The 129,225-nt window shown below is 46.3% G+C and overlaps 5 long non-coding RNA genes and 1 pseudogene across 6 annotated transcripts; 3 read left to right on the top strand and 3 right to left on the bottom strand.

Annotated features, from left to right (window-relative positions):
• Nucleotides 1-20,849: 20,849 nt before the first annotated feature.
• On the top strand, nucleotides 20,850-30,028 carry LOC126519120 (uncharacterized). Its single transcript, XR_007596526.3, has 3 exons — nucleotides 20,850-21,364; nucleotides 25,302-25,328; nucleotides 29,479-30,028. It is a non-coding gene; the product is annotated as an uncharacterized lncRNA (long non-coding RNA).
• Nucleotides 30,029-40,198: 10,170 nt separating this feature from the next.
• On the top strand, nucleotides 40,199-62,492 carry LOC140213744 (uncharacterized). 2 transcript variants are annotated; one of them, XR_011890667.1, is made up of 4 exons: nucleotides 40,199-40,298; nucleotides 41,190-41,325; nucleotides 55,833-55,936; nucleotides 61,230-62,492. It is a non-coding gene; the product is annotated as an uncharacterized lncRNA (long non-coding RNA). The 2 variants fall into 2 exon arrangements; XR_011890666.1 differs by having other exon boundaries at nucleotides 61,212-62,492.
• Nucleotides 62,493-64,416: 1,924 nt separating this feature from the next.
• On the bottom strand, nucleotides 64,417-66,673 carry LOC129381874 (uncharacterized). The gene is made up of 2 exons (XR_008609989.1): nucleotides 66,323-66,673; nucleotides 64,417-64,708 (listed from the first exon to the last, which is right to left on the bottom strand). It is a non-coding gene; the product is annotated as an uncharacterized lncRNA (long non-coding RNA).
• A 3,120-nt stretch (nucleotides 66,674-69,793) lies between these two features.
• Nucleotides 69,794-72,283, bottom strand: LOC129381979 (uncharacterized). The gene is made up of 4 exons (XR_008610063.2): nucleotides 71,817-72,283; nucleotides 71,039-71,222; nucleotides 70,255-70,331; nucleotides 69,794-70,163 (listed from the first exon to the last, which is right to left on the bottom strand). It is a non-coding gene; the product is annotated as an uncharacterized lncRNA (long non-coding RNA).
• A 4,097-nt stretch (nucleotides 72,284-76,380) lies between these two features.
• Nucleotides 76,381-91,631, top strand: LOC140213438 (uncharacterized; annotated as a pseudogene).
• Nucleotides 91,632-92,254: 623 nt separating this feature from the next.
• LOC129381988 (uncharacterized) lies at nucleotides 92,255-94,697 on the bottom strand. Its single transcript, XR_008610069.2, has 3 exons — nucleotides 94,231-94,697; nucleotides 93,453-93,636; nucleotides 92,255-92,624 (listed from the first exon to the last, which is right to left on the bottom strand). It is a non-coding gene; the product is annotated as an uncharacterized lncRNA (long non-coding RNA).
• Between the last annotated feature and the right edge of the window lie 34,528 nt (nucleotides 94,698-129,225).

Genomic DNA, 129,225 nt, shown 5'->3' with positions numbered 1-129,225 from the left:
AAAAGTGTTACGTCTGATTTTAATTTACTACCAAGGAACAACATGAAAACTTGACGATGAGAAAAGACACCAGCAGCGCGTTGTGCCTCTCTTCATTATAATCAGATTTCTACGCTGTTTCATGGTAATGATGAACAACCCACAAGCCCAACTGGAAATGTCTGTTGGCATTCTTTTGCAAATTGGAATTCTTTTTTCAAAATTTAATCAGGATAAAACAATGCTGATATTCAATCCGTCGGGAATATTCCTTAAATTTTTAAAACTGTTTTGCCATAACCACTATAATTTGGAAAGATTTGTCCCCTCTTAAGCATTATAAGCCAAAGAACAGCAACAGGGCGCTACAAAGGAAGTTCTGGTATGGATAAAACATGGGTTTTAGTATGTCCTCCCAGCATGATTCAGCTTGCATCCCAGAAAAAAAAAGCAGCACGAAAAATGCAGTGCAACGTGTAGGACAAGAGAACGAGTGCTGAACTCACTAATTTAATTTTCGACAAAGATCTGGCCCATGTGCATCTTGCTACTCAACAGGGGAAGAGAAAGCACCTCCATCACTCCGCATTGAACATATTTATGCTTTCGCTTTACACTGCACTTAGAGGTTCAAAGCACACAACTGTAATAGAGCCCTCTATGGATGGCTAGGTATACCCTAATTTTCCTGGTGCTGATCAATTGATGTGTACACCATATGACGTGCCACCTATGTCCTTAGTCCCATGCGACAGTTTGCGCATATAGGCCAGTACAATGTTCAAACAGTACAACCTGTTTCCTTCTGCCAGCTTTTCTTGCCGTAGTTTTCAACCATTTTACTAGCTTTCCACAAGCTTACGCCTTGACATGCTCTGCATATCAAGAATCCATCACCTGTTGCTCAGACACTTCCCTTATTAGATGAGTGCTAAGCTTTGTCAATGCTGCCTGAAAGCCAGTTCAACCAAATCAAATCTTCACTTTTAATGGCCTGATGTGCAATTTAGGACACTAACAGTAGGGTAAGATTACTGCCAACAAACATGGTGGTCACGAAACTTTAGGCAGCGTATCCAAAAATTGCAACTATTTATTTTGGTATATAACAGGTAAACAGGGGTTAGTTTATTCAGTTGACAGCATCATGCAAAATAAAAAAAATGGTCAGCTGGTTTTCGGATCTCTACCTCTGGTTTTGTGGCAGTGCTCGCCCCACTCTGAATTCTCTCCTCAATTTCACATCACACCACTTAGAAGTTCTTAACAGAATCAGCCAAGATCTTCCCTTAATGTCGCATTGAATGAGTCTTGCACCCATCTATTGTGGGAAGTGTTTGAGCAACAGGTGCAGCAGGTGGTAGATTCTGGATATCCAGTGATATCATAGCGTAAACATGTGAAATCTAGTCAAATGAGTGAAAACTATGGGACAAAACTAACACAGGGTCAACAGAAAAACAGAAGCCTCGTACTGTCTATACTCATAATATGTCGCAACAGCTAAAGAACCAGTCACAGGTATGGTGTGCAGGTTATCTTTAGCAGCTCGAAAAGATTAGGATATGCCAAAAAAGCTCGGTTACAATAACACATCTTGAACTTACAAAGGTAGTGTGAAGAGCGTGCATAATTATGTTCGATGCAGGGTGAATGTAGTGTGCTCCCCTCTGTGTCCTGCAGCAGTGTATTTAGTCCAAACTAACTGGTTTGCTATGTTAGGTTGCGAGCGTTTACACATTGTCACACTTGTGCGTGCACATCAAATTTTAGAGATACCACTGTGTATGAAAATAGAAATCACGGAAAATGGTGACGTGTGTTGGCGAGCCATCCATTGCCCTCTCTTGACAGTAGATACATCAGATGGTGTTTAAGACCTTGCCTATTTTGTACTTATCTGCACATGCACATGATAGTTTGCTTGCTATAGATGTTTTCTTGCTTTTATTATGTTTCTCAGAGTATATTGCGCTAGGGGTGAAATCAAAATTTTGTTGTGAGTTCAGCATCTGTCTGGCTGTCCTTTTCTCTTTTGTTGTTCTTTTTTTTCACAATGCAAGTGCACCAAATGCCTAGTTATCCATACTTCTGTGGAGGATACATAATTCCACTGCATCTTGTGAGAAATCGTGTGCAGCCCAGAATGGCTTCGGATTTTCAGCATCATCAGTTGTCTGCCATATCCTTATAGTTCTTAGCTCACATCAGGGCAAGCACTGTCATGCGTTCATGTACACAAATTCTGTGGTGATATGGTAATCAACTAACAAGAAACGTGAAGGAAGCTTTCCGCATTGAGATTAAAAGGCATACAGATCAATTCCAACTACGCGATTGCAATACCTCAGATGTATATGCTTGCATTAGTCATTATGCGTGGTTTTCTTATAATGACATTACCTGCCAATGTACATTCAAGCTTTGATCATTGCCCTTAAATGGTATTGCCTCTCACAGTCTTTGCTCTACTTAAATTTTTGGTCATCAATAAAAAAATCAATTGCAAGAGCCACGCATGTTTTTTCACTTCATTCCTTTGCCCTCTTGCTGTAGCACTACCGAAAATAGCAACTGTGCACTTTCTCTCCTTCTACAACTGCCCAATAATTATTTCAAGTTAAAAAAGAAACTGTGCGCGCTAAAAAGAAACAATTTTGCAAGAGCAGTTAACCTCCTTGACGGCCCTTCACTGCTGTTTTTCAGCTGCACATGCATTAAGCTTGGTGAGCACTTTATTAGCCCTAGTTGAAAGCTTGGTCCTTTTTATGCCCATCAGGTGCTCAAGCAATGCAAATGTTTGTTTGGCAGATTTCACATACTCAATGTTATATGCCCAGTACATAGAAAGCAGAAGAGCCCTACCAGCCGTCACATCAAGCACGTCAATTTGCACATTTTCGAATGTGACACTCAGTCCTTCCGAAGACATCACACTATCGCCGGTAAAAATTAATGTTGGGTGTGGGCGTGTCCTTCCATGAACCTTAAAAAGAAGAAAAATAAGGCATGCATTAAGGCAACCACAAACAAAATGAAATATGTGCCCTCTATATAGACCTTGCAAACTGATTACAGCTTTTGAATGAAAATAATTCACACTAAGGTGAAAATACATAGTCAGACACACGAACGGAACAAATAGCTTCTGCTGCATATGCTGCTGCAGCGTGCCTGTCCATGACTTGCCTTTAATGAAGTGCATAAATTTGGAAACAATGTCATGAAGTAATTTTGGGAGTACATTGTCTTTTAGCCAGTGGAAAGCTTGAAATCAGATTTCCAAATACTGAACGTTGCATTCATATGCAGTCTCTAGACTGGGTAAATGTTCTCTATTTTGCTGGACCAGACAAATGAAGCTTGGCAATGTTGACAAAATAAAAATATTGAGAAGCAAACTTACTATATGATAAAAATTGCATGGAACAGGACAAGGTGCCTTAGATGTTTAAAAACTGTACAGTCTCAATGTTTTCATTATGTGCAACAATGAGAAAATTCTGCTCTTTAGGTAGCTAGTGGCAAGTGTATATATAGTTTCAGAAGTTTTACAGAGTGCTGGCATCTCAAGCTAAGCATTTCTGATAACTGAAACTGAAATAAATCTCATCCATATGAATAGACATGGACCTTATAGCAACATTTTTATCACTAAACCTAATTTGGGTATTAATCAGCTTCTCACTTAAAGTAAGAATGGCTGGTTAGTTAATTAGCATCAAGACGACAACTTGGGCCAGTTGGTTGGGATTCATAGTAAGGTTCGTTGCAGCGCAACCCAAGACGAGGACAAAAGAAGGTATAAAACGACGATGGCGCTGTAACGAGCCTTACTATGAGTTAATTAGCTTTGAAAAATACTAAAAATTTATCTATTATTAGTGGTAAGAGCCACAAAAAAAGGCTATGCTGAAAGCTAGCAGCCAACACAATAACCTTTTTGGCGAGTTGATCTTTGCTATAGGACATATCTTTGTAGCACTAATAATTGGGAAAGAAAAGCCAGTGAAACAGAAAGGGAGATAGACAGGCTTTATACTTACAAGACCTAATTCAAAAGCAAGGTGTGCTACATATTATGGTGCCGACACACATGGATGGATGGAATAACTTGAATGAAAGGTCCTGCGACACACATTAACCAGGAGCAAGAAAAAGAAGAAAAGTTGCCAGCATAAAACCTTCGAATCTCATTTCCACATCATATAAGTATACTGAGCTTTGTGTAACACAGGCTTCACCATTTATTTGAATATGATGTACTTCTCACAGTTGGCATGCAATTTTCTCTTTATTTCCACCCAGAATCCTAATGTCCAGCAGAATCCAGCAAGAACTGCAATGTGCTGATATTTTGCACTACAAGGATCATCTTCTATTGTAGTTCACGGTTATAGAACCACAATTCACGAATGCAATACTAGAAACAGTCGCCAAATAAACCATTAATAGCGATTCAGCTTCCAATGAAAACCCACTGCCTGCAGCAAGTCTTCTGAAGGAAAAAAATAATTTCAGCATTAAATGATCTGCTCCCAGTATTGTATGCTATATATGCTTAACTTAACGTGGCAAACACAATTATAGCAGTAGATGTGCTAGATCTAACCATTCTTTCCTAAATTACAAACTGACTCAGCTTCCACAAAACACAAACGTTAGTTAAAGTTCAGCTTGCATGAGTGGCACCAAACGCTGTAGTGGTGATTCATGAGAGCCCTACAGCCTTGTTTCATAAAACTAAAAAATAACTTTTTCCAAGCTTCTTTTCTCAATTCTTTTAGCTTCAAGGACCAATGTCCAACCGACCCATAAATAGGATATCATCGTGACTGTTCTTTTTGTGTTTGTCTGAAGGAATGCTTAAAACATATGAGGCCTTACCAATGGCGCAAAGATGTCATCCCCACGTTCATTGAAGAGGAATGGCAACAAAATGAGAGCACAAACTCCTCTCGCATCTAAATCATGGAAAAATGCAAGGCTTAGGCCGAGCTCGTTCGTAATAGGAACCATCTCACAGCTTAGCTGAACTGTGTGTAGTCCGTAAACATTTAGGTTACTGATACAATGACCGATATATTAATGCAAAAGACTGTGCAGATCCAATGCGAATGTCGGAAACTATGAACGGTGTAGCTTTAGCCAACCAGTATTAATTAAACCTTAAGCAACTAACGCAATGTATGCAACTGTTTACTTTTATCATATGCAACATGCAACCTCATACAATCTCTATGTTTATCTGCCATAAGAGTTGCAACTCATGCAAATTTTACATTTATGCATTATAATGTTTACACGCCATGCTAAAACGCAAACATCAAATCTGGTAAAGGCATAATGCGAGCCGTGCACATAGCGAAGTCGAAAGGATGAAGGTGATGCATTATGCTTGTAGAGGCAATGGTGATGACAGGTGTATGTACTTATTGGCATTACATTGATGGTTAGCATGCAGAACAACTTCTCTTATTACTCTACACACATTAAGGGTGAGTATCTTAAATATATGCTTCTGCAGTGCGTGCTTAACAGCATGTCCTATAGCTTTAACAAAAAGCAGCATTCAGCTAGGTAGGGAACGTTCTTTGGGAAAGCTTATTACCATTGCGGCTCCCAGCATGATCATACTAATTACATAATCCAGCACCCAAGAATTACGTACACGCAAACCGAGCAACAGTTTGGTTTGTTTGAGTGAACGAGTGCTGTATATTTGCGTATCTGTGTATATATGCATAAATATGTATATGTATATATGTATATGTATATGTGTATGTGTATACATATTTTTATGCTTATTTATTAGCGGCAATCTCTTAGACTGGCCTTCTTTTTTTTTCTTCTTATGTCCCAGTGCATTTCCATGCTTTGTATATCCCCTCCTGCATGGACCATAACTGTAGGCCTGCAGTATTGTGAAAAAAAAAAATTTGGCTGCATATGGCATTATAACATCACACTCTGGAAGAAATTATATCTTATACACTAAGCTTGAACAAGTTGAAGTTCTGGGATTTAATTCTCCAACTTGATCAGGTAAATAAACTTCTCTGTACGTTTATTCACTAGAGTGTGATACCACAGTTGCAAGATGCATGTATACATGCATGCTGTACACACACAACATAAAGTGAAACTAAAAATGCAAGAACTGTGTTACAACCACAAGGTGTTAATCAATTTCTAATGTTGCAGTGATACAGCTATCATCAGAGAGGCAACCATTGCATCCATCATGCAAAATATTTACTGTTTGCCGTGTGCACCATTTGCTGTTGTACATTGAAGGCCACTTGTGGCCCAACAACAAAAAGTAATTTATGTATGCTGAGCAGACCACTACCTATTTATTCGCATAATTTGCGCACTTTTTCTCGCGATTTTAGAGCTCCGAAAGGGGAGTGCGCAAATTACGTGATTTCGCGAACGCATACGAAATAACGTGCAATATGTAGTAACGCGTACGGTATAGACATTAGCAAGAAAATTATGGCACAAACGAAGGGTACTTGTTTTTTTAACAGATATAGCGCGTACTTGAACAAGCAAAATCCGGCCATGCACGGTCTAGTCGGAATCACTGGTCAAGAGGTCCTTCTGGGAATCATCGTCGCGGCCGCTGTCACCGCCCTCCCAAAGCGCATCGTCCTCGGTTCCGTCGAGTGCGTGCGACAGTGCCGTCTTCTTGAGGTTCTTCTCGACAATACTGGAAGAAACCAGGTCCCACGTTGCGAGTGTCCACTCGCAGACCGTCTCTAGTGGCGGTCTCTTTATTCTGTCAGTGGGATGCCCATGCTTTCCGCTGGCCATCCATTCCACGTACATCTTGCGCACGTAGTCCTTGTAGGGCTTATTTGCGGAGACATCTAAGGGCTGCAGAACAGATGATAGTCCGCCCTCATGTCCCTCATGATACCCTCATGTCCGGCAACTTCTTCTTTACGCTGTCCACGAAATGGCCTTTGAAACCGTCGAGCACACCAGCAGCGATGACAGTCACGGTAAGGCCCCGGGTCGCTTACCCCAAACAGTGTTGAGCTAGTCGTTCATCAGTTCTTCATTCATCCAGCCTTTTTCTTGGAAGCGGATGTGAATACGGCCTTCAACCTTCAATTTGGGCAATGTCTTCCGCTTGAAGATCACGAACGACGGTAGTTTTCGGCCATCAGCTGTCACGGCAAGCATAACCGTGCAGCGTTTCTTTGCACAGCCGGTTGTCTTTATAGGAACGGACGAGGCGCCTTTCTGACTGACTGTTTCGTTAGGTTAGGTTAGGTTAGGTTAGGTTATTCTCATGGAGCAAGAGAAGGGGAGATAGAGAGAGGCGAACACTCGAGCAGTTCCGGCAACCCGTGAACAGGTTCGCCTGTTGAAGTACGGTCGCTAGAATGTAACATTCTAGGGAGCGTCGTTGGGGGCTTCCGGAGAAAAGAACAAAATCCTAGGAAGTAGGGACTTCGCACTCGCAGCCCGTCTTGTGTATGACTGCGCTCGCCTTCGCGGCGATGGGCGCGGCCGTCCAACGTCTCCGTGCGTGCGCGCCGGCAAGCTGGCTCCGGCGGGATGGGGAGCGCAAAAAATGCGAGTAAATTTTTTTTGTAAAGCTGGCTAAATATTAGGGGTGTGCAAGTTATGCGAGGGCGCAAATTATGCGGGTAAATACGGTATCATTAAAAGAGTACACAAAATGCAGAAAAAATTACAGTATGAAAACTATAACCAATTGCTTACGCATTGTTCTTGACCAAGCAACCAGGAAAAAACATTCAAGCATAACAAAGATTTTAAGTGTGGTTCACGGCCTACTACGCAACTCTGCATAAAAACATTGGATCACGTGTCTTGAAGATTAATGGATATCTTCATGAAATGCAAGTGTCTAAAGGGTTCATTTGAAGTGTAGTTTTAAATGAACTTGTACAAACCACAATGCACACACACCTCCCCTGATTCAAGTGTACAAATTTTGTCGTTGCAATACGTACAGCTCTTGGAGATCCCTTGTACCACGTTTATTGCTATTGTCACCCTGGTGTAGGTAGGCAACGCAGGTCGCGTATATTGCACTGCTTGAAAAATTCCATCGGAATGGTGCCGAAGTGCTTGTAGAAGGGACTCGTCAGGTGAAATGGACGTCAGACGGCTGCATTCATTCAAGATCTAGAACACAAGCATAGACGTTAGTGTCTTGCAAAACAAATTTTTTTCTCCTTCTTGTCCATTTTTAGCATATTATAAATTCAGAATAAAAGAATTTGCCGATATAAACGAATCCCTAGCAGCAATAGCACATGTTGAAGGAAGGTAATGTGGCAACGTAACTGCAGGAAATTGTGCACATGACTTGTACAATGATGAAGACTATGTAATGACAATATTTCTCATAATTCATGGCAAGAGGTTAGCTTGTCCTTTGACACTTGCAGTTCTAGGTACTGTCAGTGCTAGTGGTTTATCTGGTAAATCATTTCAGGATTGAAAACATGAATGCAGTCTGCACGCCCTTTAAATAAATTTAATTCGATTCTGGAATTTCACGTGCTACAATCACAATCTGAAGGCACGCCATAGTAGAGGGTCCTGATTTTGACCACCTGCAGTTTTTAACATGCAACTCATGCATAGTAAATAAATGTTTTCTCATTCTGCCCCTATTAGAATGTGGCTGGGATTGAGCCCCAACGTCAAGCTCATCATTGCAACAGTATACATAGCTACTGGGCTACCACACCGAGCCTCTTCAAAGCATTCTGTACTGAAGAAACAAAAGTAGCCAACTGGCTGCTCCTAGCATGCTACCGCGGGACGAATGGATAGATATGCAGAATAAAATTTTAATGCGCATTTTTTAAGCACAGCAATACAGGAATGGGCTAGTACAGATAGCTCTTTGAGTAAGTAGGCATACCATATTTTTCGCTGTCAGGAATTGGGGCGATGCAGCTTTGCATACATATATGCATAATGAAATACATGTAACATAGGTCAGCATGGTAAGCCGACACTAATGCTAACTTACGAATATTTTCATGAGCTGTGTACTCACACTCGTCAACACTCACTCATATTTCTACTCTTCACCCACGCGCGTCTTGCTCATATCACACATACTGGCACGCATGCACGGCAATACTCCTGCTTACTTTCATTCACAACCACTCACTCATATACGTACTCCCATCCACTCACACTAGTAGTTACTTCCGCTCAAACTCACCTTCACTGACTGTCGTTTCTCCTGACATTTACTGGCACTAATGCGTCCATATTCATGTCCCTCAACCTTCATTCGCTCACCAAAGCTGTATCCATAAGTCATAAATGAGTGCAGTACGAGTCAGTGTACTCATGATTTAGTTGCCAAAATACCAAAACATAACAGAAAGGCATCCTTGAACCACTTTCAACACATGCAACAATTTCCAATACTTTCCATGCAAGCTTGGACAAATAAGCAGGTTTACTGAAGAATGCACTTTGCAGACAACACTGCATAAATGGTACTAAGTGAATGCTAATACATGTCACCTGAATAAGATAAAGAAAGGATACTTCAGTAATATTGCTACACAAAACTGTATTAATGCGACTCAACAACCGCAACACTCACTTCCTTTTCAACCATTGGTGCTGGATACAACTTGAGGAAGTCTTTCATGTTCATTGCGTCCACTTCTAGGCACTTTCTCCTAGCTTGGCGTGTTCGAGCCATGGCATCTTTGACCTTTTCCATGCTTGGCTTCGAATTTGACAGCTCATTCTTCATGAAATTTATGGTCTCTGTGACAAACACTGGGTCCATCTCAAAACAAGTTGAAACAGCAGTCTGAAAATAGAAGAAATTAAAATCTATTCACTGTCGGCACTTAGGAACTTTTGATAACCTTGATTTTTGCCATTCTCTTTAAAGTGTTAGCCACTGCAAGAAAAATATGCCAGTGCTGATTCATACACACTATGTGCGGGCACAGACTGAAACATTTAGCAACCACTTCAGTTTTTCTAAATTTTTTTTTCTTCTGCTGTGATTACTGATGATGTATTATTTGAGTAACTAAACTGCCAGCTACTTACATTTTACTTTTTGTTTAGGGCAAGCACTTCTACGCACACCAAACTCGTGCCTTACAGAACACAGTGGTCCATTGTTCAGATAATGAAATGTTATGGTACAAGTGTGAAATTGACACCGATTTAGAAGATAAATGCCTGTGATGTGACATTAAAACATCACTCCAAAACTTCTTCACTGCTGACAAGTAACACTGTCAGAAGCACACGAGAAAGATTGAATGTATAATGTCAGATTAATTATCACATGTATAAGTTGCCTGACTTGATTTGAATTTGACGCTCTTACCAAATGAGAACATTTGGCTTTTCTTTCGAGAGACCCGTATGGGTTTCCTTTGCAGTAATTGCTACGAGCGGGTGGATGTACGATTTTCCCTTTATTAATTGAACATTTGTTAAGCATTTGCAAGATATTTACATATAAGCAATTGACTTCTACAAACTGGCTAAACTGCCAAATCACATTATAGTACAAATGAGTGCTTTAGCTCCAAAAAGTACTTACAGAAATGAGCAATTAATCGTAAAAAAGTTTATGCACATTAATGACACTAAAGGATTCTTTATTGTGTGCAGCATCTAATGGCTGCTTGTCGACAAGTGCCTGCTAACCCACATGAAAATACATATGTATTACCTCACGGTGGAATGGTATTTTTTGCTGATCACAGCCGTCACCCAGTTTTCGCATTCGTACTTTCTCCTTTCGTGCATCAAATTCAGGACACCCAGGTGGCATCCGTTTGCGAGCATTCTTAAATTTGTTTTCCAGAGACAGCAACCATGAAAACTGCACCAAATGATGGTAAATGCTCACGTAAGTAACCAGGGCTGAACAAAGTACTTTATACATCGTTAAAAAAACCATCAGTTCTTCCAGTTTTTGATACATGAAAAGAATTTGTACAGTGCATTTTGAGGACAATCATGCAATCCTCCCCAGAGTGCGTACAAAATAGTATATGTCACAAAAGCATGACATATACATATACATTCAACAGCATCTTGCAAAGGAAGTAGATAACATATAGAAACATACCATAGCACTGCTTATGAAAATTACAGGTCACAAGGTACAAACTCAGGATAGAAGCAGCAATGGACATATTTCAATCATGTCTATGTAGTGTTTCATAGACGGTACGTGCGAGGATATGATTATTTGCTAATGGCACCACAGAAAAAAACTGACATGGAAAGGACAACAGTAAACTAACCGCTGTGTCCATTGAGGCATGTGTTCACTGCATATTCCTTCGTCTTATATTATTTCTGCGGAGCCAGTAGGCATGAAATTAAACCATAGCAGCAAGCCTGGTTTTCTGTACCTCTGAGACCAGAATAATACTTATATAGTTTAGATAAATTGCCCAAGTGTAAAAGAAAGACTTGAGGGATATTCTAAATAATGCTTTCCATATGGTCTTGTACTGGAGAGCTGAATCACGTCAATATTAAACTTCCTTTGATATACAGTGCAGCGGTGGCGTAGAGGTAGAACACCCGCCTCGCGTGCAAGAGGTCCGTGGTTCGAATCCCGGTGCCGCGCAATTTTCCACCGGATTAAAAAAAAATCCGCGTGTTGATAAAATTGCATAAACAGGCCTGGAGTGTGGCCTGATCCCGGTGACCAGAACCGGTAATGCACTCCATCACCAGAGCAGGATTGGCCACCCTGGTGCAGTACTTGGCCACAACCTCCTGTATGAACACAACCAAACCCCGGCCCTCAGTCCCCAGCAGCTGCGAAGCAATTGACCACGGCGGCGGTCAGATGCAGAGGGTGCTAAGAATCCCTGGCTCCGGACAGGCCGCCATTGGAATATGAACCTGGCAACGTTTAACGCTAGAACGTTATCTAGTGAGGCGAGTCTAGCAGTGCTATTGGAAGAATTAGAGGGCAGTAAATGGGATATAATAGGGCTCAGTGAAGTTAGGAGGCCAAAAGAAGCATATACAGTGCTCAGAAGCGGGCACGTCCTGTGCTACCGGGGCTTAGCGGAGAGACGAGAACTAGGAGTCGCATTCCTGATTAATAAGAATATAGCTGGTAACATACAGGAACTCTATAGCATTAACGAGAGGGTGGCATGTCTTGTTCTGAAACTTAATAAGAGGTACAAAATGAGGTTGTACAGGTCTACACTCCTACATTCAGTCATGATGACCAGGAAGTCGAAAGCTTCTATGAAGACGTGGAATCGGCGATGGGTAGAGTGAAAACAAAATACACTATACTGATGGGCGATTTCAATGCCACGGTAGGCAAGAAGCAGGCTGGAGACAAGGCAGTGGGGGAATACGGCATAGGCACTAGGAATAGCAGGGGAGAGTTATTAGTAGAGTTTGCGGAACAGAATAATATGCGGATAATGAATACCTTCTTCCGCAAGCGGGATAGCCGAAAGTGGACGTGGAGGAGCCCGAACGGCGAGACTAGAAATGAAATAGACCTCATACTCTGCGCTAACCCTGGCATCATACAAGATGTGGACGTGCTCGGTGCGCTGCAGTGACCACAGGATGGTAAGAACTCGAATTAGCCTAGACTTGAGGAGGGAACGGAAGAAACTGGTACATAAGAAGCCGATCAATGAGTTAGCGGTAAGAGTGAAAATAGAGGAATTCCAGATCAAGCTACAGAACAGGTATTCGGCTTTGACTCAGGAAGAGGACCTTAGTGTGGAAGCAATGAACGACAACCTTGTGGGCATCATTAAGGAGTGCGCAATAGAAGTCGGTGGTAACGCCGTTAAACAGGAAACTAGTAAGCTATCGCAGGAGACGAAAGATCTGATCAAGAAGCGCCAATGTATGAAAGCCTCTAACCCTACATCTAGAATAGAACTGGCAGAACTTTCGAAGTTAATCAACAAGCGTAAGACAGCTGACATAAGGAAGTATAATATGGATAGAATTGAACAAGCTCTCAGGAACGGAGGAAGCCTAAAAGCAGAGAAGAAGAAACTAGGAATTGGCAAGAATCAGATGTATGCGTTAAGAGACAAAGCCGGCAATATCATTACTAATATGGATGAGATAGTTCAAGTGGCTGAGGAGTTCTATAGAGATTCATACAGTACGAGTGGAACCCACGATGATAATGGAAGAGAGAATAGTCTAGAGAAATTCGAAATCCCACAAGTAACGCCGGAAGAAGTAAGGAAAGCCTTGGGAGCTATGCAAAGGGGGAAGGCAGCTGGGGAGGATCAGGTAACAGCAGATTTGTTGAAGGACGGTGGGCAGATTGTTCTAGAAAAACTGGCCACCCTGTATACACAATGCCTCATGACCTCGAGCGTACCGAAATTTTGGAAGAACGCTAACATAATCCTAATCCATAAGAAAGGGGACGCCAGAGACTTGAAAAATTATAGACCGATCAGCTTACTGTCCGTTGCCTACAAAGTATTTACTAAGGTAATTGCAAATAGAATCAGGAACACCTTAGACTTCCGTCAACCAAAGAACCAGGCAGGATTCCGTAAAGCCTACTCAACAATAGATCATATTCACACTATCCATCAGGTGATAGAGAAATGTGCGGAATATAACCAACCATTATATATAGCTTTCATTGATTATGAGAAAGCGTTTGATTCAGTCGAAACCTCAGCAGTCATGGAGGCACTGTGGAATCAGGGTGTAGACGAGCCGTACGTAGAAATACTGAAAGATATCTATAGCGGCTCCACAGCCACTGTAGTCCTCCATAAAGAAAGCAGCAAAATCCCTATAAAGAAAGGCGTCAGGCAGGGAGATACGATCTCTCCAATGCTATTCACAGCATGTTTACAGGAGGTATTCAGAGACCAGGATTGGGAAGAATTGCGGATAAGAGTAAATGGAGAATACCTTAGTAACTTGCGCTTCGCTGATGATATTGCCTTGCTTAGTAACTCAGGGGACCAACTGCAATGCATGCTCACTGACCTGGAGAGGCAGAGCAGAAGGGTGGGACTAAAAATTAATCTGCAAAAAACTAAAGTAATGTTTAACAATCTCGGAAGGGAACAGCAGTTTACGATAGGTAGCGAGGCACTGAAAGTGGTAAGGGAATACATCTACTTAGGACAGGTAGTGACTGCTGATCCGCATCATGAGAGTGAAATAATCAGAAGAATAAGAATGGGCTGGGGTGCGTTTGGCAGGCATTCAGAGATGATGAACAGCAGGTTGTCATTATCCCTCAAGAGAAAAATTTATAACAGCTGTGTCTTACCAGTACTCACGTACGGGGCAGAAACCTGGAGGCTTACGAAAGGGGTTCTACTCAAATTGAGAACGACGCAACGAGCTATAGAAAGAAGAATGATAGGTGTAACATTAAGGGATAAGAAAAGAGCAGATTGGGTGGGGGAACAAACGCGCGTTAATGACATCTTAGTTGAAATCAAGAAAAAGAAATGGGCATGGGCAGGACATGTAATGAAGAGGGAAGATAACCGATGGTCATTAAGGGTTACGGATTGGATTCCGAGGGAAGGGAAGCGTAGCAGGGGGCGACAGAAAGTTAGGTGGGCAGATGAGATTAGGAAGTTTGGAGGGTCAACATGGCCACAATTAGTACATGACCGGGGCAGTTGGAGAAGTATGGGAGAGGCCTTTGCCCTGCAGTGGGCGTAACCAGGCTTATGATGATGATGATGATGATATAAAAATACACATGTTCGGACTTCTGTGGTACTATTCATTGCCTGGTTTTATGCAGCTTTTGAGTTACAAGCAGCAGCAAAATTTCATACGTAGCCATTCTCAGAGATGTCCTTCAACTGCAGGTATGAAGCCACCAGGGACCTTGCTGCGACATTGTAAATCCTGTTTGAGTACCTAGGAATAACATTTTGGCAACATTTAATGGAGTAAACACGGCAAGGTTAACAAGTGCCGAGTTGTTAACTGAAAGTCCACTAACATTTTCTAATTATTCAATTATGAATTTCAAGTTTTGTGCAAGTAGTACCCGCTGCTTGAAGCAATGGACATAGAGGGTTGGAAATAATCTCTTGGCCACAGGCAATTTTCTTGACTTTTTAAGTCATTTTCAAACATGTGGTATATATATAAAGTTTTCATAAATGTGGCAACACCATGCTCTCAACACTAAAAGTAAACCTCCAGGACAAGGAAAACTCTCTGCAATAACTTATGCAAAGGCACAAGGGTTAAATTATGAACCCAATGGTGAAAAGAGGTGCATAGTTTTTTCTCCCTACGCATGTACAGTATCACTAAGATCTAAGTGGTTAGTGAGGTTTACAGCTATGCAACCAATTTCTCTTTGGCTACTTGGTGAACAGGTAAATTCACAATATTGCACTTGCCAGCAAACGGAATGCAAAGAAAGTAACACAACTGAATTATGAGGTGCATGGTATGATATACGGTCATACATAAAAACAGATTTTTTTTCACAATAATCATATTTGCTTGCATTCCCCGTGGTCATAAATCGTAGAAAATCCAGTCTACAATTCTGCTCCTCAACCGGTTTGGAACATCGCCTTTTTTTCACCGTCTTCAGCTCCACTGCAATGTCGACTGGCACTTGAGGCAATACATACTCGCCCACCACTTCAGATGAACCTTTTGTGCTTCCCACATGGTGTAGGTCATGCAGCCCTTTGTTTGGCTGTCTAGAAAATAGTTGCCATAATTAGCAATCTGCTGAAGCTGAATGCAAGAAAGAACCTGAACTCTGTGCAGAAAAGACCAAACAATCTGAAATCAATCGTTATAGGTATCTCTGTGCTGAAGCTGGAATCATTGGTGGACCAGTCTCTGCACATTCAAAAAATGCAAATGACATTTTGACACACGATGCTTCAATTGCAGTGACAAATCACTCACCACTAGTGCAGGTGACCTCACCACGACAAAAAGTAATTATGGTGCGCAAACAATGAGTCACTATGGATTTACGACTTAACTGGTGAGCCAATACCTTACACTTTATGAAAACTGCTGTAGGTTCATGAATGCTCTCCTGAAGATCTTAATGACATATCTGCATAAAACACAATGCAACAAACAAATCTGCCTGAATCTCTTACTAACTCGTTAAACTGCAACTTCCTTGAAGACCTTTTCGATGATGTTCGCTCACAGTACCAATGAGTTCAGTATGCTAAATCTAAGTTTCCTTACACCGAGGCCCAGAAGTGCATATATACTGACAGCGACCAAGCTTCTTTTTACTACGTTCCTGTAGGCAGTGTGTTGAACAATTTTATACAGTGCAAAGGTATCTCTGAACATATAATGAAACCTGAGGCTGCCGAAGCAACTGCATTCCAAAGCCATCGTGAAGGCAGGATTTATAAGAAGCATGTGACTGACATGCTTACGAACTCTAATGAGAAGCTGCTTCACCTTTTATTGTATGCAGATGAGCTTGAAATTGCTAACCCAATTGGAGCAGCGAGAGGTGTGCACAATATTCTGGCAGTCTATTACAATGTACTCAATGCACCGGGTGCATATCCTTCACAGTTAAAAATGCTGCATCTCGCAATCATGGCAAAGTATGTAGATGTACAAAAGTATGGAGTAGAGGTTGTGCTCCGGCCATTGCTTGCAGAGTTAAAAACTTTGCAGGATAGGGGCCTTGGTGTCATGTTGGATGGCAAGGAAGTGTGTTTAAAGGTGGTAGTTTTAGCTTTCTGTGGAGACAACTTGTCCATGCATCGCTTAGGTGGTTTCTCCTGCAACTTTTCTCATGGATCTGTTTGCCGATTTTGCATGGCACAAAAGAAAAACCTTTCATCAATAACAAGAGGAGACTTATGCCGATTAAGAAATGAAGAGCTCCATGAAAACCACCTGAAAGCCATTCAAATAAACCCAGCATTGTGTAAGCGGCTGTATGGCTTGAATTGTGTGTCTGTAATATCTTGTCTTGAACACTTTGATGTTACATCACAGTTGCCACCGGATATCATGCATGATATGTTTGAAGGAGCATTGCCATTTGTAATACAGAATGTGCTAAAAGGATTGTTTGATGAGCATATTTTGACCTCATCAGACCTTGAAAAAGTGAGCAAGTTCCAGTATGGTCGAAATGATGTGAAAACAAACTGCTGCCGCTAAGTGAAGCCTTTGTACAAGGCAAAAGTGCCCTGAAGGGCACTGCATCACAAAACTGGTGCTTTTTCCGACTCTTGCCCCAAATATTTGGGTCCAGTGTTCCAGAGGCAAATAAGGACTGGAAATTATACCTCCTTTTAAGAGAAATTCTAAACATGTTTCAATCAGACAGCCTTCCATCGCAGACCCTTTCATACCTCGAAATTAAAGTTCAAGAGTTCCTTCGTTCTTTCGTAAGTCGCTACCCTTCTGTCCGTCTCATTCCAAAGATGCACTATCTCATACATTACCCCCGCATGAAATCTCTTTTTGGACCACTGAAGCACTTGTGGTGCATGAGGTTCGAGGCAAAGCACCAATATTTTAAGAGCCTTGCAAAACTTGTTAAAATTTTCAGGAATATCAGCAAGACCCTTGCAGAGAGGCAGCAGTTGCTCCAAAGCTTTGAGTTCAGTGAATTAGCTTTAGACGATGTTCTATCTACGAACAGTGAAAAATCTGTGGAGAGGGCCGAGCTTCACCCATGCATTCAAGAGGCGCTGCCAGTTGGCGTCACCTGGCAGACAAAGTCAGTGACACTACGGCAGGTAACCTACAAAGTAGAACATGTGATGCGCAGAGGAGATGGTCCAGAGTTTTGTCAGATTATTGGCATCTTCATTGTGAGCAATGATGTTGCTTTTTTTAGTCGAAAGATTTGAAGTACTAGAATTCAGAAGGCACCGATATTCCTATTGGGTCGCAAGGTGTGGTACAATGTATGCTGCGAAACCTGGAGATGAAGCACTTTGAGAGTGCCTTGACCACTATATTGGAGGAGAACTTGTAACAAGATGTGAAATTGTTTTGTTTGATTAATGTTGATGTTGACGGTGTTACTGAGTGGTCCTTGTGGTTATGCCTTCCGTTATGTATCTGGTAATTCATATTTCTGTTATCTTGTCTACAAATATGTTCTTCAGTTTAGTTTAAAAGTGCACGCACGTGCATTCAACTTGCATTACCTCTATTGCTACTATGTAAATAACTAATCCAAGCATTTATCACTTATTAAGGTAAGCAAATAAATGTGCCAACAATAAACCATTATTTTTGTCAGGCAGCTAACTGGATCAAATGAAAATGCTCTAGTTTTTGTATAGACCTCAGACTCTGCCCAGGCGGCGCTGCGGAAAAACCCGTCACCAGCGCCCCCATCGGAGCCTTGGCGCGAACTGGGTAGTGCAAGGAGAGCTGTCCGCAAGCGAAGGTGCATAGGCCACAATGGACTCTTCTCTTTCGTTTGTGTTGAGGCACGGTTTCCTAAAAATAAGGGACCTGGAAAGCGTCCTCCGCCCATCCACGCTTCGGAAAGGAAGCTCAGCAGGGCGAAGTACGTGTACAATATAAAATAGTCTCAAGTTTTATTTCGGCGTGCTGCAACTCGCAAGTACAGAGAGTATCAGGTTTGTCTATAGGCATATCAGCATAAAAATCTAAGCATTTCAAATTGGTTCGTATTGAATATGACCTGAACGCAAGACTTAAGTATCTCCTATATTTTTATGTATTTTATCGTAATGTTTTGTCTCGCAATTATTTACAGAGAGTAAATCCTTTCATAGCCTTTTCCAGGGCAGCATACAGAAAACGTTTTCCAAGGCAGCAAACAGCGTGCGATCATAACGAAAGAAAGCTTCCTACAGTGCCTGCGCGCTGCATCTTTCTCGCAGGAGCTACAGCATCGCTCGTACCTTAATTTGAACTTTTCGCAGACGCTTCGAGCAACAAGCGCGCACAAATAAATGCAAATAAACGCGACATTTTTTTCTTTACACACGTGCGTTACTTCGCAATTACTCGTCCAGTGATCCTACAGCAACTTCATTGCTCACATTTGAAAAACGCAGTCGAGCAGGCTCAGCACATTGCGAAGCGTGCTTGTTGTATCGGCGCAGGACATACAAAATACCGAAAGTAGAAATGAGCTCGCGATACAACGATGCTCTAGAACAGGATTTTGAATTCATAAACGAACCAAAATGTTTGGTTAAGCTGACCTGCCAAATCTCTCCGTTCCACTTGTTGAGTCAAGCGGAGGCGGACGTCTGTTAAAAGGTGGAGATATCCATGGCACATCGAAGGATGGTTCGCAACGTTGTTTTTTCGGTTACCAACGAAGTGGCGGCTGCAAATTCTTGAGTTTTCGCTTCATTACCATGGTCCTCCGTCAGGGCTACGCAACACAATTACAGAAGAACAAAATTGTCGCACTTTCTGATGCGAGCCGCTGTGTTGTGGGGAATGCAAGTAATTCGATTGCCCAACAGGTTGAACGGCCCGTATCCAGCGCTCTCGCCTTTCCCCTTCATACGATCGCGATGGAAATCAGTAAAACTGAACGTTGTTAATCCGTCCTTCACGTTCATGGCAATTTACAACACAACAGTAGCGTCGATTGCGGCGTTTCTTCGTAGCGCGCGGAGCTATCGCGGTTGCCGTCGTTTGCGCCATCAGTCTGAAAAGTGGGCCAGCAAGCACTTTATGGCAGTTCGGCGGCGTGTCCGACTAGCTAGAATTTCATAGCTCTCTGTCGGGGTGTTAAATGCGCAAAACACTCGCAATATGGACCAAAATCTAGTTAAATCGTTGCTTCGCAGTCGCTAGCTGCATAGGCAACTTAGCAAGGGAGTCTAGCTTGGCACTACTCAATTACTGCCTCTTCGCACCGGTAGGTGGCGCTACGCGTCTTGCAAAACTCCAGAGTCTGACGTCCATGGATATGCAAACACCGAATTCGCATTCTACACATGGTGTGCGTATATATAGTATCAGGAACAAGCAATGGTTTACTATAGGAAGTTTCTATGCATAAAATTACTTTCTTGATGTACATTGACGATTCTTTAGTTATTTGTAACATGCCATAATTGAACAGTTTATTGTCATTTGTGCCATAATGCCCTTCTATTCACTGTCAAGGATAATTTTTAAGTGCTATTATATAATGACTCTCTCTTATTGGTTCAATAATAAAACTCAAAACGCTTGTGGAACTGTGTGGTAACTGTATTACGATAATTTAAGTAATGTGTAAATTAAAAGCTTGTATTTTGGAACATGTTTACACACAAAGTCCGAAAATTTCGAAAAACAATTGTCAAGCTTGTCGACTCCTGATGTTTCAGCTTTCCCTTGCCGAGACTTCTCCAGTCGCACAGGAGTACCGATCTTTCACGACGACTCTTCGCGTGCCATTGAGAGTCGAATGACCCTTGCAGAAATCCTGACTCTTATTTTGTGACTCTACTCGCGCAAGAAAGCGTCTTCGGTAGAAAAAAGAGAGTCCAGGTGCCGTGACTCACTTTTTGCTCTTTTTTCTTAGAGTGTGCGGCGTGGAACATAAATGGAGCGTTATCTAAGGAGCTTCATTGTCATTCTTCGTACTGTTAGATAACATGTTGTGCACTGTGCTGGCAAGCCCTTTAGGTATGACAATACATAATGCGCAGCTGTGTCTTCTCTACGCGTGCAGGACAAGCAATATTATTCCATTCAGCGAAACCGTGGCAACGATTTTAAAACAAAACGACGAGCCATGAATGCGCTTGATCGTGTGGAAGGTAGTAACTGAAACACCGGATTTTATCGTTTTGTCCCTATAACAAGGATATTATTCATTCTTCATGCGATATTTTATGTTTGAATATTTATTCACTGCAATATAGTCAAAATGCCAAGTAGAAATCTGAATAAGAAATAATACGTTGAAAGGCAGGACCCCAATAAATGAAATACCCAGCAATAAGAAGTACAGAAACTGCATTTGTTCACAGCAATAAGAAAGCGTTTTTTTTTAGAACCATGGTGAACGTATCCTCAGTTAACCAGAATTGCCTTAGCCTCCTTGCGCAAGTGCAGACGGTACGACAGCAGGTGGGAAACTGAAGAATTCTTACAGTAAATCGCGAAGGTCAAAAACGTTTTACAATAATGCCGACGTGTTCTGCACGTAGGTAAGCGTGCACAGCAACGAAAAAAAAAAAAAGGAAACTTCACCTATAGCACAGCTCCCATGATTTTTTTAACAAAGGGGATATTTAAAGCGAACAGGTTTTTCTGTAAGCTGGCAACTTCATCTGAGAGAACGTTGCCGCGTCTACGACTATGCGAATGATTTTTGTGGTGAACCTGGCCGTTTTCGCCGCGGTGGCATTCTGCATACCAAGTTGTGGTAAGGGTTGGCTGAATCAACGCTCTATGTCACTCATACGATTACGTTTCGTGCTCATAGCATACGACGGCATATCAGCAGTAAACATTTATCTGCAGGTTATTTGCGTGTGCCCCTGAGCAATCCTAAGCTATATTTAGATCACAGTGGCTGCCTTTGGTTCAGAGCATTATGCACAGCTGAGTTCACCTGGAAGGAAGGTTGTTGTGTTTTGGCGCTAAAAGTATCGCTAGAATAACGCCACAATTTAAATGCATAAGCATTTCTATGCTTACCTAATGAGAAAACCGTCCATCACGTAAGACAAGAAAGTGGACCGATCCCGCAGATAGTGCAATACCGGACCAACCCACGGGGGAGGTGAAGCATGCTGCAAGCGCTCAGCAAAGTAAAGCAAAAAAGTTCGAACAATCTTTGGAATCACGCATGAAATATAGATAGAACCCGCAGCTGCAAGCGGCTCAGTCTTCTTGCGGCCTGTCGCATGCAGGCGAACGAAGCGGCGAGAACACAGCTCTCACAAAGCGCCCTGCCTCTTTCGCAAATCGCTTTCAAGATATGAGCCTTCGCTTCTCATTAACGCGAAGAGGCGAGAACACGGCGCTGGAAACTATCAGCAGTCGGCGCACTCTGTCTGCATCGCAGATTTCAAGATATGGCCGCGCGGCGCATAATGGTTCGACGCGGACCGACAAGGCGCCAAGAGTGATACGAGCTTATAACAATCAGACCGGCTTCAGCAATCCTGGCGCGCCACCTGCGGCGGTTAGCTTGCCTCAGCAATTCACCTTGCACCGCCGTCCGCAACAGTGCGTGTTGCCACCTGGCTGTCGTTTATACCGGTCGTATAAACATTCATATCACTGATAAGGACACCGGGCTATACGTGGGGATGACCAAGTGGTGCAATGCTTACGCATACTTAAAGAACTCCCAGAGGAAGTTCTGCGTCATTTTCTTCTAAAATATTTAACCTTTCAAAGAACGGATTGATGAGATAGCATGTCTATAGGCAGGTGCCACTGAACCGGGAAAACGTGATATGTCCGCTGCCCGAAAGATACATGCTCTCAGTCTGCACTATAATAAAAATACCGACCGCTCATGAAAGACCACTAAATATGGTGTGGAAGCACATCTATAGACTCTTCACTTTGAAAACCTAAGTATGTTTGCAGCACAAGGCAAATCGGAGGAAAAATCATGGTTTGTTTGGAGTCTTGAGAATTGGCTATGGATTTTAGAAAAAAAAAAAGTTATGCCGATGCAATGCCCATGTTAGAATGTGTGTTTAGCGACGCTTTCGTGCAACGAGTAAATGCTATTACACTAGCTGGTATTTCACTAGAACAGCAGCTTCGATTTGTTGGTTTTGATCACACTTGTGATGTCGTCTTCTCGTCTCGTGTCGCCGTCTACTTTTGAGCTCTTAATCCCAGGACTAAATCCTATGCCTGCAAATGTCTTGATTGTCATCTATGCAAAGTGTAATAGCATGGAATATGTTTACCCCCCGTACCAGTCGCACTTTAATGTGATACATTGTTTATATTTATGCACTACACGGTTCAAAATTTAGGCCTAAATGCAAACCCCAGTTAATGCGAGCGCACACTATGGGACGTTGACGCATTGATGTCATGAGGACGAAGGCCATTTTTCTCGAAGGAAGAATGGTGAGGACAGACGTATGCTGAGAGAAGCCCGACACGAGAGAAAGTGGTAGAGTTTACCGTTATTTTTCCTGTTTTATTCCTTTGTCAATGGGCTAATGGGATAATGGAAGCTGGCGCGTGCACACATGTTCTTAGGCGAACGTGGACTCACGCGCACGGGCTTCGCGACATTAGTAATGCGTCTATTCAGCGAGACAGTTGCAGTAGACGCCAAGGCCAGGGAAGTCTGGCAGGGTTTGGCAAAGAAGCTTCACTTTTAGTCACAAGAGTTTCTAGTCACTGACCAAGTCAAAACTTAATTGACGTCTCAGAAGCCATACGGGCGGGTTACTTGTGGCTAGGCCTTGCCATCGCTGTCAGTGCTTCGCCCTTCGCTTGAAACTGCCAAATTTTATTGCGATAGCAATTATATGGACACTCCAGGCGCAGTTCGGCCGTCGCCGTGGGCCTCCATGTGAGGTTACGTGTAAAGTACAAGGGCGAAAAAATCGTCGCCGCACACAGTCTGTTGTATGTGCGATTGAAAGCGTGCGAAGGTGAGCCACCGATCGCGGCTCAATGTCTCGCACGAAGGCGAGGAAAGCAGGGAGGAAGCGTGCCGTCTTCCGTCACACGCACGGCTGCGGGGAAGGGTACGGAGGGGGGTACGTTCTTCTCCGGACGGCCCAGGCGGCCGCGCACACCCACCCGGGCCGCTGTATATTGAAAGCCATTTGCGACGACGATCAGGTATGCCGTGGGTGGGGGGCGTTTTACTCTGGACGGCGCCCGGGCCGCTGTACCTTGAAAGCGATATTCGTCGGGGACAGGGTCCGCCGCGCGCTGTGTTTTGCCGACTTAGTTTACTTTCATGCGAGGTGCAGAAGGAAGGTGAATTCGCTCGCTCCTGCTGCCGCAATTCCTTACTCCAGAGTTTCGACAGCGAGTTACCGCGGCCCTTAAGTGAGATGTGTTCATGCTTGTTTCAGGGAGGGTGACACCATGGGCCTATTAGGTTAGTTAGTATGCCTGTGTTTACAACTTTGTACGACCGATAAACCCATATCCTTAGTTGGTATAGCTGTCCACAAACTTGGTACCTCAATCGTAGCTTCCCTTCTGGGGGAAACTGACTTCTTTTTCTCAATCTGCTATCTCACCAGACGAGTTTTCTTGAAACCATTGCCTAAGCTTTCAATTTTATGTTTTGCCCATGGTAGTGCATTGATGGCTATTAACGTTACTTGTGAGCTGTACTTTTTGTGCATATATCCGGAAGTACTATTCGCAAGCGTTAAACGTAAATTCAGAAACGAGAGCTGGTAAATTGCATAGAACGGTTAAGAGCGCCTTTGCGATGTGTAAGTTGCGATCATCATAAAACTACTATGTTATTATGTGTCGTCATAAACCATAAAATTAATCAAATGACAAACAAGAACTCTGCTTAGATGGTACATGCACCTCAGCTCTTTCGCTTGGAAACTGACGCTTCAATACATGCTGCAGACCTAGATTTTTTACGCTTGCACTAGCCGTGTTAGTGACATTTCTCGACTTCTTTGTGTTGGTAACTTATTTAGGGCATAAAATGACTAATGCGTCGGAAATGCGAAATTTCACTTCAATCATATAAAAAAAATGACTGGGATAAGGCGAAGAAATTACTCCTCTTCTGTGGGTTTTCGGCAAACGTATCTTAATCCCAGGCAAGATCTTCTACGACGCCGTTTGTGCTTTCTTTTTTAGGGGTCACATTTTACTTCTGTTGCTTCCTTTTCATTACCCTGTCTTTAAACATATATCTTACATTGCGGCGCATACCACAGCAGGTGCCACATAAGTGATTGCTGCTTTTACGCTCGTGTTTTGTGAATGCAGTACTAAACTTTACACGGGGAGGTCCAAGGTTCGACAATGGTTTCAAAACTATTTGAGTGGAATTTCTACTCAGGGTACTTCAGACAATTAGTTCGAAATTCCTCAAAAAACGAAGGGACCAATAACTGAATAAAAATTAAGACATTTGGTCGAAATTAATTTATCACGATGGAGCCCTGTATAATTTCTCAAGATACCAATCAGACGTCTAATAAAGCGATTGAGGCTATCGCCCGACAGGGCTGCATTTAACGTTTTCCTTGATCATGACGCCATACTCACAGCAAAAACCTATTTGTCTTTCTTAAATACATGTTGTGTGCAAGTTATTTTATGTATTAGCAGCAATCGTGTAGCGTTTTCTGTAAATAAGTAACGGCGATATCTTTGCTTTGTTACAGAGAGACCGAAATGCCACTACCCTAATGGTACGTAAAAGGAAGACTAATCTTTATTATGCCATTTTCCCGAAAACCGTTCAAAATTTTCAATGCAAGCTTTTAATATTCCGTAAGGCGTGCTGGAAACTCGATAATACATTTACTGTCTTTTTGGAGTGGGAGTGGTGGTTATATGAACCTTGCCACCAAGCTATGCATTTCGAGCAGGGTTTGTGAGCCTTTGAGAGCACTATGATTTCTTTTTCTGCATTAAAAATGCTGCTGGACAATTAAGTCTTCGTAATTATTGCAGCTGCTCACATATGTTATGAATAAATTGAAGTTAGCCTAAAAGCTCGTGTGCAGCAGGGCAACAGGGCCTTGTCCCCCCGAACGAGCGGTAAGAGTGAGCTACACGAAATATGTGTGCAATCGATAACCGTAGGCAGGCGTACTGAGCAATGCATCAGAATTCCCCTCAGTGCATGACTGCGGGTTAACATTTAGCTGTGCCTATTTTCAATACTGTGATTACGCAGTTATAAAATTTAAAATATATATATATTTTACTGGCCAACCTGTCTACCGGTTTAATTGTAGTATGTTGCTTTTAAAAGAAATCGAAAATTATTGACCACTAGTATGAGAAATCCTAGTTAGGTTTTAACACATTCGATAAATGCTGTCGCAAAGGAGTTATCATAAGGATTTGCAGGAAACTATAGAACGGCACAAATGCGAAGTTTCTCTCTAAATTTTGTAAACAGCCATTAGCTAACTGCTACTACAGAAAAAAAAGAATTACACAGATGGAACTGAAGTGCGCACTTAGTTTGGAGTTTTCCGAAATTCGTGATGGCGATGCAACAAGTATGTGCAACGTGCAATGTATTTTTCTTAGTTAACTGACGCAAACTGTCTCGCAATTGAATTTAAAGAATTCTAACATCTTTTCTTTTTTTTTGGGGGGGGGGGGGAGCAGGGGGTTCAGTTATAGCGCTGTTTTATTGTTCGCCTATCGCCATCCTTCGCACTTGTTTGTAGTCACTACACTAAAGCAGTTCTGTCTGAAGTCAACAATATCAGTTTAAACTAGTGTGGTCTTTCTATGCAAGAGTCTTTCTACGTTTCACGCATACTTGCTGCAAATTTCGACAGCGTGGTGAAGTTAACTTGTTTCTATATTTTGCCATAAGGCGCGAATTTTACACATACAAGAAAAGACAAGGAGAACACCAAAAAAATTTGCCTACAAGCACTTTCAATAGTTGTAACAAGAAAAAAGGTTCAAAGAAGTTATATACATATATACAGTGTGCACAGGTGCTAAAGAAGTAAAACCCAGCTCATGTGCTAGTTAAGATCTGAACTGCAGGCTAATGATAAAACGAGATTCTGCACGATTGTCTATGGAGTGCAATAAAAAGTCCTCCGTCCTAGCATTTCTAATGTTATCCCCTTTGGAAAAGAAAAAAAAAAGAAAAAGAAGTCACCCCATAGGAGGTGAAGATGCGGTTACTGACCAAATCAAGGTGAAATAAGAGCTTTCGAAGACCGCACGGGTTTATTGGTCACACAAACACAGGCAAGAGACGTTTGTGCCTTTTATGCCAAGATATGTAGCAAGCGGGAGATGATAGCAGCTAGGTTGCCATCTGTCCTATCCATAGTGTCTGTCGTTGTTTAAGTGAGTCAACATTCTAGAAAAAAAATCACCGACACTTACGATACTCTCTAATGGCAAGTTTTTGCGCAGGTTTATATGTGTTTTTATTTCGCCACATATGGGCCAGCGAGGACGATGTCTCGCGCGGCACGTCACAAACGGAGCGAAGTGCTGAGCGACTGCCTCGCTAATCTGGTGATCTTGAGAACGAGCACGTGGGTGACGCGTGGGCGCGGTTCATAGCAGCCGCCGCTGACAAATCTATCAGATATGACGCGGGCTCATCTGGCGCCATCTAGAAGCTATCGTCGCCGCATTAAGCTTTTCTTCGCCCGCTTACGTCATACCCTCCTCCACTTTCCACCTCATGGTTTCGCTGCACCGTTCCGCCTCGTGGCTTTCACCCCCCGCTGCCATCCGCGTTCGCTTCCACCTTTCGCTATGCTCGTTCGCTCGGTTACGTCGTCGCCGCCGCCAACGCTCGGCGCAGGAACGGGTCCCTAAGAGCTGCGCTTTAAAACAGGGTGATGGGATTCTTTTATTTGCTATGACAATGGCTTTTTCTCAATCGATAAGGTGATCACCATTATTGACGTTCTGGGCAAGGGTGTTCGGCGTTTTCTTCTTGTTGGGGACGTCCAGTTGGTGATCCGCTTCTCCTTCATTCTTTTGTTTACTTTCCGGTTCTGGCGGTGTGATTACAGTTAGTCAGCACACGCTACCTTGTACATCACGATGGAATAGGCCTTGCTGTCAAGCTGGCGTTTAATGTGTTTTCACCAGCCTTCGCTATTTGGTTTCGTAGTCTGCTGGACGATACGGATGTGATTCGCAGATTGTATTCGAAGATTCATTAGAAGATTCGAAAACGGTGCTTTCGATTCCTCTAATGAACTCTCTAGGGTATGCCTTCACGAAATATTTATTATTTTCAGTTTATTCCCAATTTCGTCGTCTTTTGAGCGGAAGCGTGTAGCCCGCGTGACGAATGATGTGACAACACACTGCATATGTCAAGGCGGTCTGCCCGCACTGAAATGCAGATAATGGTCAATGTGACTATTTTTCCTGTGCGCAGCAAAACGGAGCATTGCGCCCTTTCTGTGCGCGAGGATGTTAAAGAAGGGAAGCCTCTTGCAGAAATGTGCGCACACTCCAGCTGACCCGAACGCGCGTACCTGAACCGGTTCGTGTGCCTAGATTGGGCAGACCGGCGTCATGTTTACTCGGGCCTGGGCAGGGCCCACGCCACTGTATCTTTACGTCAGGCAGGCTGGGCCACGCACAGAGCCAGACTCGAGCCCAGCACATGAACGCTATGGCGGAATGTTCCTCGAGCACGGCATCCGTAATTTTTGTCTAGAATTTTAAAGGCTTGTTTGAAGCCCGAGTCAGTGGAGAGCTTTTTCTTTTGCATGATAAATAAGGATGTAGTGTTGTGTGCTTTCCGAATATAGTAAGCTTTGTATGTTTATTTAGCTTCTATTTCGACATGGTAAATTAGATGTATGCCGTTTATACTCACGAAAAAGACAGAAATCCTAGCACTGTTGGGCCAGGCCTAGTACGGCCATAAAGGTTCTGATTGATACCTGGTCACGCCGGGCGCATTCATTGTTCTTTACAGTCCGATTCGGGCATGCTTTCGAAGCATGCTGCGGGTCCGTGCTCTTAAGTGTTGCCCACGAAGAGCTCCACGCTTCTGTCACACTCGAATTCAGTAGTGAAATTATTAGCCACTTCTATCGAGTAGAGAACAATACGCGTGGTATCCAGTACAATGCTGAAGTCATCTACATTGCGGGCTAAAAAATGTAGCTGATCTAGTGAACGCCTTTATATGAACCTATGTGTACGAGCTATTGTAATTGTGTTTGAGATTGTGTTTTAGTAATGCCAAACGTTGATCATAAACCATGCAGCAAAATTTTGAATTTACTCAAGAATGCTCTTTCGTTCTTTTGACCACCTGCCCCGTCTTCAAAATCGCAACGCAGCGCAGGCTGCACCGCCAGCTGGCTACTAGGGTCGAGATTAAGCACGCTTGCCTTAAACGGTTCGACGAGACCTGTTCTTGCCTATATAGCTTTAAATTCAATCGTAGATTCTATTTCTATTTGATTTTTGCTGGAGCCGTGATTCATGGCTAACGTGTACTCCCCAATCTCAGAGCTGCGTGGTGTTTGTACTGCAGTCCTTTTTGTCCCGTAAGCTTGGGCTGTAGCGTAGGAATGCTCTGACATAGACGCACTGATAGACCTTAACCCCAATGTTCACACAAACTAGTAGTATGCAGATATTTTTTTCAAGAAATCTGAAAGTACCACATAATTACATGTGTATCAGGTGCAGGACCATGTACTAACGAAAGATGAATTTTGCTGCTTATAGCGTTTCAAATTGCCTAAAAGTGAAAAAAATCGCATGCGTTTATGGTTATGTATTTAACAGTTCTACAAACAAATCAACCCACCGGGTGGACACACCCTGACCATGATTTGCTAGATGTCAATGTGCTATCATTTCATGCAGATTGTTGGCAGCAGGCTGAGAGAGGACCATGCCGAGCTGCGATTGAAATGTTCGTCTTCAACACGACCACAAGGCGGTGCGACCGTTTTATATGGGGAGGTTGCTGCGAGAACTGCAATCTCTTCAAGACGAGATATCGATGTAAAAAGAGCTGCTTGTGGTCCCGGCCAAGGGTGTCAACCTCGAATTTGCTTCCAGGAAACCACATTAACAGATTACTACCATAATGTGAAGGAGGGGCCACACAATCTGGGCTTTCATTAGGCCGAATTTTTAACACTCAGACAATGTATTCGGCATTTCCTCATAGCAATCGGCAAGCAGGAACATAAATAGTAAACACGGCACGTATCTTAAAAGGTCAATTTTATTCTTTATTGGCTTTTGTTAGTTTCACAATTCTTCGTTTATTCACCGTAGAATATTTTAACATAGCGTGTCTTCAAATTTTTGCACAACCAATAAAAGGTCTGCAAAAAACACCTATTTTCACGTAATTATATCTGTCTTTATATTTGAAGTGCAAATAAATCCTGATAAAAGCTTTCAACTTGGAGGAAGTGTTGAAAAGTCGATATTAGGTGTCACAAACATCGTCCTAGTCGCGGCTTTCTAATACATGCCTGTGAAGAATATGTTTTGTGAAACCTCAATCTTTTCACGTAAGAATAGGATTGGTGGGTAGATTTGCGCCTTTCCGTTGAAGAATATTTTCGTTTAGGTTAGCAATGACAGTGTCTACGGTGCTGCCCACGGCACAATGCTCGAAAGCCGCCTGATGATCTACACCGTGCTATAGTATTGTCAGCAACTAGATCACATAAATGAACCTTCGAAATGGAAGGTTCCGAATCAGCTGAATTGTGTAGTTTTTAAACACTACGATGCGCTCTCAGAGCGCAGTGGTAAACCAATGAGTCGGGGAGGGCTTCTACCGGTAAATCCTTACATAGGCGGCCAATTCACCAAGGGTTAAATTCCCGAAGATTCTTGTTCCTAAGTTCTTTCATATTGGCTAGATGGCTTTGCTAATGATATATCCAGCCCCAAACTTGACTGAAATTTTCCCTTACGCACAATTATAACGAAATACCGTTCTTTTTCTTTAAATATGACCCATGATATCACCGTCTTTATTCCTTCTTTATTGCACAGCGCGGGATTCAAGAATGAACAAGAACGTCACATTATAATGTCCCTCAAGAGCATTTATGCAAAGCCAGTTTAAAGCGAAGCTTCCTTTGCCGCTTGCACGCGATTTGGCATTCGTCGTTCTTTTCTGGATGGTTACATTTGTCATCATACCGCGTGTATCAGCGAACATTTTCACATTTTTTTATAGGTTGCCTGTCGGAGATAGCACAATTTTTGCTCATGAGCTGATCTACGCGAAGAGGCGAACATTACTTGCGCAAAACATTTAAAAGCATAATTGACTAAATAAGAATTCACCAAGTTTGACCTAATTACCCTATGACCCGTATTAAAGTTCACAAATTCTAGCCGCTGAGTTCGCTAGGCGGAACCTCTTGGAACGAATTTTCAGGATGACACCAGTTTCGACATATTAATTCGCGAACTTTGCGGCGATATGCATGGGCGTTCCAGTTACCTTCTTAACAAAAGCGTCGTTTTACGCATTAAGCCCCAAAAGTAACATGTGAAGCAGGAACTATCACTGCGGCAGAGTCGAAGCCTGCGAAGTTGCAGAGACATGCACTGTGGCTGAACGTAAATTTGTATGTTACAAATAAACGAAATAATTTTTGAGTTGTCAGCTGTATGATACTAGCACCACGGCCTTGATGTGAACTTTATTCCTTCAGTATAGTTCATACGATGTGCACTTCCATCGCTAATTGCACAAAAAATCGTAGCTTCATCCAAACGCACTGAATTAAGTGCTCGAACTGTGCGACGCCATGAGAGCGCACAAGACAGCATGATTGGAGCAACGTATATGCTCATCTTGCTGATACTACGCGTTCTAGTGACCACGCTTCGCGTCGTGCACGCTTCCCATTGTTCACAAGGTCGATCCAAATAGGTCGCGAAGCTTCGGGCTAAAAATGGTTCAGTACAAATTGTCACGGACATCAGCAAGGGTGGTTTAGGAGCAGCGACTGAAGCGCGACTATGTTTGGAGAGAACAAACATTGGGAAACAAAAAAGCGCTTTTTAATTCTAGCGAGACACAGTTAGATTAATGCAATGAAAATAAAATTCCTGGTCAGTTTTATGTATTCATGATGAGCAAAAAAAATACAAGTTTATTTGATTTTATTATTATCAATAAATACATTTTTTTCAGCGCCCGTCGTAACAGGGAGCGTTGACGCCGCTATCACTTGCAGTGAAGTGCAGCTGTTCAAGTACGCAGAAAAGCGCGCTCGTAAAGTCGGTTCACCTGCTAAAATACGCCCCCCTCACACGTTGTGCTGTTGTACTTGTGGAAGCTTGTCATAATATGGTGACGTGGGTGGCTTCATCGCTTCTTAACCTGTTCATTCAATAGTGAGTTACGACCCCCAGATAATGTTTTAGTTCTTCTGGTGCGACTGCGCTGGACGACGGGCTTGGTGACCGACGATAGTGCCAGCAGTCTACACCTGACGTTTTTGTCGGACTGTAAAGAAGGGATGTTCTGTGCAGGGCGCGCTGAAAGCTCGAAACGCCTAGTGTTCCTGTATATGCTCCCGCAGGGAGCAGAGTTGCGCATAACTTTTCCGGCGCCGCTCGCACCGCTATTGGCCGAGCGCGAAAAATTACGTTAAATGATCCGCGCCGCTGCGAAGCCAACTTTACGGGCGCATCGCCGACTCATGCGAACTCGTCGTTTCCGTCAGTACCAACGCCATTGCAATCAGTGGACCGTCGATCGTGCGTTCAGAGGAGCAGCTAGAAGCTCTTGCATCTTGAATCTTTTTCTATTTGCAGATTTGCTGCTACTAAATAGTAAGCACTACTAAATAGTAAGTACTACTAAATAGTAATAGTAAATAAAAGTAAGCTTTGCTTAAAATGTGCGCATGTCAACATTTGAAATGCGCTTAAATCTGTGTCTGCACCGCATGTATCGAAAACGTGCAGCTGTTGTGAACGATGGTTAGTGATAAATGGCGCTCTGTTAACGGTCACTGACATAACTGCAGGCACGATAGCTCTCTTGGCGACGGTCATGAATCGGCTGGTTTCGGCAGCCAAAATGCGCTAAGTGTCCACCTTACGTGTGTGAAGTTTTAAACACTCTAAAAAATTTCTTGCTTTCTGACCATGATAAGACAATTTCATATGCATGCTGAAAATCATTGCACCGCTTTTTGTGGCAACGTACTGCGCGTTTGCGAGCGAACTTTGGAGCTGTTCGAGCCACGGGAGTATTTTATTTTGGGGAATCGAAGGCGGTCCCACCCCTTATTTGTACGTTCGTGTGTGTATTTGTATATGCGTGTTTACATAGGTACATACAAAGTTTAGGTTGGTTGGACGCCCACCCCCTCCGGCTGCACGAATGACTCGTTCGAGCGTAGCCTGTATTAAGAAGTGCCCTTTGCTAAGCGCCTGCGAACAATTGGCGCTTGTAGCTCGCGGCCACTAGAGAAAAAGGCGGAACACCGCGCGGCATTTGGCTCCTGCGCGCGCGAGCAGTGGCTTCGCTGGAGAGCTGGATCACGGCGGCGGACCTATGCGCAACTCTGCTCCCTGCGGGAGCATATACAGGAACACTAGAAACGCCCATCAAGTCGCCTGGCGGGGCATTTGAACAAAAATTGAGTTGACATCCTGCCTTTTATCATATACACCTACAACATTGCAAAGCATTAAACTACCGGCTACAGTCCTTTCTATCTTCTTTATGTAAGACCACTCCGGCAGCTTCCTTGACATCATTCTACCCTTTTACTCTTCATGCGGACTCTTCTATTCCCCAGACTCTCTGCCGCGCTGAGGAAGCACGCCGCATAGCTCAGCTCCGTATGCTGGCATCCCAGGACCACTCCAAGATGAGCTACGATTCACGATATAAGAATGTGTCGTACGACAAAGGGGACATATATGGCTTTGGGCACCACTTCGCAAGGGCAGCCTGAGACAGAGGTTTCTGGCTCGTTGCACCAGGCTTTTCGTCATCACCAATCGCCTAAGTGATGTGACCTAATCGATTGCTCGTCTCGTTTCTAATGGCTACCGATCTAAGAAGACGCAACTTGTTCAAGTCGCCCGCCTGAAACGCTGTCATCCACCTGACTCCGAGTGGACGTAACAATTACTCGCCCAGCGGGCTTCGTCTGTGAAGGGAGGTGTGTTACGCTCAAGCTACAGCATGGACGAAGGAAGAAGAGAACGAAGTGCGTTTGTCTTTGCCCCCTTTCGTGGCCCTTTTCACCAATTCATATTTAAATAAACGCACCCCATCGTAACAATATATTCACAGGGAAGCACTAGAAAGGAGCGCGGCTGCATACAAACATCTACGACGCGTTTTGGCAGTGGCAACCCAGTGTTTCGCTACATTGCATTAGTGCTAATCGCACTAACGTTGACACTCACCGTGAGATGAGTTCTGCTGGAATTTGTAAGTCTTTTACTTGTCACGACAGGAAATTCAGTTTACACAAGAGACACCCTTCGATTAATACCATGACTGCATGCGTTGTCCACTGCAATTACACGTATATGCGAGCCTTGGGTAGTCATATCCTGTTGGTAAAATGCGCATTACTAGAGGTCAAATCTTCGCTAAGAATCACGACAGTGCACTTACATCAAAAGTGTGCTAACCACCTAATCAAATACCTCGTGTCCAAGGAGCGAGACACTGCTTACTAATGTCATAGAACAGGTGATTAAAACGAAGAAAATTTCTGTTAAATGATGTGGAAACAAGATAAAGCTCATCTCAAAGCCAAATGTGATAAACACAAGACAAGCTCTTGCAGGCCAGTTACGATAACGTCACTGATATATAGACTGCCAATGCAAGCTATAAAATTAGAACTCTCAAAGTGGGTGGCAAAATTTATGTAGGAGGGGAACTGCAGAATAGGGTTCAGACCAGGCGGACGCTTAGATGATAACATGTTTGTACTAATTCGGTGCATAGACATTTCAGTAGCTCAGAATAGACCTCTACTGATAGCATTTCTAGATAATAAAGGAGCCTATGACAACGTTGACAGGGAATTGTTATGGGACATTGTTAATAGCGAAGGCATAGAGGATGATTTCGTGCAGCTGCTGAAGGGGATATATAGAGACAACGGAGAACAAGTTGTATGAATGAATGAATGAAACCACGTTTATTCCACATCAAAATGCGCCGAAGACGCTGCGGTGGAAAGAGGAGGGGTGTTATTTCAAAAGGGGAAAGGTAAGGCTGCCTCCGTTTTATTAATGAACGTCCTAGAGGCAGCTAAGTGGGAACCGCATGACGCATGTGGCTGTCGCGGAGCCGATCGCCGACGGGTGGTGCAGCAGGGTCCTGAAGGAACAGCAGCAGTGCTCGCCAGAGCTCGATGGCATGGTCCGGAGGCGTGGTATCCGGGCAAGCCCAAGCCCGGAGAGAAGAAGGCCACGGTCCCTGCTGTATGGTGGCCAGGGCACGAAGCCTTGGCGGGATGTAGAGGGGGCAAGTTGTATGGGAAGATCGAAAAGCTAATGAAGTGGGGGAAATTCACCAAGAACTGATGGATGTTCTCAAGGATGTCCTCTGTCTGCGTTGTTCTTCACACTTTATGTTAAGGGAATACAGAGAAAGACGACTGGAAAACAGCGAATGAGGGTGTGATATATCGTACATGCGTAATGGGCATACGGTGCAACAGAAGCTCTCTGGACTTATGTATGCGAATGACATAGTGCTACTATCAGACAATAAAAGAGATTCACAGGTACATGCCAATGTCTGTGGCAATGCAGCGACAAATCTAGGCCTGAAGTTTAGCGCAAGGAAATCGGGAATTATAATCTTTAATGAAGATACGAGCATTCACGTGGTGTCAATTCAATAGGAAGTCATACCCATTGTCAAGCAATAGAAATACCTCGGCGTATACATAAACGAAGGAAAGACTTACTCAAAGACTCACCAAGAGAATTAGAAAATGAAGGGGAAGCGGAATGCTGCAACAATGAAACACAGAGCATTGTGTGCCCACAATAATTATGAGGTGGTACGTGGAATCTGGAAAGAAGTAATGGTGCGAGTGCTTACGTTCGCAAATGCCATTCCGCACTTAAAATCGGATATCTTGTCTGGTTTGGAAGTTAACCGAACATCGGTAGGCCGATTGGCTTTGGCAGCCCACGGTAAAACCACGAATGAGGCTGTGTAGGGTGACAAGTGTTGAGCTTCTACAAAAATGAGACGAAATTAGAAGGGAAAATATGTACGATAACAAAAAGAGCAGTGCCTTGCTATTTGATGCTCGAGCCGGTTGCCAGAGGACAAAACATCTGGAGCAAATAGACGAGAAAACCATGGCCAGGCGGCGCTACTGCGCCTCCTGACAGCGCCCCCAATGTGGAAACGTGACGCAGCGCGGTCGTGCCGTGGCACGGTCTCCGCTTTGTTTACACCGGTTCGCCCGCGCGTTTCTTCGCTGCTCGTTCTCACGGCGCTCAGTTTTCGACGGCGGCAGATCGCCTGCTTGCGCAACAGCGACGCAGAGATTGCAATGCGGTTTCAAGAAGGCTGCCGACGCGGACAGATTTTTTCGTGGCGGCAACCTCACGAAAGGGGAGCGTCTGCTTCCGCACGTGTACGGCGTTCAACAAACCGTGGACGGTGATGTGACAGTGAAAGCCACGGGCGTGCCACAGGTGTCCAAGATCGTATACGACGTCGATTTAGAGGTATACACCAAGTTCAGAAGTTTAGCCACTTTATTTCTATATGATGCAGGCACAAAGCGGTCATGCATACTTGCAGAGATGTAGAGGGACGGTGACGATTGCCGTTAGTTTCCTCGGTAGCTGAGTGCGCGCACACGGCTGCTCTCATTTTGTGCTTCCGCCTTTGCTGCTAAATTTCTTGGCTGGAGCATTAGTAAATTACACGTTTGTGTTCGTTCTGATTTGCGCGGAGCTGTCAGCGAACAACGGCAAGCGTTATCGATGTCTTCGCTTCGCAAAGCCTGCTTGTTTTTGTAAATTCGCATGCTTTTGGATGGCTCCCAGGGAGTGTCATCAGCACTGCGAGCACAGAAAGAACACATGTATTAGGCACAAATGAGCATGGAACGTTACTAACGAGAAAGACCATCTTCCCACCTTCAACAACGTGGCCTAGCCTATAGCTCATTATACCCTCTCAGGCTTAGGTTCAGGCAAATCACAAATTGAGCTGTTTTTGGCAAACTGTACATGCCTTTAATACATGGTGATTCGGAGATGCTAGTGCCTGTAACTTGTGATGCCTATTTCGTGCCCCAATAACGTCACTGCGTGGCACGAAGAGAACTGCATTATAAAGCTAACGCAGTAATGTGGGAAGTTGGGCGAGTTGGTGATTAATCATCATACCGTGTTGGTGAAGCAGCGCACTGACCAGTACAAATAGGAGAGACACAAGCACAGCGAGTGTCTTGTATTCATGTGTGTGTCTGCCTTGTCCTGGTCAGTACGCTGCTTCACCAGAACACTAAAGCAGTTTCCTTCCCAGGATACACGAAATCCTAGAACACAACAGCCAAAACACACATCTGCTCAAAATTAACAATTTAAATACTACATAGGCGCATATTGCTTTGAATCATGCTGCAATAAATATTTAGTGTATATCACGCCTTATTCAATGCAGATGTTGGAGTCATTGCAACTCATCGCATTAATCAGCAAGGTGCCTTTTCACTGCTAATGAGGATTGGCTCGTACAGACTGATCCGCGAAATGAACCCAGACCACGTTAACAGGCGATTACCTTAGGACCAACTGAACGAGCGCAAGCATTAGAGATACATGCCTCACCAAAGCAAATCTAGTGCCTCGTCGGGCGAACAGCTAAAGTAAGCTTGCACCGATGGCCGGCTACTACAGGAAACGAAGGTTTTTGGCAGGAAGAGTGAATCAGCAAGAATGTGCAAGGTGGTAATTACCTTAAAGCAAGCTTGGATATTGTGAACTTCGAAAGCATGGCCAAACAACAAACATAACGCGCACGTCTCGATCGGCTGCTTTCCGATCTGCCGCTTACCGACGCACGCGACGACCGCGGCTTGCATTAAATGTTGTCTGCTATCAGACAAAAGTAGTGCGCGTCCCCTTTCGTTACCTGCACAACTAGTAAATTAAGTTGCAGCGTTTGGAAAATGGAAATAATTTTCTAAAGCTCGTCCATGCCGATTGCGAGTGAAGGCACAGTAGAATCAAATAAATTCGGGGGTTTTAACTGCCAAAACCATGCAAAACCACTAAATCATTATGAGGCACGCTGTAATGGTTAGTCTCAGGAATACTTATTACCTCCGGGGGTTCTTTAACGTGCACAAAAATCAAAGCACGCGGTAACAAGGGCGTTCTTGCACTTCGCCCCTATCGAAATGCGGCCGCTGTGGCCGGGAATCGAGCTCGCGTCGTCAAGCTCAGCGTCGCAACACGCATGCATTTACCGCTAACAAGCAGCGGATGTCAACACAATTCAACAACGCGGCATGACTAAACAAACGGTTGGGCGCTAAAAACAGGCATATCACTATTCCGTTTCATCGAGCAGCCGCGATATTGCACGCGAATACGAAAGTATGGTGCTTACTTGACTCGGCGCACTGCAATTATCCATGCTTGTCGTCTGACCTTCTCGTACCACTTCCCCGGAAATCTGTAGAATTTCACGGGCGGCGTTCGACCTTTCGTGTTTTCGAGGCTGTTATGGCAATCAACAATACAGCAGTATTGCGTGCCACCTTTCCTGGCTGATGAGGTCGCACTCGCCATCGCAAAAACAACGCGCCCGAGCCAGCACGAGCGCTTCCGCCGAACAGATCACGGGCGCGCGCTCGCGCAGCGACGACCCTCGAAACTTCCATCGGTCCGCTAGGGGAGCATTCGGCGCTGGTGCCGCGCGGGCAAACTTTAGGTTGCCTGGTCTATATTCAGAAGTAGAATGTGCGTGTGTATGCTGCAGCAAAATTCGAAGACCACTCAGCCCATCTTAATGGACTGCGAAAAGATTCACCCAGTGAGAACTGTAGGTAAGGTACACCTTCCAGAAGCGCTTGGCTTTAAAGTGGACGGAACCGTTAGCCTGTCAGCAGTCGAGACAAGGAAGGGTTGTTTAGAGTATCGGTGGAAGAAAGCAGCTTAATGATTGATACTACCGGATCTCTTACAGTCAGGGCTAGATATACATGGGTGATGTTAAAGAAAAGAAAACGTCAAAGCGATGCATACAAACATGCGACATAAAAAACATGTATAGTATACCTTAACACATCAAGCAGGCTATGAGATTGTTTTCATGGCCACGTTTCAGAAGGGATGCCATTAAATTATCATCATCATGAGAATAGGTAGCTGTACAAAGTAGGTAGAGAAGTCTTGAGGAAGAGAGATAAAATTGACACGTGTACTCGTTTATCTTTCGCCGGTGACCGCTATTCTCCGTGTACAAAATGTTATCGCTTAGCGCAGGAGCCACCTGCATGCATCGGAAGTTTCTCGAATGATATCGATGGTTCTATCCGCTGTCTATTGTCACTGAACCTCGTTCAATCTGATTGCTTGTATGCGCGACATAAATTGTGTAGAACTTTCTGAAGACATGTGGCCCGGCCTCGCAAACACGGCCGCTTCACTGGCAAAGGTAATTAGCGCCATCCATCAGCATGGCGGGTAAGCAAATCCGCTTCCCTTGTATGGCCTCCTAGATCCGGAAGCCATGCCCTTTCGCCCCTCTCTCAACTCCTCTTTTCTTTCCCTCCTTCGCCACTCCCTCACTTTCGACAGTCTCCGCGCGCGCGCGAAGGCCCGCCACCAGCTTAGCCCACTGCATGACGTTTCATGTTTCGTAATGCGCTGTTATCGGGAAGCGTGCGGTGCTGTGCGTTGACTGGTGGGGGCAGTTTCGTCAGTTTCGGGGTTCTCAATAGCTGTGTGTTCGTGCTCCGCGATGTTTCACCCGTTTTACTACTCGCACCGCTTGTGCATCGTGCAGTGGTGCACGAATACCTCAAAAACAAGCCCTGCAAGGTTCTTCCGGGTGCCTAAAGACAACTGGTGAGCGCGCAGACCCAAGGACATCAGAAGGCGCATGTGCAGTACACGAACACGGCCCTGTGCATGTGTGTGCTCCATGAGTATCCGGACGTCGTTGCGCCTTGATTGTGTGACCTCTTGTTGTGCTAGAGCTCCCAACAAAAGTTCGCTTTGCCGGCATGCCGCTTTTCAGGCCAGAATACATGGAGCGAACTTTCACGACGAAGTTCGGGCGGCAGAAAATCTGCCGCGGCGCGACGCCGCATGTTCGTCGGGCTGCGCTACATGGAGCGAAGACAGGCCGGCTGCCGCACCTGAACATCGCCCCCGAGGGCTCCGTGGTCGCTGCGCATGCGTTAGCAGAGAGAAGGTGAGAAAGGAGGACAAGTTGGTTTTACCGGATGTGACGTCACATTCTTGTTTGTTTTTGCTTTTATGAAATAACTACTCTCGAACTCGGACGGCATGGCTCGCGTCTCGTTCGCGCGCGTACGTATGGATGTGGTCCGCTTTTAGTTTTTTGGCGAATGCTTAGAAGCTTCAAGTTGCGGACACTGCGGTGGGCCAGGGCTTGATGACATTTGTTGCCCAGCTGCTGGTGCTACCGCGACGTACTTGGAACAACGGTAAGTGTTGTGCGATTACCCGTTCTCTTGCTGACACGTAAAAAACCGGTTGCGCATTCGAGCTGTGGTCGATGTGATCTCGAAATTCGAAGGAACACGAAACGGTTGTCGCAGGTCCCGCAGTGATCGCAGTATAATTTATTCGTTCGTGCCTTCAACGCTGCAGTTCCTACGCGTTGCACCGATGTAAAAAAAATGAACAAAAAAACAGCGACATCTTCCACGCGCCAGAAATGCATGCACTCAACTAGCGTGGATGTCGCCCTATGATGTTTATCGCGTTCTTAAGTCTATTTTTCTCCATCTCTATAGGATGACTACGCTATACCCTTCTTATTTACCCATGCAGCGCATTGCTGCATTTAATTACCTTTCTCACTGCTGACCGCGGTATGGGCGTCAGAGGCTTTCATTCGTTGCAGTGAGATAACGAAAGCGTATTTCCTTCACTTAAAGCTTCTTAGTAGCTCCTTTGCGAGCCGTGGAGTTAAATCATACAATGCGTACGTTCTGAGCGAGCTGGTAAACGAAACCACTTTACTGCTGCTGCTACTATCACTTTTACGGGAACTTTCAAAATTAAACATATATGAGTATGAATCGGCTCACCAAACTTTATATGCACGTCCGTTGCTTTCGTTCATAGATCATGTGCGTAGCTTTGCAACCGTGACCGATATTGTAAAAACAGCAAGAAGACAGATGACAAGTAATGTGTCTGCTTTAATTGTTGTATGTGCTGTGTTTAGAATATCAAAACGTGTTTTTTCTTGTTGCATGAGGAGCATTTGCTTCTAATTGTGGCAGTAACGTTGTGAATTGTCCTCGGCCCAGATCGCTGACTGTCTGCAAACTTGTCTAATTTGTTTCACTTTGCTGCTGTCTTTACAGCTTCTGCTTATTTCCTCTGCCTGCACCTTATATTTGTTGTGTTTATCGAGACCTGGCCTGTCTCTGCCTCGTTGAAGACAAATGGACACAAGTACTGGTTGCTGTTGGTTTGTTTGGTTTGCTCAGTCTGAGCGTGGTATGTATATCCATTTGCTAAAAGGGTATGCAGCTGCGTCTAATGCAGGTACTGCTCATCTAAAGGTAGATTTAATAAGTAGTGGTTTGAATGAGAATTAGTTGCTTTGAGTGATGTATGACACCAGAGAGTTATTGTTCTAGAAAGGTGACAAAGCTGGTCCACAAATTTAAGGTATGGAGTTGCTTAACCATTTAAGTGTTCTAAGTTGCCATGAAGTATTACACACATTTAAAATTTCAGTTGCAAAAGACATAGTAGAAGAAGAATCCAGAGGATTTGCTGCCAGATGTCTTGCGACAATAAACTAGAGAATGCATTATAGTGTGAGCTGCCAATGATTGTCGTCAGCTCTAACCCATTTTTCTATATAGTCACTGTTGCTGCATTGTCTGTTGCCATCACATGCTTGTTATAAACAGAAAATTGAGCTACATGATTCCCCTGATTTTTCTCGCTCATAAGATACAAATGTTTTGATTTCGGCTGCCTTGGGGCCTCATGGTAGAAAACGAGTGTTTATTAGCCAGTTGTCAGCTTCTAAGATCATGTGCTTTGTAATGTGGGTGTTTTAAAGGATACTACACGTCTGCCATCATAACTGTGAGTGCTGCTGCCTAGCACTCCCACGGCTTTGCTTAGTACATATGCGCAGCTATCCAAGAAAATTGACATTGGGACAACTGCCGTTGAAGCTCACTTGGTAGAGCATTGCAAGCACAAGGCAGAAAACGTGGGTTCAGCTTCGTTGTCTCTTATGCAAAGCATTATCATGAGCTGTCTCCTGGCTTCTTCGTACATCCAGTCAGATAGGCTCAATAATAGTTAGTAACGTGCCTGATGGTGGGTCGTTAATCTGGGTCCTTAGTGCAGCAGCCCAAATTTTTACCCATTAGGCTAAAGATGCATGCATAGCGCGCCAGATTAATCTCATTGGTTCTCTCGTAGCAGCTAATTTTTTCAGATGTTATGTGACACAGAGTTTGGGATTCACCCGTTTCAGCTCAGATGCAACAAAGCAGGTGTTGGGTCTATTTCGGTGAGAAGTGTGTGCAGTTGTTTTGGTTTCTCTGTGTTGACGTAGTGTGCTTTGTATTTCATGTGGTGTTAGGCATTACCTCAATTGCAGCTTCAATGCTGTGCCCATAAAAGCAGTTGTAGGTAGGTGCTCAGGAGTAACGGGAAGCTCATTCTTCCTCATTCTCTCTTGCATACAGCAGGTAGTGCGTCCAGTTTAGTGCCATGCACCTGTGTGGGGCATTTGCTCGTTCTTATTCTGCTGATGTGTTGTACATAGGGGGAAAGTCAATCCTCTACATCATGGTTGTCAGTGCCGCTGAATACAGTGCAGTCTCAGTCTCGCTGCCTTGAAATGTCATAAGAGGTGACATCTGGGGGTAAAGTAGCATCTTGCTGTACCTTGTCATCGGGCATAGCCAAGGTTGTGGTTGCGCAACCCAAGGATCCTGGAACTTTCTGTGGGACCAATGGCACTGATGTTGAAAAGTGGGTGGCTATGTACGAACGTGTGAGTGAAATCAACAGATGGGACCCCACGCGTGTGCTAGTTAACCTGTTGTTCTACCTAAGAGGCACGGCAAAGGTGTGGTATGAAAACCACGAAAAGGAGCTAACCAGCTGGGACCAATGCAAAGAGAAGTTGACGGAGTTGTTTGGCAAACCAGCCGGCCGTAAAATTGCCGCAAAACAGGAATAGGCCTCCTGTACCCAATCTCCCACGGAGTCCTATTTCTTGTACATCCAAGACATGCTGGCACTTTGTCGTAAAGCAAACCCGATCACGACATGACAGAAGCTGAGAAGGTCGGGCATGTGCTTAAGGGTTGCTGACGACGCCTTTAATCTGCTCATGTGCAAAAGCTGCTCTACAGTTGATGTTATCTTTAAAGAGTGCCAGCAATTCCAGCACGCCAAAAGCCGATGCGTCTTGCAACCATTCGCCAGACTTCCCACTACTGCTGCAACGCCAACGTGTGAAGATCAACCCACACAGCAGAATGCGTAGCCATCGGAGGATGTGGTGCGAATCGTTGACGTGAACTGGATGCGATGGCGCCTGCATTTCTGTTTGCCTATCCCTGATGCTACAACATTTTCAGTCCCCTTCTTACAAGCCATCATTCACCAGGAACTTGAAAACATTGGCTTACGTTCTGTCTGTGCTGTTGCCAATCCCAGAGCTAACAAATGCCCTTCTACTATTTTTGCTCCACCCCTACGCTTCTCTCCGCGTTATCGCAACCCGACTGAGTAGAGAACTGCGGACGACCAGCCGATATGTTTCACCTGCTGCCGCATTGGTCATGTCGCCTGATACTGTCACAACTCGTGGCCCTTAACACTTCGCATGCCGACCAACCAGAGCCGTTGTGATGAAAATGCCCGCAATGTTTCGCCCACCGCCGAATCTAACAGCGCCAACTCTGCTAGGAACATGTGGTACAGTCGCTCACCATCGCCGCACGGACACCAGTCTCGTTCACCGCAAACACGTCGCCCATCTTCGCGTTCGCCACAGCCACGTAGCCTTTCGTCCCCTGTGGCGTTTGGCCGCACCCGTTCGTAAAACTAAGACATGCAGCGCTCAGAGGTGGTGCTGCATTGCCTAATGCGGCAGCAAATCCTCTGTCTATGCACACAAGGAGAAGTGTAATTGGCATTAAAATAGACAGCATAGCTGTCCAAGCACTCATTGACAGTGGAGCCCACATACCTGTGATGAGTGCTAGCCTGCGTAGTCGTTTAAAGAAGGTCCTCACCCCAGCAGCTGCCCGAGTGCTTCATATGGCTGACGGTGGAATGCTGGTTCTTGGAATGTGTACTGCAAGTATAGCTGGCCGCCCTACTTTTGTTCTCTTTACTGTGAGCAACATCTTCCCTCACAACGTTATTCTAGGATTTGACTTTTTATCCACTCATTCTGCTCTCCTCGATTGCACGGCCGATGTTCTTCAGTTAGAACTGCCTCAACTCGTCGATGCTCTGAGCACCGCCCCACCGCACTTGTGCTTGCTTCGTGATGTGTGTCTGTCACTCGAAGCAGTTACTTACGTCACTTTGACCGCCCAGCCACAGTTTCCTGATGGTGAATATGTGCTTCGCCCCATCATCGATGTGCTTTGAACCGGTCACGGTTACTAATAATGACATTGTTTTACCTCTTCTGAATTTGAGCCTGTGCCCTCAAGTGATTCCGGCCAGCATGTTCTTGGACAGCGTTTCTAGTGGTTCTGAATTTGATATTGTGAGTCTGAATTCTGAGAGTGGTTTATTAGTGCCAATCGCAGCGCCCAGCTCTGGTTCCTTAACGGATGACTTTGCGAAAATGACTGCACTTAACCTCACCTCTGCACAGGCCAGGGACATACGTCTCCTGCTTGAATCATACAGTGGAATCTTTGATTTCGGCAACAGGCCTTTAGGCTGAACATCTGTTGTTCACTACCATATAAACACTGGAGACACAAATCCTATTTGTCAGCGTCCCTATCGTGCATCGCATGCTGAACGTCGAGTCATCCAATCAGAGGCGGGCAAAACGCTCCGCAAAGGGGTCATCGAGCCATCAGCCAGCCCTACGCCTGTCGTCCCTGTGAAAAAAGAAAGATGGTGCCTGGCATATTTTCGTCGATTATTGCCACTTGAATGAGATCACGCGAAAAGACGTCTACCCACTACCATGCATCGATGACGCCTTCGACTGCTTGCACAGAGCTAAATACTTATCGTCCATCGATCTTCGATCCAGCTACTGGCAGATTTCGGTTGATGAAATGGTTGGAGAAGATAGCCTTCATCACACCGGATGGCTTATATCAATTCAAGGTCATGCCCTTTTGCCTATGCAATGCTCCTGCGACATTTGAACTTGTGATGGACTCTCTTCTGCAATGCTACAAATGGACCACCTGTCTTTGTTACCTTGACGAAGCTGTTTTTTCTCCCATGTTGGGCAGCTGCCTTACCCGACTCACTGCCATTATTGCGGTCTTCTGAAAAGCTGGCCTCCAACTCCACGAAGTGTCAATTTGGGCACCGTCAGATTACCGTGTTGGGGCACCTCATTGACGCATCCGGTGTCCAACCAGATTCGGAAAAAGTTCGTGCCATACGCAGTTTCCCTGTGCCACATTCTGCTTCTGATGTGCGCTGCTTCTTCGGCCTGTGTTCTTACTTTCATCGTTTCATCAAAAACCTTGCCAACATTGCTCGGCCTTTGACAGATCAAAAAGAAGAACACACCATTCTCATGGGGCCCGGAGCAGGCTCATGCGTTTGCCGCTCTCATCAGGTTTCTGACCACCCTTCCCGTACTTGCCCACTTTGATCCATCTGCACCGACCGAAGTCTACACTGGCGCAAGCGGCCATGACATCGGCACTGTTCTCGATCAACAACAGAATGGTACGGAGTGCGTGATAGCTTACGCCAGCCGCCTGCTGTCACCTGCCGAGAGAAATTACCCCATCACCGAGTGGGAGTGCTTCGCTTTAGTTTGGGCTGTCGTCAAGTTCCGGCCATATTTGTACAGCCGTACATTTTCGGTCGTTACAGATCACCACGCACTCTGCCGGCTGTCTTCCCTCCGGGACCCGACAGGACGGCTTGGTGGCTCCAGGAATTTTCATTTATTGTCAATTACAAGACTGGATGCCTCCACAAGGACACTAACTGCCTCTCGTCACCCCGTGGATCCACTTGATCCTTCTGTGCAAGGTCCGGTGACCTACGTGATGGCTTTCACTGACATGACTGACATGCGCACTGAACAACAACGCAACGAGTCCTTACAGTCCATCATTGCCGGAGTGCAATCACTCCGACAGCACTGACGGCACATGCCGCATGTTCTTGCCACGCAACGGCAACCTCTACCACCGCAATATGAACGCTGATGGCCCTGAGTTGCTCCTTGGCCGTCCTCATCATCTGCAATCTGTTGCTCTTGAACAACTTCACGATGCACCGACGGTGGGACACCTTGAAGTTTTGCAAACATACGATCATGTACAACGCCGGTTCTTCTGGCCAGGTCTCTACTGCTTTGTGCACTGTTCTGTCGCAACTTGCGAATTGTGTCAGTGCCGGAAGAAACCTCCCCTACCACCTGTCGGATGACTCCATCCAGTTGAAGTTCCCTGTGAACCGTTCTCTAGCTTAGGCCTTGACTTACCTGGCACTTTTCCGACAACGACTAGAGCTAACAAGTCGACTGCCATCGCTACTGATTACATGACACGCTATGCGATAACAAAGGCGTTGCCGACTAGCTGTGCAACAGACGTCGTCGATATTGTCACGTGGTCGTGATGTCAAAGAACACAGTAGCAATACTGTGGAACACAAAACTAACTTTTATTGGGCGAACCTGTGCCCACAAAAGAGGCTACACTTAAAGCACAACGATAGCGGCGAACACGGTCGGCGATCGTCGAAAATCTGATCAGCGGGTCAAGCGCGTCGGCTTTTATACAGAATCGTCGAATGTTCCAGACTAATCGTTGGGACCCGCGTGCCTTCCACAAAGTTCTACACCATTCGCGTCAGGCGAATAAATCAGATAACACAAGGTGCGGCGACAACAGACTGCGGATAGAAGCATCGATAACTTTCCAGAAACTTCGGATACATGCAAGCGCGTCCCGCGCGGTGCGATAAGATTTGTTAGGCGGCGAAACGTGGTCGCCCGATAAATATAAGTACACGTGTCAATACCCCCCTCTTAAATAGCATCGTCCCGATGCTACAAATATAAGAGAGCGAAACACAAAAGGACACTTATTAAACATAAGTAACAAAACAACGAAAAGAAATCAAGTCCAAAGGTCAGTTATGCGAAGTCCCAAAGTTCGTCAACGCTGGTGATACGGCTTGAGTCGCACAACGTGGACAATTTCAGGTCGTGAGCGGCGCCGCTGTGACAGCGAAATGCCGTCTGGCACGACCTCATAGTCCAGTGCGCCAATACGTCGGATGATCTTGTACGGTCCGAAATAGCGACGCAAGAGCTTCTCGCTCAGTCCTCGTCAGCGTATAGGGGTCCAAACCCAAACACGGTCACCGGGCTGGTACTCCACAAAGCGTCGTCGGAGGTTGTAGTGTCGGCTGTCGGTCCTCTGCTGGTTCTTGATTCGCAGGCGGGCGAGCTGTCGGGCTTCTTCGGCGCGCTGGAGGTAGCTAGCGACGTCAACATTCTCTTCGTCAGTTACGTGCGGCAGCATGGCGTCAAGCGTCGTCGTCGGGTTCCTGCCGTAAACCAGCTTAAACGGCGTGATCTGCGTTGTTTCTTGCACCGCTGTGTTGTACGCAAAGGTTACGTACGGCAGGACCGCGTCCCACGTCTTGTGTTCGACATCGACGTACATTGCTAGCATGTCGGCGAGGGTCTTGTTCAGGCGCTCCGTGAGACCTTTCGTCTGCGGATGGTAGGCAGTTGTCCTCCTGTGGCTTGTCTGGCTGTACTGCAGAATGGCTTGGGTGAGCTCTGCTGTAAAAGCCGTTCCTCTGTCGGTGATGAGGACTTCTGGGGCACCATGTCGCAGCAGGATGTGCTCGACGAAAAATTTCGCCACTTCGGCTGCGCTGCCTTTTGGTAGAGCTTTAGTTTCAGCGAAGCGGGTGAGGTAGTCCGTCGCCACGACGATCCACTTATTCCCGGATGTTGACATCGGAAACGGCCCCAACAAATCCATCCCAATCTGCTGGAATGGTCGGCGAGGAGGTTCGATCGGCTGTAATAATCCTGCTGGCCTTGTCGGTGGTGTCTTGCGCCGTTGACAGTCTCGGCATGTCTTGACGTAACGGCCGACTTCGGCGGTCAGACGCGGCCAGTAATACCTTTCCTGTATCCTCGACAGCGTCCGGGAGAATCCAAGGTGCCCAGCGGTTGGATCGTCGTGTAGGGCGTGCAGTACTTCTGGACGCAGCGCTGACGGTACAACAAGAAGGTAGCTGGCGCGGACTGGTGAGAAGTTCTTCTTCACGAGCAGGTTGTTTTGTAGCGTGAACGAAGACAACCCACGCTTAAATGCCCTAGGGACAACGTCGGTGTTCCCTTCCAAGTACTCGACGAGGCCTTTTAGCTCCGGGTCTGCTCGTTGCTGTTCGCCGAAGTCTTCCGCGCTTATTATTCCAAGGAAGGCGTCGTCGTCCTCGTCGTCTTGCGGCGGGGGATCGATGGGGGCGCGTGACAGGCAGTCGGCGTCAGAGTGTTTTCTTCCGGACTTGTATATTACGGTGACGTCATATTCTTGCAATCTGAGGCTCCACCGCGCCAGCCGTCCTGAAGGGTCCTTTAAGTTAGCTAGCCAACACAACGCGTGATGGTCGCTGACGACTTTGAATGGCCTGCCATAGAGGTAAGGGCGGAATTTTGCTGTAGCCCATATGATGGCGAGGGATTCCTTTTCAGTCGTAGAATAATTGCCTTCCGCTTTTGACAGCGACCGGCTAGCATAAGATATCACCCGTTCAAGTCCGTCTTTCCTCTGGACTAGGACGGCACCAAGGCCTAGGCTACTGGCGTCAGTGTGGATTTCAGTATCGGCGTCCTCGTCGAAGTGTGCAAGTACCGGCGGCGACTGCATGCGTCGTTTGAGTTCTTGAAATGCGTCGGCCTGCGGCGTTCCCCACTTGAACTCGACATCACATTTCGTTAGATGTTTTAGCGGCTCCGCGATGCGTGAAAAGTCCTTGACAAAGCGCCTATAGTAGGCACACATGCCAAGGAATCTGCGCACTGCCTTCTTGTCGATTGGCTGCGGGAACTTTGCGATGGCAGCTGTCTTCTGCGGGTCGGGGCGTACTCCAGATTTGCTGATGACGTGGCCTAGGAATAGAAGCTCATCGTAAGCGAAGCGACACTTTTCCGGCTTCAGAGTGAGCCCTGATGACTTGATGGCCTCTAATACTGTCGCAAGCCGCTTAAGGTGATCGTCGAAATTTCCGGCGAAGACGACGACGTTATCCAAGTAAACAAGACAGGTCTGCCACTTCAATCCTGCTAAAACCGTGTCCATCACGCGCTGGAACGTTGCAGGCGCCGAGCACAGTCCAAATGGCATAACCTTGAATTCATAGAGGCCGTCTGGCGTGATGAAGGCGGTCTTTTCGCGATCCCTTTCGTCGACTTCTATTTGCCAGTAGCCAGACTTGAGGTCCATCGATGAGAAGTATTTAGCATTGCAGAGCCGATCCAATGCGTCGTCTATCCGTGGGAGGGGGTATACGTCTTTCTTCGTGATTTTGTTCAGTCGACGATAATCGACGCAGAAACGTAGGGTTCCGTCCTTTTTCTTCACTAAAACAACTGGAGACGCCCACGGGCTTTTCGACGGCTGGATGATGTCGTCGCGCAGCATTTCGTCGACTTGTTGTCTTATAGCTTCGCGATCTCGCGTATAAACTCGGTAAGGGCTCTGGCGTAGTGGTCGAGCGCACTCTTCGGTTATTATGCGATGCTTTGCGACTGGTGTTTGTCGAATCCTCGATGACGTCGAAAAGCAGTCTTTGTATCGTCGAAGCAGACTTCTGAGCTGTTGCTGCTTAATCACGGGGAGACTTGGATTTATGTCGAAGTCTGGCTCGGGAACTACGGTCGTCGGGGTAGATGCAACAGAATCCGAGAGGACAAAGGCATCGCTGGTTTCCTGAATTTCCTCGATGTATGCGATCGTCGTGCCCTTGTTGATGTGCTTGAACTCCTGGCTGAAGTTTGTCAGCAGCACTTTCGTGTTTCCTCCGTGCAGTCGAGCGATCCCTCTTGCGACGCAAATTTCACGGTCGAGCAGTAAACGTTGGTCGCCTTCGATGACGCCTTCTACGTCAGCGGGTGTTTGGGTGCCGACCAAAATAAAAATGCTGGAGCGAGGCGGGATGCTCACTTGATCTTCGAGCACACTCAAGGCGTGGTGACTACGACAGCTCTCCGGCGGTATCGCTTGATCTTCCGACAGCGTTATTGACTTCGACTTCAGGTCGATGATTGCGCCGTGTTGGTTCAGGAAGTCCATGCCGAGAATGACGTCTCGTGAACACTGTTGCAGGATAACGAAGGTGGCAGGGTAAGTCCGGTCATGAATGGTAATTCTTGCCGTGCAGATACCACTCGGCGTGATTAGGTGTCCTCCAGCGGTCCGAATTAACGGGCCTTCCCATGCAGTCTTAACTTTCTTCAATTGGGCTGCAATGGGTCCACTCATGACAGAGTAATCGGCTCCGGTGTCTACTAAGGCGGTGACTGCGTGGCCGTCGAGAAGCACGTCGAGGTCGGTGGTTCTTTGTCTTGCGTTGCAGTTACGCCTCGGCGTCGGATCACGGCTGCGTCGCGTTGACCTGTGGTTGGTACGTGGCGTCGTTAGGTGGTCTTTCGTCAGCGTGTTCTTTCCTGCCAGACTTCGTCGGGACGGCGGTGTGTCGTCGTTGTTATGTCGTCGAGATAGGCTTTTCGGCGTCTTCGTCGGCGGCGGAGGATCTTCGTCAGTTCGACGAACAGCAACCGCACCTCCATCGGTTGCTGCTTTTAGTTTTCCGGATATGGGCTGACGGACCGGCCCCGGGCTGGGCCAGTGTATGGTCGGCGCTGTGGCGACAGGTAGCGGCCTGGTGACGGCGAACGGGACGGTCGTCGAGGGCTCCACTGAGTGGCGGCGAGGTAGTCGGCGATGTCACGAGGGCGTTCACCTTCCCTCGGGCGCTGTGCGTTGACGGCGAAGCCTCGCAATCCCAGCTCGCGGTATGGGCATCGGCGGTAAACATGGCCGGCTTCGCCGCAGTGGTAGCAGAGCGGGCGGTGGTCAGGAGCGCGCCAAATGTCCGTCTTCCTCGCGTAGGTGCGCTGGGCGACGGGTGGTCGTGCTGGCGGCGGCGGCGGCGGACGACGGAATTGCGGCGTGACAGGGCCCTGGCGCGGTCGCGGAGGGGGACCTTGACGGCGTGCGACGGCGGCGTAGGTCATCGCTTGCGGCTCAGGCTGCGGCGATTCAGGGGCTACTCCAAGTTGTTGTTGGAGTTCCTCACGCACGGCGTCGGCAATCGTAGTCGCTTGAGGCTGTGACGATGGCAAGACCTTGCGCAGTTCTTCGCGCACAATGGCCCTGATGGTCTCGCGCAGATCATCCGTGGCCAGTGATTGAATTCCGGCGTAGCTTGTTGGCTTGGTGCGGCGGTCGAATTGCCGGTTCCGCAATTCCAGTGTCTTCTCGATGCTCGTCGCCTCACGAAGAAACTCGTCGACGGTCTTCGGTGGGCTTCTTACCATTCCGGCGAAAAGTTCCTCCTTTACGCCTCGCATCAAGAAACGCACTTTTTTCTCTTCGGACATTTCCGGGTCGGCGTGCCGGAAAAGACGGGTCATTTCTTCTGTGAAGATGGCGATGGTCTCATTGGGTAGTTGGCCTCGTGTTTCCAGTAGAACTTCGGCCCTTTCTTTTCGGACAACGCTCGTGAACGTCCTCAGGAAGTTACTGCGGAATAGGTCCCATGTTGCTAGGGTGGACTCCCGGTTTTCGAACCAAGTCCTCGCGGTATCTTCCAAGGAGAAGTACACGTGTCGTAGCTTATCCTCAGAGGTCCAGTTATTGAAGGTCGAGATCCTTTCGAAGGTTTCGAGCCAGGTTTCAGGATCCTCTGACGTAGCTCCACGGAAGGTAGGGGGCTCCCTGGGTTGTTGAAGTACGATGGGTGACACTGGGGCAGCCATCGTGGTTGTCTTGGCCACAATCTTCTTGGGCTTCTCAGGTAGAAGTCCGTGCTCCGGGGGCAGCTGTTGTAGACGACGGCTTGCTCGCTGGTCCAGTACTACGTTGGTGCTCTCTTTGCGGTCCGGGCTTGGATCACGGCTTGTCGGGGGCGTCCGGTACATGGACGAAAAGCACCTCCACCAGATGTCACGTGGTCGTGACGTCAAAGAACACAGTAGCAATACTGTGGAACACAAAACTAACTTTTATTGGGCGAACCTGTGCCCACAAAAGAGGCTACACTTATAGCACAACGATAGCGGCGAACACGGTCGGCGATCGTCGAAAATCTGATCAGCGGGTCAAGCGCGTCGGCTTTTATACAGAATCGTCGAATGTTCCAGACTAATCGTTGGGACCCGCGTGCCTTCCACAAAGTTCTACACCATTCGCGTCAGGCGAATAAATCAGATAACACAAGGTGCGGCGACAACAGACTGCGGATAGAAGCATCGATAACTTTCCAGAAACTTCGGATACATGCAAGCGCGTCCCGCGCGGTGCGATAAGATTTGTTAGGCGGCGAAACGTGGTCGCCCGATAAATATAAGTACACGTGTCAATATTCTCCTCCACGACGTCATTCTCCACCATGGTGCACCTCGACAGTTATTACAGACCGCAGCTGCTCATTCTTGTCTCTAGTTGTCGACGGCCTCGTCCGCTCTTGTGCCACTGAGCATAAGCTGTCCACCGCCTACCACACACAAAGAGACGGTCTTATGGAATGTCTCAACCGAACAGTCACAGAGATGCTGTCGATGTAGGTCTCCAACGATCACCGCGACTGAGACACCACGCTGGCCTTACTGCCGTTTGTGTATAACTTGTGCCGACGTGACACTGCAGGATATTCACCCTTTTATCTTTTGTATGGTTGCAACCCCACTTTGCCCTTTGACATCATAATCCCTTCTGTGCCACGTGTTGCAACTGACCATGCTCATGAAGTCATTGATCGCGCTCACAGGGCATGTCAAGTCGCCCGATCTCGTTTATTAGCCCCGCCGCATATACCAAAAGAGTTATGACTGATGCCATCGCGATGTTAAGTTCGCACCAGGTACTTGGATGCTCCTTTGGTCACCATGTTGTCGGGTTGGCCTCTCCCAGAAGCTTCTCTCTCACTCCACAGGGCCTTATGAAGTCCTAAGTCAAGTTAACAACGTAAATTACGAGATTTCACCACTTCAGTTTGATGCATCCTCAAGTCTGACGCCTGTTGACGTCGTGCATGTTTCGCGGCTGAAGCCATACTTCGCTCGCGATTCTTTGCCTACCATGAGCCAAGACGGCGCTTCACCACCCGGGGGTCCTGTTACGGAAGGATGAAAAAAGAGAGGAAGAAGACCGCAGCACGCTGGCTGCTGCGTGCTGTTGGTGGTCAGCCATCTTAACTACTCTGCCTCATCTTGTATATTGACACGTGTACTTCTTTATCTTTATTGGGTGACCACTTCCCGCCGCCTAACAAATGTTATCGCACAGCACAGGACGCGCCTGCATGTAAAAGAAGGTTCTGGAATGTTAACGATGGTTCCGTCCACTGTCTTTCACTGCAACTTGTGTTATCTGATTGCATGTGTGCGCGACGCGAATAATGTGGAACATTGTGGAAGGCATGTAGGTCCCAGTGACTGCTCTGGAACATTCGACGACAGATGTATAAAAGCCGACGCGCTTGACCCGCTCATCAGATTTTCGACGTCTGCCGATCGTGTTCGCCGCTACCATCCTTCTTTGAGTGTAGCCTCTTTTGAGGGCACAAGTTCGCCCAATAAAATGCTTGTTTCGTTAATCATAGTTTTGCTGTCTTCTCAACCGTCACTACCACGTGACAATATATATTGTAAATACAGTCTTTCTATACTCCCAACATCCCCGTAACAGTATCCTTTGCCTCTGGAATGTTCATGATCTCCGATGGTATATAAAACTGATGCAGACTAAGCTTCACAAAGAATTATGTTTCGTCTCTTGCTTACAGGCTGCTGTGTTTCAGCTAAATCTGCTTTTCCTGTGTCCAGTGGTCTTGTTGCTCAATTAGTGCTTGCCTATTTCTGTTACACTGCAACCTCTCTTCTCCTCTTGTCTTCCTGTCCTTTTACACTGCTGCAAACTTTTAGATTTCAATACTCGAATGATTAATACAAAGATTGATGCTATCATATAATATGTGACGGCTGTCATGACGGCAATAATTTAGGTGGACCTGAAACTAAATGAAAAAACAAAAAACAAAACAGGCATGTGTGAATAGGAATAACTTCCTTGTGACAAAACTGACTCCATGCTAAACTTTGCCTCAAGGAAATTGGTCTTAAAAGTCTCAAACCCATTTGCGCATACTGCATAAGCCAAGTTTTCCACTCGTCAAAACAGCAGCCGCCACAAAGTGTTAGGAAAGAGGCAAAGAAACCATGCCTTTGCATTCGTACTCTCCTCACAAAGCTTGTGTCATATATGCAATCACTCACCATACACAAACACATTGGTCAACACTGCAATGTTTGGAAGAACCCGAACCAACACTATGTAGCCATTTACCTGCAGTATGCCTCCTGTAACATGAATCCCCACTGTGCTTGGAATCTACATAACTTTCTTTAATTTCTCAGGCATTTGGTGGTAGAGGCCAATGCATTAGACAGAAATCCTGCTACACTGCAGCAATGTTCAGAATGTATTATGAAGTACTCTGTCTGGCTGGAAGTTGAAGATAGAAATTGTATTAGTCGTTAAAATATAGTAGCCAGTATTGAAACTACACATGCACTCAAGGCTGAGCCACATCATGAGAACACGGAAGAGCAGACACGCACTTGAGCTGCATTGTGTAGCTTTACCAACAAGCCCAGCTGTACACTAAAGTAAGGCATCTTTTGGGCTAGTCACCTCGTAGCTTCAGCAAAATTTTAAACTCTGCGAGGAAGACAGGACATGAACAAAAACATAGATGCATGCACAAAGTGTAGACTTCCGACTGGCTTTGTTTGGTGAAGGCAGAGAGTTTATGAGGTTCTTCAAAATGGCAAAACAAAGAACATTCGCAAAGAAATTGTGCACGAGGAAGTGACAAAAAATAGCAAGGCCACCTGTGCATTCAGAGCGCAGTAGAGTCCCAATGTGCCCATCTAAGAATTCTATTTCTTTCCTTGATAGGGATCAAGAAGGTGAGCTAACTTAGTTGTCACACCTTTTAGTGATGTGGAATGCCTTGATGACTTCTCTTTCTGTTCTTGAGTTTGCCTTCGAAAGGAATTTATTCTGTTCCTCATAAGGCAGGCAGCTTTTGCTGTCGCAGCTCCTGCACTGCAAGAGGAGATTCTCAAGGAAAGAATTGAAGTCTTAGATGCGCACATTAAGACTCTCCTGCACTCTTAATGCATACATGGCCTTGATATTTTTCGTCAATACCTCGTGCACAAATTATTTGCAATTGCTCCTTGTTTTGCTATATTGAAGTACCTTATATATTCTTTGCTTTCACAAAATAAAACCAGTTGGAAGCCTGTGCTTTGTGTGTGTCTATGTTTCAGTTCACGTCCTGTCTTCCTTGCGCAGTTTAAAATTTTGCCTAAACAGTTGTCTAGCTTGTGTATACGATGAGTAATTAATATTATGATGACTGCAGCACAGCAATGGTCTAGTGGCATAGTGTCGACATAGTATAGAGATGGTACTAAGTTAAAAATTTGGAAATGCCATAAATTGTGCAATCAACCCTTATCCCTCGGTTTCCTACAGCTGCAGAGCACTTGACCACTGCAGCAGTCAAGCATGCTGTATATTGGGCAGTGCCAGGAATTGCGAGATCGAGACAGGCTGCCACTAGAAGTTCCTTGGGCCAGGTGATAACTCAAATACATCCAAATATTTCTATATTTCACTATATAAACCTTTGTAGAATGAGGAGAGAGAGAGAGAAACTTTATTGAAATTGTAAAGATTTGAAGGAGGGGTGGTCGGAGCCTCTCAGTCCAGGGCCCCACTGGCCTCTGCCGCCTGCTTGACCTGGCTAATTAAGGACTTTTGTCCTGCCAGGTCAGAGCTGGCGAGCTGTGCCTCCCACTGCTCCATTGTCCTACTGGTATTTGGCCTATGAGGGTGCTTAGTGCACTCCCAGGTTATGTGTATTAGGGTAGGTATGCCACCGCACCAAGGACAGTTGGCCCTATAACGAGTGGGATACATGGCGTTTAGCAACTTTAAATGGGGGGAACACCCCGGTCTGTATTTTACGCCAATCGGCGGCCTCTTCCCCGTTAAGTTGTGGGTGAGGCGGCGGGTATTTTCTTCGGACTCCACGCTGATCAGCAAGGATGTCTTTGGCATTTAAATTGGTGGAATTTTGTGAGGGGTAGTGCGGGTGGTTGGGGTTAGAAGAGGACGCCGTCGCTCGGTTAGTGAACCCTCGAGCTAACGCGTTAGCTTTTTCGTTCCCCTGCACCCCCGCGTGGCCCGGGCACCAGAGTAGGCGATGATGGTGGTTGAAAGATTTGGGGATTATCGCGAGGCTAGCCGCAGTCACGTGCCCCTTGAGAAACATGCGACATGTCTCCTGGGAGTCCGTGACCACGACCGAGTCCCTTTGCGAACGCTCCGCGTGAGCGAGTGCGATCGCCACTGCTAATATTTCAGCCGAGGTGGGGGATCCCGCCGTGGCCGACGCGGTAATATGCTGTTGGCTGATAGCGTTCACGACTGCCAGGGCGTACCTCCTTTCGTAGCGCTGCCTGGTCGCCTCTGCATACAGAGCTGCATCTGTGTAGTACGTGTTGTACCTATGGTTATTAGAGTAGGCTGATTGAATGTGTTGTGCGTGTGCTTTGCGCCTTTCTTTGTTGTACTCGGGATGCATATTCTTTGGAATTGGGGCTACTGTAATTTTGGATCTCATCGAAGGAGGGAGAGGTACGGCCTGCTCTGTGAGATAAATGGGGTATGCTGGGATATTGAGTCTAGCCAATATTGCCCTACCAGTTTTTGTGAAGCTGAGGCGCTCCCTCTGTCGCATCAGGGTGGCCTGCCTCAGTTCGTCGAAAGTATTGTGCACTCCCAAAGCTAACATGCGCTCCGTTGAAGTACATTTAGGCAGGCCCAGAGCAGCTTTGAAAGCGGTTCGGATTATTGTGTTAGCCTGCTTTTCCTCCTCCCTGTTCAGGATTTGGTACGGTTAGCCATACGTTATTCGACTAACCACTAAAGCCTGTACGAGCCTTAGGGTATCGTCTTCTCGCATTCCCGCTTTTCGATACGTCACGCGACGTATTATTTGGGCTATGTTGTTGGCTGTGGATTTGAGGGTCTTGAGTGTCTGTACTGCTCTCCTGTCGTTCTCCCGTCGTTAGTTAAGAATTTACTAATCCAGTTCGTACTCCTGTCAATTCGAAGTTTGTTGTTTGTGTATCGGACCAAGCCGATGTCCCCTGGCCTGGCCGGTCCCTGGCGCTTCACCTAGTGGTGGCCTTTGAAAATAGCAGTGTGGCACCATTGGGTGCATCAGGATCTAGGCTCATGAAGATAGACAGCAACGTGCACAGGGCAAGGAGTTTGGTGGCCTGGTACTCGTCACATTTGTGGAGAACACTAGTTTTTGCGAGTCCTAGCCCCTACCTAGGGTACCGGTCTGTGCACTGCGCGTGTATATATATATATATATATATATATATATATATATAATATGTTGTGCAGGATTGCTCGTTGGCAGCCCGTGCTCATGCAGCAGCTGACAGGCCTTCGATGTGTTTCGCCCTGGTAGAGCCGATGTCCCCTGGCCTGGCCGGTCCCTGGCGCTTCACCTAGTGGTGGCCTTTGAAAATAGCAGTGTGGCACCAGTGGGTGCATCAGGATCTAGGCTCATGAAGATAGACAGCAACGTGCACAGGGCAAGGAGTTTGGTGGCCTGGTACTCGTCACATTTGTGGAGAACACTAGTTTTTGCGAGTCCTAGCCCCTACCTAGGGTACCGGTCTGTGCACTGCGCGTGTATATATATATATATATATATATATATATATATATATATATATATATATATATATATATATATATATATATATATATATAATATGTTGTGCAGGATTGCTCGTTGGCAGCCCGTGCTCATGCAGCAGCTGACAGGCCTTCGATGTGTTTCGCCCTGGTAGTGCGGTCGTCTTTGTGGTTCTAGAGCTGCGCTGGCATTGCCCAAGAACAGGATATATCGGCATGGTGCAGAATTGCAGAGTGGGGCGCTCCATTCTATTCCCACTTCATTCCTTCAGAGTTGTGGTTTATGTGATTCCAGTCCTTTTGTTGGGGTTCTGACAGTTGAACCATTCCCACTCCTTGAGTGGTCGAACTAATCTGCTCCAATCCTCCAATTACAGTAAATAAAACGCTTTCTGTATAATTACTTACTACTTGCGCCCCGATGCGATAGCGTAGAGGTAGAGCATCTGCCTCACGTGCAAAAGGACTGTGGTTCAAATCCCGGTGCCACGCAATTTTCCACTGGATAAAAAAATATCCACATGTTGATACAGCTGTATAAACAGGCCTGGTGGCCTGACCCCGGTAACCAGAACCGGTAATGCACTCCCTCACCAGAGCAGGATTGGCCACCTTGGTGCAGTACTTGGCCAGTCCTTGACCTTCTGTATGAATGGAACAATCAAACTTCGGTCCTCAGTCCCCAGCAGCTACTAAGCAACTGACCATTGCGGCGGTCAGACCTGTGATGCAGCAGAGCGTGCTAAGAATCTCTGGATCTGGACAGGCCGCCATTGGAATCTGAACCTGGCAATGTTTAACGCTAGAACCTTTTCTAGTGAGGAGAGTCTAACAGTGCTATTGGAGGAATTAGCGGGTATTAAATGGGATATAATAGAGCTCAGTGAGGTTGGGAGGACAAATGAAGCATATACAGTGCTAAAAAGCGGGCACATGCTGTGCCACCAGGGCTTAGCGGAGAGACGAGAACTAGGAGTCGGATTCCTGTTTAATAAGGATATAGCTGGTAACATACAGGAATTGTACAGCATTAACGAGAGGGTGGCAGTACAAAATAAAGGTCATACAGGTCTACGCCCCTACATCTAGTCATGATAACCAGGAAGTCGAAAGCTTCTATGAAGACGTGGAATCGAGCTAGGTAAAGTCAAAACAAAATACACTATACTGATGGGCGACTTCAATGCCAGGGTAGGCAAGAAGCAGGCTGGAGAAAAGTCATTGGGGGAATATGGCAAAGGTTCTAGGAATAGTAGGGAAGAGTTATTAGTAGAGTTTGCAGAACGGAATAATTTGCGGACAATGAATACCTTCTTCCGCAAGCGGGATAACCGAAAGTGGACGTGGAGGAGCCCTAATGGCGAGACTAAAAATGAAATAGACCTCATACCCTGTGCTAACCCTGGCATCATACAAGATGTGTATGTGCTCGGCAAGGTGCGCTGCAGTGACCATAGGATGGTAAGATCTCGAATTAGCCTAGACTTGAGGAGGGAATGGAAAAAACTGGTACATAAGAAGCCGATCAATGAGTTAGCGGTAAGAGGGAAAATAGAAGAATTTCGGATCAAGCTACAGAAGAGGTATAGGGCTTTAACTCGGGAAGAGAACCTTAGTGTTGAAGCAATGAACGAAAATCTTATGGGCATCATTAAGGAGTATGCAATAGAAGTCGGCTGTAACTTCGTTAGACAGGATACCAGTAAGCTATCGCAGGAGACGAAAGATCTAATTTTAATACCACCCCTATACATAGCTTTCATTGATTACAAGAAAGTGTTTGATTCAGTCAAAACCTTAGCAGTCATGCAGGCATTATGCAATTGGGGTGTAGACGAGCCATATATAAAAATAGTGAAAGATATCTACAGCAGCTCCACAGCCACCGTAGTCCTTCATAAAGAAAGCAACAAAATCCCAATAAAGAAGGGTGTCAGGCAGGAAGATACGAACTCTCCAATGCTATTCACAGCATGTTTACGGGAGGTATTCAGAGACCTGGATTGGGAAGAATTGGGGATAAGAGTTAATGGAGAATACCTTAGTTACTTGCGATTCGCTGATGATATTGCCTTGCTTAGTAACTCATGGGACCAATTGCAATGCATGCTCACTGACCCGGAGAGGCAAAGCAGAATGGTAGGTCTGAAAATTAATCTGCAGAAAACTAAAGTAATTTTTAACAGTCTCGGAAGAGAACAGCAGTTTACGATAGGTAGCGAGGCACTGGAAGTGGTAAGGGAATACATCTACTTAGGGCAGGCAGTGACCGCGAGTCCGGATCATGAGACCGAAATAATCAGAAGGATAAGAATGGGCTGGGGTGCGTTTGGCAGGCATTCTCAGATCATGAACAGCAGGTTGCCATTATCCCTGAAGAGAAAAGTGTATAACTGGTGTGTCTTACCAGTGCTCACCTACGGGGCAGAAACCTGGAGGCTTACAAAAAGGGTTCTATTTAAACTGAGGACGACACATCGAGCTATGGAAAGAATATGGGTGTAACGTTAAGGGGATAAGATGAGAGCAGATTGGGTGAGGGAACAAACGCGAGTTAATGATATCTTACTTGAAATCAAGAAAAATGGGCATGGGCAGGGCATGTAATGAGGAGGGAAGATAACCGATGGTCATTAAGGGTTATGGACTGGATTCCAAGAGAGGGGAAGCGTAGCAGGGGGCAGCAGAAAGTTAGGTGGGCGGATGAGATTAAGAAGTTTGCAGGGACAGCATGGCGACAATTAGCGCATGACTGGGGTAGTTGCTGTTTATTCAAGCATTTCGCAAATGTGGCTCGCTTCTAAGCACCCTTTCTTATCTCTAAAAAAAAAAAACAAATGAACATCCAGTATTCTTTTTTAACTTTCACTAAGCTTATCGTATAGCTCAGTGTTAACATACAGGTTAACATACAGTATTTACAGGTGAGGTTACAGAAAGCAGTAATAATTGACAGTAAACACTGCTTGGGTGGTGAAAAACATGGGAATCAGGTCATTTTATTTTCGACAATTTTTTTTGGCATAGGAGGCTAAGCAAATGGTGATGTAGCAACACTGTAAAGACTGAATAAGATGGATGTGGAATGCCTTGATGACTTCTCTTTCTGTTTTTTTATTTTGCCTTCGAAAGGAATTTATTCTGTTCCAGATAAGGGAGGCAGCTTTTGCATCTGCAACAGAACATTGGTGGATGTTGTGTGAAGCACTTTCTCCATGCTTTTTCACTACCTGAGCAAGGTAACTTTCTTGGTGCTTCATCACGCAATTTATACAATCAACTTCCTTTAATTCTACCCTCACGAGTCTGACGGGTCCAATTAAGATGCAAAAACCTGCTGAAGCACCGTTGATTCATTTGGCAATATGTGCTTGAGTAACACGCCTCTGAAACGAATGTGCATCAGATTTCTATTTGTCCACAGTATAAAACTAAACTAGAGATGACTTAACTCCAAACCAAAGTAGAAACCTACGCGTACCTCATTTTTTAGAATGCCAGCCGATTTTCAAAAGCCAGCTTCGCCGTATTACAGCCATGATATGTGGTAAAGCATATGAATGGTGCAACCACGGTTTTAGTTTCGCAATCGATTGCACAGCTAGGCAATTTTCATCTCAATGTCCTTCGAAAACAAAAAGTGTTCGTTAGAATCAGATAAGTACCACAATCGGACATTGTCAGCTACCGTTACTGCTTGAAAATCTTTCTCGGGTGGGTCAAAAATAGGCATTTCAGAGAGATGGCATTTGTTTAACGCATTCACTGTCCCCTAAGCTCTACTGAGACATGGGCTGCCACTAAAAGGGGTCATTATTGGGGTCTGGTCAAGTTCGCATTATCCGGCGAATGCCAGTTTTAGGATCGAAATGATGAATGTTTAATTCCATAGAAATGCATGGGCGTCGGCCAGGTTCGAATTACCTGAAAAAATTAAATTAACCGGAGTCAGATTATTGGAAGTTTACTATACACCCTTTTCTGTTCTCCAAGAAGTTGCCATTTTAATATGTAGTTTTCTTCTATCAGTGTGGCAATGGTGCTAAATTTAGCATTTGTTTGAATCATCCATTGTTCCAAGGACAAGCTACAAAGTAGGGGCACACTTTGAGACTTGAAACATTTCCACATATAAAGGCAGGGCATGTTAACATCTGTACAATTAACATAAGTTGGCTGTATTGTCTGCATAGCATGTGGTTGCTTTTTTGGAATGTGGTCTTTCTGTAAAACAAAGTTGCATTTGTTTGAAATAAATTGCTGAACCATTGCTTGTGTGTTTTCCTGTGCTCTCTGTGCTGATTGCGCTTTTGAAAGTGCAGTGAGCAACTGCAGACTGAAATGCACAAGGCTTCACTTTATCATGCCAGGAAGCATTTTGGCTTGACAAAGGAGCCTTAATTCACCCCTTCCATGCACACACTTTTTTGTATAAACACATCAAATGAAAGACAGTGACCTCTTCTCATGTATTTTAAAGCCTGGCAGTGTTAAAGACAGAGTGAAGTTGTACAAATACAATTTACTGTTAAGTATTGCTGCTAAAACCTCATGCTTGTGTATAGTATATGCATGCAGTGCTGGCTATGCCGTGGTAGAGCCGTGAAACAGCTTCCACTACACTGTTTGCTATAGCATTGCTGTGTTCTGCAACCTGAGGTCAAAACTATAAATCTCTAGATGTTCAGCAGCACAATTGACAGCTATTTCCGTATGTTCGATGCACTCCTGGCCAGGGACTTCTCGTCCTGTAGGCAAAATAGATGGCTGCCTCGGACGCTGTTTTGGAAAGAGCGCAGCGTACCTCGAAAGCTTGCTCACAATGCTTCACCAGCAGGTTTTGCCAGCGAAAGTGGAGGGGGGCACAATAATTTGACTTTACATGGTGTGGCACAATACCTTAAAATGCTGCTGCTTCTGGCTTCCACTTACTATGACATGCTGGTGCACCTCAACATGAAGCAACCCCATTTTACTAAAATTCTGAATTCTTCTACCAACATGGTGTGGTGTGGCTATCTATGATCACTGTATAAAACCGGGGCTAACAGCATGTCTAAAAAGTACAAAAGCTGGTATAACTGTAATGAATGACCTGCAGTCATCCGAAATGTGCAAAATCGCAAGAATTGGTCAAACTCAAACACTGCAGAGTTTAAGTAGTCCTGGCACAATTTTTTTCTTATGCGTGTGTAGCTGTCATTCAGTTAACTACACTACAAAACTTCAAATTCCTTCTATGCGCAACAAATATATCCATAACGCCAACATTTAAGCATGTGCCAAAGGCAGTGTGGCCCCATAATCTGGTGACAACATTGCATGGTAGGTCACAAACAAATGATGCATGCTGCAGTTGTTCATGAGTAAGCCATGCCATTATTAGGTCATTGAAAACTGAGCATGTTAGGACCACTATGCAGCACAACATTGGTCTTTCTGTCTTGGTGCACACTGTGGAGTGGGTGCATGTTAAAACCCTCAGGCGATTAAAGTTAAGCCGGAGTCTGCAACTATGGCATGCCTCGTAATCGTATCGTGGTTGTGACTTATAGAACACTAGAAGTAAATTAATTTCAATTTAGATGTTTGAGAAGAGTCATAAGAAAATTTATTTAGTGAAGCAAGTCTTAGCACACATTAAGAATCGCTCAAAGCACATGCAGCTTTCACTGGCATGGTGTGGCCATAAAAGCTGCCATTTGGAACCAGATTAATATAAAAAAATTCAGTCCAAAAGTTCAATGTCAGTGCTCCTTTACATGTAAGCATGAGGGACACATCTTTAAAGGCATCATCTAGATCCTGTGGAAGTATTTATTCGTGAATATCAAATGGCCCTACATCTAAGGAAGTTATAGGGTGTTATGATAACAGGAAGCCACAAGATTTTTGTTGTGCACTCTTCCCATATAGGAAGAGTGCACAATATAGGGCAGCAACAAAATAGTTGGGCCTAGTGAAGAATTCATTCAAGATCCTTGCCAATTTGGCAGGTTCACTATGATTAGAGATAATGAAGGCCAAGCACCTTGAAATGCATGCCCAAACCTCATCAGCATTGCATCACTTATTTGAATTTTATTTTTGTAATTTTGCCAGATTAAAAGTTCTCAAAAACCTGCTTGACTGGTTTCAAGAACTTTTCGAGAACGGTTTGGTTCCATTCGAATGCTGCATTGTCAGTCTTTAGTGAACTAGACCCATCTTTACTGATATGCAATCAGGTAGATCAAAGCAGATGCTGTCAAAGTGCATGTGCAAGAGTGTTTGGAGTGGGCATTCCTGGGTTATGTTGCCAAGAAGGGAGTTTTGAGTTTAATGCACACAGCAGCTATAGATATGAAAACCAGCACTTTATTATTTTTTTAGATACCACAGACCTTTAGCAGGGCTTGAGCTAATGCTGGTCATAATCTACTATAATTTCCACCATATATGGCCCTTGTCATCACAAGTTTTTTTATGGTCCTACAGTTTATTCCCGCTGTGTACAATCAAAATCTCTGCCAAAGACAACAGAAACAGTATGATTGGAAACTGCAGAATTCTCCATCTGCGGAGGTGGCTGGCTGATTGCCGTATTAGATGCTTTGTGAGCTGGCATTGATGTGTAAATCTCAACTCATCTGCAAGCATACAAAATAGGCTTTGGGATACTTTTACCACAAGAAGAGAGACTAGGATGACTGTTGCCTGTGACATATGGCACATACCCATGACGAGGGATCGGCTAGGATTCCCCATGAATACAACATCAAATAGTTTTATATTCCCACTAACTTGATAGTACATAATACTGATATGTAAGAAAAATAAACAACAAGGTAACTGAAATACGAACAGGTATACTACGATTGAGCCACAAGGGGAAAGATGGAAACATTTGTGTTAATTGTATGAAAAAAATGTGCCTAAGATGTCATCTTCCCAGCAGCAACAATATGATCATGCACAAACTAGCATTGCTCTTCAGGCACACACCAGGCTGCTCACACCATTTTCTACAACATTTGAAGCCCAACAGGCAAAAGGGGTGAATACCTTCAGCATAAAAGAAGAAAGTTATTTTATTCCATATCCTCACATGAAACACAGCAATATTGTTACAAGCCATTTTCACACATTGAAGGCATCAGCAATGTGATGAAGACAATTGAAGCACTCATGTTCTTATTTCCATTGCAATACAAACCTACACTTGGTCATATGAAGGTGCATGTGCCAAATTCAACCGTGTACTGTTATGAGGCACATGGAACAGACATTCCAAGGACGTGAAATATTTGTAATGCAGTTACTTAATTTGTCCAGTCAGAAGGGCAATGCGCTAAATACAAAAAAAAAACCTACAGGCCCACTATGCAATGCTTTTGCCAAACTATCCAAAACTTCAATGCGTGCAAGTCCACAATGACCAGGAAAAGAAGTAAACAAATTTCTTGAAGATGGAATGAAAAAGAAATGTTGCAACAATTGAGAAATGAGTTCTTTGCTTTCTAGTGGCACACGGATAGACAGTCTGTGGGCACAATTTGAACTTGAACTCATGGCAGTGTTGCAGGGGCAAATACCACTCATACTTCCGAGAAGCGTCAGTTACAATGCTGAGTTTGAAGGGAAACTTTACAAATACTTCTTCGGAAGTTCAAGCATCTGACCAGTAAGTAGTTGAGCATGACTAGGGGAAATATGATCAATTTCACAAATAGCACCATTCCAAAAGAACTGGCACACTGCATTGATTTCTCAGGTGACAACAATTTTTCGAAAAGCCTCTGAGCGCGTTAATACAACCTGAGGCAGCTTAAATCTAGGTCACATGGAATCGAAAAATACAGCAGCGGGTGTAACACTTAAATTTGCTATCTCGCGAACATGAGCGAAAACTTCAATTTGAAAAGGTTTGCTCGAAAGGAAAACTCACGGCCGTAACGCTGCTGCCCATCGCCAGTTGTGTGAATAAAAAAAAACATCTGCACGATCAATAGACACTTCGTCGATATTTGAAGCAGATCGTTAGTGAATATCAAGAAATGTGCACTGGATAAGAGCGACACATCTAACCGACTGACTGACGGAAGTAAGGCTCACAGGATAAGTTTTCTCTATCTGCACCGATAATGCAGCACGTACTGTGCAATTAAATCGCCCGTAATGCGCAGCAATTACCGCACTCGATTGAAGTCACCATCGCAGCGAAGCGCTATTTATTTCAGTACCACGAAAAACAAGGTATTCACCTAAGTACAGCGGCGGTTTACCTGTCGGCAAGCCCCTAACTCGCATATGACGAAAGCAAATGTCACGGAGTCCAAACCCACGATTGCTCAAGTCAAACTGCGCTCGCACGAATATCGCGCACGTTATACGCTTTCGACACGCACAAAAGCGCGCCAAGCGCGCGCAGAACGTCTTGCAGCCGACACGACGGCAATGGCTAATCTACGTTCGAGAGTAGCTCTTTCAAAAAAGTAAAAACAAGCAACAATGTGACGTCACATCCTGCGAAAAAGAGTTGTTCTCCTTTCTCACCTTCTCTCACCTCACGCATGCGCAGCGATCACGGAGCACTCGGGGGCGATGTTCAGGTGGCCGCCGCCGGCGAGTCGCTGCGTTGTTATCAGTGTGGCTAGACGAGGCAAATGCGCTGTCGTGAAACACATGACAAAAAAAAACTTTAACGGCAATTATTATCGCTTTTGAATTACGGAACACTCTAAAAACGCGTAAAATTTTGTTTAGAAATGATTTCTAGTCTTTTATGTGTTTGAGACATTCATGTGCCGATGTAGCTTAAAGAAAGCGGCGATGCTATGCGTTGTGGCAACACTGGGCGGGTAAACAACTTTTGGCTCCTCCGACTCCCCGGCTCTGTTCTGTGGCTCAAGCGCGCGCGGCCGAAGCAAGCAGACCCGAAAGTAGCGCACGTGAGCTTGCCTAACCATGGCTCTTATTGGGAGCCTCCTCCTTCAGAAGAAGAAATTATTGTTAATGAAGTTAATAGAACTTCAAAGAAAAAAGAAAAGGCAGCGTAAACACTGGGTGCACCAGGTATGGCAACAGCGAAAAAAAGAAGGAGAGTACCACACCGCGGTAAGTACCGGTTTGTGTTTCCTACAATTTGCGAAATTGCCGCTGACATGTAAGTGTAAAGAACACAGAGTGTACTGGTCTGATGCATCACCCTTGTATAAGGCGTTTCATTCAGCAGTTTGTGGCTAAAAACTTCTTGCTGCGCTGGCGGTCTGAGCAATATTAAATGGTTCATCTCCATCCGCCTAGACTCAAGAGTTAGTCAGTAAAGCGACATAGTGCGTCATTCTCCTACGTCTCATTTCCGATTCTGCGCTAGTGATTACGCCAGCCGTCGGGAGAAATTTTTGTCTTTGGGTGCTGACGGCAGGTGACGTAACCTTTGTAATACGGTGAGGGCCGCGTCGTTGATGTATGTATTTATAGCTTTTGGCAGCTGAGCAAGACTTCATGAATTGCTCCCCTAGAATAAAAAAAGAGAAAAAGAAGGTACATACACCAGTCATAAAGTGCTTTGTAAAAGACTATACATTTAAACAGTTCAATAATGTTCTTGTTTTACTCCAATCGTTCCAGTTCCAAGTCATGAAAAAGGATGCAGACCCCACCATGTTTTTTAGGTACTATAGAATGACACCACCCAAGTTCAACGAACTGCACAAACTGGTGAAAAGGAACTTGGTGAAGTCGTTCTTGTGTCGCGAACCTTTGTGTTCTGAAGAGAGGCTGGCCGTCACCCTCAGGTACAGCATCGATTGCAATATGACTAATGCTTTCACATACTAGGGCTCTTCGATTTACAATCTCGGACTCGCCGCGGAATGTCTGCGAGTAGTCCTAGGATTTCCCACGCCACAGGAATATATGTTAAAAACGAATGCTAGACTGCTTGTCGGGGAGTCGACGGTGAGTCCGAGTCTGTAAATCGAAGAGCCCCACTGTTTCACCTCATCGATTGAGCGTTTTTCTATGTGCGCAGGTACCTCTCCTCAGGGAGTGCAATCTAGCAGATTGCAATGAATTTCAGAGTTGCGCCGTCAACATGTCGTGTCGTCATTCACCACACCTGCAAAGTTCTCTGGCGGCACTTACAGTCGCTGTACCTACCTGTGAGTATGGCTGGCCTTATTTTTGTTTATACTCTTTTTTGTGAAGCGAACCAAAGGTGTAACAGGTATTAAGGGCGTTAAATACTCAGCAGTGAAGTTATTTCAGTTTAAGCGATGTCATGCATTGCAACCTGTTCAAAATGCACTGCTTTTTTGTTTGTGTAACCTAGGAGCCAGGACTTGCCCAATGGCAAAACATCGCCGAGAAATTCAGCAGGCGCTGGAATTTCCCCAATCGCATCGGGGCAGTCGATGGCAAGCACATCCAAATTAAGGCGGCACCAAACTCTGACAGCAGATATTTTAACTACAAGGTATAGTATTCACAGTGGCTTTTTTTTTTTTTTTGCAACGAACTGGTCTGTGCTGATTCTAATAACGTGAATGACTTTTTACATACTCCAGGGCACATTCTCTATCATGTTGATGGCGATTGTTGACGCCAGATACCGCTTCATCATGGTCGACGTTGGGGCTGCAGGCCGGCACAGTGACGGGGGAGTGTTCAAGGCAAGTTCATTCGGAAGGCAGCTTGCAAATGAAGACCTGAACCTCCCAGTACCAGCACGTCTTCCAAACAGCAACAACGTTGCACCTCACGTGTTTGTTGGGGACGAGGCATACCAGCTTCGACCTGATTTCCTGCGTCCGTACCCAGGAAAACACGTGACGCCGACCCAGAGGGTCTTCAACTACAGGCTCAGCAGAGCAAGGTATGGGGAGGGGGTTTCCGGCAAGCCTCCATTCACCATAGGAAGACAACTTGTGCTTCGCTAAGCACGGATTACACAAGCATACTGAAGTTTGCCTGTGTTCCTTACTTTCTCTTTATTATTATACTCTGTATTATTCGCACTTTGGTGAACTACACGTCCCAGTGGGGTTATGGAAAGAGGAAAGGGTACTAGTCGGAGAAAACAGAGCAACGCAGGTATGACATTTACTTGCATTTAAACACCCATGCAGGTCTGCGGTGTTCAAACCAGATGTCTAGAGCAACTTTTTGCTGTGCAAAGAAGTTATTCCAACGGAATTTAAAAGATGGTTGCTTGTCAGCAGATTGTTCCTAGCTTTATTTTTAGGAACACTGGAGTTCTTTTTTTTAACATATGCCTTATAGGCTTTGGCAGCATTTGAACAATCTTTTATTAATACGCGAAGTGTATTTTTTCCAGGCGCATCGTCGAAAATGCTTTTGGCATTCTGGCTGCACGATGGCGAGTTCTACTTGGCCGCATCAACCTACTGCCCGACAATGCAACTTATGTTGTCCTGGCGTGCTGTGTGCTCCACAACTTTCTGTGTGCGGCAAGTGAGGCAACGTACTGTCCGCCAGGCTATGCAGACGTGGAGAACGACTATGGCAACATTGTTCCAGCTAAATGGAGGACTGAAATCCAGAGGAGCGACTTGCTTGACTTGGGAGCAACACCGTCAAGGAACTATAGTGCGAGTGCTGCGGCAACAAGAAACATGTTCGCGCAGTACTTCATGAATGAAGGTGCTGTGACGTGGCAGTGGGCGCATACTGGCCTCCCGCCACCTCAAAAAACTTAGGCACAACACCTGTATGCACGAGGTTTTTATTGAGGTTCTTCGAACGTGTATTTCTTTAAAAAATCTAAGAGTTCAAGTTCTATTTGTGACTTTAGCCTTTTAGGACAAGAGCGAAACTTTTCTGCCAACAGCTGTCCGTACAAGGCTCCTTTGTCGCTGTGAGCGACTACTTGGGCGTCAACTCTGTCCAGTTCTTGTTCCCACGTACCCCTGTTTGCCTCCTGGGCTCGCCTCCTCCTCGGAGTTTCTGATACATGTTTTATGAAGCTGGAGTGTAATGCTGCTGTGTCGTCACTATTCGACGTCCTTGCCTCAACACTACTTTCTTCTACGTAGCTTGTAGGGGCACTGCAAATCTCGTCCTCCTGTTCTTCCTGCGCTCCTGGACAAAAGAAAAAGCCAAAGCAGCGTAAACATCCTCAGCACTGACTCTAATGATTAATAACTCCAATAACTCCAGCCGTAACTTTTACCTCCAGTGTTGTACAATCTCTCGAACACTTTCTCAGCGGTTTCAGTCGCAGCCGGCTGAATAATGTTGGATATGGTACTGAAAAAATACAACCAGTTTTATAAGAAGCGTGTCGACTGTAGATCGGTGTTTTATGGCATAGAAGAGAGGGCACTGTGTGTGTGTGTGTGTGTGTGTGTGTGTGTGTGTGTGTGTGTGTGTGTGTGTGTGTGTGTGTGTGTGTGTGTGTGTGTGTGTGTGTGTGTGTGTGTGTGTGTGTGTGTGTGTGTGTGTGTGTGTGTGTGTGTGTGTGTGTGTGTGTGTGGGCGCGCGCGCGCGCGAGTACAGACTGTCCTTATTTTAATTTTTCCCATGTTACTACTATTAATGTGGATTGTTTGAGGTGAAAAGGGATCCATTGGGGCACCTTCATTGTAATCTTGTAATCCTGTATTTTCCCCGTCTAATATTTGTGTATTCGTTTTTTTTTTTTCATATTTCAGTTCAGTGATGGCCCAGTATCTGTAGGAGGCTTACATATATATAAATAAAATAAGTAATGACACATATGGAAATGTGAGCAATCTGTTTTCATTCGCATTAGCTTGCATACTACCGGTTTGACACAAGCAACTAGCTCGCACGTGCAAGATGAAGTACCAGTTGTTTTCATGTATTGTAGAATTCTAACTTTAAATGAGCCAGGTTGCTTCACCTGTGCAATAACTTTTACACTTAAACAAAACAATTCATTTGCTTGCATGCAAACCTGAAACGACCAAGTCAAACAACTAGAAGGCACTCACCTGGCAACTTCCGACTGATCTTTTAAGAACTTCAGCAAGGTGAAATAAGGCCAGCTCACGCTTGCATCATTGATTTCCTTCGCGTCACTTCCACCTTAGCCACTCGGGGCGCCGTGTTTGTGCCCCCGGTACTTTTTCGTGAATGTATCCCGCAGGCTCTTCCACCTAGCCTGTAGATTTTTTTCTGGAAGTACAACAAAATTAATAGCTCACAGCTACCTTCGCGTGCCAGCAACAAGCAAGGGAGCAGCATGAATTTCTATGCTATCACTAGACTACTATCACCTGAATACTATTTCAATGCTATCACACTCCTTTGTCCTTGGCTTGCCGCGGCGAACCACATAGGTGTGCACAAAAAGTATTAACATAGCTAAGGGTCACGTGCCCAATAGTGGGCCGAAACTGCTGCGCCCAAACGCATCCGCGCGCCCAACATCGCCGCACATACAGCTCAGCCTCTTGTAGCGGTTGCAATCTTTCCTGTAGATAATCGTTGCATCGTGGCGCGATTGCATGGGGTCGCCGTTCATTCACTGATTACGAGAGGTAACAACCTTCGTTCGCTCAAGAGAACACGCAACTGGCGTACGGGCACCACCACCGTAACATGCAGGGCGCGCGGCGGTTGGAGTTGAATCTATTTTGACCACGGCGAGCTATGATGAAAAGTGGGTACTTTGAACGGGTGACACTCCCTTCTTAGTGACAGCGACATAGTTGCAGGAAGCCCACCCTGCATGCGGAAACATAGAGGCACTAATATTTGTAAACATACCTTGCAGGTCGCATCCTATTTCAGCGGCAACTTCTTCCCACGCCTGAGCCTTCTTTCTTTGATCTTTGTAGTCATAGCGACTGCAGTCCCACAGGATGGCACGCTTCTGAACAGCCGAAATGAACTTGTCGTTAAATTCCAGCCGCGCCGCTTTGGATGCCATGAATACGAAATGCGGGATACCGGCGTGAACGATAGAGCGGGATCGGCATGCACGGACAAGCGGGGAAGCCTAGACGGAAGTCGGGGCGGATACTTAGACCTGATTGGCTCGCTTTGGGGCGCCGCTCGTTTGCCGCTTCCGGTATCGTCGCCGCCCGACGAACTTTTCTGCGCCAGCTGGATCGGCGGCGAACGACGTTTTCTCCGCCGCCGCGCGTCGCGCGTACGCCGCCGGGCGTCGAACGCCGACTATTCGTCGCATATTCGCTCCATGTATTCTGGCCTGAAGACAGGCGCCGAGCAAATTGGCCGGGCCCGACGGCGAGTCATATTCGGGCTACATCCGGCGGCGCCGATGAGCCAATTCACCGGGATCGCCTGATGCAGCTGCCTCTTTTCTATTCGTCGGAATTCGCAGAGCAACCCGCGGATGGTCCTGACTGGAGCAGTTTAAACCGCTGGCTCCTCGGGTTATAAAAGCCTGAACCACGGGATGCCGGAGAGACGACGACGACATCGAGCAGAGGCGTGCTCCCGTTTCTCGCCGCACGATTTTGTGCGAGTCAGTTATGCTCCCGGCCTCTGAGCCGTTCATGTAACGCCCTTGTACATACTGCATATAAATGTGTCGTTTAATCACCGTCTCCTTGGATCCTCCTTCGCAACAGTGGCGGCAGCGTTGAGACGTCTCCGTCACAACAACCTCCCTCTTACCGGTAGAGAAAGCTGACAAATAGGTGTTCCTCCTCATTGTCACCTTGTCTATCACTTGTTTTCTGTGCCAAGTCTCATTCTGCAACTTCAGTAACTCGTCCAGCTTTCCATTGCGCCCTCGGTGATTTTTCTGTGTGTCACTATTCTACAAACATACTAACAGATGCACTAACATACTAACAGCGGCAGCACAAGCTGCAGCTCGCCATCGACGCCGGGCGAACAGTTCAGATCGTTCTCGTGAAAACTGCACAAAAAGACTTCGCAGCAAAGACCCTGATGTGCGTAGTGCCCGAAATCGAGCTCCTATGTCTCCGCCCCTCCAGCTTACAATGCGACTGTGGCGCGTGTGCCCCGCGGGCATGTGAGTTATGGCTGCAGCATAGACATGCCTCACGTTGTTGTGAATATTTTCTGCGGTATGCTTTTGTTCTTAGACAACCAGCTCGCACCACAGCACCACAAATAGCAAGGGACTGCCCGTTAAGTTATCGTATAATTTTTCCCTTCTAATCTCTTTCGTCCCATTTTTGTAATTCTCCATGGTCATTTTTGTTTCATTCTTTGCACCCAATTCTCTGTCTGTCTCTGTTTCTCTCACTTTGTTTATGATGACTCCTGGTTGTCTGTTTACACTTTCAATTAGCCTGTACTTGGTTGCCAACTTTCTTGACCTGTTCTTCAGTTCTGTGTCCACGCTTTACAGGTACAGATACTTGGAACTTTAGCTGCACATATCTGTTGATTCACGATCCTGAGTATTTCTTCAAAACTAATATTTGTCTGCGCTTCTCTGACTTCAAACGAGGCCCAACCAATGTCACACTGCACTGCCTCGATTCTTGTTTTGCAGTGGGCTGGGGAGGACGCCAGGTGGGGCGCCACCTACTTCGCTTTTGCTTCAGGCGTCCCAACTCTGCAGAACTTGCGAGCGGCAGTAGCAGTGCGCATACAAGGGCTGTGTTAAATATTGACACTGTTATACGTATGTATCGCGTCTTGGAGTTAGCTGCCGTTCTCTAAACATTTTGGGGTATGATGTCCCCAAACGTGTGCATAATTTTTATGGCGTGCGTTTCCCATCAATAAAACTGCTCGCTACTCTCTAGCCATGAACATATATCCCACTGATACGCCCGTGCCCTCCGTGACCTCAAAGTTTCGGGAGCGCAGAGTTAACGGAAATTGACGCAAGTGAAATGACAATTGCTGGTTGGGGCCAATAAAAATTTTAACGGGTAGGCATTTTTGTTAGGGTGTAGTACGCTGATAGCCCAATACGTGGACTACTATTTCAGTACTCTGAAAGTTGGAAGTTTATATTAAGAACTTGTACGTACTTCTCCCTTCAGAAGCAAAGCGATATAGAGAAAATCTTCTCTAATTTGATGAGGAAGTATGCCTAGTATACGGGGCATATTGGGCAAGCTTCCGGGAATTTTTAGAAATCGCCTGTGGCAGCGAAATTCCTGTCTTTGAGCTAGTATATTCGAAGAGGTGGATGTTATTACCACGAGAAATCGAAAGAAATAGTAAACTAAGTAACAAAAATTTGTTACGTATATATAAATAGTTTACGGGACACATTCCAATTTAGGAATTCTTTTGGTGAAGTTGTATCGCGTACCTATTTGAAAAAAATATCCAGGACAACAGCAGTTTCGCGATATTATATTCCAGATGGTGGGTCGAAATACGTGGGTGTTCCACTTACATTTGTGTTTCGATATATAAGATAATGTTTAATTAGAAAGAAGTCGAACAACCCTGCATTTTTACTGACAGTTTGATGGCGCATATCACTAAATTTACGTCATTCTGGAAAGTAAAATGTGGCGCCATCTAGGAAGGATGTAGCGAAGAAGTATTCCACGAGTGCAAGGAAGTAACACGAAGCGGCGCCACCGTTTCAAGTGGTGAAACCATGCAGGAAGGAAACTGAGGAGAGGCCCTACCCCCTCCGCGCGCTAGGAGAAAAGTGTGGAGGAAATGACGTAGTAGGTTCTCCTTATTTTCTTTTTCTGATTTTTTATTTCTTTGCTGTAGCGGCCACGCCTTTCGGGCCACAATGGCGGCTTTGTTATTGTTCTGTGCGCTCACACGTGTTGATCCGTAGGTTTCGCACCGTGGCAAAGGCGCCGTGCGGGCAGGTTTGCGTTGGTCTCCGTGTTTTGTTGCGCTGCGTTACCTGGACCGTGCTCTACCGGATGTTGCTGTGGCCAGGTGGGACAAGAAGAACTATAGTTCGTAAAATGAACGCGCATGCAACGCTGTTCGCATGTACCGCGCCATGGCAACGGCAACGGTAACGGACGAAGGAATATCCGCGGGAAATTTTCCCCTCTTTGGCGGAATCATGGTAACGTGCTAACGATTATTTAGTATTGCTGCGGAGCGCGCGCGGCCGAGCAGTAGGGTGGCGCGCAGCGCGGCGTGGTTTCGTGAGAGATGTAAACAAGAGAGGAGAGCTGGCCTGATAAGCGGAGCAACGCCGTGAACAACACCAAATTCCGGCTTCACTTTAGCTTCACAAAGAGTGACGTCAGGGCCTCTCCTCAGTTTCCTTCCTCCGTGGGCGAGACTAGTACGAACACGTGCGGTGCACCAAGGTGGTTGCGTCTCGCGTCAACTGCCGCCGCATAACTTCGGTACTCTTCCACCTCCCTGAGACCCCAGTATTGCGGAGAGGAAACGGCACAGATAGACCGCAACGTTCGATCGCACATCGCGGTGGCCCCAATACCAAAAAACATGCACCCCAAGTACCATCCCTGACGACGCAGAGCAATGGTGAATACTCTTCACAAACGTTTTGGCATGGGACCAGGGGTGTATTATACGGATGCCAGTCGAGCCAGCTCACACACTTTCATCATAGTCTCTCCATGCAACAACAAGAGAACAACGGCATCCTTCAAAACCGCCTCGGCCTGTGTGGCAGAGGCTGCAGCCATCGCCTTGGCCATTAAGGACGCCACGCGCCAAACGAATTCGGCTGTCATATTATCCGACTCATAAGCGGCTTGCCGCCTGTTTCTACATGAAACGGCACCCAAATCGAAAATCAAAATTTTAGGCACTCAACTAGAGAGGCACCCCACTATCGTATGTCGTCCGGCACACGAGCGACTGGCAGGAAACGCGAAGGCAGACCGTATTGCTCGAGGACTAAACGTCCGAGCAACGGCATGGCCTAGCGGAGACCTTCCATAGAATTCTCGTGACATCCTCCTACAGCATAGGCAGGACCGGAGACGTTTTGGACATCCTCACTCCGATTAAAACAGCCAACAGGTGAGGGACTGGCGTCGTATTCGGACGAGTACATACCCCAGCCTGCACCACCTACATAGAATACACCCCACGAGGTTCACTGACGAGTGTCCGTGGTGCACAGAAACACCCACACTAAAACACATCACATGGGAGTGCCCCAGGAGGCTTCCGAACATAGACAGTCCCATATTACACCAACATCCACTAATGAGGAATAGGCAGTGGGAGGCATGGCTTGCGGGCGAGGGTCGGGAGAGCCATTTGGCTCTTCTATACCAAGCCCAGCGAGCCGCTCGTGCCAGTGGGGCCCTGGAATAGGGGCTCCAACCATCGTGCCTTATTTTATTTATATTCAATAAAGTTTTTACTCACTCTCTTCCATCTCCATGCTACACCGATGCCTCGACCGAAGATGGTGCTCACAAGCACTGAGCTTGCCGAACGCAAGCGCAAGCAGGCCGAAGCCAAACCTGGTTGGTTCGCCGCCAAGGCAGCCGAAACTCGTGCCGCTCACTTGAGGATGGGTTAGCCACCCGCGAACGACGCTCAGACCAAACGAAGCAAACACATGGAGACAATCTAGGAGAAGAGCTGCACCGCCGCTACTCCGCGATGGGCGATTGGGAAGCCGGCTGGAGCCCTTGTTCGCCCGTACGCCGGCGCTAACGCTTATTTCGAGATGCATTTCATCAAGGTCTCATTTGGTAATTCTCTTGTGTGAGTGATCGCCTTTCGTTTTCCTAAAAAATTAACCACGTTTAAGAGAGGTTCATGTGCCATCCTACGGTCACATTTCCCATCAGACAACGTTACGGACTTCATGGTGTGTGCGAGCTTCCGAACTAGCTTGAACGAGAACAAATTGAACGAATTCATGTACCCGCATAAACTCGCCCACTTGCCTCTACTGAATGCAATCAGCGAATACTTCGTTTCGCCTCGCATACCCTTGGACCTGACCGTTTTCTTTACTACCAGTGCTGAACTCAGCTGTACCGCCACTACAACATCACGGTGCCCCACGGAGCAGTCGGTTGCTGTTTCGCAGAGTTAGGGCTCTCTCAAGAGGCTCATAACGCCGAAGAATTTGACACCGTCTCCGTGGAAAATTCCGTTCAGACCACTATGATCCTCAATGTAGACTTTACTCTCGTACGAGTCATCAATAGTACCAACTCTACCCCAGAGAAAACACATCCCGAAGCGTACTTTATTTATTTATTTATTTATTTATGTATTTATTTAGTCATTTGTTGATACTGCAATCCCACTTTGGAGATTTTGGCAGGAGGGTAGAAATGTTGAAAAGATCACAAGAAAGGCAATCAACAAATACATCGATACGTAAGCGTAAATAAACTAATATAAACTAAAATAGAAGGAATACGGTAAGTACTAAGTTAGACACGATGTACACAAGGTAAGTGAAGGCTCTTGAACTTTGGTGTTAGTAAGCTGGTTCCATTCCGTTATTGTCCGCGGAAAGAAAGAGTATTTAAAGGAGTTGTTACGTGTGCGAAACGGCGCGACCGTTAATAGGTGTATTTGTCTAGTGGCATAACCGGATGAAAAGGTTATTACGTCTGAAGTGTCTAATTTATAGTGCCCCTTTACAATTTGATACATAAATTTTATCCTAGAAGGGTAGAAATAGAAGAACGTCCAAAGCTGTTATATATGAATCGTACACCCTTTTTCAGTACGCTTTCAATCTTGTTAATATTGGACCGAGTGAAGGGGTCCCAGATTATGGCGCATAATCTAATGATGGGAGAATAAGTGCTTTATGTGCGGTGATGCGGGCATCAGGAGTATTAAGGTTTAAAGCTCTTCGTAAAAATAACAACTTACAGTTTGCATTTCTTACGATATAATCGATGTGTTTAGTCCAGTCTAAGTTACTTGTCATCCAGAGACCCAGGTATTTGTAGTGAGGTACTTCGTTAAGAACACTGCTTCTGATAGAATAGATAAAGGTTAATGGTCTTTTTTTTGTGAGTAACTCTCATGAACACTGTTTTTTTTTTCATAGTTAGTACTCATTTGCCAAATATCACACTACTGTACAATTTTGTTGAGTGTTTGACTTAAAAGAATTTGGTCAGCTGTACTGTTCACTTCCGTGTAAATTACGCAGTCGTCGTCATACAAGCGTATTTTGACAGTAATGTTGCAGACAATTTCATTAATAAAGAAAAGAAAAAGAAGGTGTCCAAGCACCGACCCCTGGGGTACCTGGACGCCTGAGTCCACACCAAGAACTTCCGAAGTTTTTCCATTAAAGACAACAAATTGTCTTCGATTGGTAATGTATGCAGCAATCCAGTTTAAATGTTGGTGGTTATTTAATATTTTTCCTAATCTGTGCAATAACTTCTTATGAGAGACTTTATCAAAAGCTTTTTTAAAGACCATAAAAATGAAATCGGTTTGTTTTCCGGTAATAATTAAAAGTGAAAAGTCATGTATGCTTTCTGCTGCACAATGCTCGAAAGCCGCCTGATGATCTACACCGTGCTATAGTATTGTCAGCAACTAGATCACATAAAGGAACCTTTGAAATGGAAGGTTCCGAATCAGCTGAATTGTGTAGTTTTTAAACACTACGATGCGCTCTCAGAGCGCAGTGGTAAACCAATGAGTCGGGGAGGGCTTCTACCGGTAAATCCTTACATAGGCGGCCAATTCACCAAGGGTTAAATTCCCGAAGATTCTTGTTCCTAAGTTCTTTCATATTGGCTAGATGGCTTTGCTAATGATATATCCAGCACCAAACTTGACTGAAATTTTCCCTTACGCACAATTATAACGAAATACCGTTCTTTTTCTTTAAATATGACCCATGATATCACCGTCTTTATTCCTTCTTTATTGCAGAGCGCGGGATTCAAGAATGAACAAGAACGTCACATTATATTGTCCCTCAAGAGCATTTATGCAAAGCCAGTTTAAAGCGAAGCTTCCTTTGCCGCTTGGACGCGATTTGGCATTCGTCGTTCTTTTCTGGATGGTTACATTTGTCATCATACCGCGTGTATCATCGAACATTTTCACATTTTTTTAAAGGTTGCCTGTCTGAGATAGCACAATTCTAGTTCATGAGCTGATCTACGCGAAGAGGCGAACATTACTTGCACAAAACATTTAAAAGCATAATCGACTAAATAAGAATTCACCAAGTTTGACCTAATTACCCTATGACCCGTATTAAAGTTCACAAATTCTAGCCGCGGAGTTCGCTAGGCGGAACCACTTGGAACGAATTTTCAGGATGACACCAGTTTCGAGATATTAATTCGCGAACTTTGCGGCGATATGCATGGGCGTTCCAGTTACCTTCTTAACAAAAGCGTCGTTTTACGCATTAGGCCCCAAAAGTAACATGTGAAGCAGGAACTATCACTGCGGCAGAGTCGAAGCTTGCGAAGTTGCAGAGACATGCACTGTGGCTGAAAGTAAATATGAATGTTACAAATAAACGAAATAATTATTGAGTTGTCAGCCGTATGGTACTAGCGCCACGGCCTTGATGTGAAGTTTATTCCTTCAGTATAGTTCATACGATGTGCATTTCCATCGCTATTTGCACAATAAATCGTAGCTTCATCCAAACGCACAGAATTAAGTGGTCGAACTGTGCGACGCCATGAGAGCGCACAAGGCAGCATGATTCGAGCAACGTATATGCTCATCTTGCTGATACTACGCGTTCTAGTGACCACGCTTCGCGTCGTGCGCGCTTCCCATTGTTCACAAGGTCAATCCAAATAGGTCGCGAAGCTTCGGGCTAAAAGCGGTTCAGTACAAATTGTCACGCACATCAGCAAGGGTGGTTTAGGAGCAGCGACTGAAGCGCGACTATGTTTGGAGAGAACAAACATTGGGAAACAAAAAAGCGCTTTTTAATTCTAGCGAGACACAGACTAATGCAATGAAAATAAAATTCCTGGTCAGTTTTATGTATTCATGATGAGCAAAAAAAAATACAAGTTTATTTGATTTTATTATTATCAATAAATACATTTTTTTTCAGCGCCCGTCGTAACAGGGGGCGTTGACGCCGCTATCACTTGCAGTGGAGTGCAGCTGTTCAAGTACGCAGAAAAGCGCGCTCGTAAAGTCGGTTCACCTGCTAAAATACGCCCCCCTCACACGTTGTGCTGTTGTACTTGTGGAAGCTTGTCCTAATATGGTGACGTGGGTGGCTTCATCGCTTCTTAACCTGTTCATTAAATAGTGAGTTACGACCCCCAGATAATGTTTTAGTTCTTCTGGTGCGACTGCGCTGGCCGACGGGCTTGGTAACCGACGATAGTGCCAGCAGTCTACACCTGACGTTTTTGTCGGACTGTAAAGAAGGGTTGTTCTGTGCAGGGTGCGCTGAAAGCTCGAAACGCCTAGTGTTCCTGTATATGCTCCCGCAGGGAGCAGAGTTGCGCATAACTTTTCCGGCGCCGCTCGCACCGCTATTGGCCGAGCGCGAAAAATTACGTTAAATGATTCGCGCCGCGGCGAAGCCAACTTTACGGGCGCATCGCCGACTCATGCGAACTCGTCGTTTCCGTCAGTACCATCGCCATTGCAATCAGTGGACCGTCGATCGTGCGTTCAGAGGAGCAGCTAGAAGCTCTTGCACCTTGAATCTTTTTCTATTTGCAGATTTGCTGCTACTAAATAGTAAGCGCTACTAAATAGTAAGTACTACCCAGTTGAAAAACACAACAGGAAATTTTCACAGTCTGTCGTATTTTGGGACGTTGTTTCTGTAGTTCTGTTGCCTGTAGTTCTGTTGCCTGTAGTTCTGTTGCCTGTAGTTCTGCTGTCTGTAGTTCTGTTGTCTGTAGTTCTGTTGCTTGTAGTGTGACGTCCTGTAGTAGAAAGTTCTGTAGTTCTTGATCAATATTTAATTAAATATTGACAGGGACCTCCTTAAGGCTATGTAAATTTCTTAGTACAAAAAAAGAAAAATATAAAAGTAAAAAAATGAAAAAAAAAAACGTCTATGCCTAGGATTCGAACTTGCGACCTCAAGATTCCGAGCCCGGCATCTTACCACTGAACCACTCCTGGCATGCTTTTCGAGTGTACATTTTGGCCATGTCAAAAGTACAACGTGATGATGCGCTGATGTTTACATTTGCATTTTAAGAGCCAAGATCCGCTATCCACCGCGTCAAGTGCCGCATCTCTAGAAGAGCAAGAGTGTTCGTACCATCGACAGGTACATCGTGGAGTGCTAGAACATCGATTTTGATGTACGATATCCATATTAAATAAGCAATTCAGAAATAGACAACGTTGACTTTTAGGGTTATTACTGCTAGTTTCGACAGTTGTCTCTCGTTCTTTACACTTTTGAGCGCGCATATAATTCGTGTGTTCAATGCAAAATAGCTACATAAACATTCGTGGATGAGAGTTCTTTCTGACAGCATACTGGCTTCTCACGGCAGCACTGTACCAGATTATTGAGACCCGAGCGGGACAGCTTTTCACGCAACTTTGTGGAACAACCCAAATCTTCTTTTCCGCTTCGCATAAGCTTGTGAAATATTCCTGGGAAATTAACTAATGTGTCAGTGTAACAGCACATGTAAGTCCACAGGCCTGTGTGCCACATCTTACCAAAAAAAAAAAAAAAATGAAACGGATACGCAGCCATTCCCGCAGATGGTATGATTTTGATCAGCGGCCGATCCTGAGGAGGCCGGTAAGGCGTTGCTGGTGCCGCGTCGTCACGGCACAATTATAACTATTCGCCACGTCGACTTTAATACCGGTGTTGGTGCCATCAGCATTGCCGGCTTCAGAGAAGCGCGATTGAATACCGCGCAAGAGAAAAGTACAGTGTTCACCACCGATGCGAAACTAACATACAATTTTAAAGGGCCGCGACGGAAAGCGCTTCTGTTGCGACTTCGGAACTCTTGGCCGTCGCGACCGAATGTTTCTGCTGCGACGTCAGAATTGGTGTCGTAACGTCGGAGTCGCTGTCAGGATATAAAGCTGTTGTTCCGACTTCAGAACTCTTGTTGTCGCGACAGAACGTTTTTGTTGCGACTTCATAACTATTGGTCTTCGCGACAGAATGCTTCTGTTGCGACATCAGAATTTCTGTCGTAACGTCAGAAATGTCACTCAATTAAGAAATGTCAAGAACTTCTGTCGTACAACAGAATTTCTGTAGTTGCGACAGGAATTCCTCTTGTCATTTTCAACTGGGCACTACAGAAGCTTGTCGCATCGCACAATTTCAGTGCACTTCTGTTGTCATCATTGGGTACATATTGCGACGATAGGTTTCCGTTGTGGAACAGTTCTCTGTAGTACAACAGAAGTTTGTCCATTACTTCAGGAACACTTCTGTTATGACAACTGGGGGCCTGTTGCAATGATAGGTTTCTGTCGTACAACATTTTTCTGTAGTACAACAGAAGTTGGTCGCATTACTTCACGAACACTTCTGTTGTGACAATTGGGGGCCTGTTGCCACAATAGGTTTCTGTAGTATTACAACAGCTCTCTGTAGCACTACAGAAGTTTTTCGGGTTACTTCAGGAACATTTCTGTTGGGACAACAGGGTGCCTGTAGTGATGACAAATTTTTCTGTAGTACTACAAAAATCTGTTGTAGAGCTTCAGCTTTCTGTTGTAACAACAGACATACGACAGACTGTACTTCTGTAGTCACAAGAAATGTCTGTTGTACATCAGAAAAGTCTGTCGCTCCATCAGGAATTTGTAGTTACTACAGAAAAATCCTGTTGTACAACAGAAATTTCTGTAGTACTGAACACAACCTCTGTTGTCATTTTCAACTGGGTACTAAATAGTAATAGTAAATAAAAGTAAGCTTTGCTTAAAATGTGCGCATGTCAACATTTGAAATGCGCTTAAATCTGTGTCTGCACCGCATGTATCGAAAACGTGCAGCTGTTGTGAACGATGGTTAGTGATAAATGGCGCTCTGTTAACGGTCACTGACATAACTGCAGGCACGATAGCTCTCTTGGCGACGGTCATGAATCGGCTGGTTTCGGCAGCCAAAGTGCGCTAAGTGTCCACCTTACGTGTGTGAAGTTTTAAACACTCTTTAAAAAATTCCTTGCTTTCTGACCATGATAAGACAACTTCATATGCATGCTGAAAATCATTGCACCGCTTTTTGTGGCAAGGTACTGCGCGTTTGCGAGCGAACTTTGGAGCTGTTCGAGCCACGGGAGTATTTTATTTTGGGGAATCGAAGGCGGTCCCACCCCATATTTGTACGTTCGTGTGTGTATTTGTATATGCGTGTTTACATAGGTACATACAAAGTTTAGGTTGGTTGGACGCCCACCCCCTCCGGCTGCACGAATGACTCGTTCGAGCGTAGCCTGTATTAACAAGTGCCCTTTCCTAAGCGCCTGCGAACAATTGGCGCTTGTAGCTCGCGACCACTAGAGAAAAAGGCGGAACACCGCGCGGCATTTGGCTCCTGCGCGGGCGAGGAGTGGCTTCGCTGGAGAGCTGGATCACGGCGGCGGACCTATGCGCAACTCTGCTCCCTGCGGGAGCATATACAGGAATACTAGAAACGCCCATCAAGTCGACTGGCGGGGCATTTGAATATAGAGCTCTAACGGCAGGCCACCAAAACAAATTTCGCGCCTTCGAAAACAAAATGACGCCAGTTCTGTTTTTACCGCATATGGCATCACATTATTTTTTCTTCCGCCGGAAGTGTTCCCTCCACATAGATATGGTGCTAAGCCCCATGAACCGCAAATGGAACGTATGGGCTCTTATGGAAGCTTCGCTACCAGGTATATTTACCTTGTTCACTTCGCAATACCAGGCCCCTGTGGTCGGCTTTTTCATGTCGTCACATTGACCGGACTACTGCGCAGCAGGCTCGGAGTACCTTAAGAAAATCGCCAGCCGGAAGAAAATTTTGCTCTAAATTTACAAACGCATATGAAGGGTTTCTTAAATGAAGAAGGAAACTATAGATAAAACATCGGGCGAAGCGACTGAAAGAGGTGAGCGACGTCCCTTCGCCAAGGACTAATGTAAGTGGTGTTCAGAATAAGCATCTTCAGCCAATCATAAGACGAGAATGGCTGTCGTCTGCTCTAGCTTTTCTTTTTTGTCTGGTCTTCCCATGACCTGTAGCCTGTCACTGGCTTTGTGCATGCAAAACAAATATTTAGTGGCGTCTTTCTGAGCGCCATGCTGCGAGCTTTTTTACTTATAACGAAGTGTATTTTACTTATAACAAAGGGTACTGATTATCTATCTATCTATCTATCTATCTATCTATCTATCTATCTATCTATCTATCTATCTATCTATCTATCTATCTATCTATCTATCTATCTATCTATCTATCTATCTATCTATCTATCTATCTATCTATCGATGTCTCTTAACGCTTTCGCTCTAGCTTTCTGAATTCTCCATGGTCTAATGGGTAGTGCATCCGGCTGTTGTGTTGAGAAAACCGCCTTCAAAATGAAACCATCTGACCGATTTGGGGGACTGGGTATGTGACAATGGGTATGTGCCGCTCTTCAATGAACATTCAGGGCCGATTCTACTGGACTAGTATGCGACGGGATATAGAAAAGTATGTGGCCAGTTGTAACAAGTGCCAGCCATTCAAGCGCCCTAACACTGCTCTGGTCGGACTCCTTGACCCTGTGGCATCTCCTTTCGAAATTGTCGGAGTGGATCTTCTCAGCCCCTTCCCGCGCTCAACAAACGACAACCGTTGGATTATAGCCTGCGTCGACCATCTGACGCATTATGCTGAAACCACAGCGGTGCCAACGGCCACGGCTCTTGATGTTTTGAGCTTCCTCCTGTGCTCCGTTATACTGTGTCCTGGACCCCCTTGTGTTATTGTGAGCGATCGTCATCGCCAGTTTGTAGCCCACGTAGGCGAAGAGCTGTTGCGTCTTTGTTCTTGCCAGTTTCGCCACACGACCCCGTATCACCCGCAGACAAATTGTCTCGTCCAGCGCACTAACGGCACTTTGACCAACATGCTTTCGATGTACGTCGATTCGAAAAACGAAAATTGAGTTGACATCCTGCCTTTTATCATATACACCTACAACATTGCAAAGCATTAAACTACCGGCTACAGTCCTTTCTATCTTCTTTATGTAAGACCACTCCGGCAGCTTCCTTGACACCATTCTACCCTTTTACTCATCATGCGGACTCTTCTATTCCCCAGACTCTCTGCCGCGCTGAGGAAGCACGCCGCATAGCTCAGTTCCGTATGCTGGCATCCCAGGACCACTCCAAGATCAGCTACGATTCACGATATAAGAATGTGTCGTACGACAAAGGGGACATAATATGGCTTTGGGCACCACTTCGCAAGGGCAGCCTGAGACAGAGGTTTCTGGCTCGTTGCACCAGGCTTTTCGTCATCGCCAATCACCTAAGTGATGTGACCTAATCGATTGCTCGTCTCGTTTCTAATGGCTACCGATCTAAGAAGACGCAACTTGTTCAAGTCGCCCGCCTGAAACGCTGTCATCCCCCTGACTCCGAGTGGACGTAACAATTACTCGCCCAGCGGGCTTCGTCTGTGAAGGGAGGAGTGTTACGCTCAAGCTACAGCATGGACGAAGGAAGAAGAGAACGAAGTGCGTTTGTCTTTGCCCCTTCTCGTGGCCCTTTTTCACCAATTCATATTTAAATAAACGCACCCCATCGTAACAATATATTCACAGGGTAGCACTAGAAAGGAGCGCGGCTGCATACAAACATCTATGACGCGTTTTGGCAGTGGCAACCCAGTGTTTCGCTACATTGTATTAGTGCTAATCGCACTAACGTTGACATTCACCGTGAGATGAGTTCTGCTGGAATTTGTAAGTCTTTTATTTGTCACGACAGGAAATTCAGTTTACACAAGAGACGCCCTTCGATTAATACCATGACTGCATGCGTTGTCCACTGCAATTACACGTATATGCGAGCCTTGAGTAGTCATATCCTGTTGGTAAAATGAACATTACTAGAGGTCAAATCTTCGCTAAGAATCACGACAGTGCACTTGCATCAAAAGTATGCTAACCACCTAATCAAATACCTCGTGTCCAAGGAGCGAGACACTGCTTACTAATGTCATAGAACAGGTGATTAAAACGAAGAAAATTTCTGTTAAATGATGTGGAAACAAGATAAAGCTCATCTCAAAGCCAAATGTGATAAACACAAGACAAGCTCTTGCTGGCGAGTTACAAATAACGTCACTGATATATAGACTGCCAATGCAAGCTATAAAATTAGAACTCTTAAAGTGGGTGGCAAAATTTATGTAGGAGGGGAACTACAGAATAGGGTTCAGACCAGGCGGACGCTTAGATGATAACATGTTTGTACTAATTCGGTGCATAGACATTTCAGTAGCTCAGAATAGACCTCTACTGATAGCATTTCTAGATAATAAAGGAGCCTATGAGAACGTTGACAGGGAATTGTTATGGGACATTGTTAATAGCGAAGGCATAGAGGATGATTTCTTGCAGCTGCTGAAGGGGATATATAGAGACAACGGAGAACAAGTTGTATGAATGAATGAAACCACGTTTATTCCACATTAAAATGCGCCGAAGACGCTGCGGTGGAAAGAGGAGGGGTGTTATTTCAAAAGTGGAAAGGTAAGGCTGCCTCCGTTTTATTAATGAACGTCCTGGAGGCAGGTAAGTGGGGACCGCATGACGCTTGTGGCTGTCGCGGAGCCGATCGCCGACGGGTGGTGCTGCAGGGTCCTGAAGGAACAGCAGCAGTGCTCGCCAGAGCTCGATGGCATGGTCCGGAGGCCTGGTATCCGGGCAAGCCCAAGCCCGGAGAGAAGAAGGCCAGGGTCCCCGCTGTATGGTGGCCAGGGCACGAAGCCTTGGTGGGATGTAGAGGGGGCAAGTTGTATGGGAAGATCGAAAAGGTAATGAAGTGGGGGAAATTCACCAAGAACTGAAGCAAGGATGTCCTCTGTCTGCGTTGCTCTTCACACTTTATGTTAAGGGAATACAGAGAAAGACGACTGGAAAACAGCGAATGAGGGTTTGGTATATCGTACATGCGTAATGGGCATACGGTGCAACAGAAGCTCTCTGGACTTATGTATGCGAATGACATAGTGCTACTATCGGACAATAAAAGAGATTCACAGGTACATGCCAATGTCTGTGGCAATGCAGCGACAAATCTAGGCCTGAAGTTTAGCTCAAGGAAATCGGGAATTATAATCTTTAATGAAGATACGAGCATTCACGTGGTGTCAATTCAATAGGAAGTCATACCCATTGTCAAGCAATAGAAATACCTCGGCGTATACGTAAACGAAGGAAAGACTTACTCAAAGACTCACCAAGAGAATTTGAAAATGAAGGGGAAGCGGAATGCTGCAACAATGAAACACAGAGCATTGTGTGCCCACAATAATTATGAGGTGGTACGTGGAATCTGGAAAGAAGTAATGGCGCGAGTGCTTACGTTCGCAAATGCCATTCCGCACTTAAAATCGGATATCTTGTCTGGTTTGGAAGTTAACCGAACATCGGTAGGCCGATTGGCTTTGGCAGCCCACGACAAAACCACGAATGAGGCTGTGTAGGGTGACAAGTGTTGAGCCTCTACAAAAATGAGAAGAAATTAGAAGGGAAAATCTGTACGATAACAAAAAGAGCAGTGCCTTGCTATTTGATGCTCGAGCCGGTTGCCAGAGGACAAAACATCTGGAGCAAATATTCAGAAGTAGAATGCGCGTGTGTATGCTGCAGCAAAATTGGAAGACCACTCAGCCCATCTTAATGGACTGCGAAAAGATTCACCCAGTGAGAACTGTAGGTAAGGTACACCTTCCAGAAGCGCTTGTCTTTAAAGTGGACGGAACCGTCAGCCTGTCAGCAGTCGAGACAAGCAAGGGTTGTTTAGAGTATCGGTGGAAAAAAGCAGCTTAATGATTGATACTACCGGATCTCTTACAGTCAGGGCTAGATATACATGGGTGATGTTAAAGAAAAGAAAACGTCAAAGCGATGCATACAAACATGCGACATAAAAAACATATATAGTATACCTTAACCCATCAAGCAGGCTATGAGATTGTTTTCATGGCCACGTTTCAGAAGGGATGCCAATAAATTATCATCATCATGAGAATAGGTAGCTGTACAAAGTAGGTAGAGAAGTCTTGAGGAAGAGAGATAAAATTGACACGTGTACTTGTTTATCTTTCGCCGGTGACCGCTATTCTCCGTGTACAAAATGTTGTCGCTTAACGCAGGAGCCACCTGCATGTATCGGAAGTTTCTCGAATGATATCGATGGTTCTATCCGCTGTCTATTGTCACTGAACCTCGTTCAATCTGATTGCTTGTATGCGCGACAGAAATTGTGTAGAACTTTCTGAAGACATGTGGCCCGGCCTCGCAAACACGGCCGCTTCACTGGCAAAGGTAATTAGCGCCATCCATCAGCATGGCGGGTAAGCAAATCCGCTTCCCTTGTATGGCCTCCTAGATCCGGAAGCCATGCCCTTTCGCCCCTCTCTCAACGCCCTTTTCTTTCCCTCCTTCGCCACTCCCTCACTTTCGACAGTCTCCGCGCGCGCGCCAAGGCCCGCCACCAGCTTAGCTCACTGCATGACGTTTCATGTTTCGTAATGTGCTGTTATCGGGAAGCGTGCGCTGCTGTGCGTTGACTGGTGGGGGCAGTTTCGTCAGTTTCGGGGTTCTCAATAGCTGTGTGTTCGTGCTCCGCGATGTTTCACCCGTTTTACTACTCGCACCGCTTGTGCATCGTGCAGTGGTGCACGAATACCTCAAAAACAAGCCCTGCAAGGTTCTTCCGGGTGCCTAAAGACAACTGGTGAGCGCGCAGACCCAAGGACATCAGAAGGCGCATGTGCAGTACACGAACACGGTCCTGTGCATGTGTGTGCTCCATGAGTATCCGGACGTCGTTGCGCCTTGATTGTGTGACACCTTGTTGTGCTAGAGTTCCCAACAAAAGTTCGCTTTGCCGGCATGCCGCTTTTCAGGCCAAAATACATGGAGCGAACTTTCGCGACGAAGTTCGGGCGGCAGAAAATCTGCCGCGGCGCGACGCCGTATGTTTGTCGGGCTGCTCTACATAGAGCGAAGACAGGCCGGCCGCGGCCGGCGAGTCGCTGCGTTGTTATCAGTGTGGCTAGATGACGCAAATGCGTTGTCGTGAAACACATGACAAAAAAAAAAAAAAAACTTTAACGACAATTATTATCGCTTTTGAATTACGGAACACTCTAAAAACGCGTAAAATTTTGTTTAGAAATGATTTCTAGTCTTTTTTATGTGTTGGAGACATTCATGTGCCGATGTAGCTTAAAGAAAGCGGCGATGCTATGCGTTGTGGCAACACTGGGCGGGTAAACAAATTTCGGCTCCTCCGACTCCGCGGCCCTGTTCTGTGGCTGAACGCGCGCGCGGCCGAAGCAAGCAGACCCGAAAGTAGCGCACGTGAACTTGCCTAACCATGGCTCTTATTGGGAGCCTCCTCCTTCAGAAGAAGAAATTATTGTTAATGAAGTTAATAGAACTTCAAAGAAAAAAGAAAAGGCAGCGTAAACACTGGGTGCACCAGGTATGGCAACAGAGAAAAAAAGAACGAGAGTACCCCACCGCGGTAAGTACCGGTTTGTGTTTCTTACAATTTGCGAAATTGCCGCTGACATGTAAGTGTAAAGAACACAGAGTGTACTGGTCTGATGCATCACCCTTGTATAAGGCGTTTCATTCAGCAGTTTGTGGCTAAAAACGTCTTGCTGCGCTGGCGGTCTGAGCAATATCAAATGGTTCATCTCCATCCGCCTAGACTCAAGAGTTAGTCAGTAAAGCGACATAGAGCGTCATTCTCCTACGTCTCATTTCCGATTCTGCGCTAGTGATTACGCCAGCCGTCGGGAGAAATTTTTGTCTTTGGGTGCTGATGGCAGGTGACGTAACCTTTGTAATACGGTGAGGGCCGCGTCGTTGATGTATGTATTTATAGCTTTTGGCAGCTGAGCAAGACTTCATGAATTGCTCCCCTAGAATAAAAAAAGAGAAAAAGAAGGTACATACACCAGTCATAAAGTGCTTTGTAAAAGACTATACATTTAAACAGTTCAATAATGTTCTTGTTTTACTCCAATCGTTCCAGTTCCAAGTCATGAAAAAGGATGCAGACCCCACCATGTTTTTTAGGTACTATAGAATGACACCACCCAAGTTCAACGAACTGCACAAACTGGTGAAAAGGAACTTGGTGAAGTCGTTCTTGTGTCGCGAACCTTTGTGTTCTGAAGAGAGGCTGGCCGTCACCCTCAGGTACAGCATCGATTGCAATATGACTAATGCTTTCACATACTAGGGCTCTTCGATTTACAATCTCGGACTCGCCGCGGAATGTCTGCGAGTAGTCCTAGGATTTCCCACGCCACAGGAATATATGTTAAAAACGAATGCTAGACTGCTTGTCGGGGAGTCGACGGTGAGTCCGAGTCTGTAAATCGAAGAGCCCCACTGTTTCACCTCATCGATTGAGCGTTTTTCTATGTGCGCAGGTACCTCTCCTCAGGGAGTGCAATCTAGCAGATTGCAATGAATTTCAGAGTTGCGCCGTCAACATGTCGTGTCGTCATTCACCACACCTGCAAAGTTCTCTGGCGGCACTTACAGTCGCTGTACCTACCTGTGAGTATGGCTGGCCTTATTTTTGTTTATACTCTTTTTTGTGAAGCGAACCAAAGGTGTAACAGGTATTAAGGGCGTTAAATACTCAGCAGTGAAGTTATTTCAGTTTAAGCGATGTCATGCATTGCAACCTGTTCAAAATGCACTGCTTTTTTGTTTGTGTAACCTAGGAGCCAGGACTTGCCCAATGGCAAAACATCGCCGAGAAATTCAGCAGGCGCTGGAATTTCCCCAATCGCATCGGGGCAGTCGATGGCAAGCACATCCAAATTAAGGCGGCACCAAACTCTGGCAGCAGATATTTTAACTACAAGGTATAGTATTCACAGTGTCTTTTTTTTTTTTTTTGCAACGAACTGGTCTGTGCTGATTCTAATAACGTGAATGACTTTTTACATACTCCAGGGCACATTCTCTATCGTGTTGATGGCGATTGTTGACGCCAGATACCGCTTCATCATGGTCGACGTTGGGGCTGCAGGCCGGCACAGTGACGGGGGAGTGTTCAAGGCAAGTTCATTCGGAAGGCAGCTTGCAAATGAAGACCTGAACCTCCCAGTACCAGCACGTCTTCCAAACAGCAACAACGTTGCACCTCACGTGTTTGTTGGGGACGAGGCATACCAGCTTCGACCTGATTTCCTGCTTCCGTACCCAGGAAAACACGTGACGCCGACCCAGAGGGTCTTCAACTACAGGCTCAGCAGAGCAAGGTATGGGGAGGGGGTTTCCGGCAAGCCTCCATTCACCATAGGAAGACAACTTGTGCTTCGCTAAGCACGGATTACACAAGCATACTGAAGTTTGCCTGTGTTCCTTACTTTCTCTTTATTATTATACTCTGTATTATTCGCACTTTGGTGAACTACACGTCCCAGTGGGGTTATGGAAAGAGGAAAGGGTACTAGTCGGAGAAAACAGAGCAACGCAGGTATGACATTTACTTGCATTTAAACACCCATGCAGGTCTGCGGTGTTCAAACCAGATGTCTAGAGCAACTTTTTGCTGTGCAAAGAAGTTATTCCAACGGAATTTAAAAGATGGTTGCTTGTCAGCAGATTGTTCCTAGCTTTATTTTTAGGAACACTGGAGTTCTTTTTTTTAACATATGCCTTATAGGCTTTGGCAGCATTTGAACAATCTTTTATTAATGCGCGAAGTGTATTTTTTCCAGGCGCATCGTCGAAAATGCTTTTGGCATTCTGGCTGCACGATGGAGAGTTCTACTTGGCCGCATCAACCTACTGCCCGACAATGCAACTTATGTTGTCCTGGCGTGCTGTGTGCTCCACAACTTTCTGTGTGCGGCAAGTGAGGCAACGTACTGTCCGCCAGGCTATGCAGACGTGGAGAACGACTATGGCAACATTGTTCCAGCTCAATGGAGGACTGAAATCCAGAGGAGCGACTTGCTTGACTTGGAAGCAACACCGTCAAGGAACTATAGTGCGAGTGCTGCGGCAACAAGAAACATGTTCGCGCAGTACTTCATGAATGAAGGTGCTGTGACGTGGCAGTGGGCGCATACTGGCCTCCCGCCACCTCAAAAAACTTAGGCACAACACCTGTATGCACGAGGTTTTTATTGAGGTTCTTCGAACGTGTATTTCTTTAAAAAATCTAAGAGTTCAAGTTCTATTTGTGACTTTAGCCTTTTAGGACAAGAGCGAAACTTTTCTGCCAACAGCTGTCCGTACAAGGCTCCTTTGTCGCTGTGAGCGACTACTTGGGCGTCAACTCTGTCCAGTTCTTGTTCCCACGTACCCCTGTTTGCCTTCTGGGCTCGCCTCCTCCTCGGAGTTTCTGATACATGTTTTATGAAGCTGGAGTGTAATGCTGCTGTGTCGTCACTATTCGACGTCCTTGCCTCAACACTACTTTCTTCTACGTAGCTTGTAGGGGCACTGCAAATCTCGTCCTCCTGTTCTTCCTGCGCTCCTGGACAAAAGAAAAAGCCAAAGCAGCGTAAACATCCTCAGCACTGACTCTAATGATTAATAACTCCAATAACTGTGTGTGTGTGTGTGTGTGTGTGTGTGTGTGTGTGTGTGTGTGTGTGTGTGTGTGTGTGTGTGTGTGTGTGTGTGTGTGTGTGTGTGTGTGTGTGTGTGTGTGTGTGTGTGCGCGTGCGTGCGTGCGTGCGTGCGTGCGTGTGTGTGTGTGTGTGTGTGTGTGTGTGTGTGTGTGTGTGTGTGTGTGTGTGTGTGTGTGTGTGTGTGTGTGTGTGTGTGTGTGTGTGTGTGTGTGTGTGTGTGTGTGTGTGTGTGTGTGTGTGTGTGTGTGTGTGGGCGCGCGCGCGCGCGAGTACAGACTGTCCTTATTTTAATTTTTCCCATGTTACTACTATTAATGTGGATTGTTTGAGGTGATAAGGGATCCATTGGGGCACCTTCATTGTAATCTTGTAATCCTGTATTTTCCGCGTCTAATATTTGTGTATTCGTTTTTTTTTTCATATTTCAGTTCAGTGATGGCCCAGTACCTGTAGGAGGCTTACATATATATAAATAAAATAAGTAATGACACATATGGAAATGTGAGCAATCTGTTTTCATTCGCATTAGCTTGCATACTACCGGTTTGACACAAGCAACTAGCTCGCACGTGCAAGATGAAGTACCAGTTGTTTTCATGTATTGTAGAATTCTAACTTTAAATGAGCCAGGTTGCTTCACCTGTGCAATAACTTTTACACTTAAACAAAACAATTCATTTGCTTGCATGCAAACCTGAAACGACCAAGTCAAACAACTAGAAGGCACTCACCTGGCAACTTCCGACTGATCTTTTAAGAACTTCAGCAAGGTGAAATAAGGCCAGCTCACGCTTGCATCATTGATTTCCTTCGCGTCACTTCCACCTTAGCCACTCGGGGCGCCGTGTTTGTGCCCCCGGTACTTTTTCGTGAATGTATCCCGCAGGCTCTTCCACCTAGCCTGTAGATTTTTTTCTGGAAGTACAACAAAATTAATAGCTCACAGCTACCTTCGCGTGCCAGCAACAAGCAAGGGAGCAGCATGAATTTCTATGCTATCACTAGACTACTATCACCTGAATACTATTTCAATGCTATCACACTCCTTTGTCCTTGGCTTGCCGCGGCGAACCACATAGGTGTGCACAAAAAGTATTAACATAGCTAAGGGTCACGTGCCCAATAGTGGGCCGAAACTGCTGCGCCCAAACGCATCCGCGCGCCCAACATCGCCGCACATACAGCTCAGCCTCTTGTAGCGGTTGCAATCTTTCCTGTAGATAATCGTTGCATCGTGGCGCGATTGCATGGGGTCGCCGTTCATTCACTGATTACGAGAGGTAACAACCTTCGTTCGCTCAAGAGAACACGCAACTGGCGTACGGGCACCACCACCGTAACATGCAGGGCGCGCGGCGGTTGGAGTTGAATCTATTTTGACCACGGCGAGCTATGATGAAAAGTGGGTACTTTGAACGGGTGACACTCCCTTCTTAGTGACAGCGACATAGTTGCAGGAAGCCCACCCTGCATGCGGAAACATAGAGGCACTAATATTTGTAAACATACCTTGCAGGTCGCATCCTATTTCAGCGGCAACTTCTTCCCACGCCTGAGCCTTCTTTCTTTGATCTTTGTAGTCATAGCGACTGCAGTCCCACAGGATGGCACGCTTCTGAACAGCCGAAATGAACTTGTCGTTAAATTCCAGCCGCGCCGCTTTGGATGCCATGAATACGAAATGCGGGATACCGGCGTGAACGATAGAGCGGGATCGGCATGCACGGACAAGCGGGGAAGCCTAGACGGAAGTCGGGGCGGATACTTAGACCTGATTGGCTCGCTTTGGGGCGCCGCTCGTTTGCCGCTTCCGGTATCGTCGCCGCCCGACGAACTTTTCTGCGCCAGCTGGATCGGCGGCGAACGACGTTTTCTCCGCCGCCGCGCGTCGCGCGTACGCCGCCGGGCGTCGAACGCCGACTATTCGTCGCATATTCGCTCCATGTATTCTGGCCTGAAGACAGGCGCCGAGCAAATTGGCCGGGCCCGACGGCGAGTCATATTCGGGCTACATCCGGCGGCGCCGATGAGCCAATTCACCGGGATCGCCTGATGCAGCTGCCTCTTTTCTATTCGTCGGAATTCGCAGAGCAACCCGCGGATGGTCCTGACTGGAGCAGTTTAAACCGCTGGCTCCTCGGGTTATAAAAGCCTGAACCACGGGATGCCGGAGAGACGACGACGACATCGAGCAGAGGCGTGCTCCCGTTTCTCGCCGCACGATTTTGTGCGAGTCAGTTATGCTCCCGGCCTCTGAGCCGTTCATGTAACGCCCTTGTACATACTGCATATAAATGTGTCGTTTAATCACCGTCTCCTTGGATCCTCCTTCGCAACAGTGGCGGCAGCGTTGAGACGTCTCCGTCACAACAACCTCCCTCTTACCGGTAGAGAAAGCTGACAAATAGGTGTTCCTCCTCATTGTCACCTTGTCTATCACTTGTTTTCTGTGCCAAGTCTCATTCTGCAACTTCAGTAACTCGTCCAGCTTTCCATTGCGCCCTCGGTGATTTTTCTGTGTGTCACTATTCTACAAACATACTAACAGATGCACTAACATACTAACAGCGGCAGCACAAGCTGCAGCTCGCCATCGACGCCGGGCGAACAGTTCAGATCGTTCTCGTGAAAACTGCACAAAAAGACTTCGCAGCAAAGACCCTGATGTGCGTAGTGCCCGAAATCGAGCTCCTATGTCTCCGCCCCTCCAGCTTACAATGCGACTGTGGCGCGTGTGCCCCGCGGGCATGTGAGTTATGGCTGCAGCATAGACATGCCTCACGTTGTTGTGAATATTTTCTGCGGTATGCTTTTGTTCTTAGACAACCAGCTCGCACCACAGCACCACAAATAGCAAGGGACTGCCCGTTAAGTTATCGTATAATTTTTCCCTTCTAATCTCTTTCGTCCCATTTTTGTAATTCTCCATGGTCATTTTTGTTTCATTCTTTGCACCCAATTCTCTGTCTGTCTCTGTTTCTCTCACTTTGTTTATGATGACTCCTGGTTGTCTGTTTACACTTTCAATTAGCCTGTACTTGGTTGCCAACTTTCTTGACCTGTTCTTCAGTTCTGTGTCCACGCTTTACAGGTACAGATACTTGGAACTTTAGCCGCACATATCTGTTGATTCACGATCCTGAGTATTTCTTCAAAACTAATATTTGTCTGCGCTTCTCTGACTTCAAACGAGGCCCAACCAATGTCACACTGCACTGCCTCGATTCTTGTTTTGCAGTGGGCTGGGGAGGACGCCAGGTGGGGCGCCACCTACTTCGCTTTTGCTTCAGGCGTCCCAACTCTGCAGAACTTGCGAGCGGCAGTAGCAGTGCGCATACAAGGGCTGTGTTAAATATTGACACTGTTATACGTATGTATCGCGTCTTGGAGTTAGCTGCCGTTCTCTAAACATTTTGGGGTATGATGTCCCCAAACGTGTGCACAATTTTTATGGCGTGCGTTTCCCATCAATAAAACTGCTCGCTACTCTCTAGCCATGAACATATATCCCACTGATACGCCCGTGCCCTCCGTGACCTCAAAGTTTCGGGAGCGCAGAGTTAACGGAAATTGACGCAAGTGAAATGACAATTGCTGGTTGGGGCCAATAAAAATTTTAACGGGTAGGCATTTTTGTTAGGGTGTAGTACGCTGATAGCCCAATACGTGGACTACTATTTCAGTACTCTGAAAGTTGGAAGTTTATATTAAGAACTTGTACGTACTTCTCCCTTCAGAAGCAAAGCGATATAGAGAAAATCTTCTCTAATTTGATGAGGAAGTATGCCTAGTATACGGGGCATATTGGGCAAGCTTCCGGGAATTTTTAGAAATCGCCTGTGGCAGCGAAATTCCTGTCTTTGAGCTAGTATATTCGAAGAGGTGGATGTTATTACCACGAGAAATCGAAAGAAATAGTAAACTAAGTAACAAAAATTTGTTACGTATATATAAATAGTTTACGGGACACATTCCAATTTAGGAATTCTTTTGGTGAAGTTGTATCGCGTACCTATTTGAAAAAAATATCCAGGACAACAGCAGTTTCGCGATATTATATTCCAGATGGTGGGTCGAAATACGTGGGTGTTCCACTTACATTTGTGTTTCGATATATAAGATAATGTTTAATTAGAAAGAAGTCGAACAACCCTGCATTTTTACTGACAGTTTGATGGCGCATATCACTAAATTTACGTCATTCTGGAAAGTAAAATGTGGCGCCATCTAGGAAGGATGTAGCGAAGAAGTATTCCACGAGTGCAAGGAAGTAACACGAAGCGGCGCCACCGTTTCAAGTGGTGAAACCATGCAGGAAGGAAACTGAGGAGAGGCCCTACCCCCTCCGCGCGCTAGGAGAAAAGTGTGGAGGAAATGACGTAGTAGGTTCTCCTTATTTTCTTTTTCTGATTTTTTATTTCTTTGCTGTAGCGGCCACGCCTTTCGGGCCACAATGGCGGCTTTGTTATTGTTCTGTGCGCTCACACGTGTTGATCCGTAGGTTTCGCACCGTGGCAAAGGCGCCGTGCGGGCAGGTTTGCGTTGGTCTCCGTGTTTTGTTGCGCTGCGTTACCTGGACCGTGCTCTACCGGATGTTGCTGTGGCCAGGTGGGACAAGAAGAACTATAGTTCGTAAAATGAACGCGCATGCAACGCTGTTCGCATGTACCGCGCCATGGCAACGGCAACGGTAACGGACGAAGGAATATCCGCGGGAAATTTTCCCCTCTTTGGCGGAATCATGGTAACGTGCTAACGATTATTTAGTATTGCTGCGGAGCGCGCGCGGCCGAGCAGTAGGGTGGCGCGCAGCGCGGCGTGGTTTCGTGAGAGATGTAAACAAGAGAGGAGAGCTGGCCTGATAAGCGGAGCAACGCCGTGAACAACACCAAATTCCGGCTTCACTTTAGCTTCACAAAGAGTGACGTCAGGGCCTCTCCTCAGTTTCCTTCCTCCGTGGGCGAGACTAGTACGAACACGTGCGGTGCACCAAGGTGGTTGCGTCTCGCGTCAACTGCCGCCGCATAACTTCGGTACTCTTCCACCTCCCTGAGACCCCAGTATTGCGGAGAGGAAACGGCACAGATAGACCGCAACGTTCGATCGCACATCGCGGTGGCCCCAATACCAAAAAACATGCACCCCAAGTACCATCCCTGACGACGCAGAGCAATGGTGAATACTCTTCACAAACGTTTTGGCATGGGACCAGGGGTGTATTATACGGATGCCAGTCGAGCCAGCTCACACACTTTCATCATAGTCTCTCCATGCAACAACAAGAGAACAACGGCATCCTTCAAAACCGCCTCGGCCTGTGTGGCAGAGGCTGCAGCCATCGCCTTGGCCATTAAGGACGCCACGCGCCAAACGAATTCGGCTGTCATATTATCCGACTCATAAGCGGCTTGCCGCCTGTTTCTACATGAAACGGCACCCAAATCGAAAATCAAAATTTTAGGCACTCAACTAGAGAGGCACCCCACTATCGTATGTCGTCCGGCACACGAGCGACTGGCAGGAAACGCGAAGGCAGACCGTATTGCTCGAGGACTAAACGTCCGAGCAACGGCATGGCCTAGCGGAGACCTTCCATAGAATTCTCGTGACATCCTCCTACAGCATAGGCAGGACCGGAGACGTTTTGGACATCCTCACTCCGATTAAAACAGCCAACAGGTGAGGGACTGGCGTCGTATTCGGACGAGTACATACCCCAGCCTGCACCACCTACATAGAATACACCCCACGAGGTTCACTGACGAGTGTCCGTGGTGCACAGAAACACCCACACTAAAACACATCACATGGGAGTGCCCCAGGAGGCTTCCGAACATAGACAGTCCCATATTACACCAACATCCACTAATGAGGAATAGGCAGTGGGAGGCATGGCTTGCGGGCGAGGGTCGGGAGAGCCATTTGGCTCTTCTATACCAAGCCCAGCGAGCCGCTCGTGCCAGTGGGGCCCTGGAATAGGGGCTCCAACCATCGTGCCTTATTTTATTTATATTCAATAAAGTTTTTACTCACTCTCTTCCATCTCCATGCTACACCGATGCCTCGACCGAAGATGGTGCTCACAAGCACTGAGCTTGCCGAACGCAAGCGCAAGCAGGCCGAAGCCAAACCTGGTTGGTTCGCCGCCAAGGCAGCCGAAACTCGTGCCGCTCACTTGAGGATGGGTTAGCCACCCGCGAACGACGCTCAGACCAAACGAAGCAAACACATGGAGACAATCTAGGAGAAGAGCTGCACCGCCGCTACTCCGCGATGGGCGATTGGGAAGCCGGCTGGAGCCCTTGTTCGCCCGTACGCCGGCGCTAACGCTTATTTCGAGATGCATTTCATCAAGGTCTCATTTGGTAATTCTCTTGTGTGAGTGATCGCCTTTCGTTTTCCTAAAAAATTAACCACGTTTAAGAGAGGTTCATGTGCCATCCTACGGTCACATTTCCCATCAGACAACGTTACGGACTTCATGGTGTGTGCGAGCTTCCGAACTAGCTTGAACGAGAACAAATTGAACGAATTCATGTACCCGCATAAACTCGCCCACTTGCCTCTACTGAATGCAATCAGCGAATACTTCGTTTCGCCTCGCATACCCTTGGACCTGACCGTTTTCTTTACTACCAGTGCTGAACTCAGCTGTACCGCCACTACAACATCACGGTGCCCCACGGAGCAGTCGGTTGCTGTTTCGCAGAGTTAGGGCTCTCTCAAGAGGCTCATAACGCCGAAGAATTTGACACCGTCTCCGTGGAAAATTCCGTTCAGACCACTATGATCCTCAATGTAGACTTTACTCTCGTACGAGTCATCAATAGTACCAACTCTACCCCAGAGAAAACACATCCCGAAGCGTACTTTATTTATTTATTTATTTATTTATGTATTTATTTAGTCATTTGTTGATACTGCAATCCCACTTTGGAGATTTTGGCAGGAGGGTAGAAATGCTGAAAAGATCACAAGAAAGGCAATCAACAAATACATCGATACGTAAGCGTAAATAAACTAATATAAACTAAAATAGAAGGAATACGGTAAGTACTAAGTTAGACACGATGTACACAAGGTAAGTGAAGGCTCTTGAACTTTGGTGTTAGTAAGCTGGTTCCATTCCGTTATTGTCCGCGGAAAGAAAGAGTATTTAAAGGAGTTGTTACGTGTGCGAAACGGCGCGACCGTTAATAGGTGTATTTGTCTAGTGGCATAACCGGATGAAAAGGTTATTACGTCTGAAGTGTCTAATTTATAGTGCCCCTTTACAATTTGATACATAAATTTTATCCTAGAAGGGTAGAAATAGAAGAACGTCCAAAGCTGTTATATATGAATCGTACACCCTTTTTCAGTACGCTTTCAATCTTGTTAATATTGGACCGAGTGAAGGGGTCCCAGATTATGGCGCATAATCTAATGATGGGAGAATAAGTGCTTTATGTGCGGTGATGCGGGCATCAGGAGTATTAAGGTTTAAAGCTCTTCGTAAAAATAACAACTTACAGTTTGCATTTCTTACGATATAATCGATGTGTTTAGTCCAGTCTAAGTTACTTGTCATCCAGAGACCCAGGTATTTGTAGTGAGGTACTTCGTTAAGAACACTGCTTCTGATAGAATAGATAAAGGTTAATGGTCTTTTTTTTGTGAGTAACTCTCATGAACACTGTTTTTTTTTTCATAGTTAGTACTCATTTGCCAAATATCACACTACTGTACAATTTTGTTGAGTGTTTGACTTAAAAGAATTTGGTCAGCTGTACTGTTCACTTCCGTGTAAATTACGCAGTCGTCGTCATACAAGCGTATTTTGACAGTAATGTTGCAGACAATTTCATTAATAAAGAAAAGAAAAAGAAGGTGTCCAAGCACCGACCCCTGGGGTACCTGGACGCCTGAGTCCACACCAAGAACTTCCGAAGTTTTTCCATTAAAGACAACAAATTGTCTTCGATTGGTAATGTATGCAGCAATCCAGTTTAAATGTTGGTGGTTATTTAATATTTTTCCTAATCTGTGCAATAACTTCTTATGAGAGACTTTATCAAAAGCTTTTTTAAAGACCATAAAAATGAAATCGGTTTGTTTTCCGGTAATAATTAAAAGTGAAAAGTCATGTATGCTTTCTGCTAGCTGGGTACACGTAGAATAACCTTGTCGAAATCCATGTTGATGCTTTGTTAAAATATTATCTTTGTCAAGAAACTGCGTTATGTGGTGACGTATAATATGTTCTAAAAGCTTACATGCAGTACAGGTTAAGGAAATCGGGCGATAGTTCTTTATACAGTCTTTCTTCGTATTCTTATGGATAGGTTTTACTCTGGCGATTCCCCAGTCGTCCGGAACTTGCCCCTCAGTTAGTGATCTAGAGAACAGAACACGCAAGTATTTTGCGACCCATTCTGTGTATTTGAAAAAAATGCGTTTGGTATGTCATCTGGGCCTGGGGACTTCATTACATCGAGTTTTAAGAGCATGTTCAAAATTCCAGAGGAGCACGCCTTTTCTATTCATTTCTTCAAAATTTACTTGTACCATGCCAGGTGCATTCACTATGATGTGCGGCCCGCTGTTTTTACCCTGCCACAAGCGAGGTTCGCCGCATGGATCGACAGTGAAGGGTGCCTTCGCATAAGCTTTACATGACAGTGCAGGAACTAAAATTTAAGACCACTTGCGGTTACCGTAAGAAGCACTGAGTCCTTTGCTGAGGGCGCAAATGAGTTATCGAACCCATAATTACTTTGTTTGGCGCAAAACAACGGATGCAAGAAAGACGACAGGACAACGCCCTACTCTCAAGTGACATCATTTTATTGCGACACTACATTATAGAGCGCAGAATCAAGAACATGCGCAGTGAGCCCCATGTCCAGGGGGGGGGGCTCACTGCGACGACAACAACATCCGATCACCAGAGCGCACTCATGTGACAGAATAAAAAAAAAACATATTCAGCTCTGTACAGGGTTAAAGAAGGCACACTAGTGCACTGCGAACCCAGTGAGTGTATGAGCGAAAGCTTCGGATAATTCTCGGGCGGTGGTGTCACGGCTCTTCTTCAAAACCGTAGTATCATAAAACATAGCTTTGCACTTGCATATTTTACAATGTTCAGCTATATGGGAACCTAAGCCTGTCGGCATGGATCGCTCATGTTCTCTAAGGCGCTCCTTAACAAAGCAGCTTGACTGCCCTGCGTACACTTTGCCACATGACAACTGAATCTTATATACGACACCGAAGCTAGCATCTGCAACCTTCTAGTGGTTCTTTTCACAATCTGGTGTTTTACTTGTTTTTGAAATACGGCTGCACAACATTGATAATTTCTGAGGAGCAGAAAACACTACTGGGATTTGGTGTCTATTGGCGACATTCTTTAGATTGTGAGCCACTCCATGGCAATATGGCAAAACTCCAGGCCTCTTTTTTTTTGCAAAAAAGTTACTTTTGTGATGTTTCCGTTTCAGTTTCTGAAGCAATACCTCAGAGACTGACGTCACCACCACACTTGGGTAACCCGCAGCCTGCAGCCTATTTAACTGTGCAATGAAACTCTGGTTCGCAGTATGATTACAGGATTTCATTAACGAAGATGCTAGACATATCAAAACAATGGCGCGTTTCAGAATCTTTGAGTGCGCAGACGCATAAGGTAAATGTTCCTTACACGTCCGTGGCAAGTACATCCAACAAGCGTGACCTGTTTCTAAGAATAGCTGCAAAGCTAAAAACTGGAGTTTACCGTCACTAGATTGCTCATGTGTGAAAATTAACCTTTGCCATTGTCAGTGAAAAGAGTTAAAAATATCAGCTACCGTAAATGAGCATTCGCTGTTAGACTGTTTTGTAACAAGAAAATCGTCAGCATATCTAAAAATTTGAACCAAATCATTGTCTAAAGCACTCTTAAGAGCGTGGTAGACAAACGATAAAAAAAAACGACACACGAACCAATCCACACACCATTTTCGAACCAGATAAAAATGGCACTTAGATAAAATTCAAGAAGGGACAAGAAGTTTTCCGAGGACAACCATGTTGCAATGCGAAAGTCTACCTCGCCACTTTCGTCGATGCGCGTCATCACACTACGAAATAGTTCATCGTGCGGTACTGAGTAATAAAGATCTTAGATGTTCACAGAAAAAATGTCGGCTACTGGATAGTGTTCTTCCAGAAAGGAAACAACGTCGCAAGAATTCTTTATGCTATAAGGATCATCAACAGTTACATGCTTCAACTGTTTTTACAAAAAGCGGCTAACCAAAACCTGCGAACAGTTGCTTTCACTGACTATTGTACGGAATGGCACATCCAGTTTTGCGTTCTTGCAGTGAAAAAAACCTCTAGAGCAAGCACCTTACTTTGTTTGACATCTTTCACAATCTTGGTGGGCCCTATATTTTCCAACAAGGAAACGGCTTTGCGTTTTGCTTTCTGAGCTTTCTCGTTTGCGAGAATGAAATTCTTGTCGACAGCCTCAATGGCTTTTTTTGTTGAAGACAGCAGCCGGAGCTATCACGAAACCGCCTTCCTTGTGACTCAGTAACAACCAAAGTTCATTGTCTCTAGAGAAAGATACTACTCTCTTGATCACAGCTGTCGAAGGTGGCGCGTTCTTGGCGACGGTCCTACGAAGGCAATCCACTCTATACAGGAGGCACCGTTCTTCGTCTTCTAGTTCTGCTTTCCTTGCGATGCGCTGGTTCAAGGCCAGTAGCTCATGTGCACGAATTATTGGTTCGGTGCTAAACTTAGGCCCACTATTTAACAACTCTGCAATTTCGTCACGATGCCTGACGTCACCCAGTACTTGATATCCAGCGGTGACAGGTACTGTTTTTTCCTTTCTGTGCGGTGGTCTGGACCGGAGGAGTGGCAACCGCTGTATCCGCCAGAATTCTGTAGTTTGAGCTGACAGACGTCTGTAGAACCGAAACTTCCTCTCGGCCACAATAGAACCGTCCAGCGAGTAGCAGACGGCCCTCAACCAGTCGTACAGAAGACGTAATCATCATCATCATCATCATCATCATCATCTTGGTTAAGCCCACTGAAGGGCAAAGGCCTCTGCCACACTTCTCCAACTGCCCTGGTCATGTACAAATTGTGGCCATGTCGTCCCTGCAAACTTCTTAATCTCATCCGCCCACCTAACTTCCTGCTGCCCCCTGCTACGCTTTCCTTCCCTTGGAATCCAGTCCGTAACCCTTAATCACCATCGGTTATCTTCCCTCCTCATTACATGCCCTGCCCATGCCCATTTCTTTTTCTTGATTTCAACTAAGATGTCTTTAACGCGTGCTTGTTCCCTCATCCAATCTGGCCTTTTCTTATCCCTTAGCGGTACACCCATCATTCTTTTTCCATAGCTCGTTGCCTTGTCCTCAAGTTAAGTGAAACCCTTTTCGTAAGCCTCCAGGTTTCTCCCCGTACTTCAGTACTGGTAAGACACAGCTGTTATACACTTTTCTCTTGAGGGATAATGGCAACCTGCTCTTCATGACCTGAGAATGCCTGCCAAACGCACCCCAGCCCATTCTTATTCTTCTGATGATTTCAGTCTCATGATACGTATCCGCGGTCACTACCTGCCCTAAGTAGATGTACTCCCTTGCCACTTCCAGTGCCTCGCTACCTATCGTAAACTGCTGTTCTCTTCCGAGACTGTTAAACATTACTTTAGTTTTCCGCAGATAAATTTTTAGACCCACCCTTCTGGTTTGCCTCTCCAGGTCAGTCAGCCTGCCTTGCAATTGGTCCCCTGAGTAGCTAAGCAAGGCAATGTAATCATCGAATCTCAAGTTACTAGGGTATTCTCCATTAATTCTTATCCCAAATTCTTCTCAATCCAGGTCTCCGAATACCTCCTGTAAACACGCTGTGAATAGCATTGGAGAGATCGTATCTCCCTGCCTGACGCCTTTGTTTATTGGGATTTTGTTGCTTTCTTTATGGAGGACTGCGGTGGCTGTAGAGCCGCTATAGATACCTTTCAGTATTTTTACAAACGGCTCGTCTACACACTGATTCCGTAATGCCTGCATGACTGATGAAGTTTTGACAGAATCAAACGCTTTCTCGTAATCAATGAGAGCTACATATAAAGGTTGGTTATATTCCGCAGATTTTTCTATCACCTGATTGATAGTGTGAATATGGTCTATTGTTGAGTAGCCTTTACGGAATCCTGCCTGGTCCACTGGTTGACAGAAGTCTAAGGTGTTCCTGATTCTATTTGCGATTACCTTAGTAAAGACTTTGTAGGCAACGGACAGTAAGCTGATCGGTCTATAATTTTTCAAGTCTTTGGCGTCGCCTTTCTTATGGATTAGGATTATGTTAGCGTTCTTCCAAGATTCCGGTACGCTCGAGGTCATGAGGCATTGCGTATACAGGGTGGCCAGTTTTGCTAGAACAATCTGCACACCATCCTTCAACAAATCTGCTGTTACCTGATCCTCCCCAGCTGCCTTCCCCCTTTGCATATCTCCCAAAGCTTTCTCTACTGCTTCCGGCGTTACTTGTGGGATTTCAAATTCCTCTAGACTATTCTCTCAACCATCGTCGTGGGTGCCACTAGGACTGTATAAATCTCTATAGAACTCGTCAGCCACTTGAACTATCTCATCCATATTAGTAATGATATTGCCAGCTTTGTCTTTTAACGCATACATGTGATTCTTTCCAATTCCTAGTTTATTCTTCACTGCGTTTAGGCTTGCTCCGTTCCTGAGAGGATGTTCAATTCTATCCATATTATAGTTCCTTATATCAGCTGTTTTACGCTTGTTGCTTAACTTCGAAAGTTCTGCCAGTTCCATTCTAGATGTAGGGTTAGAGGCTTTCATACATTGGCGTTTCTTGATCAGATCTTTCATCTCCTGCGATAGCTTACTGGTATCCTGTCTAACGGAGTTACCACCGACTTCTACTGCACACTCCTTAATGATGCCCATAAGACTGTCTTTAATTATTTCCACACTAAGTCCTCTTCCTGAGTTAAAGCCGAATGCCTGTTCTGTAGCTTGATCCGGAATTCCTCTATTTTCCCTCTTACCGCTAACTCATTGGTCAGCTTCTTATGTACTGGTTTCTTCCATTCCCTCCTCAAGTCTCAACTAATTCGAGTTCTTACCATCCTATGGTCACTGCAGCGCACATTGCCGAGCACGTGCACATCTTGTATGATGCCAGGGTTAGCGCAGAGTATAAGGTCTATTTCTTTCTAGTCTCGTCATTCGGGCTACTCCACGACCACTTTAGGCTATCCCGCTTGCGGAAGAAGGTATTCATTATCCGTGCATTGTTCTGTTCTACAAAGTCTACTAATAACTCTTCCCTGCTATTCCTAGTGCCTATGCCATATGCCCCCCCCCCCCTGCCTTTTCTCCAGCCTGCTTCTTGCCTACCTTGTCATAACAAGTCACGCATCAGTACAGTGTATATTGTTTTGACTTGACCCATCGCCGATTCCACGTCTTCATAGAAGCTTTCGACTTCCTGGTCATCATGACTGGATGTAGGGGCGTACGCCTGTACGACCTTCAATTTGCACCTCTTATTAAGTTTCACAACAAGACCTGCCACCCTCTCGTTAATGCTATAGAATTCCTGTATGTTACCAGCTATATTCTTATTAATCAGGAATCCGACTCCTCGTTCTCGTCTCTCCGCTAAGCCCCGGTAGCACAGGACGTGCCCGCTCTTTAGCACTGCATATGCTTCATTTGTCCTCCTAACTTCACTGAGCCCTATTATATCCCATATACTGCCCTCCAATTCCTCCAATAGCACTGCTAGACTCGCCTCACTAAATAACGTTCTAGCGTTAAACGTTGCGAGGTTCGAATTCCAATGGCAGCCTGTCCGGATCCAGGGATTCTTAGCACCCCCTGCTGCATCACAGGTCTTACCGCCGCCTTGGTCAGTTGCTTGGCAGCTGCTGGGAACTGAGGGCCGGGGTTTGATTGTTGTACTCATATAGGAGGTTGTGGCCAGGTACTGCACGAGGGTGGGCTATCCTGCCCTGGTGAGGGAGGGCGTTACCAGTTCTGGTCACAGGAATGAGGCCGCCCTCCAGGCCTGTTTGTGCAATTTTATCAACACGAGGATGTTTTTTTAATCCGGTGGAAAAACGCGCGACACCGAGATTCAAACCACGGTCCTCTTGCACGCGAGGTGGATGCTGTACCTTTCCGCCACCGCTGCACAGAAGACGTACCTGACATCAAGTTTCAGAACGGAGAATCCGACACATTCGCCGCACGTGGCCATCGGACGCCTTGACGCTCCCGAAGAGAGCCGCCATGCCTTGAGGACCATGTGCATTGTTCATCCAGAACGGAAACATCCTTGTACGGCTCACAGGAAACGCTATATGACTGACCAGAGCAGCAGGTTCAAGAGATGACACATTAGAAGAAAGATAGTTCACCACAGTGCGTTGGCGGGCTTGTTAGTGCGAACCCATATAATTACTTCGTTTGGCGCAAAACGACGGACACAGCACAGACGACAGGAGAAGGCGCTACTCTCAACTGACATCATTTTATTGCGTCACTCCTTTAGAGAGAGCAGAATCCAGAAGAACATGCGCAGTGAGCTCCAAGTGCAGGAACCACCACAACATCCGATCACCAGAGCGCACTGATGTGACAGAATAAAAAAAAATGTATATTCAGCGCTGTACAAGGTTAAAGAAGGCACACTAATGTACTGTGAACCCAGTGAGTGTATTAAAAAATCTTCCGATAACTCTCGGGCGCTGATATCACGGCTCTTTTTTCAAAATCGTGGTATCATGAAACATAGCTTTGCACTTGCATATTGTGTTAACGAGCACCCTAGAGAACCTGAGCGACGCATACTGACAGGCACAGGTTCCCATTTATCTCAACGCTGTAAAATATGCAAATGCAAAGCTTTGTTTCACCAAGCGATACCGCCGTTGAGCCACCATGCCTTAAGTGTACTTGAGGACCAAGTCAGCATTCCGCCTCGCTCCAGCGTTGTCATCTCCGTCTCCGGCGAAACACCCGCATATGTAGAAGGCGTCATCGAGGGCGACGAATGTGTACTGCTCGACCGCGAAATTTGCGTCCCGAGAGGGATTGCTCAACTGCGCGAATGGAAAGCGAAAGTGATGTTGACAAATCTCAGCCAGCAGTGCAAGCAGGTGAACAAAGGCACGACGATTGCATACATGGAGGAAATTGTGGAAACAAGAAATGCGTTTATCCTTTTGGATTCTGCCGCATATACCCCGACGGCGAGAGTTTCCGAACTAGACTTCGACATAAATCTATGTCTTCGCCTGAGCGAGCAGCAACAGCTCAGTAGTCTTCTCCAACGATACAATGACTGCTTTTCGACGTCATCGCGGATACGACTAACACCAATTGCAAAACATCGCATAATAATCAAAGAGTGCGCTCGGACACTCCGCCAGAGCCCTTACCGAGTTTCAAAACGAGAAGGTCGAGCCATAAGGCAGCAAGTCAACTAAATTCTGCGCGACGACATCACCCAGCAGTCTAAAAGCCCATGGGTGTCTCCTGTGGTCGTGGTGAAAAAAAGGACGAATACTACGTTTCTGCGTCGATTATCGTCGACTGAACTAGATCATGAAGAAGGACGTATACCCCCTCCCACGGATAGACAACGCATTGGACCGGCTCTGCGACGCAAAATACTTCTCGTTGATGGATCTAAAGACTGGCTACTGGCAAATAGAAGTCGTCTAGAGGGGTCGAGAAAAAACCACCTTCACGTCAGACCACTTCTACGAGTTCAAGGTCATGCCATTCTGTCTGCGCTCGGCCACTTTCCAGCTCGTGATGGACACGGTGTTAGCAGGGTTGAAGCGGCAGACCTGTCTTGTTTACTTGGATGACGTCATCGCCTTCGCCGCGAATTTCGACGATCACCTTAGGCGGCTGACGACAGTACTGGAGGTCATGAAGCCGTCATGGCTCACTCTGAATCAGGAAAAGTGCCGCGTCCGTTACGATGAGCTTCTGTTCCTGCGCCACGTCATCGTGAAATCTGGAGTGCACCCCGACCCGCATAAGACAGCTGCCACCGCAAAGTTCCAACAGCACATCGACAAAAGGCAGTGCGTAGATTCCTTGGCATGTGTGCCTACTAGAGGCGCTTTGTCAATGACTTTTCCCGCATCGCTGAGCCGCTGACACATCTAACTAAATGTGATGTCGAGTTCAAGTGGCCAACGCCTCAGGCACGACGCATTTCAAGAACTCAAACCACGCATGCTGTCGCCACCGCTACTTGCGTACTTCCACGAGTAAGCAGATACAGAAGTCCATGCTGACGCCAGCAGCCCAGGTCTCCGTGCTGTCCTAATCCGGAAGAAAGACGCACTTGAACAGGTGATAGATTACACTAGCCGGTCAGTGTCAAGAACAGACGGCAATTATTCGACAACCGAAAAGGAATTCTACAGCATAATTCCGCCCTTACCTATATGGCAGCCCATTCAATGTCGTCGGCGAACATAACGCGGTGTGTTGGCTAGCGAATTTAAATGAACCTTCAGGATGCCTGGCGCTGTGGAGCCTCAAATTGCAAGAATATGACATCACTGTAATTTACAAGTGCGGACGAAACCATTCTGATGCCGACTGCCTATCACCCTCCGCCGCGAGACGACGAGGATTACGACGCGTTCCTTGGAACAATAACTGCGGAAGACTTCGGTGAACAGCACAGAGCAGACCCGGAGCTAAAAGGCCTCGTCGAGTATTTGGCAGGGAACGCCGATCTTGTGCCTAGGGCATTTAAGCGAGGATAGTCTTGGTTGTCGCTTCGAAACAAACTACTCTTAAACAAGACCCTCTCGCCAGTCCGCGCTAACTACATTCTCGTTGTTTCCTCAACATTCCGTCCAGAAGTATTACACAACCTACTTGACGATCCGATCGCTGGGCACCTCGATTTCTCCCGAACGCTATCGAGGATACAGAAAAGGTATTATTTGCCGCGCCTGACGGCCGGTGTCCTCCGTTAGCTCAAGACGTGCCGAGACTGTCGGCGACGCAAGACATCACCGACAAGGCCAGCGGGATTACTACAGTCGATCAAGCCTCCTTGCCGACCCTTTCAACAGATCGTGATTGATTTGTTGGGACCCGTTCCGACGTCCACATCTGAAAATTAGTGGATTGTCGTAGCGACGGAGTACAGCAACCCCTTTGCTGAAACTAATAGAGCCGGCGGAGCCCAGGCAATCCGACAGCAACGAGAAGATCCCGAACTGTGAGAGCGGGAGGCCGGAGCAATCCGGCGCCGGTACCTGTGAGATACGTAACCATGACGAAGGTCAGGAGCACCCAGGACAAGCTTCGCTTACCCCCCTTTTTCGATAGGGGATGCGTTCGTAATTTACTTTTTCCTGACAAAGGAAACGCGAATTTGTGAAAACGTGACCTTACTAGTATGTGAGAAAGACACGTCTATGAAAGCACACTATTTCTCTGGGCCCATGTAACCGTCTTGACCCTTTCGACATTTCATGGCTCGTTGCCAGTATGGCCGGGGCAAGTGCTTGGGGCATGCGCTGCTCGGGTTCAGTAAGGGCTACGCTGCACACAACGGAGTGTGCCCTCGGCATGTTGTATGCATTGCTTGGAGACTACGGAAAGGGATGTGCGCAAAGCATATGCCTGCTCATAGTGTGTTTTTCTTATGTTACATTCTAATATGAAACCTTTGTGCTGTTGGCATGTATTTATTGCGCTATGTTTACTGTAAAAATCCTCCCGCAATGCATTCTTACTTTGTCTTTTCCTATTCTCTAGTTTTGTGTACACTTTCTTGTAATAAATACGCTACATCACACTGACATGTTCTGCTTTCTACTGAAGTACTATATTACCACTTTAGAAGGGCCTAACATAATGTGATTGTAAATTGTAAATTGCTTCGTTGCATGCATAGGAATGCATTAGCCAAGTTAAACGCTCTGCTAAGGTGCACGGCTTTTCCGTCAAATTAAGACAAAAGAAAACTGCTTTTATAATTCTATATAACAAAGGACTTGAGCCTCGTCAGGCGTTCTTATGGAGTTTAGCCTCTGCTGCATCTTAGACCTCTTGCCAGAATTAAATGAAGGGAAAATAAAAGAAAAATAATTAATTATTGGCGCAAAAGGTTGGGCTTGCAGTTGAGCCTGATTGCATGCTCTGCTGTTACTAGTTCACGCCATGATTAACGATAGTTGTCTGTGTCATTACCATATTACTTATTTTATACGCATTTGGGCATTGACAACCAGAAGACGCATGAGTTTGCTAACATGGAACCTTCCTATTTGGTTAGTTGGTCCATGGCAAGCTTTATCAGATTGATGATATGGAACGGCAAACACCGAGCGTCAATTTTCCACTACAGCTTCAGCATCGCGGTTAGCTATCCCAGCCCGCAAACAGGTAGCGCACCCGATGTTAATTAGCTGCGGACTATAGGAAATATATCCAAGGGCGGGGTGCATTGTTCCTTCAATTACCATCGCTCCGTGTGGCAAATTCAACAGGTACAACTCCTTTTATTGATGGTGCAAATATTCGGCTTGTTTTTCTTTCCTTTTTCTGCTCAGTAATCCCAGGTGTGAATAAAGCGAATTGCTCTAATGTTCAAAAACCAAATCAGTGAGACTTTGATGCGGCGTCTTTTCCAAGCAGAAGACGAGACAAACGGAAGACGGGCGTGAAAACACGTATCAGGAGCGTTAGATTGTTTAATCAAGGTAGCTCTCGACAACAAACCTATATAGAACGTCAACAGTATGGTGTCACTCAATTTTCCCACTGCGCCTTCTCTCAGATTAGCAGAATGTTGCTTCTCCTCATACAGGAGAATATTGCTGGTGTGTAAACTTTATAAGCTTTATTGCGCGCCAAGCCAGCCAAGTATGCCTATGAGTAACACGCTTGTGCCGCCGCATTATTACCCCAAATGCATATTCGTTTGACATGACTTTGAAAGCGGCGGCCACTTGCGATAAATCCAATAATTATTATGAGTTTTAATGAGTATTTGGACAGAATTCCTTGAACGTTGGCTATACATCATTTTCTCGCATTCTGAAAGTTTGAAAAACCAGGAGCGTTTCTTCACTGTTCCGCGAGCAATTCCGTAGAGGATTGTATTTTCCTCGTCCTTTTGTTCTACTTTGCGAAAAGCACCGCCGCTATTCTTTCGTTGTTACCCGACTGTTTATCCGGCAGCTTCGCTTCCCACCTTTCCAGTATTGGTTGTCTAGCTTCGTGTGTGAGTTTCCGCGCGCTCATGCATTTGCTCGTGCGAGTGTGAGTGTTTCTTACGCCTGCTTAGTTAAAGGACATCGTCCATGTTTGTTTTTTTTTGCAAATAGAGGTAAATCTATTGGCGACTTTTGCAACAAATAGTTCACTGGAGCGCCTCAACGCTATTTCAGTGTGTGATGGCAGAAGACCGACATATTTAGGCAATTTTGCTTAAACTGGTGTTGATATTACAAGTCGACAGCAATGCGCGATACCTGATTCAGAATCATTCGCCTAACAAATCAAGGTACTGAATCATGCAACTTAACTTTGTAGACTTTCTAGGATCTTCCAGTTTTCGAGCACGTAGAACATGCATGGGGCTGGACTTATCATTACACCAATATTATTGGGCTGACGGAGTCTTAGACAGCTTGCTGCAGCATGCATGGTACTACAGCATCTCATAAAGCATCGAAGCAAGTGCGTAATACCAGTTGGAATAAGGTTCAAAACAGGTCGACGGTGTGGAATAAAACTACGCTGAAACTGCAGAAGTTACTTCGCAAATGCTACAAACTGCATGAGGCTCTTTCGCGCGCATAAACCGCGCATGCAGGGGCTTGGAAGGAACGATGCTCACTCGTCGGTGCTCGCTTCAAGACTGAACGTTTACTTTAAGATGCATGGCGGTGAAGTATACATTTAGAAGCGGAATAGCAAATGAAACAGAAAATGCAAGTCTTCAGTTTGGCGTACGGACGATTTTGTCCTTCCCGCAGTCCGTTGATTTACACTCAGCAGGCGGCAATGGCACGGCTGGCCCAAGACACGGCGGTCTGGTTCAGGTTGGGAGAGGGCCCAATCACTGACACAGCGGGGCTTCCTTCGTCCGTTCGCTGATTCACTCTTTCTGTAGGGTGCCTTACCGGGCCGCTTACCACGTAACGGGGAAAACGTCTCTCGCAATTCTTCACAGAGACGTTTACAATACAGTAACCACAGAGGAACCATTTGGAGGGGCAATGAACCACTCTTTCCGCATAGTAAGAAACTGTATTCGATCTGTCGCAGAGGCTGTTGTGAACAAGTGCGTCAAATATTTTTGTACTGCACGTAGCACGGAATTTACATTTCGTGTCACAAACAGCGGAAAATCGCTTGCTTTCGGTTCCGCAACGCCGTCCTGTAGCCATACCGAAAGCAGCTGGACCGTTTCCCGATCGCGAGAGCATTCTCTGTAATTCATAATTGCCGATTCTGACTTGAATAGTGAAAATTCCCTTAAAAGTGAAAGATATATTGTAAGCGTTCACGAAAAATGCCCCAAAATCATGTCATCTTAGCACAGCGCCTAGCTGCGTCAGCTGCGCGTTGCCTCCGAGATGGCCGCGGGGTGCTGTGCCGCGTATTCTACCGCGACCGCCACAGGGAGCCGCGACGACCCATTTTGCCGCCGCGACACTTATTTTCATGGCCCCTGCCTTCCCCTCTTCGCTTCTCCGCTATGTAGATTTCAGCCCGTTAGCGGAGACCAAAAGAATGAGAATGCTAGGTATCGGGTCGATAACACCAGTAATAGTTAAATCATTCGAAATATTTGTAAAACGACGTTCTTTAATACTGAGGCCATTGTATGAATAGTTACAAAAGTGTTTCCGGGCTGCTTTAATGGTTACATTCGGCAACATTCCTGAATAAGATCCTGAAGGAAGCTATGTGCCTCCTATTTTGAGTGAACAACGGGAAAAAGGAGCTATCCGCTTAGACCCGTACTTTATCACTGTGAAAGCAGTTCAGGCTGCTGAAGCTGCTCTCTCTAATGTGGAGGCCACAGTGCGGAAGAGTACGAAACTTCCAGCATGTAATGCCGTTTTGTTGTGCCTAAACTAACCAGAAGTAAACAGTTCATAGCAACTCGAAAATAATATGAGGCGCAATGCCGCCGGAAGAACAAAACCTTGACAGTATTAACATCGTAGTAGCTTATCCCTGCAATGCGCAAACGTAGTTCCACGTGAAGCAAAACGGGACAGAGCTTGTTCAGCTTTACCTATGGCCTAGAATTGTACATTGGAAGAAAAAAAAAACAATGCAATTGTGTTCTTTATTTACGTTAGCTATTACAGTGTTTAGTAACTGGTTTCCTTGACTGTTCACAACTGGAGATATCTCTCTAGCGCTTCAAAAATGACAGAATTTCATCACTTCAAGCAGAATTTCAATCGAAATTTTGAGAAATCAGAATAGCATAGCGTCGGGCGTTATACAGAGTCATAGAAAAAGAAGTAAGCATATACAATATAACTTGCGTCAAGGTTTCCTTACGTATACGTAAACACAAGAGACGTCACGCACGCCAAAGACACGCAGAGTTGTCGAGGTGAATGCAAGCACACGTGCTCGTATTTTAATTATAAAGACCCCTCTATAAGAAACACCTATGTCTTAATAAAAATTATTATTATTATTATTATTATTATTATTATTGGCTGCGTGTGTGATTACCGCTGCATAAGGATCTAACACGACACATTGAGGACAGTTTGGCCTGTTCAAGTAGTATCTTTCTAGTAATCTGTTCAGATAACCTGCTACGACACCCTGTTGGTTCGCGCTATCAATATAATGTACAGAGGCGTGTGCGCGGTATGACATATGGACATATCAGAGTGCACTAGACAGGTGGTAGTCAGCTTCACCCTGCGACGAGACGAGAGACACGCTGTTGTATTCATTTTACCGGCACCTAGAGTTATTTAATGAGAAACTTCGTTTTCCCGTCCTGCGTTCAATTGCGCGTGCTCCGGCATAGTTCGTCGTGTTCGACAGGGAAAGGCTATTTGTTTTTGCAAGAAAGGCCAGTTCTGCATGCGAAGTGGGGCCGGAGAGTCCGCTAATAGACATCGCAATAGATGAGACACGCACTTGTCAGTGGTTTCTCCTGATGCGATATGTCACTACTTGTACCTGACCGCGAAGCCACAGTGCACTTACCCTAATGTGTTTTCTCAGGCACTTGCGCAGTAGCGCTCGCGCACGCGCAGGCGACAAAAATATGGCAGTAACTACAGCGAGGATCCGGAGGATCCGCTCATGTGCGCGCCATAGTTATCGCGCCGTCACAGAGATGGCGCGGCATGTCTAACGTTTGCCATCGTATTATATGCCTCCTCACTCCCTCGCCGGCTCAAGCGGCAGTCTCGCCTTGCATACCGTTCCCCGTTGCGCGTTCTTAGCAGCACCGGCAAGCCGCGTCCGAACCCGCTGCATCTCCATGTCTCAAGATGAGTGGTGGCTTCGCACCTCCTGCTTCAAGGATGTGCAGCCACATCGTGATCCTACTGGATCGTTTAACACGCGCCTGTCGACAAAGGGCCTCGGATCCACCCAGAGACACCATCACCAAGGCGCTCGCCTTCCCGTCGAATGTCCTTCCCCGTGGAGTTTGCCTGAACCTACTGCCACGGAATGAATAGGCAACCTGATGCTGCCTCTCATTTCCCGCTCCTTATTCATTTATTCTATTCTCCCCTTTTCCCACAGGCTCTCGTGCTCGCTAAAGCTTAGCCGAAATACGCGCCTTTTCCTTCTCTAAACCACTCTCATCATATCTCCATTTGTAGCCCCGAAGTTGGTTGCGCGTTGTTCTTTCTTTGTTATTCCTCATGTTTCTTTTTCAATGCTGAAATCGGCCCTCTACGATTGGTGAGCAATTTTTCGTGCCAACCCCCTTGACTTGCCTGTCACGCGGCGTTACGAGAACCGTGAAAGCTGATCATCTGATAACACGTGTGCACACTGATTATGCATGATTCGACCGAACAAATAACAAATGATTATTTCCAATTCAACGCTTTGCTCACCATCGTAGAACGGACCACCGGCACTCCGCCACCACACAGAAGTTTTGGGCGGCGCCCACTTCGCCTGTCTGTCACGGGACGTCACAAACCCGCGTAAGGTCACCGCGTTAAAGTAATGTCTACGCATTAAAGATGAATTAATATGCCGAGCAAAGCTGATCTTGATTTCGGAATAGCGGAAGACTGCCCCGTTGCGAAACGAATAGAAGATGGCTGCCTGGCGATCGTTCAGGTACTGGCGACTCGGAGATCCCAGGGATATTGAATTTATTTTAGTATACTAAACCTTTGCGTGAGCGTATAACGTCGAGCCCTTTCGGAACCTACGCGACACCTCGCTACCAAATTTACTCCGCTTAGGATCAGTTTTACATGCATTTCTTACCCTTGTGTTGCGCGGTGCCGCAACTTCCTACAAAACACTGAAAGGTAAGGGAAAAGCAGGCCAATAGTAAGCGGTGGCACTACCCTGCTCATCCGTTGATCTACTTTCATTGCGCTAGCCCAGGCAGCCCGGCCCCACCGAAACCCTCTCCACTTCTGATTGCTCCTCACCTATGGTGAGCCAATTAGATAAGAATAATCTGTCAAGTATGCCAATGCTATTCGCCTCGAAACCAAGCAAACGTGGCCTCTTATAAGCAATAACAGAGTTTCATGGGCCTGTTCAAACAACGTTGCGAGTTACCGCCAGGGTGCTTGCGCCGATGGCTACGTAAATTTGATGTAAGGAAAACGGAATAAAAACATATTGGGATAGCTTTACGTTATAACGCCCTTGGTCTGCTGGCTATGTTGCAATTCTCGTATGCTTGATTAAACACTGTTGTTTCGACAAACCTCGCCGTCCTTCAAGCCTCTCATGACCCTGGAATCACATCTGGCGCAGTGTGACCATGAGCCTTGCTCGTCAAGACCGCGTACAGGGCTGTGCCTTCGCCGCTTGAGATCATATGCCGAAGCACGGAAATATCGTGAAGTATCGAGTACTAAAACTCGCCACTTTCCGCCAAGCCAGGCATCCACTGGTACAGTCGGATGAACAAGCGCTGCAGTGTCTGAACGTCGACTTGATTCACGACCAGCCATGTGAAAAAAAAGTTATATCACTATACCGGCATGAAAACGCAACTTGCTAGCCTACTGCTGACTAACGAGAGGCTCTGAACTTCGCCGCACCCAGCAAAAATGCCCGCCTCTCAACCTGCTTTACTCACGTTGATGCCGGCTATGCTGCAGAGCCGACAACTCTCTTCCAGCATACGGTGCACAACGTCTGTGACAACGCTGCCCTACGTTCGGACTTCGAATCCGTGCTTCGAGGACGCCCCTAAGTACGACGTGAAAGCATTGGTGGGCGCGAAACGCCAACTACAACTGCTGGGCGGCTGTCATGACACGACCTGTCTTGTCGTGCTAAGTCAATTCAACGGCGCTGTGCGTAGCTGGCACTTAGCAGTTGTGTCGCTGTATTCGAAATGGGCTGCATAGAGTAGTGCTTTCCGGGAAACATTGTGAACGGACCTTACGCTCAATGAATGGTAAGATGGTGTCCCCGTCGTCGTTCGCAGCCCCGCTGAGTCACTGCTGGATTGTGCTTTCGCTAAGATTCAGATTAGAGAGCGCTACGTTATGCCGCTTGCCAACACGCATAAAGTGGACTACCTTCTGTATGGCTTGAGAGACAAACATCTGTTCGCACCTTCGGAGCCAATCGCCGACTCACTGTAGCTGTCGTCCTATTGAAGTATACGTAACTCGTCTCTCACTGAGGACGTGCATGACACTGTGCGCAATATCCGTGCTCGTCGAAAAAATGCTTCGGTATAATTACAGCGTTTCTTACGGTGAGAGCTTTTATGGCAGCGGCACTAGGGAAAATTAAATGGGAGTCTTATAGCGTTTACTTTATTTTGACGGCTTATTGGCCGTAATAAGAGCCTGTTTCAACGCACGTGCCGGCATTCACAGTAGCATGCATACAAAGCAGCAAGCCAGGCGTGTAGAGACACGCGTCGACCATTCGTATTTGACCCCCATTAGTGCGCTTTCCGGAGACGACCAATCAGCAGTGCTCATGCAACTTGCGTTCTCTGGTCGCCTGCTGTCTGGCGCTGCTTTGATGGAAGATTTACGGCTTCGAGCAAATTGGGGTCATCTGCTAGGAGTCAAATCGGCTCACGTTGTCTTGTTTCATCGCATGAATAAACGGCCACTGAGCTGGTTCTACTTGATACATATCCTATCATGAGGATACCTGGATGGGCATCATCTGCCGTAGCAACAGCTTTCAACGCTCAAATAAGTCTCTAATAATGCGGAGAAATGACCCGTGCTTCCAGAACAGCATCACGCTTCGTGCCCGGATCTTGAATGCATAAGCTCGACTTCCTGTAACCACAAGAGCGAGAACACTGCTTTGAAATATCAAAGGAATTTTACGCAGGTTATATGACGTGGTAGTATTTCTTGCTTTTCTTCAATCTGCACTTATGTTTTTTACTAACTTACTACTCTTCTCAGATATCTCTACATTTTTATTATTACCCGTGGGTACCGTCGGAGTCTCGTAATCGTCGTCTGCGTATTATCTGTAACCCATTCAGTGTATTTAGCGAGTAATAACGTGAAATTGAAAGATGCTAAAGGCAACGAGCAAGGTACCTCTCAAGCATTGTCAGCGCTTGTGGAGGAGAAAGAGGCAACCTAGGAGTGCACAGGAAAGATTACAGGAAACGAAGGACGCTGATTCTTTGAAATGTTGAAGTTCGAACTAGTCCAGCTTTGTGCGTGAAAAGCAAGGTACTACATTGGCTACACTACTTGTTCGCAGAACTGCCAGACGGAAATTAAGGGCATGAGGTTTAACTTCCCAAAGCAGTTCGAGACACAAGCTCTCGACACGCTGCATTGTCAGCGGTGCACATTCATTTCATCGGAGAAATAAGAAAACAGGATACACAACACTCCATTACCAACCTGAACGTGAAACGACAAAGAAATACATGCTATCTGAATGTGTGAGAATTCAATGGGAAAAAAGTTGCAGATTCGCGCGGAAGGTTAAGCATTGACTGCGGTAGAAAATTAGTATTCTTATGGACCATTCAAACTGAAGTAAACTTTCGTTTACTTCCTAAATTAACAAGCATGGTGTCTCCCGGGCGCACATGCAAACATGAACACATTTCGCTTGACACCCGCGCTCACTCACTGCCTGAACGCTATCGCGATAAAGAGCAGCAGCAGCAGTGCCGAGCAAATTCGCCTTCGTGATGCCTTCTGCTTCAATGTAAACTAGGCGCGAAAGAACGCAGCGCACGCGAAGCCATCTAGGGTCGCCTGGCGTTTGCGCCCCCCCCCCCCCCCCCCAGCATTTACCTCCAGTTAGCTATCGCCCACTTGGCTTCTAATCATGCTAATCCTGTTAACCATCCACATCACGCGCAGCCACGGCCGGAGTAGAAGAGCAGACGCGCCGCTAACCTCACCCTCCCCGTCCCCAAGTGGGCGCACGTCTCCCCGCCCCTCCCTTCACTAGCGCGTGCGAGCCACCATCCTGCTCGGCTCATCCTCCCCGCATTCACTCGCACCTACGAAATAGCAGCGCGCGGCCACGATCTAATCGTGTTTGCACTTTATGGAACCTCAAGAGAACATCGATGCCGACGGTGACGATGTCGGCGGAATTCAGCCGCGAGTGCCCATATAATTGCTACGTGAGTGAAATGACATTATATAAAATCTATTCAGGCGCGTATGCTCCTGCAGAAATGATATAAACAATTGTAAAACAATCCATTCTACGACTTTGGGAAACACACAGAACCAAGTTTTGAGCTTGGTGGTCTTTCATTACGACTTGCAGAAAGCGGCGCAAAATTACAAACACAAGAACGCAAGCTGAGAGTTTGTACGCCTCGAGTGTTCCGGGAAACGCAGCAAACTGCAAACGGTGTAGTAGGTCATTTCGATAGCGCTAAAGCATACCTGCCAACCCGCAGACATTGAAATTCCTAAAAATCCTGCGGACGGGACGCTAGACGAGTGAAGGGGGCTAGTACATATTTTTTTTTTATGTTTGCTCTTTGCACACGCTTTTTCTGGTACACATACGCACTCTATTTTTGATTATTTTGCTTTAGACGCAGCGCACAAAGGGCGGCAACATGGAACAGCGAAGACTGACATGCAACGCATTCGTTTTACGTCACAGTGGCCTTTTTAGTTGCTGACTGCACCTTCAGTCAGCTCTGAATAAACTCGGATGACGCTGGTCTCAAGTAGTAACTTGCAATTATTTTAAAAGTCCTTCGACTTTCGTACAAACGCTCTGCCTGCTCCGCTCTCTTTTTCAGGTACCATTTTTTTTTTTGCGCCAGTAATTGCCCCAGCGCAACCACTAGGAACGAGTAGCCCTCCTCCATATAAACTAACTCGACGCTGGTACCCGTCTGTTTTTCCTAAAATTTTACTAACATTCGCAAAATCGTAGAACGTGTCCGGAGTAGTAAACTTTACAAAAAAGTAAGATATCTGGCTCGTATAGTAAATTAATGGTGTGTTTTCGTAGCAAAGCATAAGCAAAATGGGAAAAATTGTTTGGAGACGCGCAGTAATCTTTTTTTCCCCAAGGTACTCAATAGCGAAGTGTTCAATTGAATCCAGAGCCTCAGAATACGCGTATGCGTCCCTCGTTCGACGTTGAGAAATCTTGTCGCTTCAGAAGCGAGGGAATAACCGCTCCAGGCTCGCCATTCGTATGAAACGTGCCTCCTTCTTGTTCTTCCGGACATGAAAAACACGCGCTAAGAAGCGAGCTTATGCAGAGGAGTGGCAGTATCTGGGTTACGATGCGAGCACTAGAGTTTATTTCTCGGAGAATGCCATACCATACGGCCAGACATTAGTAATCGTACCTGGAGGCTGCTGACACCTTCAGTGATTTTGAACGTTCCAGCTATAGAAAAGAAATCTGCTCATCCATTGGATGCAAAATTTCTGATTCTATTACATAGGAGTCGAGAGCTGGAGAACCAGACGTTAGTCTTCACAGATGCATCAACAACATATGTCAATTTACCTGCTGCACTTTGCATGCCAGCACGTGAAGTAAGGAAAATTGCCATCTCTCTCAAAAGACGTCATGCACATCAGCGAAACTATTTGGCATTTTAGAAGCTGCAGCATTTGTGGCCGAAAGCAGCCGCAGTCCAAATTGGGTAATCTACTCGGACACCAAATCAGCCTTGGAGACACTACTACAATGCCATTTTGTGTGGTCACAACTCCTCTCATTGCTACGAAATGAAGAAGGTATCGATCCCTGCTTCCTAGTTTTGTCATCAGATCCGATTACAGGGGATCTAAAGCCACTTAGGAATAGCGGAAAATGATGTAGTGGACAAAATCAATGCCCCGGCGCATTTTTAAAAAATGGCTCACGCCTATACCGTTCGCTATATTCGATGCCCAAACAGCACTACAAGGATAGCGACGCAGATTCCAAAATAACAATGTGGTTCCGATGGGCATACATCATCTTTCTGCACTATTCACCCTTCATTAGGCTTCTACCTAAACTTCATGACAGAACAGGGTTTAAATAAACTCTTGCTTCGTTTAAATTTCTATCTGGCGTACACACGCCGTCTTCTCCTGTGTCACATACGGAAAAGACACTGTTAAGGTTGTGTACACTCTGAAACGCTAAAAGCCTCTGTAGAGCATATCCTCATTGAATGCGCACAATTCAATGCACCTAGGGAGACGCTTCGGCATTGTGTTCACATCCCAAATACACGTCTCTTTCCTGTAAAAGAATCTTTTCGTCAACGGCACTGTCCCTATAAACAAAGAGAAGTAAAATGTCTTGCGTGATTTTCTTGCGGTCAGCGACCTCATGAGTTCCTTCTCATCAGTTACATGAATTATGTATCTCAACAATGCTACGATGACTGACTTTGTCGTACTGCTTGACATTTTGTGCGCTTTGGAGTTCTTTCATCCCGTCACAGACTTCTTGTACGCTCTGCATTCAGCTAATGCATTTAATCTTGGGCAGAGTAATTGTGCTTGTCAGAGGTCATACACTGACATGTTATGCATGCATAGATTTAGTTTTTCTGAGACATTTGTATATTTCCAGAGTCAGTCTAGGGAGTTTCATGCTGTGCGATTCTGAAAATATTTATCATTTATTTTTATATCTCTATTGGTACTGTTTCCTCATGTAGATTTTTTAATATATGTGTGTCGGATAAATATTCGGGATAGCAGGGGCATCAGCAGCCAAACTTCCCGTATTGTCCCACTAATAACAGCAAGTTTAGTTTACTGTAGTCAAATTTCACATGTTCTGCCCTAGCCTATTATGAATATGAAGTGACGATGAAAGAGGCAGAGAGAAGTTTGCACATGTGCATGCAAACAAAAGAGTCACATAATTGTGTTTTGCACTCTGCAATCAAACTGTATAGAGCGACTCTAAAGGTATATCCGATTCGTTGTGATGGGCCGTTCTCAAGTTTCTTTGATCGCGAAAGAGTGGAAGATAGGGAATGAGTCGGACAACAGGGAACTAACAATGTTGTAAGACAAAATAGTCATTTTGAAAGAAATATTTGCTCTCTAGTTCTGTTTACCTTTGCAGCCTTTCAGAAATACCAAGAAAAAAAAAGGCCGTAAGAAGCGAGGACAGAAAAGCGGCGATGCAGCGACTGCCGGGTACATGGCGGTCGGGGATCAAAAGAATGGTACTTTGCGGTTGCTTGAAAATTGGAATAATTCAAGGTGCATCAGAAGCGCGGACCTAATGCGATCAATTCATTTCTGTGAGGCACAGTGCATGCCGCTTTCTTAGAAATTGATATTTTAGAACTGTTCTATGTTTCAGCATATTCTAGCGCAAAAACCAATACCTCCTTTCTCGGAAAATTCCACACTTGCCCAACTTGAACACGGCCTTCTTTCTCAAGAAGTGAACACACTTCTTTCTCTGCCTGAAAATGCAGCAGTCATGCATTCAGTAAAGGCCGATGACCGCGTCTCTGTTGCACAAATAAACACGTGGCGCCACCACCACCTTTGAGACTTGCGGATAGGTGAACTGCATTTCTGCGTATTGGATGAAAGCACCTTTACCCTAAAGAGAATCATAATTTAAAGAAAAATTCCCGGCTTAGGAGATCCCAATGCCCGGGCTATTAGATAAGGGGTTCGGATAGATAGTGGCGAAGAGCGCCGTGCTTATTGTAGAGCTTGCGTCTCAACATGCCGGAAAGAAAACAAGTGCTCGTAGATTCCACATCCAGTGGAATGCAGCCGCCGTGACTGGGAATCTAACCAGCGACCTTGTCTTTATATATATGTATATATATATATATTGCAACCGGGGTGTTCGCCTAGCAGAAGAGTCACTAGTTATAGGTTGTAGCGCTAGGCTTAAAACAGGTCGGCGCTATATCGTAACAGGGAAGCAAGCACTCCTCGTCGCCTTCTTCTTTTTCACCAGCACCATGCCCACTGCCCAGTGCCTTCAGTACAATCACTCCCCACCGAAAGAGTAGCCATCCTGGCGACCTAAGGACAGGGGAACACAGGGGGGTCATGGCACTGCTTGAGCCGGGAGACGTGGACAATTTCCTGGCCCCGACAACGCTGGTCGGAAGGCGTTTCAATTGGCTCGATGAGGTAGTTGACCGCGGATGTTTGTTTCAGCACACGATAAGGACCGTGGTACTTGGAGAGCAGCTTGGAGGAAAGGCCTGGAGGAGTAGAGGGCACCCACAACCAGACCAGCGAGCCAGGCGCAAAGCACGTAGCCGTAGTGGATGAATCGTGGCGAAGCTTCTGGCGCCACTGGTCCTGGGATGTGAACGAACGAGCGAGCTGGCGACATTCTTCGGCGTAAGCAGCTGCTCTAGAAACAGTCGTCCCCTCCGAAGAATCTGGCCGGTAAGGTAGAATCGTGTCCATAGTGCATGAAGGTTCGTGTCCGTAAAGGAGAAAGAAAGGGGAGAATCCAGTGGTGCTTTGCGTGGCGGTATTGTAAGCGTAGGTGACGAAAGGTAGAATGCGATCCCAATTCGAGTGGTCAGACGAAGCATACATGGCCATCATGTCACCAAGGGTGCGGTTGAAACGTTCTGTCATCCCATTAGTTTGAGGATGATATGCCGTGGTAGTGCGGTGAATGATGCGACACCCCTTTAGCAATGCTGCAATGACGTCTGAGTGGAAAACGCGACCCCGGTCGCTCAGTAATTCGCGAGGGGCTCCATGGCGTAAAATCAGGTTTTGAAGGATAAAACTGGCGACGTCTTTTGCTGTGGCAGATGCTAGAGCTGAAGTTTCAGCGTACCGCGTGAGGTGGTCGATAGCAACAATAACCCAGCGGTTGCCGCTTAGAGTGTTGGGAAGCGGACCGTATAAGTCAATGCCGACGCGGTCGAACGCGCGCGTGGGGCATGGTAAAGGTTGCAAGGGGCCGGTGGCATGTTGAGGTGGCGTCTTGCGTCGTTGGCATATGTGGCGTGACCGGACATACTGGCGAACGAAACGATACATACCGCGCCAGTAGTACCGAAGCTGGAGGCGAGAGTATGTCTTTAATACACCAGCGTGGCCGCATTGTGGGTCGTCGTGGAACGTGGCGCAGATGTCGGAGCGGAGGTGGCGGGGTATAACAAGCAACCACTTACGGCCGCTGGAATTGTAATTGCGGCGGTACAGCAGGTTATACCGAATGATGAAGTACGTGGCTTGGCGACTAAGCGTCCGAGAGGTCGGTGCTGGCGACTGGCTGGACAGGAAGTCAATAAGCGAAGAGACCCATGGGTCTTCTGCTCTGACGGCATGTCGGAAATGTTGAGGGCGAAGGCACCGCAGGTAGAAATAGACGAGTGGAAAGGACCACAGGGCAGGGGTGACCGGGATAGAGCGTCTGCGTCTGAATGCTTTCGGCCTGAGCGATAAACAACGCGAATGTCATACTCTTGTAGGCGCAATGCCCAACGGGCAAGCCGACCAGTTGGATCTTTTAGTGAAGATAACCAGCATAGGGCATGATGGTCGGTCACGATGTCAAATAGACGCCCGTACACATAAGGAAGAAATTTGCCAATAGCCCAAATGATGGCCAGACATTCCTTCTCAGTAACCGAGTAGTTCGCCTCGGCTTTGGTAAGGGTGCGGCTGGCATACGCAACGACGTACTCTTCGAAGCCATCCTTGCGTTGTGCAAGAACAGCGCCGAGCCCGACACCACTAGCGTCCGTATGGATCTCAGTTGGAGCAGAGGGATCGAAGTGTCGCAGTACTGGAGGCGAGGTGAGAACGCGTCGCAGTTCTTGGAATGCGTCGTCGCACGCCGGGGACCAGGCTGATAAGTCAGAACTGCCGGTAAGAAGCTGCGTCAAGGGGGCAATGATAGAGGCAAAGTTACGGACGAAGCGTCGGAAATATGAGCACAGGCCGATGAAGCTGCGAAGCTCTTTCATAGTGGTTGGTTTAGGGAACTCGGATACGGCGCTAAGTTTTGTGGGGTCCGGAAGGATACCGTCTTTTGAAACTACATGGCCGAGAATAGTAAGCGTACGAGCGCCGAAGTGGCATTTCTTCAAATTTAGTTGCAGTCCTGCAGTGGAGAGGCACGCAAGTACTTGCTCGAGGCGGTTGAGGTGCGACGCAAAGTCGGTGGAAAAAACCACAATGTCATCCAAATAACAGGGGCACGTTTTCCACTTCAGCCCTCGAAGAATGGTGTCCATCATTCGCTCGAAAGTGGCAGGCGCGTTGCAGAGGCCGAACGGCATGACGGTAAATTCATATAGCCCATCAGGCGTTACGAAGGCTGTTTTTTGACGGTCGGCCTCTGCCATTGGCACTTGCCAGTAGCCGGAGCGCAAATCCAGCGAGGAAAAGAATTCCGCTCCCTGCAGACAGTACAAGGCATCGTCGATGCGCGGCAGAGGATAGACATCTTTGCGCGTTATTCGGTTAAGGCGGCGATAGTCGACGCAGAACCGAATGAAGCCATCTTTTTTTTTAACGAGGACAACCGGAGATGCCCAGGGACTGTTAGAGGGCTGGATGATGCCACGCTCCAGCATGTCGTCAACGTGCTGGTCGATGATACGGCGTTCAGCAGCCGACACACGATACGGACGCTGGCGCAATGGTGTTTGTTGTCCGGTGTCGATACGGTGAACGACTGCGGACGCTCGGCCCAAGGATGGTTGGTCAATGTCAAATGAGGAACGAAAGCGTTGGAGGAGCTTCATAATTTCTGTGTGCTGCGCAGGTGTGAGTTCTGCGTCGACGGCACGAGCGAAGACGTCTACAGGGGCATCAGTCGCGGTGGGAGGAGTGACGGAACAAATCGGAAGTGATGCCGTATCACCAAACGTGGTGGCCGGGAGAACGCTATCGAAAGCTGCAGCGGTACCCAGGCACTCGCCGCGGAGTAGGGATGATGGGCAGGCGGACGCATTGCACACGTAAAGGGCAGCAGAACCGTCGCAAAAAGTGACGACAGCAAACGGAAGCAGAAAGTTCCGGCGGCGCGCACAAGTGGCCGACGGTGTAAACAGAACAGATGAGTTTGCAGCATTGTTACATGACACAGGAACCAGAGTGGCGGAGAAAGGTGCGATATCGATGTCAGAGGCGGCAACAACTTTAGGAGAAGAATGGTAATCAGGGTCGAAGCACGGCACTGATAATGTAAGTTCGGCACGAGCGCAGTCGATAAGAGCTTGATTGACAGATAGGAAATTCCATCCAAGAATAACATCGTGCGACGAACGAGATAGGACGACAAATTCTATAACATACATAACGTTTTGAATGACAACCCGGGCTGTGCACGACGCTGAAGGCTGAATGCGATGCGAGGTTGCCGTACGGAGAGAAAGAGAGGTAAGGGGAATGGTCACTTTGTTCAAAATGCGGCAAAGCTTCTCACTAATAATAGAAACGGCGGCTCCGGTGTCGATAAGTGCGTGTACGGTGACGCCGTCTACGGACAGTTCAATTTCGTTCGCCGGGTTAGAATGAGGCCTTGAAATGTTCGACGTAAACGCAGTTCTTGCCTCTGGAACTGCGACTGTTGGTTTTCCTTTCGGGCTGGACTGGATCGGCGAACCATCGGGGAAATGGATCGGCGACGTGGGGAAGGTGACCGACGGGCATCGAAAGGGAGGCGACTGTAAGATGAGTCCGGAGGAAGGCTAGATAGGTCCTGACGCGGAAGTCGAGCAGGCCTGTAGCTTGAGGCGCCCCCACTGTCAGGTAAACGGGGGCTGCGACGGCGGCAGAATCGTGCTACGTGGCCCGGAAAATGGCAAAAATAGCCTATTGGCCGGTTGTCAGATGTACGCCACGGGTTGACGACAGGGGCTCCAGCGGCCGAGTAAGGGACGACCATTGGGCGTGGTGGTGGTGGTGGTGGTAAAAACGTTTATTTCCTCTGAAAAGAGGGAGTTACATGGAGGGTGCTCTGGAGTCAGGCTTAGTGCCCTTCCCCTCACAAACACTAGGTGGAGTCCCTAGTACGGGACCCCAGTGGCTTCCGCTGCCGCCATAGCTCGTTTGACCATCGCCTTTTGGGCTTTCAGGTCGCAACAGGCGAGTAGGGTCGCCTCCCAGTCCTCCCGGGTGGGGTTTGGGTGTGGAGTAAAAGCAGGGTTGGAGGGGCACGCCCACACCATGTGGTAGAGGTCCGAGGACCTCTCCCCACAGTGCGGGCACTCCCCGGAGAAGGCAGGGTCAAAGTGCTTTAGCGAGGCCGGGCACATCATGGTGTTCGTGACAAGGCGGAGGAACAGGCGTTCCTCCGCTCTCGTTAATCCTTTACACGGGTGGGGGTACAGTTTATGTCTATCTTTGTATAATTGTGTTATTTCCTTGTAAGTGTAGGTCGGCGTGGCTTCCGCTACTTCTTCAGAGGAGGCGGGGGACGAGGTTGCCCGGTTAGAGAGCGCGCGGGCGGCTGCATCTGCTGCCTCGTTTCCTCCTAGCCCCGAGTGGGCCGGAGCCCAGACTATGAAGCGGTGGGATGGACCTCCTACGTACGAGCTATTTTGCAGTAGCCGGTAGGCCAGGTACGGGACCCAGCCCTGTTGGACGTTCCGACACGCCCCTTGCGAGTCGGTTATGATTGTCTTGGAATCGGAGTGTGTTGCCGCTAAAGCGATGGCGACTTCCTCTGCTTGAGTGACGCTTCGGGCTTTGAAGGTGAGCCCGTTCACCGTTTTGGACTCGTGGATCACTGCCGCCGTGTACCACCCGCCATGGTGCGGGCCGGATGCGTCCACGTAGTATACCCCGGGTTTCCTTCCGTAGTGGTGAGCTAAGGCCTCTGCCCTGGCCCTGCGTCTACCCTCGTGGTCGTCCTTGGACATCTTAATTGGGAGTGGTCTTACGTGCAGGGCGTAACGCCATTCCTGAGAGAGTCTTACTCTCTCCTCGGTTAGAGTCGTGTGTTCTATGTGCAGACGGGTCAAAAGGCGGCGTCCTGACGACGTCTGCGATAATCGCGTGTATTGACCTGTGAGGTGGGCTTCTCTAAGTTCATCGAAGGAGTTCGTCATACCCAGACCTTGGAGTCTCAGGTTAGACGTGGTTATCGGGAGGTCGAGGGCCTTCTTCGCCATTTTGCGTATTATCACCTCGATGATGTTCTGGTCGTGTTTGTTGAGGCGGAGATAGGGGGTCGAGTACAGGATTCTGCTTGTTACAAAGCCATTGGCCAGCCGCAAGGCGTCTTTGCTTCGCAGTCCCCCTTTCTTGTTCGAGACTCTGCGGACCATTCGGCCCACCTGATCTCCCACCTTCTTTAGTTTGTCGAGCGTGGTTGTCGCCAGCCGACGCTGGTGGATGAAAAGACCTAGGACTCTAATTTCTTTTCTTTCGGGTATCGGTTCCGATCCAAGTCTCAATTCTATCTTGTTTGTGCATTTTTTGTTGGGGCGAATGTGCACGAATTCGGATTTTTGAGGGGAGCAATGAAGGCCACATCTTTTCGCGTACTCGTTCACCGCGTTGGCCGCCTCCTGCAGGCTGGCCTCCATTTCACCGAGAGAGCCCTGCGTGGCCCAAATGGAGATGTCGTCCGCGTACAGCGCGTGTTGCACACCCGGGACTTTCTCCAAGTGGACCGGCAGGTTCTTCATTGCCAAGTTGAAAAGCAAGGGGGATAGCACCGCTCCCTGTGGCGTCCCTCTCGTGCCTAATAGAAAGGGGCCGTGTTCCGCGTTCTGGATCCTCACGTAGGCCTGTCTGTCCGTGAGGAAGCGTTTTATATACTCGAAAGCGTTCCTGCCGCATCCCGTCTCTGATAGGTGTGTGAGGAT

This window comes from Dermacentor andersoni, chromosome 10, assembly GCF_023375885.2.
Source record: "Dermacentor andersoni chromosome 10, qqDerAnde1_hic_scaffold, whole genome shotgun sequence".
Taxonomy (NCBI): Eukaryota; Metazoa; Arthropoda; class Arachnida; order Ixodida; family Ixodidae; genus Dermacentor; species Dermacentor andersoni.
The sequence above is the reverse complement of the archived record's forward strand: the minus strand, read 5'-3'. Positions and strand labels throughout refer to the sequence as shown.